Raw genomic sequence first — 123,855 nt, forward strand, 5'->3', positions numbered from 1 at the left:
TGTGAGGGGGAGCAGGGAGGGAGGGCGGAGATGTTCATGACTAAACTTTCTCCTTGACCAATTTTGTTTAACTTGTAATTTAGAAAGGCTGATCAGTTAAAATCCTACCCCCTCACTGGCAGGGGTATTCTTTGGTAATGGTATTTAATAACAGAACTCCCACTGGACATTTACTTACCCTTTTCTTCTGGGAAAAGCAGCCATTCCTCTTTGCAAAATCAAGACAATCACAGTTGCACATTTTCCCAAATCTTTGGCTGTATTGCAATGGTTGTTTCATTTTGTAATCTCCAACTAAACATTTCCTAACCATGGATTAACAATATAGTTACTGACTGGTTTCTTTTAACAGTATTTATCCAACATAACAAAATAAACTGCAATTTGTTATACTTTTTTTTTACAAAACATTTTATAAATATTTTTACAAAATGTATACAAAGCAATTTCAAGTGAGACATACTATACAAATGAAGGTATTTAAGCAAATAAAGCCCACACCACACTGACAGTGAGTGACGCGTCCTCTTTAAGTCAAGTCAGTCTGTAAGGCCTCCCTAATCTAACAAAGTCTGCTAAATTCTTCAGCGCTAAAATAGTTCTTTTTCGTAATTGCCAGTTTAAAATTTGCTTTATCTTTAGGCAGTACTTAAGGACACAGAAAATCAAATGCTTAATAACAAATTCACACTTTTCCACAACAGAAAAAAAAAAAAAAGAAAAGAAAATGATTTTTGTTACTGAGTATGAGTAGCTCTAAAACTTAACTTTGACTAATGAATCTGAACAACTGAATGTTGGCCATCCGAGGCTGAGCTCTCACCCTCCACCAGAGGGGCCTCGACATGCGAGTTATGACCTAATCACAGGAGTAAAATACATTTCATAATCGTCATTTGTCATTATCTAGAATCTTTCCTCCATAAAAAGTAAACTTACATACAAGGACACAAAAATTTACAAGTTTCATTTTGGTAAATTAGGCTCTCCGTTTTCTAGACAAGTGTCAAGGCTTAAAAAACCCTTTAAGATGGTATATCGAAAAGTTGGGACTGGGGTAGCAGGGCAGGGTAGGGAAGAAAGAGAGGTGACAAACGTACATGGAGCTTATCTTGTCTCTTAAGCATTCCACTGATTCAGTAATTAGTGTAACTCATTAGTAGCCTCCGTGAAGGCTTCTAGGTATAAATTTCCACAATGAGAAGAATTTGATCAGGAGGGACCATCTTTAAGTCTTGCTAGGAATTAGGGGAGCATGAGCCCTAAGAGAAGAGCCTATGAAATCATGGGGTTCAGGGCAGGGTGTTACCCCAGGGCTACCCAAACAGAAAGTTCCAACTGGCAATACCAACTTATCTTTCTAATATGTTACAATACAGGAAGAAGGGGAAATCTGCAACTTGGACATTGGCACAAATAAGGAAAACATGGTCACCGTAAAATGGCCCAGATTTTCCAATTTCTATTGGCTCAGGGGTGGGAGTGCGGAGAAGGTATTTTGCTTTTGTGAAGACTGGCTGTCTCACAGGGTTTCTTTGTTTGGGGGACTAAGGAGCAGGGAGAGTCTAGGTCTTCTGTTACTGTGTTTTCTAGTAATCAGAAGCCTTCCTTTCCATTGCAGGCCAACCTGGAAGAGAAATGCCCAACATGACGACAGGGGGGTCATCCCCATTCTGGGGATGGCCAGAAGCGGATCTTGGCAACATGTTAGAGTGGCGCAGCGTGGGTTGCGCCTCTAAAGCCAGAGAGATGGACAGAATAAATGAGAGCCCGTGCACATAACAGGGAGGGTGAGCGTGTACACGCTGTCGCCAAAATGACCTCTGGATCTGAACAGCCCAGACACACGCACGCACACAGGTATGTAAGAGGGTACATACAAAATACCATATGTAGCTTTCCCAATGCTAGGAGATACTGATGGTTACAATGACATTGAGAATGAAAGTGTCAACAGAAACGGGATGACCTGGGGCAGGTATACAAGAAAGGAAACTGGGGAAAGCTCCCTGAAAAGAAATATAAATAAATAAAGCAATAAATCACGTTCACGAACATGAACGTGGGCCAAACACAAACTATGGCAGGGAATGTCCTTTGGCTCTCAAGTGGGAATCCCGGGTCTCAGATCTTTCCTCTCAGTGGTGGGCTGGCTGGTTACCTTTGGTTTGTCTGTGTTTTGGTAATGATTGCTGCCAGGGGTGACTACTGTTCTCAGACAACAAGAAGCAGAAACAAGGCCAAAGTCCCCTTAACGTTTAAACTGAAAAATTACAACATAGTTTTCAAATGAAAATACTTTTGACGCTTGCCTATTTGTTGTGGGAGGGGTGCAAAGAGAGGTTAAATGCAACAAAACCCAGCAACCAACAAAAACATACATTGTATGCTGCCTAGATCCAATTATAGAACGCAAAACCCTTGTTTTTTCTCAATAGTTAACATATATATGCTTTTACATATATACATATTATAATCCTCATGGCTCTATCCCGGCCTCCCCTGTACACTGTGCCACTTAACTGGTTTCCATTTTCTTTTATTTCGCCTGGTGAGATTATCGCAAGTCGTGCTGTCGCAACTCAAAACAAAGTATTCCCTAGATGAAACTCAACGCGGATATGCTGAAGAGGTGAGGTTTTGCTCCGGGAGCATCAGAAAAGCACTTGAACGATGAACAGGAAGCCCTGCTTGTGCGCTACAGGTGCTCACGCCAGGGCCGTGGGTCCTGGCAGAGCAGCCAGGACTAACTGCTCGGAGGCGGCCAAGGGGAGAGCCATGTGGTCTCCCGGCCCATGACACCCCAAGACCCCCCCCCAAAGCCAAAATTTGGAGATGCAGTGGGATTTCTTTAAAAGGTATCTTCTATCAGTCCTGTTTGATTTTCTTTAATAAGTCTGTTCTTTTCAAATGACTTATGATTGTCAGAATTTTACCCAGGGCCTAGTGTACTGTGATCTCATTGAGTTACAGTGTTTAAAAAAAATAAAACAGATAAACAAAAACAAACAAAAAAATGACTATAAGCACTTTCAAAACACTTGAAATGTGTAGGGCCCATCAGACTGCTTTCTAACAAGGATCAGTTTTACTGAAGGATCTCCCTGTAACCACGACGAGTATTGCTCTTAAACAAAGAATGGGATTGAGATTAGAAAGAATAAGCTGTGATGAAAGATCAAGCAGGCTGGAGACAGGAGACCATTTCCATTGCTTTTGCCAGGAAAGAATGTAACTTGTCCGGGGCAGGGTCTCAGGGGCAGGTGGGGGAGGACTGCGGCTATTAACACTCTAGGATACTATTTACAGCTGCTTCTAAAATGGAGTCAGTTTCTACAATGCCTTCACTGTGGTCCGGGATGAACTTTTCCAGGCAGTTTTCCTGCGAAGCCATTGGAGAAAAGTTGGGGAAATCTAACTCAACAGAGCCGCTAACCGTGGGGTCACTCTGGGGCTGCCGCCCCGCCTTTTTGAGTTCCAAGATGTTCTTAAACGTTGTTTCTAAACTCTTAGTGAGCTGGAGATCAGGCTGGGGCTCGGCTGACCCTTTCATGATGTCTGTGTGTAAAACTTCATTCTTTGGAGAATTCCGCAGAGTCTTGTCCTGGAAGGAGCTATTACACGTCATCTCCAGGTGCGAATCTACTAGGAGGCTTGAGAGTTTGCTCTCAGGACCGTGATCTGGTCTGGACGAGTTCTTCCGGTGCCCTTCAGGGCCGGGAGAGCACTCACTGCCTTTCACGGAGTCCTTCCGGCTGGTTTTCTCTTCAGACGCACTCCGGTACTGGACTGAGCCCATTTTGTCAAATTTCAGTGCTCTGCCGAGGCATTCGGTTTTTTTAGCAATGTTTCCTTCTGCGGAGACCACGATGTGATTAGGCACTAGATGAAACTGGTCATGATTCGTGGGTTCTGCCGCGCCTGCTTTGGCTCTGTCTCTGCTCTGGGCCTTGGCCGTCAGATGCACGGAACTGGCTGTTTTACTGCCGTGCTGGTCACTCCTGCCAAACTGCGTCTCATGAGCAGCTTTATCGAGTTTGAAGGAACAACAGAAATCAGCCTGAAAGCCCTCTGGAAATGGGAACAAAAAGAACGTTAATGAAAGAATGAGACAGGACTAGACAGTGGCCCCTCAGTGGGTCAGGTGCAAACCCACCCCACCCTACCCCACCACACCGAGTCAGCTGTTCATGGCCAGGAATGTGCAGAAGCACAGTACTTGAGGGGCGTCCTTGAAAAGGAACTGAGGCTGCGGGGCTGCAGCTTCCAGAGGAGCTTAAACCTCTTTGAAAAAGGAGCTGCTGGATGACAAATGGGAAAACCCAATGGGCAAAAAGCTCCACTTTGTCTTGGTCTCTCACTGTAGTTTTGGATCAGTTTTTTATTAACGACTGCTTTGAAACAGTCTGAAAACAGCAATCAGATGTTAGTATCAGCCTCGTTTCTTCCTTGGAGCAGAAGGCCCTGAACAGAGGCTCTGGCGGGGGGCCGGGGAGGACACAACTACTTGTCTGTGGGTGATCGCACTTCAGTCCCTCTAAACGCGTGGCAGGGGACCTGGCATAACTGGTGGCACTTTGCCAGGAACACAAAACGAACGATCAACATGCACCTTAAATGGCATCTGCTTGGAAGGGCGGTGGGGTATGGAGGAACCGGGTCTGAGGGTGAGTGCTGACCTGTGCCAGGCTTGAAGAGCCAAGGATGGCGAGAGAAGTGTTAGTGAGGATTTAGCGGGTGGGGGGTACGGAGGGAGGGAAGCAGGTTGCTGTTATGCAAGGGCAAAGACAGTGTTCACTCTGGAAGTAATGCAAGTGAAATAGAGCTTTGGTGATACCTATAAAGCCAAAAACGTGGATTTGTTCACTAAATCCCCAAATATGAGATCTCGGGGATACAGCCTTGAAATCAAAAAAGGCGATTCCACCCAACAAACACTGTGCACGTACAATACAGAGGAGGACGGAGCATGCCCCTGCCCACGTGACACCAGGCCTGAGGGGCTGTGACAAAAGAGGAGGGTTTATCCCCAAAGCCCAATTCACCCAGTGGCAATAGGGGATTTCACGTTCTAAGAAAGAGGGGCAGAAATATATCTCACATTATTCTCTTGTTTTTTGGAAAGATTTGAGGATTCTCCTAGGTATACAGCAATTCCTTAGGACTCTCCCTTTACACTGAGTATAAGGATCATGTATTCTCTTTGAAAATTTCTTAAGCCACATCAAACACAAGGCTGAACCTTAATATTTAAGTATCAGAAAAGATGTTAGAAAAATAGAAGTAAAGCCAGAGGAAAATAATATTCCAATAGGAGGGGAATGGATTAGCCAAATTATCGAATTAGTATATTAAAAATTTATTAAATATTATTTTGAAGACTATAGCAACAGGATAAAAACTTCAGATGTGTTAAATGGAAGAAAATTAGAATAACAAAATCACATCTAGCACATGACATATGATTATAATTATATTATAAGTGATGTATGCAAATGGGAACCATAACTGGAAGAAAACTTGGAGAAATAAAAACATTCCTTTTCTAGGATGGTAAAAGTCTGGGTAAAAATTGATATTCCACAAATTGTTATGTTATTCGATTTAAGAAATTTTAGACGCTAGAAAGAAGTACAGAGAATTCATTTATAAACGGCAGAATGTGGGTTGAATCTAGCACAGATGCAAATGGCAGGAAGCTGATGGGGTGCGGGAAGAGTACCAACAAGGAGCACTACAATCTACTAGAGCCTGTGGGCAGGGACCATGTTTCACTGATTCCCCCCCAACAATGCATTGCACATAGTGAGAAAACTCAATCATTTGCTGAGGTTTAGTTGCTTCCGGGAAGGCTTCTGACTTACTTTAGTTCTCAAAAACTAGGGAAAGATTGATAAGTCTGAGTTTACAATGGGGAAGAAGAATCACTTAACTGAATGTAAAATTCCAGTTTGGATTTTGCAGAACAATCTTTTCAGAGTATTCATATCCTGCTCTCAACTCTGGATTTTTTTCTCCCCAGAATTCAGGATCTACCTTCAGGTTTCAAACTCCAAGGTCACTTCAGACAGTCTCCGCAAAGCCATAGTCCCTGAACCCTGGCGGTAGCTCTCCTCTGCTTTTACTCTGGCGTTTCTTACCGGGGTCTACAAGTGCCAGACGCTTGTCCCGGGACAGAGAAGCTCTTTCCTCCTGGTTGAACATTCTGTCGATCATCACCATCTCAGCGGAGGGATTGATCCGCTGAAAATGAGAGAGCCCAGTCATTTCAGATGCCCTTTAACAAGTGCAAACAGCTCGCTGTGTTTTGGGGACAAAGGAAGCAATCAGAAAGGAGAATATGTTTATGCTTGACATACTTTTTTGAATCGTGTTTTTTGGGGAAAGGTAATTTACCACATTGGTACAAACTTCAGAAGGTACTAAAGGGGATGTGGAAAGTCAGTCTTCCTTCTTCGCCTCCCCTGTGCACTGCCTTCCTCACCCACCCAGGGCCCTCCCTGCAGGAACCCTCGTGCCAAGCAGTTTAATAAACTCTTCCAGAGATAGTTTATGCACACACACAAATTTACGTTCTTCGTTCTTTATTTTTGCACACAAATGGCAGCAACTATACACACTGTTCTGTACTTTTCTTATTTCCTCCTCTGCTTAATATGTGGGAAATCTTTTCATTAGGATAACCTTTTACTTTATATTCTGCTATGCTATAATTGTGTTGTGTTTTGGCCATGCTGCATGGCTTGTGGGATCTTAGTTCCCCAACCAGGGACTGAACCCGTGTCCTCAGCAGTGAAAGCACAAGAGTCCTAACCATTGGACCTCCAGGGAATTCCCTATAATTATGTTTTGTATTAAGGCTTTCCTTAGAATTATTTTTTGCTGTACAGAATCAAATCTTAAATTATATTTCTGGGTCTTATTTAACATAAAAATTCATGGCAGATATAATTTGTCCAAGTAATTAGTCCATTTGTCCAAGTCTGTCCAAATGGTCCTTTTCTCACAAATGATAGAGTTAGTCTTTTTGATATCTCAGAGTTTAGTTTCAGAAATGACTGTCAATATAAGAACAACTATTTCAGACTTTGGTGGCACAGTTTTAATATACGTAAGTATAGGCATATCTCATTTCACTGCGCTTTGCAGGTATTGCATTTTTTTTTTTACAAATTGAAGGCTGTAGCAACCCTGCATCGAGAAAGTCTATTGGCACCACTTTTCCAACAACATTTGCTCACTTCATGTCTCTGTGTCACGTTTTGGTAATTCTCCCAATATTTCAAACCCTCCACCAGCAAAAAGACTACATCTCACTGGAGGCTCAGATGATGGTTAGCATTTTTTAGCAATAAAGTATTTTAAAATTAAGCTATGCACATTGTTGTTTTAGACACAACGCTACTGCACACTTAATAGACTGCAGTATAGTGTAAACATAACTTTTATTTGCACCAGAAAACGAAAAAGTTCATGTGAATTGATTTATTGCGATATTCACTTTATTGAGTGGTCTAGAACTGAACCCCCAATGTTTCTGAGGTATGCCTGTAAATATATACGCTTTAGTTAAACACAAACACACACACATACATATTTATACTATATTGCGTACGTGTATAATGTAGTTCAGCTAATCTCTCAAGGTACATTTTCAAAGCTGATCTCAAATTAAAAGCCACTGGTAAGAGACCAATTTATTAAAGTCTGTATGATTTTAGAACTGCTTCTAAAATCTCAGATAGGTTTGGTCTTTCCATCATTTTCTGAGATACCTTACTCCTTTCTCTAATTATCTGGTGTTTTAAAATTAATTTTAGGGGAGTTCCTCAGCGGTCCAGTGGTTAGGACTCAGCGCTTTCACTGCTGTGGGCTGGGGTTCAATCCCTGGTCGGGGAACTAAGATCCTGCAAGCCATGCGGTGCGGCCAAAGGGAAAAACAACAACTAATTTTCGTGTCTATCTGGGGTGCTGAAAATGCTCTGGAATTAACGAGTGGTGCTGCTTGCACAGCCTTGTGAATATACTAAAATCCATCAGGTTGTACGTTTTAAAATTAAGCGTGATTTTTTGGGGGGGAAATTATTATTGTAATATATGACAAAAGATTCATATTTATTTTTTTATTTTACATTTATTGGAGTATAATTGCTTGTTGTGTTAGTTTCTGCTGTACTACGAAGCGAATGAGCTATATGTATACATACGTCCCCATAACCCCTCCCTCTTGAGCCTCCCTCCCACCCTCCCTGTCCCACCCCTCTAGGTGGTCACAAAGCATCAAGCTGATCTCCCTGTTAAGCATGATTTTTATGACATGCTAGTGATCTCTCAATTGAAAACAAGACAAAACTAACTTTTTTTTTTTTTTGGCTGCACCACGTGGCTTGCAGGACCTTAGTTCCCAGACCGGGGTGAAAACCCGAGTCCTCGGCAGTGAGAGCACAGAGTCCTAACCACTGGACAGCCAGGGAATTCCCAAGACAAAACTAATTTTAACACCTGTCACCACCTCATCTTTTCAGATATTATTCTGAACAATATTCAGCAGAAGTGTTGCTGGTCCTCTCCCACGTCTTCTGGTTGGTGAGAGGCAGTGGACAGCATCGGAGTGCGGATGGGGGTCAGGTGGTCCTGGTCTGTATTCTAGCTCTGCTAATTACACTGCAAACTTACTGGCTGTATGATGTTGGGCAAATTACGTAACGAAAGCCCTAGTTCCTCATTTGGAACCAGGAAAACAATAGCACTGACTCAGTGCGATCAACCATGGAAAGCATAGCAGATATAGCTGCTGTTAGTAGAAGATTCAGTCAAAGGTAAGTTTTTCTACAACTTTAAGTATCTGTGCCTTTTAAACTATGTTGGGAAAATGTAATTTCTTGAAGTGTTTCTCTCTGAATTAGTAGCTGTGACCTGTGGAGTTTAAGAAACAAACATGCTTGGTAGTGGAACTTTACCATGGCATCTTCCAGGAGCAGGCATCTGTACTTGTTAAGCATAGCTTGGGTCCTTTTTAGGAGCTGAGTGGCAACTGTTTCAAATTCATTGTCAACTTTAAAAAGAGAGAGAGAGAGAAAAAAAAAGTAAGAGAGTGCAAATCACTCACTAGGTCCTTTTTTCCTTAGGACTGAAATGAATTATTCCTCCATTTTCTCTTCTTAGTTTAGTTCTCCCTTGGTTAAACATCATCCTTCTGCACTCCTGTCCCTCACTATTCACTGGAATGTGATCACAGAAACTCATTTTAATACTAGCTTATTTTTACTCTAATCAGGAAACTAAAAACATAATGCCTTTAATTAAGATCATTTATAAAAGAAAACCACGTTAACACAGACCAGCAGCACATGTCAATGAACAGAGAATGATCTACTAGTAGGTGACCTAAGCCTCCACTTCCTTCCAACAGCATGAAAAACTGAAACCGCTGAGACAATGAAGTCCTACTGTCCGGGCTGGGCAGACCAGTTTCACGTAACGACACCAACTCGTCCGTGGCATCTCGCAGGTCATGGTCCTGTGGCTCTGTCCTTTGTCTCTCTGTCTCCAAAGGTCTCACGTTTTCCACTTCACTCTTCTCAGAATCTCCACATCTCTGTTTAATGCTGGATGTGGACACTCTTCCCTGGTCCTCCCAGGGAAGCTCACAGTGGATTGACTGCTGCACTCCCCTCAGAGACCCTGCTCTGGACTCACTTTGGAACCTCAAAGAATGCCTTTTGGGAGCTACAGGATCTATCTAATTCATAAAAGTGATAGCAGCAGCTCAGGGTACGTATGCATTCTATCTAAACGCAAGGACTGTGCTTGAATCACCGTGCACAGCACCTCGTCCAGGGCCGTCCTGTCTGCAGCCAGCGTCCACACAGTGCTCTGGATTCACTGCCCTCAAATGCGTCCATAAAATATTCGGACATCTGGGTATCCCTCCAAAGAATGCTGAGAAAAATAAGTCACAACCCTCAACGTGGACTGGGAAATCAAGTAAATTGGGAAGAAGGTAGGTCTGCAATGAAAAACAGTAACCTGGCTACCATCTGGGGGTGATGAGGCTCTGGTTCTCCTGTGGGGTGAGTCCCCGGGAGGGCGTCCCTAGGAGGGTGTCTGGTGTCAAGGTGGCACTCTGGGGGTCCAGGCTGCTTACCTTTCTTCAGGTCTTCCTCCGTGGGCATGGAGCCCTGGCACACATGGTAGGAGAGCAGCCTTTGCACTGCGTCACTGAGTGATCGGAACTGACTTTTATCAGGTGTCACCGTGTGGGTTTGGTCCCTCTGTAACTGCTGGAGAATGCTGTTAAAGAGAAATCACCAATGGCAGTGTTGAGTCATGTGAAGAAATCTAATCACGATGGTTATTTGCATGCAAAGACAATGAGAGACACAGGAATGTTATTATCCAGAGTATAGCAGGTCTTTTTTCCCCTCAGTTTTTTTGGTTTTTTTGCGGTACGCGGGCCTCTCACTGTTGTGGCCTCTCTCGTTGCAGAACACAGGCTCCGGACGCGCAGGCTCAGTGGCCATGGCTCATGAGCCCAGCTGCTCCGCGGCATGTGGGATCTTCCCAGACCGGGGCACGAACCCGTGTCCCCTGCATCGGCAGGAGGACTCTCAACCGCTGCGCCACCAGGGAAGCCCTCCCCTCAGTTTTATACTTCATACATCATGGTGGGTTTAGAGTTTAGTCTAACCATCAACACAGGGGACTCAAACTATGACCCTGGCCTCAAAAGCATGGTGTTCCCCCCAGCCATTCAAGTGTGGGCGCTCACACAGACCTTGGCAATGCCTGACCACTGGCCAGCTAAGCTTATGGTAATATTTCTGTTCTGAACATAGAAGTTTATTTTTTTTTATTTTTTGGACTAATAAACATCATTGATAGAACTTATTATAGACGAATAACCAAACAAAGTCTGTGTCTCAAAACCAGTGTTAAATCAATCTCAGGGCTGAGAGGAAGAAAAGGGGAGCCTAAAATCACAAGAAGTGCAGACATCTCCTAGGATCCCTGTCCTTCTGGATCCACGCTCCCTTCAGGGTCTTCACCATCATCCATGTTCTCTGCCACTGGACAAGCTTGCATGATATTGTCTTCTGATACAGAACAAATCATCCAAGGTTCACTGGGATTTCAGGAGAAATCAGATAGCTTGGCAGTGTGACCACCATGAATAAACAACAGCTCTGCTGGCCCATCTTCTGCGTCGTCCTGGGATTGTTCCTCTCCAATTTTACTTAAATCCCAGACATTCAGCCTGTGATCAGTATAACTGCAAGCCAAAATGGTCTCATTGTGAGGCGACCACTGAACCTGGAATATTTCATCCTTATGTGATTCAAAGGAATGCAACTTAAGTTTCGGATTTCTCAGATCCCACAAGGCAACAGTCTTGTCAGCTGATCCTGTGGCAAGAAGGAACTCACTAGAAGGACTGAAAGAAAGGCAGTTCACTTCAGCAGTGTGAGTACCAACTGCGCGGCTTGGTTGGACATAGGACTTCATTAAACCTTGCTTCTCCTCAGAGACCCTCAGGCCAATCAAAGGGTATGTGGTTGCTAAAAAGACAAAGAACTATTCTCCTTAAGAACAAAAGGGTGAACGGTAGGCTCAAACTACATTTGAGATAGATATAGATATAGATATAGATATCTCCTAACAGAAATAAACTATAGGGAAAGATTTCCAAAGTATACTTTAAAAAATATGTAGTATCATAACCTGACTGTTGTTGTATATTTGTTGAAGGTTAGGAACCTAGAAAAATGTTCAAAATGGGTCATTTCCGAAGGTAACTCACAAAGCTCCTTTAGTTAGCTGTTTTGCAGCAGGCCTCTTTTGTCCTCCCGAATGACTGTCCACCTAAAGACAAAACACACCTCTTATTATTCCCTTTTGTAGAATAAGCAAAATACAGTTATACATAAGGGTCACTATGTTTCCAATATTTTCAAATCCTTATCAAGAGCAGACTCTAAATGTAGCATTTGCTATAATTTGCCAGTGTTGAAAAATGAAACAAAGAAATCCACAGACCCATGTAGCGAAGTTGCACTGTGTCAAGATTATAGAAAGCTGTACTATCAGCTCCTTGGAAGGACTTAGCTGTACCCTAAAGCCTGATTTCCCAACTCCCTCTACAAAGCTTCATTATATTTTTGAAGAAATATATTTTAAGTAACAACTCCATAAACATCTGAAAATTCAGTAGACGGTCCTTAATTCATCCTCTCAGTGGTAAATAAGGGAGCAAACACGTCTGAGCTCCTGTCACATACAGTCCAGGAGTGTGACCTAGCAGAGGGCATTTCTTGGATCACGGTAAGGAACAAATACGCCTTACATCAGAACCTGAGAACTGAACCAGATCCTTCACTGAGTATTCCAGGCAGGCCCAGACTACCACAGATTTCATTAAGCTATTATAAGTTTGATGGAGAAGAGACTAAGGCCTTAGAAAACTGAAAACAAAAATTTTTTTTCTTCTTTTTCAGACAAGTATGGGTTAAAAGACCATAGGGACTGACTACTTCATACACTCCTGCAGGAAAAAAAAAATCTCTAGTATAACTAAGAGGAACAGATTCACTTTTGATAGGATAATAATCATTATCATTCAACAGTAAACGACATTTTTTGAGTGCCTATGATGTGTTGGCTGCTGGTATACTATTAATTCATGAGGAAGTGAAAGAACTGTAAACATGTGAGAAATAGAACAGACACATTCATCCTATAAACATTAACATTACAAGGCATGGCTCTCGGGGAAGGTCTTCAGTGAGCACTTTTGTGGGCACACAGGGTGACAAGGCTGACTGTGCAGGTGATGCCAGACAGCCACTAGCAAACAGAAGGCGACGCGACCACATTTTCTGTCAGTCGTGCTGAACATTGAGAAGAAGCTGTGCAAACTGTTTTCTACCTGCGCAACTGGCTGGCCAGGAGATGATCCAACGACTTTTTCCTGCTGTGGTTGTGTGGTTCCTAAGGACACCGGTATAGCTTTGCTTCCAGCATCCTGTCCTATTAGAATGAACACATGAGACGACGTTCAACAGAAACAGTAAATCAGGCCCCTTGTGTAACCCCTAGAGTCCAATGTACACAGATTACTGAACATTCTGAAAGGGATTTGTTTATCATGGGTGCTGGCTGTGAGGAAGGAGAGCAGGAAGTACACTTATCTACCAAAGCTCTAAAGACAGAGGTAAGGATTATTAAAGCTTATTTAGGTAATAAATAGAAATAAACACATAAATAAATGGTAATAAATAAAAGCTGTCAATGCTACAGTTTCAAATTATCTAAGGTCTAAGGAATAGGCCTCAAAGCAGTGATCTGTCAGTATTACAGAACCCCCGAATACTCACAACTTAAGAAAGGGAGGCCCAAATAGAGGACTGGCTAGGAGTGTTCATGCCGTCATCTTTTCTAGTACTTATTGAGCAGTGCGGGTGTTCAAAGCTTTAGAAGAAATGGAAGACACGGCCCACCGTATTTTTTGTTTTTGGCTGGGGTGGGGGAGTGTGGGGGGGAGATTCTAAATATACAAATACAGGATAGTCACAGAGTCGCATGTGCCGTATGATACTAGGTTTCATTGTTTCTAAGCAGCACATTTTTTTCACATAATTTAATGTGTTGTAATTTAAACAGAAGTGCTTTTCTTTTCCTCGTTAGTATATAAGATACTACAGATGCAACATGGTACATTATTTGGGTGGAAAGGATACGGAAAGAAGGAAGGATCAGAGCGGAGGTGAGGCTGAGTGGAAGAGATGCAGGATGAGGGATGCGTGAAGAGTGTGCCCTGGTGCTGGGAGGACTGGGACAGACCAAGGAGAGTTCACAACAGGGGCTCCTGACCTGGCAGTGCTGTGCTCAAGAGGCCTGGGATGGGCGCTTGTCTCAGGCCATCTGCAGTCTTGGAAGCAGAAATGGGGGAAGTCTGATTCAAACTTTTTTTTTGAGCCTGTGAAAAAACATTGCCAAGATGGAAAAATTAATATCATGATAAAAGCTTTAATCACTTAAAGTGCCAACCGAGTCTGTTAACGAGTCTCCCGCATCACCTTCGGCTTAGCTTACAAAAGTTTAAAAACATTATTCTCCTATCGCATCGGGAGAACTGCAAAGAGTACCCTTTAAAGTCTACAAGCCTGCTGAATTTTCTTGACGCCATTCAGGAGGGATGACTGATCCCAGCTGAGCTGATTGATAGCCTCTGCTTTCTCACTCCTGGAACTCCTGTGTTCATGGTGCTCAGATGCAAAGCTGAGCCTGAAACCAGTCTCTACCCCCAACAGTTTCTATCCTCAGTAATGCAATGTCACGCCTGCAAGGATTATGACCCTGAGTATCAGTTCCCATGTGGGGTCTGCAGGGATGCTGAGCACCCGGTCAGGGCCCAAGCACCAACCCCAAATCTACTGTCAACATTCGCTGTCCACTGTGTGGATGATCTAAAGGAAGTCTCACCCCTGCCGTCTGGGATGTCTCTAGTTCATGTCATGATAACCTCAGGTGCCATGTAATTGGGAAATGTAAATTCAACTGAATATTAGTCTGAGCAAAATATTATTAGAAAAATTAATCTAATGTTTAAACTGTTGTGTGCTTCCTTTCTATAAATAAGGAAGATGAACTGGATGATGTTTAAGGACTAACAAATTCCTTTTAGCTCTAAAAAAATCTGTTATCTCTATAATGCATTTAGAGTAAGATGATAAAGGGTTTCTAAACTACTCCCAAATGTTAATCCTTTATGTCATTACTACTTCACAGTGCAGTAAGTTTTCAGTTTTTCCTTCAGTTTTATATTTTGTATACCAGCAGGTGATTTAGAGTCTAGTTTAACCATCTCCTGTGACCTTGGCCTAAGCAAAATGTTCCCACCAACCATTCACATGTCGCCGCTCACACAGACCTTGGCAATACCTGGCCATTGGTCAACTAAACTCATGTTAATATTTCTGTTCTAAACAATGAATTATTCTAAACAATTAATTATCTATTTGGTCCTTTTTTCTAATACAGAAATGGAGATGGATTTGACATCAACCAAGAAAGACTGGAGGAGGTCTTTACAAAGTTGGAAACAGTCACTTTGCTCATCCTTCCATTAGCAGGGAAGGTCGGACCTGCATCTCTTAGTGAGAACACCACGGGGGAAAATCTCCCGGTCTTCACAGCATTTGCCCTAGAAGATAACTCCACACTTTCCTACCGTAGGGAAGCTCTTCACAAGAAGGACACCCGTGTTGTGAGGAGGCCTGAGGTGAACAGTGAGCACAGGCCTTCCTCACAAATATTTCCAAGGGACGAACACTAAGGGCCACCTTGACCTAGTGGTTAGCATTCCGGGCTTTCACTGCCATGGCCCGGGTTCAATCCTTGGTCGGGGAACTGAGATCCCGCAAGCCGCTCGGTGCAGCCAAAAAGTAAATAAATAAAAACAAAACTAAGGGCCACCTTGAATAAAAAAACAAACAGGTAAAAGTTGGAAGAACGTGGTCTAACAGGGCAAGGCTATATTCTAGATGGGACTCTGAAATAACGAGATAAACAGATGAATAGGTGAACCAGAATGAATATGTTCAAATGACCAAAATCCTCATAGCAGTGTTGCCGGGACACAACATTTTTGGAATTTCTTTCAATATGCCTAGTTCACATGAAACAGAAGAGTATCATCCTAATTGCTTAAGAGCACACAAGTTTGTTTTTTTTTAAATAAATAAATGTCATTACCCAGCCTGATCTCCCACCTTATTTATCAGATATCACCTTGAATGATTCCTAGCTATTGAACAGACAGATAAAACAAAATCCATGCATACAGAAGTAGTAAAACTGTAAGAACAGCAAGGAAGAAATCACCATAAAAGTCAGGAGAGGGGCTAGGTTAGGAAGGTACATGGAAGGGGGTACGTTCTGGGGCACCGATAATCTATTTCTTGAGTGGTTACCTGCATGGGTATTTGCTTTATAATTATTTGTTAACTGTACATTTATGTTTTCTGTATTTTTCTATGTGTTTCTTCATAATACAGAAGAGTAAAGAGAAAAAAAAATTCTCTGAACAATGTAATCTAATGTCAAAGCTTGAAAAATTGCCATCATTTAAGGGTATAAAGTACTGTTGTGTCTGAAAACAAGGTTACTAACTGTAGGGACACCTCTTGTTTGAGCAGGTTTTTTGTTTTTTGTTTTTTTTGGCTGCAAGGTGGTCTTTCTCTAGTTGCAGCGAGCGGGGAGCTACTCTTTGTTGCGGTGCGCGGGCTTCTCATTGTGGTGGCTTCTCTTATGGCGAAGCATGGGCTCTAGGCGTGTGGGCTTCAGTAGCTGCGGCACGCGGGCTCAGTAGTTGTGGCTCGTGGGCTCTAGAGTGCAGGCTCAGTAGTTGTGGTGCACACGCTTAGTTGCTCTGAGGCACGTGGGATCTTCCCGGACCAGGGCTTGAACCCGTGTCCCCTGCATTGGCAGGAGGATTCTTAACCACTGCGCCACCAGGGGAAGTCCTGAGCAGGTTTTGGTGTAAGTGTTTTACAGTCCCCTTGCCCACACCCATGTGGGGGTTGAACACTGGCATCAGTGCATTTTCATCTTTCAGCTACTGCCAGTACCCCTCACTGTGTCCCTCCCCTTGGGACTGGAATGATCTCCCCACCTCTTATGCTATGAGGGTAACACGGGTTGGGCGGGGCGGGTAGGGCCAGGATGGTGGTAGAATTGTAATCCACTGGGAACTTGGTTTGGTGTCCCCACTGGAATCTCCTCCATTCACTAGGTCTGTATGTTTGGAAAGCGCTGCTGCCCGAGGGATCTGCTCTGTGCCCAGATGTTCGCTGGTCACTGGTCACTCCCAGTCCCCTGATTTCAGAGCAGGACTTTTGCGTGTCTGGTTCACTGCTGTATCCCCAGCACCAGAAGAGGGCCTGACACCATAGTGAGCGCACAGTAAATCATTGTTAAATGAAAATAAGTGAGTGAATTCCACTGCGGCATTAAGTCATAGGGGTCTGTACTTCCTCCTAGTCCAATGCCCCTGCCCAGGAGCCAGCAACTTTCTCTCATTCCCCCCAAATTTAGGTTGCCCCCGAACTGACAATCTTTTCCAGAAAGAAAATATATCATTCAGGTTTTTTTTTTTCTGAACTCTTAGAGAAGACTTTTAAAAAATTTTATTTATTTATTGCGCCGGGTCTTAGTTGAGGCAGGCAGGCTCCTTAGTTGCGGCATTTGAACTCTTGGTTGCGGCATGCATGTGGGATCTAGTTCCCTGAACAGGGATCGAACCTGGGCCCCCTGCTTTGGGAGCATGGAGTCCTATCCACTGTGCCACCAGGGAAGTCCCTCTTAGAGAAGACTTGCTCTTGAAATATATTTTCTTCACAAATAGAGAAGCTATTTAAGGATATTTTGTTGAGAACTTGGCTCCAAGAACTCTGCTCATATCAATGTACAATTTTAACTCTTTAGAGCCTGTATTATCTTGATACCACGTGAATATACAGAAATCCACCAATGGATCAGAATACTCAATATATCCCTATCCCCCTCTGTGGTACACTTTGTAAGAAGCCAACGACAAACTAGGAAGATGATATTCGTCAACTGACAGGCATTTGCTGGGTGAAGGAGGCCATCTGGGATCTTCCCAGCCCATAGTCTCCTCTGGGAATTGCCCCACTGCCATAGCAATGGGTTGGAGCCAGCACAGTTCGACACACAAAGGTCTGTTACCTGCTAGAGGGCATTAAGAGCTAGAATCCAGGGAACGAGCACCTTTTCTTCCCATGGAAAGTGCCAAGCCTGTCAGTGAGCAGCTTCTCTACCCAGAGGGGTGCTTTTTTCTATTTTGGCTCAGAGGGGCACTTTTTCCTAATTTGAACAAAGGCTCCATATAGAGCATCAGCTCTATATGTATAGAGCTCCGTATAGAGGCCCTGCGTGGCCACTTCCTCATGTTCCCCACGACTGGCTCCTCTGGTCAAGGGTGACTGAACCACGGGTGGGCCAATCAGACTCTCTCTCCTTGGAACTGAGAATTGGGGGAGGGGGAGGGATACCTAAGGGCCGCGGTTCTCAAATACAGGTTTATAGCCTAATTGCATCAAGATCACCTGGGGGAGCATCTGAAAGACAAAGTTTCTGGGTTCATTCCACAAAGATCGATTCAGAAATCCAATGTGGGGCTTAGGAATCTATAAATTTCAGAAGCTTTCCAGTTAATTCTGATACATTGCTAAGTTTTGGAAACCACTGCACTTGCCAGTCTGTTTTTGTTTTTTTGTTTGTTTTGTTTTTGCCAGTTTCTGTTAAACGCTTGGAAGAGTGAGAGAGGACCATGAAGGAGAGAGGTGAGGCCATGCTATCTTGAAGAGGCCAAGGGAGGAGCAGAGAGCCTGGTTCTGACTCTTATAAAGAAGCTCCACTAAACGAGACGTTCTCCTTTTTGCTAAATGTGTTAGGGTGAGCTTCTAGAGAGCTGCAGCCCGAAGTACCTTGACTAAGACATTCGGGTGTTCACTGTATGCACAGCACCATGGTAATCACAGAGAAGGCAGCTGAAGGATACCACACACAGTCTTTGCCCTCTGAAAGTTTACCATCCAGAAAACAACCAGGCCCACCCAAACACATTGTACCATATTATGGTGTCCGACCTCAGGCCCTCATGCATGACCAGCAATCCTCTTTTTCCCCTGGCGAGCTCCTTGCTTATTTTCCACTGAAGCCTATTTCATTATCTTCAAACCTGTAAGCCAGGTGAGAATTCATTCAACTTTCTACCACCAAAGCTACGACATCACCTGCAACCCCATTCATCCCTTCCCGCTTCTCTGTTACAGTGGAAGAAGCATCCCCCAATGCTTTTATAAAAAGAATCCCACCAACGTTCTGGAATTCATATCCTTCTCCTTCTCATGAGCTTGGAAAAGAGCTCAAGCCTTTCCCGTATCTTATAAAAACCACACCCTGACTCCGCACATCCGTGGAGCTACTGCAGTGTCAGTTACTGTCATTTTTCTGGAAGTTGTCTGTGCTTATCACCACACTCCCCTACTCCCCTTAATCTATTGCAGCTGGCTTCTGCACATATCACTCCATGGAGACAAATCTTACCAAGGTCAACAACTGCCTCATTGTTGCTACATGTGTCAGAAACATTCCCATCCTGACTTCCACCCACTTCCCAGCAACACTCCACTCTGTGGACACCATCCCTCCCGTCTGCCTCATTTTCCTTTCTTAGCTTCCAAAGCTAAGGGTTTTACACCTCCTCTCTGGAATATTCTGAGTCTTACCTGTGGACCCCTCTTTCTGTGTCCACCCCCTAAGTGTGTTGGTGCTTTGGGGTTCTCTCCCGGCTGCTCCTCCTCTACTGACACACTCTTCCTGATCCGTTTCATCCACTCCCACCGCTTCCATCACGATATATATGCTGGTCAATCCCACTTCAGCTCACAATTCACTCTCTGCTTCAGCACATGTAGCTGTTGCCCATACAACTTGGTTGTCCCAAAGGTACCTCACCCTTGACAAACAACCTAAATTGAACTCAGAACTTCCCTTCAAATCATCCTTTCTTCCCATGTTCTCTATTTCGGTGAACCTGGGTGTCACTGCCAGAAACTTCTGTGTCACCCTTATTCCTCCACTATAGCCAATCAATCAGAAGTTCTATCTAACCTGCCTCAAATCCATTCACTTCTCTCCATTTCTTCTGCCACTAGGCTCAAGTGGGTCTGCACTATTTCATGCTTACGTTACGACACTGGCTCCTGCGCCCGGCATCAGCGTCCTGTAGCGTTTAGGGCTCGCTTACCTTTCCCACCTAAATCTTCACATCTCACTTGAACTTGTTTTCCTTCTCCTGCAGAACCACGTTCTCTTCTCTCTGCAAGGCTCTGCACTTGCTGATTCCACTGCCTGAACATTCTTTACTCAGACCCTCTCTTGCTGGATAACCTCCTTCTCCTACAGTAGGGCTCAGTCAGAAACCACTATTTCGTGGAAACCTGCTCAAACCATCCCATCTTGGTGAGAGGCTCCTTTTCGGAGCCTGGTGCCCTGGGCTGCTTCCACCAGAGCACTTAGAATACTGTCTTGTGGCTGTCGGCTTATCTGCTGCCTCCTGCTCTGCAAAAGACTGTTGCATCCCTGGGACTTGGCCCAGGGCTGGCCCCGGCAGCTACTGATACACTGTTGAATGAATGAATCAGTGAAGGAAATATTGTACCTGGTGGGCAGTATAAATAAAAAGTGCGGAGGGGAGATCAGTGGAGGGTCCGAAAAAGGCTTCATTCTTTTAGGGGCTTTGGGTGCCCTGAGGGAGGAGAAGCATCTAGGCCAGATAGGAAAGGACATTCAGTGAATGCCCATCAGCAAAGGCTTGAGGCTCACGATGAGTCTGGCCTGTTCAGGGAGCCATGAGGGGTCCTGCCTGGCTAACCTGGAGCAGCAGTTCAGCTTGAGAACCTTAGCGGCCAGGCTGGGGGTTGGCACTTTCTCCCGTGCAATGGGAAGCTCCCAGATGATTTGGTTCAGGTCACCAAGCAAATGTTTTAGGAAGATAAATGTGGTGGAAGCCAGACTTTAGGGAGAGTCTGAAGGCAGATTAATCACCCCGACAACTGTTACAGCTGTCTAATTACAGTACAAATGGGCCTTGGAAAACATCTACCCAGCGGTCCATTCTTCCTCGTTTACACTTCAGAATCACTTGGGGAGCTTTTGAAAAATGCTGCTGCCTAGAGCCTTTAGTCTAGACCATGTAAATCAGAATTTATGAAGGTGAGGCCCAAGCATCCATGTTTTTCCAAAGCTCCCCAGATGGTTCTATTGCATTGCTAGGGTTCCTCACTTTCAAGAGAAAACTAGGGCTCAGAATGTAAGATAGGAACTTAGATCACAAAACCAGTCACTGGCAGAGGAGGACCTGCAAGTGAGCTCTGACTCCTATTCCAACTCTTGTTTTCCCCATTATACTGCTGTCCCTCTTAAAGTCTAGCTCAGGGTATAGATGTAGAAAAGAGAGAAATGGGAAGCAGTGTGGTAGAGACAGCTAGCTGGTGGAGTCTGCCTTTACAGCAATTTGCCCATGCTCTGAACCTCCATCTCCTTGACTGTGAAATGGGAACAGTAATGCTACTTGTAGCCCCAAAGAAAGGATTAGAAATAATACAGATAGCCCCTGCATGTACCAGTTGTTAATAATATGATCATTATTTTCATTATTATTGGGAAGAATGGATATAAGACATTCAAAGAAGAATTTGTAGGATTTGTAACTTATTAAAGGTACAGAGGAAGAGGAAAAAACAAGAACATCTAGATTATGAAGTCTGGGCGTCTGAAAATACAGTGCCTCCACAGTAAGGTAGGCAGGCTGAGCTGGATGGGGAAAATTAGGGAGGGGCAGGGCAGGCTGGAGACTTCAGTGGTAATTGCTTTGGAAATCTCACACGGCAAAGCGCCGCAAAGCACCAGTAGGTGCTGCTCTCAAGGAATTTAAAATCTAAAACTTTTAGTGATCTAAAGAGATTTGGACTTAAAATAATTTGTTTACTTTTGTTTGATAGGCTAAACTCTTGCAAACTGCCTTCTTTGTCACTAACTTTTGAAATATTAATCCATTTAAAAGAGAGTTTAAATCCTGGAAATGACTCCCTGCATTAAGAGGTTTAAATTCACAGGGCTCCTCAGAGACACGGCTGATTCTAGGTCTGTGGCGAGGTAATCACAAGACATGCCTACAATATCCTGTGCTTCAAAGTGCTCAAAGGAGGTGGGGATGTGTCAGAAGTGTAGAAGTCAGCTTAAGTAGGCCTCCACTGACCAAACTTGGGACAATATAAGCATCAAAAAGAATAATGAAAGCAATAAATTGCAATGTTAACTTTAAAGAGAATACATGGCCTTTTGGAGATATACACTAAAAAATTACAGATGAACTTATATGTCTGGTTTAGCTTCAGAGTAATACTGGGGAGGGGAGACTGAGTGGGGTATGGATGAAACAGGAATAGCCATGAGCTGGTAAGCACTGGAGCTGATTGAGCATGGGGGCTCATTATACTAACTTGTCTTTGTTCGTGTTTAAAATTCCCTGTAATAAAGTTTTTAAATTAATGCAAAAAAACAACTATGATTTCATAGTGTTAAACACACACACAATGTGAGAAGAAAAACCTCTTTTTTTATGGAAAAATCCCAGTCAATAACAGTAGATAGGATAATATAACTAGAAAATCATTTTGCAACCACTAATGCAATATATAGCAATGGAGTCAAATCACTGGGTGAGAGGCCGGGAAACTGGAGAGTCACGTGGTCCCAAAGCACCATCCTAGAGATCATTTCTTCCTTATATGGGAACAAGATACCTTTGAATACCTTGAGGAGAAACCTGGCAGGGGGCCACCATAACCAAGTGCTCACATCAGAATCACCCATAATGGGAAAAACCGACATTATGTGCCAACCATTCAGCCAGAATCTAATCACGAGGAAACAATCAGACGACACACTGAGGGCCACCCTACCAGACAACTGGTCCAGGCTGCTGTAGCCCGAAGAGGTGTGACAATAAATGAAATCAGTGTTCTCTGCTTTCTAGAGTGAGGCATTGTCATAAAGGACATTACTGGGTCAGCTGGAAGAAATGTGATATAATGTTATTATGTTAATGTTAAATTTCTTGGGGGTGATAGTAATACTGAGATTGTGTTGAAGAAGGTCTTTGTTCTTGGGAGATACCTGCTGAAGAATTTAGGGGTCAAGGGTCATACCATTTGCAAGTTACTTTCAAAAGGTTCAGAGAAAAGAGTGTGTGTGTATGTGTGTGTGTGTGTGTGTGTGTAGAGAGAGACACACAGAGACACACACAGAGCAAATGTTGCAAAACATAAACAACTGGTGAATCTAGGTGAATAGGTTCACGGTACTCTTCCAACTTTTCTGTGGTTCTGAAAGTTTTCATAATGGAAAATGTGGGGTGGGGACTTAAGTTCGCTCTTCAAGAAGCTGGTTACACTGGTTGCCTGCAGGCAACTGCGTGCCTGGGGAGCAGGAGGAAGGAAATTTTTCACTGTAGTATACACCTTTCTGCACCTTTTGAATTCTGAACCAAATAAGTGTATTATCTATACCAAAAATAAAGTTTATATTTAAAAACTCATTGTTCTCTAATATTAATGCTTTATAGTATCAAAACTTGACATATTAAATTTCTCCAAATAGATAAACACTGTAGGCCCCTGATAATGGTATTTTTGTTCATTACAATGTTCTATAAAGTAACTTATACAGAAATTATAAAAAGAGTCACTGCAAATGTCTCTGGATGTCCTAGGAGTTTAAATGTTAGATGACACCTCAGCACTATTTTTCCAACTTGTGTTGCCTCCAAGGCTGTGTCTTCCTCACTCCAAAACACCTGATGCTTTAATTGTTCTGGAAAACCTGCAGCAGAACACACGGGACATAATGCAACTGATCTAGTTCCCAATACTCTTTGGCATTCAAAGTCACAAAAACTACTTTGGAGCTGCCAGTGTAGGCTTCTTGTTACCTTGGATAGTTGAAACTTTGGGGAGTCAGAAAGACAGATTTTTTTTTTCCCCCTCATTGAAAAAAAAAAAAGGAAAAAGAAAGGAAATGACCATGCTGTGGCTGATTATGTATAATTGATTAAAATAAACATAAAGCAGATCAATATATATAGATATAAAGTAATCCTCAAGTTCTATAATTAAGTAAAAACAGGTATGGTGTGTTGCAGAGATAAGTATATATGTGACATTTGTGCTGTATATGCAGAGGACATATCTGGGGCAAGAGAAAGAACCTAGAAACAGTGGTGGCCTCTGGAAGAGGAAGGCTTACTTTTCATTCTGAACTATTTTGGAACTGTTTCTAGTGATTACCAATGGCATGTTTTACTTATTTTTGAAAAATGCATCACTATGTTGATAAATGCTGTCCAGGTATCACCTCCTCTACCTGGGGTAAGTTTTTAAAACTAGAAGAAAACAAGAGTATCTGTAATTCCACCACCCAGAGAACTGCTGTTAAGGGAGCAGTACATTTCCTCCTAATCAAGTTTCTGGTTGTTTTGTAAGCAAGAGGGTTTTCTATTTTCTAGTTCACCATATTGTCTTTTAACATTTTTCTAAAAGAGAAAACAAATTGCTTATTAAATATTTTACAGTTAAATGTGCATTTTAAATATTTCACATTTAAAATGTCACTTAAAATGACTTTGTAAGCCTTCCCCCAAATCTTTAATTATTTTTCAGAAACATTTAAAATGGCTCCATAATACTTCATTATATCCAATAATCCTCCTACTATTGGAGAATTATTATATTGGGTTTAGAACACTTTTTTGCACCCAAAGTATAGAAGAATATCTATCTATAGTATGCTATATTTGAGTAAGAAAGGAGGGGAAATAAGAAAATACATATGTAAGGAAATAAGAAAATATACATGTATCTGCTTATCTGTGTGAAAAAAAACAGAGGATAAATAAAGGAGAAACTCGGGCTTCCCTGGTGGCTCAGTGGTTGAGAGTCCGCCTGCCGATGCAGGGGACACGGGTTTGTGCCCCGGTCCGGGAAGATCCCACATGCCGCGGAGCAGCTGGGCCCGTGAGCCATGGCCGCTGAGCCTGCGCGTCCGGAGCCTATGCTCCGCAATGGGAGAGGCCACGACAGTGAAAGGCCCGCGTACCGCAAAAAAAAAAAAAAAAAAAAAAGAGAAACTAATGATATTGCTGAAAATAGGGGATGGATGAGAACTGGCAGGAAAGGATGGAGGGAGGGGTGGGAGCAGGGAGAAAGGCCAGGGAGGAGGGAGACTGCCCGGCACACTTTCTGCATAGCCCTGACTTTTGGGACCATGCTAATGGTTCACTCATTCAAAAGAAATTAAATAGATAAAATCAACAAGGGTAGTGGGAAAAGAATTCTAAAATGAAACACAAACAGAAACAAGCAAAAGTATAGTTCAAAAGAATAGCATAACCATACCAAGGGAGGAAAAAAAAAGTACTAACTCTAGTAACTTTTGAATACAGTATTTTTAAAAAATTTTTATTGGAGTATAGTTGATTTATAATGTTGTGGTATTTTCAGGTGTTGAACACAGTATTTTGACTATACACCTTTAGGTTAAAGACAGAATGTAAACCAATACTGGAGTCTGAAGTAGGTTTGTTTTTCACAGTGCTATGAATTAGCAATTCTAAAACTATTTTCTTTGTTTTCTAGGATTGGGCAAATAAGCAAATATATTGTGGGGCAGGCTTTCTCACTGTTAGAAAAGAGAGCTACAAATATGGAAAAGGAGACTTGAATAATGAACCTGGTGGTACTGGATTAGAATTGAAAGTATCAGTATGAACCCATGGTTTTTAATATAGATAGATGGACAGCTATAGATGTTGAGTATGTGTAAATACATATAAGTCCCAGCTGAGACAACCTCAGTAGCAATGAATATGCAGTACTCAGATCTTGCTTCTAAATATTGTTCTCCACTAGAAGGAACAAGGTCCCTCAAGTGGTTGATTCCAGGGCAGGGGCAGGGAAAGTGAAAGACGAACGTGGAACATCATGTTTTGCCAGAAATTAAAGGAAGTGCTCAAAGCACGATGGAAGCATGTCAGAAGGACCAGCAGCCAATATGGAGGGGTGCCCAATGGCATCAAAGCAATTTGAGCATCAAAATAAATGATTGTAACAATTTTTAACACATTAAATAAAATAAGAATCTATGTGTCCATACTGGCATAAGTAAAAGGGGGAGACAGAAAAACTCTTCCTTAGAGTAGAATGCCAACAATTAATGTAGAATAAACAATGGAATTAGAAAGTCTCTATTTGGTGACTGTCACAGTAACAGCTGATTTAGTAATAACTGATTCAGTCAGGAATTATCAATGAAAGCTTAAACTAGTGTGTTCAAGTTTGACAAGAAATTGGATATCTACATAATCTCAATGTAACTCCCCGAAGAAACTTATTAACTATGCATCAGACACCACATGAAGCAGACACCATCTTAAGCAAGTGTTCAAAGTTAACATCACCAGGAATGCGACAAGTTCACATCGTGAGGACACATCCATCACCTCTGTGGCAATCCTACCAAAAATGTATAACCTGAATCTAATCATGAGGAAACAACAGAGAAACCCAAATTGAGGGACACTCCACAAAAAAGTTGGTTTGACTCTTCAAAAAAAATCAAGGTCGGGCTTCCCTGGTGGTACAGTGCTTAAGAATCTGCCTGCCAAGGCAGGGGTCACGGGTTTGAGCCCTGGTCCGGGAAGATCCCACATGCCATGGAGCAACTAAACCTGTGTGCCACAACTACTGAGCCTGTGCTCTAGAGCCCGAGAGCCACAACTACTGAGCCCACATGCCACAACTACTGAAGCTCACGTGCCTAGAGCCTGTGCTCCGCAGCAAGAGAAGCCACTGTAGTGAGAAGCCTGTGCACCGCAATGAAGAGTAGCCCCCACTTGCTGCAACTAGAGAAAGCCTGCGCGCAGCAACGAAGACCCAACACAGCCAAAAATAAATAAATAAATAAATAAATAAATAAATAAATAAATAAATAAATAATCAAGGTCATGAAAGACAGCAAGATGAAGAAACTGTTTCCAGGACTTCCCTGGTGGTCCAGTGGTTAAGACTCCACGCTTCCACTGCAGAGGGCGTGGGTTCGATCCCTAGTTGGGGAAATAAGATCCTGCATGCTGCGCGGTGTGGCCAAAAATTAAAAAAAAGAAAGAAAGAAAAAAAAACCTGTTTCCAATTTAAAGACATGACAACAGAATTAGGCAGTGATCCTGGGTTGGATCCTAGACCATAAAAACAAAACAAAATATAATTTATTCTCTCTTGCTATAAGGGACATTATTGGGAAAATGGACTAAATCAGAATAAGGTCTGTAGATTAGATGATAATACTGTAATAATGCTGTTTTTCTTGGTTTTGATGACTGTACTGTGGTTATGTAGGGGAATGTCCCTGTTCTTAAGAGATACACACTGAAGTCTGAAGTATGTAGGGGTCAAGAGGCATCATGCCTGCAATTTACTCTCAAAACTATGTGTGTGTGTGTGTGTTTGTGTGTGTATGTGTGTGTGTGTGAAAGAGAGAGAGAAGGATAAAACAAATGGGGTAAAAAGTTAACATCTGGGGAATCTTGGTGAAGGATATATGAGAATTCTTTACACTAGTCTTGAAACTTTAACTTTTCTATAAGCCTGACGTTATTTCAAAACACAAAGACACACACACACCTTTAACACCAAAAGTAATACAATGAACAGCCTTGATCATAAATAATCTTTGTTTCCTTAGGATTCTTAGTGGAATTACTAAGTCAAAGGTATACAGTTTTAAAAATATTGATATACATGGTAGAGAGAAGTTTCTGAATTCTTCTAAATGTGGAGAAGAAAGGCAGGGAAAATGGAGGAGTAAGGAGGGTAGACCACCGGCAGGGGGTTGGTGGGGAATTGGGTATGGAGCTGGAACTACAGAACATGCTAAGAATGAGTGAGAACCAAAAGCCAGAGGAGTTCAAAGATCGGCAGATGGGGTGAAGGACCAAAGCTGATGACCCTTTGAAATGCTTTTCAGAAACATAATCCTTAACAGATTGCCCGCAGTCATTTACCGGCACAATGCTCTGGTAAGAGTAGGCTCAGGTACTTGGTCAAATCCATTGCCCTGGATCCCTCCCTCCATATGCATCCCTCTGTGCAGGCCAGTTACCCACTGCTGAGTCTCACTGAGTCCCGGAGCCTTTCCAGTTGGCACCCAAGAAACAGCTGCGACTTCCTACCCAGTCCATCCAAAACAAGCTTTCCTTTTAAATGCCTATAATACATTCCATCAAGTATATGTCTTAATATTGGCTCTTATTAAGTATTTGTCATTTGCCAGGGACTTTGCTAAGTGCTTTATATAGATTATCTCATTTAATTCTCCCAATAATTCCATGGGATAGTAGTATTACTATGTCCACTTTACTGATGAAAAAACTTAACCTCTAGAGAGGTTAGTTAAGGTAAGACTTGCTCCACGTCATTAAGCTTAGATTCAAATCCATGAGTCTCCACTCTAGACCACAACACTATCCTGGATAAAACATTTTGGTTAAGAAGAAAAAAGGCAATCAATAGTACGTTGAACATCTTAAGATAATAAATTGGGAGCCTAGGATGAAAATTATATTCTATCAGATACTCATTCCACTCTTCCATTCCGTAATCAACCAAACATTTGTTTGATATTATCATTTGTTTGATAATATTACCTGACAGAAGAACTGTTGCTGGCTTCCTGCTCCAGGTGTGTTATTGAAGGTGCTAGCAGATTTGGAAGAAGGAACTGGAAGACGATGAGACACACTGACCGGTACTGGAGTCCTGTTTGGCTGGGTCAGCTGATCTCCCGTAAAGTTTGATCCTGATGCACCAGACTGAACCGCAGCCCCAAGACTAGGATGGGCAGTGCTGGATGAGCTGACAACAGGGAACCGACTAGGTCCTGACATGCTCGTCACCGAGGGCATGGCGGCGAAGCCAGGTCTTCCTTGGGAGACGCTGCCCTGCCCAGGGGACAGGTGCAAGACGGTGGGCGACGCCTGCTGCAGGGGCACCTGCCCACCAGCGAGCTGAGGAGAGGCGTGACTGACTATCACCGGACTCCCAGAGGCGGCGAACGTCTGCCCAGACACTAACTGGACGGCAGTATTCTGGTTGTTCAGCATCTGTCCAGAATATGGTTGGTTGGTCCTGAGCATGCTGGAAGAGTTTCTGTTCAACATGACATGCTCTGAGGTCACTTGGCCAGAAATGAGCTGAGAGGGTTGAGTCTGAAGAAGTTGCCCATTTATGGTCTGGACGTGGTGTACCGAGTTGGAACTGACGGAAAGGCTTGTAGGTATGAGGAACTGACTCTGGGGTGTGTGAGGCTGGCCCATGGGAGAATGAATAACGATACTGCCCCCAGCGCTGCTCACGGCCTGCGAGGTGACTGGCTTCCTTGTGTTCTGTTGGTTTACAATGTTCACCGACATGTGCGGACCAACCACTGAGCCCTGGGGTGAGCTCGCAGAGGCGAACGAGATCCCTGGCTGAACATGGTGCTGCTGTATTCCCAAATTGTTCACATTGTATGTGTTTTGCTGACCCATTTGGATAGGCTTTGGCTGGATATTAATTGGGACTTTATTTGAATTTGGTGCAAGACCCCTTTGTATGATGATGTTATGCACAGGTAAAGATGTTTGGAAATTTGTGCTATTAAATGGAACGGTAACAGGCTGTGCTGCTGGGCTGGAACTGGAGCTCCCAAACAAGGAGCTGCCATTAGGAGTCTGTCTGTGGACCAGAAGCCCTCCACTCACATCTGATGGGGCTTGTTGCCCACTACCCTTTAATATGATTTGAGATCCATCTAGGTTATTAATAGTCATCATGGAAGGTTGACTACCAAATGACCCAATTAACTGTATTTGACCAGAACCACTAATCTGACTGTTATTAGACAAATGCTGGCTGGGCACACTGATCCCCACGTGGTGCATAAAGCCATGGTGCACACCCACTGTATTGCTTGCAAACGATGTGCCAACAGGCACATGAGTCACCCCTATAGGCTGCAGCGTCTGACCTGAGTAATTAGAAATATTAGAAGCCTGAGTAAAGGATGCTGATGAAGAGGGATGAAGCTGAGCTTGTGCAAACTGTTGGCTTGAACCTATACTGGCGTCCAGATATGCCTCTTCTGCCAATGTCTGTTCAGTGATATTGGCCTCCTGCAAGGATTTCTGAAGAATGTCGAAAGGTTGGTCCTCACTGAGATCAGGAAGAGGAGAAGACTCAAGTTCATCTTCAAGAAACTGAAGGCTACTTGAAAGTGGCAGTCCATCACTGGGCCCTTCTCCAAGCTGGCTGCTTACAGCTTTGAGGGATGCCTTAGGATCAGCATTCTAAAAAAATAAGCAGGATGTTACATGGCATATCTAACCTTGGAAAGAGATTCTTAAACAAAAACCTCATCTCACTTTTGAATATGAATAAAGCATAACAGTCTGCTTTTCAGGCACAACTCTCCAAACTGCTCACCTCATTCTCTTTTTTTAAAATAAATTTATTTTTATTTATTTATTACTTTTGGCTGCGTTGGGTCTTTGTTGCTGCGCACGGGCTTTCTCTAGTTGCAGCGAGCGGGGGCCACTCCTCATCGCTGTGCGCGGGCCTCTCACTGCCGCGGCCTCTCTCGTCGCGGAGCACAGGCTCCAGACGCACAGGCTCCGCAGCTGCGGCTCGTGGGCCCAGCTGCCCCGCGGCATGTGGGATCCTCCCGGACCAGGGCCCGAACCTGTGTCCCCTGCATTGGCAGGCGGATTCTCAACCACTGCGCCACCAGGGAAGCCCTGCTCACCTTATTCTGATACTTGATTTCCTTAGGAATGATGTTTAATGTTGTTTTTGTAAGTATATGCATTCACTGCTCTGATAAAATTATTATAGGAAACAGATCAATAATGCCAACATACTCATGGCTACCTGGAGTTTAGCTTTATTTTTTAGATAGTGGCATGGCTTAATTTTTTTCAGGATTGCTCCCAAGTCCAAAGCTTGAGTGGGACTCAGCCTAGGGTATGTGCGTATCCAGGACACAGCGGTGTCTAGTTTTTTGTATCACAGGAGTAGATGTGAGTTTTGAGAGTTCCGAGTGTGGTTCTACTAGAGGTCCAGAAGGTATCCCAGATCCAGGCTTGACTTTAAAGGTTTCTCGGAACTCCCCTAGTTCTAACCTGCCCCACTCCAGGCAAAATCGGCCTGGATAAAAACAAGCTTCCCATATGAAATGAGTGAATAGTTATTTGATTTCTTAGAAGTTATCAGCTTATTATGATGCTTTAAAAACCATTTCAATGTCCTATTCAAGAGTAAAAGTTGGTCAACATTTGTCAAGCGCTCACTTCTGCGTTTGTGTCTGTCCGTAACGAGTCCTCAAGGACTGCGCATTCCAACTAGAGACAACAACACAGGCAAATGAAGGGAACTGAACACAGTCACTGACAAATAAGAGACACGATGCTGGCCAGCAGTTTATCATGGGATACGTCAAAATTATAAAAGAAAAAAAAAATGGAATCAGTCGTTATTTAACATAAGGTGAAGACAATGTGAATATCCTTAACACTATTGAACTGTACACTTAAAATGGTTAAGATGGTACATTTGTTGTTATATATATTTTTAACACAATTAAAAATTTTAAAAAGATGAAGAAAAAAATCAAAAATAGATCAATCAAGTATAAACAGTCCAGGACTTCCCTGGTGGTGCAGTGGTTAAGAATCTGCCTGCCAATGCAGGGGACACAGGTTTGATCCCTGGTCTGGGAAGATCCCACATGCCACAGAGCAACTAAGCCCGTGCGCCACAACCACTGAGCCCACGCGCCGCAACTACTGAAGCCCACGCACCTAGAGCTCGTGCTCCGCGAAAAGAGAAGCCGCCGCAACGAGAAGCCCGTGCACCGCAACGAAGAGTAGCCCCCACTTGCCGCAACTAGAGAAAGCCCGTGAGCAGCAACAAAGACCCAACGCAGCCAAAAGTAATAAATAAATAAAAATTAAAAAAAAAAAAAAGAAAACAGTCCAGGGAATTCCTTGGGGGTCCAGTGGTTAGAACTTGGCGCTTTAGCTGCCAGGGCCTGGGTTCAATCTCTGGTTGGGGAACTAAGATCCCACAAGCTGCCTGGCGCAGCCAAAAAAAAAAAAAAAAAAAAAAAGAATGAAGAGTCCACCTTTCAAAACTATACAGATTCTCAGCCCTAGGCTAATAAGGTGTGTTGGGGTCTAGATGATGGGAAGACCCAGGTAGAAAAGCCAAGACTAGTTCACTTGACACCCAATCAACAGTTGAAACGGGACTAATGTGGCCTCAGTTAGGTGGACACCACCTTAGGACTTGAACAGTCATTTGAAAGGAAGTGGGAAAAAGCAACTGAAAGCAAGGAGGTTTGTTCGTTTGTGCAGAGAAATATCAAGGCGACAGTGGATCATCTCCTGAGTGGTGGTACACAGTTTAATGTTTTTACAATGCACAAATTAACAGACCATAAGTTTAAAATTCCATATTTTTAAAAGCTTTTAAAATGTTTTACTGACATGATGCAACTCAAGTTTACAATAAATACACCCTGAATGAAGCAGCCTGGAGAGTTAGAATTAATACTTACGTGGAAGTGGGAGAGCTGATAAGTAAAAATCATTAGTGTTGGCGAACAGGCTCAATATCTACTTTATGGGTTCAATGGCATCACATGCAGTTATTGCCCACTCAGAATGAATTTCAGCATTGCTACTAATTCATAAGCCTTACAGGAAATCAGTGCTGTGACTTTAAAGCCACCCCTAGCATGTGGAGGAGTCTTGCATGTTATGATCTGACATACTTTACACATACTCAAATACTTTAAAGAATTGTGCATTCCCAAGGACTTTCTGAATACTATTCCATTTTATGGATGAAGAAAATAAAGACCCTGACGATGACGATAAGTTGACATTAACTGAGCACTGTGTCAACTGATTTCCATGGACTAGTCCATTCATCTTAACCACCCTATGAGGTAGATTTATCATTCTCCTGGATTCACAAATAAGGAAACTGAGCCTTAGAGATTTAGTGACAGATGCAAGGTTATAAAGCTAGTAAGTGACAGAGCAAGGATTCAAACTTGGATAGTCGGACTCTGGACTACCATCCATGGCAGAACAAAGCAGTTGAAAAGATTAAAGTAACATAGGCTTAAACACAACAATCTGGATATAGTTTCCAGGCAGGACTTCCCTGCCCTCAGGTCAGATTTCTTGTCTAGATGTTCCTAGAGCTTAAGAACCTGCACCCTGGAACCTGGTGGCCTGGGGTTCGATTCCTAGCTTGCGACTCCTGGCTGTGTAATACTGGGTAAATACCAACCTTCAGTTCTCTCATCTTTAAATATGGATAATGATAGAACCTACTTCACGGAATTATTGTAAGGTTAACGAGGTTAATATATGTTAAGCTCTGAGTGCCAAGAACATACCGAGCGCTCAGTAGGTGCCAGCTACTATGATCTTTCTCCTTGTTTAAGATGAAAATGATTAGAAAGTAACCACAATACAGAATGATTTTTTTTAAAGCTTATGTAACAACATTCAAAAGACTCTAATATAAGTTTCTCAGGCTATAACGTTTCTGAGGCATTTTAGAAAGAAAGTTGAAACCTTAGGAAAATGGCAAAGTAAAAATCTTAATAGACTAAGTTAAAAGTAGAAAATGTCAACAAAATTCAATAGATTTTCCTCTTGTGTCAATTACAAAAGACAAAGTAGGGATTCCCATCATGATACAAAGGCAATTAAAGCTTCAATTCACTAGGCATCAATGAGACAGAAACATCTGATCATTGCATTCAGTTTCCAATACTCACACTAGAGTTGGCGAAAATTGAATTTGAATTGGCTGCAGAATATCCTGCATTAGTCAAGTCCTCATTGCTCTGCAAAAGTACAAATTCAAAAAAGTGATCACTTCGACTCTCAAGAAGAAACAAAATGTATGCCTACGATGGTCTGAGTATTACTTACCGATTTATTACTAGGTCCATGTAGAAAATAGTTCAATGCCTGTGGGTCTCTAGAAAACAACAGCCAAAAAGAGAAAACAGCAAATAAATACATTACTTATATTTAGGGTTCATTTTTACAGGGGAAAAAGAAAATGATGTTTGAGTAAAATCCTCTCCCTGTTTTAAAACTATTAGTAGTTTTTTTTGTTGGCTTTGTTTTGTTTCATTTTGATGTTCCATTTCCTATCATCACTCATTTCTGCCTCCCAGGATTTTTTATAAAATAAATTTAATAAAGGATTACCTAATTATGACCCCTATGTTAATCCATGTCACTTTGTCTCCCTTCTATATCTATGATGATTATTTAATCTTTATTTTAAAAACCCACTTGGTTTTAATATACTTATTAGGTTGTTTTAGTACAGCAAACCTCACACATTTGATTTACCCTTATTTTGGAATGAGCATCTTACCCAATAAGATCAAGGAGACACGAGTCATCATCATCATCCATGACAACTATAAAGAAAAGGAATAAGAAAGCACTGTTTCAGCAAAGCAGATTAAGGCCAGTAGCATCAATGCAACACAAAAATATACCTTATACTTTCCTAGATAAATAACTAATTCATGTGAGTTTTCCCTCTAATTGCTTATTATGAATGTGACTTTTAAATTTTTGTGGTCATTCAAGAGATGAAGTATTCAATTTAAATTGTTTTTATTGAACACAAATCCTTAACTTACAAGTCAAAAAGCAATCTAGACAAATCAAGGATAGCTGGCAGCAACGACTCACACAGATTCCTCAAAGGGGCGGTAAACCATGAACAGTAACTTCCTCAAAATGTACACAGTGAACAAGAGGAGAAATCGTATTTTTGTTTTAGAAAAAAATCTCATGCATACAGAGGTCTTTGAATTTTGCGACTGGATATTTCCAAACCTGGTGAGCAATCTGGATTTCTAGCCATATTCTGGCTATCTTTAGGAAAACAGAAAAGTCAGTTGTCCCTACTTTTTGAGACAGAAGAGGCACCATCGCCCCAGGCAGTACTGCAACAGGCTCTGCCCTGAAGGTCCCAAGTTCCTCCCTCTGCAGCAGTAACGCCAACTGTTCAATTCCAAACAGTCTGCATCCCAACACTGGAATCTTTAAAGTAGAAACCCTCAACCCCAAATTCACCCCAGCTCCAAGCCCAAATCTCTCTCTCTCCCCAGCCATCGACAGCATCCAGCTTAACCAGCGCAGTCACTGTGCTCTGGCTGAAACAATAACAACTGTATAAATTCCAAGAGCAGCTCTCCCCCTTTCTTTCTCCTCCCTCCCCCCCGAGATCCAGGAAACTTACACTAGTGATCCGACACCTGGCAACACTGCTTCGCACCCATTTCGAGCCATGCAGTGGAATAATTTACATCACGGAATGCCAAGGCCAAGAGTTCTGGAGCCGTTGGAAAGGGCAGTTGTGAACGGCAGTTGGACGGAGGAATGAAATCCTGAAGAGATGCCCAGAAGAGGGACACGCCCGAAGAAGGCAGAGGCAGAGCTTCTACTAAGTTTTTTTTCTCCGTTAAAACTGCCATCTCCTCTCCACTTCCCCTCAGCTGCCCATCCTATCAGTCACAAGGCCAAACAAATATAAAATGTACTCCTGCCACATGGAAGGAAACTTGCTCTCTTCAGGAAGGGTCTGGAAGGGGTAAGTATCCCCCCATGTGGGACCTTCCCGTTGATGGGAGAATTGGTTCAGCTGCTGAATGATCCAGACGATTACAATCCATTTGAGTGGATCATCAGTGGAGAGGAGAGGTGATGGGTGAGACAGGAGGAGGTCAGAGTGGGGAAAGCCTGTCAAAAGGTAACATCCATGGCCAAAACTGTGAAAGGCACAGCAGGCTAAGTGAAGTCTGCATCTAGCCCTCAGATGTCCAGGTGCTCAGGGGCACGCGAGGACGACTCTACTAATACGACTTTGAGGAGTGAAAAGGGACAGGAAAGAGAAACAGGAAAACTATCATTAAGTAGATATGTAGACATCAGTGTGAAGAGCTTCCCTTAAATCATGATAGTTAATATGTAGAACTGCACTAGCTGTTGCTCATTACCGTATCCTGGGCTTATCTCCCAGATAGCACACTCGCATGGACTAAATTAGCCAAATATGACGTATAATTAAGCCTATAAAGTGGATATTATTTCTTTACTTCAACGTGACCATTTAAATGGAGCTCCACTGTATCCTTTGTAAATTAATTTTTTTAAAGTGTCTAACAGTCTCTGGAACAAACTAATTAAGAAAAACGTACGTGAAAAATAGCTTACACCAAAGCAGAACACTTTCATGCCTCTCCCAGCTTCCCTCACTACTTTACACCTGTACCCAGCTCCTCCAGTGGATGAGATGCCCAAGGGTTAACACACACTGAGGGAGGGAGGCAGCGTCAGTCACTCCTCCGAGGAGGTGTCACTGCCACTGGGACTTTCAAGCACAGAGAACATTTGTTACCCCAAAGCTCAAAGTGACAAGCTACTCCTTGAGTAGCCCAAATAAAAGAACAATTTTACAATACTGAATGAAATTAAAAGCCATTGCACATCCTCCACAGCAAACCAAGCAGACCGCTCAAATGCTTGACGAAACGCTCCTGGGGGACATCCGCCCTACTCGGGGGCATCAGTCCTAACAGACAGACCTCCTCCTCCAGGCCTCCTTGGGTAGAACTCTACGAGCCTTTATCCTCAGGGGTACCCCGAGAATTCTGCTTTTTAAAGGGCCACACTCTTTTCTGACTATAAACAGTTTCAAATTAGAAGAGATGACTCTTATCCCTACATGCCCAGCTCTACAGGGTGCCAAAACACAGTCATATTACAGCCCGAGCCAGTAGTCCTTTCCCAGGAAGATACACGGCCCACCAAAGCAAATCTACCAAAGCAAAACTGTAGAAATTGCCTACGATTCTAAAGTGGGAAGACAACCTGAGGATCAGAAACGGACTCAAAAGTGAAGAGCTTAGTTTTTTTGGAAAAGATTCGCCCATTACTTCTGGACTCTTGTTGAGGCTCTTTTCTCATTAAAGTAACAACCCTGGATTCACTAGATGGGCCTCTGGCCACAGGTGAAACCTATAAGGCTGTGTGAAAGTTAAGTCCCCCCTCTAAGGGGTTAAAAACTACTTCTTGGTTCAGCACACTTGAGCAAGACACATCCCCTAAGTAATAGCAGTTTACAGCAGTAGAATTTGTCAGGGAGAGAAGGGGATTGCAGTTCTTACAGAATCCTCATAGGCACCCCAAGAGATCAGAAATCACTGCCCCAGACACCTGACTACCACTCTCAAAAAGTTAAATCTAATATTTAAAATTGCTCTTACTATTCTTAGTCAAGAGGCACTATGAAAGTGACATTTCCAATCAGTGGGGGAAAGATGTTAGCCTTCTAGAGAAAAGAAGGTGGAGCTGTACCTCACATCTTACACAAAAATAAATTCCAGGTGGATCTAAGAGTTAAATGGGAGGGAGGAGGAGAGCTTCAAGTACTAGAATAACATATGGGAGAATTTTGTTTTTATAATCTTGGAGTAGGGAAAGGCTAAGTATGTCACAAGACGCAGAAGTCATAAAAGAAGATTGCCAAATGTGATGACAAAACATTTTTAAATTCTGCATGATAAAAGAAAAAAAAAACATGAATAAAGTCAAAGACTAAAAAACCCCCAAAAAACATACGATGGGAAAATACTTTCAATTCATATCACAAACAGCTTTTCTCCTTAATACATAACTCCTATTTTTAAAAAGTCAGCTACCCTGCAGAAAATCAAAGGGTATGAAAAATCAGTTCATAAAAAAAGGAAAGACAAGTAGCTCCTAAACTTGTAAAAGTAATCACCCTCACTTAGAATAAGAGAAATGAAATTAAAGTTACAATGAGATACTATTATTTGTCAGATTGGCAAAGATAAAAAAGTTTGGTTAAGGACTATGCTAGTCAGGAAGTGGGAAATAGGGACTTTTATACCCTGGTAGTGAGAGTGTAAACTCGTGACCTCTGGAGAGGGCAATTTAGCAGTCGCTTTCAAAGTTTTAAGGGCACAAATCACTTCACCTAGCAAATATTTCCAGGTACTCGTCCCGCAGATATTCTACATGTGTGAAATGATATGTGTATAAGAATATCCAGTGCAGCATGATTGGTTTTAGCAAAAGACTAAAAACCTCGATGTCAGGGGTAGGGGGTTTCTTCTTAAGGTGATAGAAATGTTGTGTAATTAAACCACTGAATTGTACACTTTACAGGGTACATTTTATGGTATTTAAATTCTATTTAAAGCATTTTTAAAAACTCTATGTCCATAATGAAAGAGGTGTGTACCTTTCTTGTTCCTTTGATCATATATCTTTCTAAGTCAGTCTGTATAAATATGCCTCATTTTTCTTTGTATTTTTGAATTTTATTTTTTACACTGCAGGTTCTTATTAGTTATCTGTTTTATACATATTAGTGTATACATGTCAATCCCAATCTCCCAATTCATCCCACCACCACCCTCCACCCCTGCCACTTTCCCCCCTTGGTGTCTATATGTTTGTTCTCTACATCTGTGTCTCTATTTCTGCCCTGCAAACCAGTTCATCTGTACCACTTTTCTAGGTTCCACATATATGCATTAATATACGATATTTGTTTTTCTCTTTCTGACTTACTTCACTCTGTATGACAGTCTCTAGATCCATCCACATCTCTACAAATGACCCAATTTCATTCCTTTTAATGGCTGAGTAATATTCCACTGTATATATGTACCACAACTTCTTTATCCATTCGTCTGTTGAGAGGCATTTCGGTTGCTTCCATGACCTGGCTATTGTAAATAGTGCTGCAATGAACACTGGGGTGCATGTGCCTTTTTGAATTATGGTTTTCTCTGGGTATATGCCCAGTAGTGGGATTGCTGGATCATATGGTAATTCTATTTTTAGTTTTTTAAAGGAACCTCCATACTGTTCTCCACAGGGCTATATCAATTTACATTCCCACCAACAGTGTAAGAGGGTTCCCTTTTCTCCACACCCTCTGCAGCATTTGTTGTTTGTAGATTTTCTGATGATGCCCATTCTAACTGGTGTGAGGTGATACCTCATTGTAGTTTTGATTTGCATTTCTCTAATAATTAGTGATGTTGAGCAGCTTTTCATGTGCTTCTTGGCCATCTGTATGTCTTCTTTGGAGAAATGTCTATTTAGGTCTTCTGCCCATTTTTGGATTGGGCTGTTTGTTTCTTTAATACTGAGCTGCATAAGCTGTTTATATATTTTGGAGATTAATCCTTTGTCCATTGATTCGTTTGTGAACATTTTCTTCCATTCTGAGGGTTGTCTTTTTGTCTTGTTTATGTTTTCCTTTGCTGTGCAAAAGCTTTTAAGTTTCATTAGGTCCCATTTGTTTATTTTTGTTTTTATTTCCATTACTCTAGGAGGTGGATCAAAAAAGATCTTGCTGTGATTTATGTCAAAGAGTGTTCCTCCTATGTTTTCCTCTAAGAGTTTTATAGTGTCCAGTCCTACATTTAGGTCTTGAATCCATTCTGAGTTTATTTTTGTGTATGGTGTTAGGGAGTGTTCTAATTTCATTCTAATTTCATTCATGTAGCTGTCCAGTTTTCCCAGCACCACTGATTAAAGAGACTGTCTTTTCTCCATTGTATATCCTTGCCTCCTTTGTCATAGATTAGTTGACCACAGGTGTGTGGGTTTATCTCTGGGCTTTCTATCTTGTTCTATTGATCTATATTTCTGTTTTTGTGCCAGTACCATATTGTCTTGATTACTGTAGCTTTGTAGTATAGTCTAAAGTCAGGGAGTCTGATTCCTTCAGCTCTGTTTTTTACCCTCAAGACTGCTTTGGCTATTCGGGGTCTTTTGTGTCTCCATACAAATTTTAAGATTTTTTGTTCTAGCTCTGTAAAAAATGCCATTGGTAGTTTGATAGGGATTGCATTGAATCTGTAGATTGCTTTGGGTAGTATAGTCATTTTCACAATATTGATTCTTCCAATTCAAGAACATGGTATAGCGCTCCATCTGTTGGTATCATCTTTAATTTCTTTCATCAGTGTCTTATAGTCTTCTGCGTACAGGTCTTTTGTCTCCCTAGGTAGGTTTATTCCTAGGTATTTTATTCTTTTTATTGCAATGGTAAATGGGAATGTTTCCTTAATTTCTCTTTCAGATTTTTCATCATTAGTGTAGAGGGATACAAGAGATTTCTGTGCATTAATTTTGTATCCTGCAACTTTACCAAATTCATTGATTAGCTCTAGTAGTTTTCTGGTGGCATTTTTAGCATTCTCTATGTATAGTATCATGTCATCTGCAAACAGAGACAGTTTTACTTGTTCTTTTCCAATTTGTATTCCTTTTATTTCTTTTTCTTCTCTGATTGCTGTGGCTAGGACGTCCAAAACTATGCTGAATAATAGTGGTGAGAGTGGACATCCTTGTCTCATTCCTGATCTTAGAGGAAATGCTTTCAGTTTTTCACCATTGAGAATGATGTTTGCTGTGGGTCTGTCATATATGGCCTTTATTATGTTGAGGTAGGTTCCCTCTATGCCCACTTTCTGGAGAGTTTTTATCATAAATGGGTGTTGAATTTTGTCAAAAGCTTTTTCTGCATCTATTGAGATGATCATATGGTTTTTATCCTTCAATTTGTTAATATGGAATATCACATTGATTGATTTGCATATATTGAAGAATCCTTGCATCCCTGGGATAAATCCCACTTGATCATGGTGTATGATCCTTTTAATGTGTTGTTGGATTCTGTTTGCTAGTATTTTGTTGAGGATTTTTGCATCTATATGCATCAGTGATATTGGTCTGTAATTTTCTTTTTTTGTAGTATCTTTGTCTGGTTTTGGTATCAGGGTGATGGTGGCCTCATAGAATGAGTTTGGGAGTGTTCCTTCCTCTGCAATTTTTGGGAAGAGTTTGAGAAGGATGGGTGTTAGCTCTTCTATAAATGTTTGCTAGAATTCACCTGTGAAGTCATCTGGTCCTGGACTTTGTTTGTTGGAAGATTTTTTTATCACAGTTTCAATTTCATTACTCGTGATTGGTCTGTTCACATTTTCTATTTCTTCCTGGTTCAGTCCTGGAAGGTTATACCTTTCTAAGAATTTGTCCATTTCTTCCAGGTTGTCTGTTTTATTGGCATAGAGTTGCTTGTAGTAGTCCCTTAGGATGCTTTGTATTTCTACGGTGTCTGTTGTAACTTCTCCTTTTTCATTTCTAATTGTATTGATTTGAGTCCTCTCCCTCTTTTTCTTGATGAGTCTGCCTAATGGTTTATCAATTTTGTTTATCTTCTCAAAGAACCAGCTTTTAGTTTTATTGATCTTTGCTATTGTTTTGTTTCTATTACATTTATTTCTGCTCTGATCTTTATGATTTCTTTCCTTCTACTAACTTTGGGTTTTGTTTGTTCTTCTTTCTCTAGTTTGTTTAGGTGTAAGGTTAGATTGTTTATTTGAGATTTTTCTTGTTTCTTGAGGTAGGCTTGTATAGCTATAAACTTCCCTCTTAGAACTGCTTTTGCTGCATTCCATAGGTTTTGGATCGTAGTGTTTTCATTGTCATTTGTCTCTAAGTATTTTTTGATTTCCTCTTTGATTTCTTCAGTGATCTCTTGGTTATTTAGTAACGTATTGTTTAGCCTCCATGTGTATGTGTTTTTTACGTTTTTTCCCCTGTAATTTATTTCTAATCTCATAGTGTTGTGGTCAGAAAAGATGCTTGATATGATTTCATATTTCTTAAATTTACTGAGGCTTGATTTGGGACCCAAGATGTGATCTATCCTGGAGAATGTTCCGTGCGCACTTGAGAGGAAAGTATAATCTGTTGTTTTTGGATGGAATGTCCTATAAATATCAATAAAATCTAACTGGTCTGTTGTGTCATTTAAAGCTTGTGTTTCCTTATTAATTTTCTGTCTGGATGATCTGTCCATTGGTGTAAGTGAGGTGTTAAATTCCCCCGCTATTATTGTGTTACTGTCAATTTCCTCTTTTTAGTTGTTAGCAGTTGCCTTATGTATTGAGGTGCTCCTATGTTGGGTGCGTATATATTTATAATTGCTGTATCTTCTTCTTGGATTGATCCCTTGATCATTATGTAGTGTCCTTCCTTGTCTCTTGTGACATTCTTTATTTTAAAGTCTATTTTCTCTGATATGAGTATTGCTACTCCAGCTTTCTTTTGATTTCCATTTGCATGGAATATCTTTTTCCATCCCCTCACTTTCAGTCTGTATGTGTCCCTAGGTCTGAAGTGGGTCTCTTGTAGACAGCATATATACGGGTGTTGTTTTTGTATCCATTCAGAGAGCCTGTGTCTTTTGGTTGGAGCATTTAATCTATTCACGTTTAAGGTAATTATTGATATGTATGTTCCTATGACCATTTTCTTAATTGTTATGGGTTTGTTTTTGTAGGTCCTTTTCTCCTCTTGTGTTTCCCACTTAGAGAAGTTCCTTTAGCATTTGTTGTACAGCTGGTTTGGTGGTGCTGAATTCTCTCGGCTTTTGCTCGTCTGTAAAGCTTTTAATTTCTCCATCAAATCTGAATGAGATCCTTGCCTGGTAGAGTAATCTTGGTTGTAAGTTCTTCCCTTTCATCACTTTAAATATATCGTGCCACTCCCTTCTGGCTTGTAGAGTTTCTGCTGAGAAATCAGCTGTTAACCTTATGGGAGTTCCCTTGTACGTTATTTGTCATTTTTCCCTTGTTGCTTTGAATAATTTTTTCTTTGTCTTTAATTTTTGTCAGTTTGATTACTATGTGTCTCGGCGTGTTTCTCCTTGGGTTTATTCTGCCTGGGACTCTCTGCGCTTCCTGGACTTGGGTGGCTATTTGCTTTCCCATGTTAGGGAAGTCTTCGACTATAATCTCTTCAAATATTTTCTTGGGTCCTTTCTCTCTCTCTTCTCCTTCTGGGACCCCTATAATGCGAATGTTGTTGTGTTTAACGTTGTCCCAGAGGTCTCTTAGGCTGTCTTCATTTCTTTTAATTCTTTTTTTCTTTATTCTGTTCTGTGGCAGTGAATTCCACCACTCTGTCTTCCAGGTCACCTATCCGTTCTTCTGCCTCAGTTATTCTGCTATTGATTCCTTCTAGTGTATTTTTCATTTCAGTTATTGTATTGTTCATCTCTGTTTGTTTGTTCTTTAATTCTTCTAGGTGTTTGTTCTTTAATTCTTCTAGGTCTTTGTTAAGCATTTATTGCATCTTCTCGATCTTTGCCTCTATTCTTTTGAGGTCCTGCATCATCTTCACTGTGATTGTTCTGAATTCTTTTCCTGGAAGGTTGCCTATCTCCACTTCAGTTAGTTGTTCTTCTGGGGTTTTATCTTTTTCCTTCATCTGGTACATAGTCCTCTGCCTTTTCATTTTGTCTATCTTTCTGTGAATGTGCTTTTCGTTCCACAGGCTGCAGAACTGTCTGTCTCATTATTTTTAATGGCTGTGTAATATTCCAGTGTGCATGAATCATGATTTATGCTCCCAAGTGCTGGGTGGAGGCAGAATATATACATGTGTTTGTAAATATTCAGACCCTGAAATGAGGCACAAATAACCAGCAACACCAGCTGCTTCTGTGAGGGAATCTGGGTGGCTGGAAACACAGAGGAAGGTATACACTTCACTTATATGTCCTTTTGTACCTCTTGAATGTTATGCCACATGCGTGAAAGGCCTATTTTAAGAAATAAATACAATTAATACAGGAATTTCCTGGCAGTCCAGTGGTTAGGATTCTGGGTTTTCACTGCCTGGGGCCCGGGGTTTGATTCCTGGTTGGAGAACTAAGGTCCTGCAAGCCACACGGTGCCCCCCACACCAAATACAATTAATAAAACAAGGAGGATGGGGGAGACCCATGAAACACAAGAATCTCAAATCAGTCTCACTCTAGGTAAGCATACCAGAGATCAAATACCTGGAAAATTTTCAAGCAGCCTAGTGGTCTCAAGAATAATCTACATCAGCTATCTGTAAGAAATATCTTCCAGACAGTCTGATTTTCATTAAGATCACAGAAAGATTTTAAAGACCTCTAAGACAGGGATAAAAAGGAAGATGACAGGCTATTTAAAATTTTTTTCATACAGTGGGAACAGTCTGAGCTCTCATATCAAGAAATGTATTGGTTTCAAGAACAGCTATTTCAGGAAAGCTAGCTAAGCAAATCAATTCTACTGATTTAAGATATTATAACCTAGCAGCAGTAGAAGAAAATTTTTAAAGTCATACACAGGATTTCAAATACTTCACAAAATGAAATTTGGTATGTGACTGCTATAACAAATGATTCTCTTCTCTTCCTTATATGCCTCTCTGTTCTTTTTCTTCTTCCAAAAACATTACATAGTGAAAATGACTAGGAAGCTAAAACTTTAAAAGATCACCAAGAGTCAATATAATAGGCTATCTTACCAACATACAAAAAATTACTGACACTTGCTTTATTTGCACTAATTTGGTATAGCATCAGTATATGCCATAATTTCCCAATCATTTACAAACAAATTTACCTTTAAAAGGTGCTGAGGCTAGCAGAGGGATCATTGGGAAACTTTATTTAAGCAATCATGAGCTGTGGAATGGTTGCAGTGTTCTCATGTGATCTGTGCCTGAGCTATTCAAGGTATAACGAGCTGTAGTCACTTTTATTTTTACCCACATATTTACCAGTTCAGTGCTGTTCATTCCTTTGAGTAAATCCAATTTTCATCTGGTATCATTTTCTCCCTTCTGAAGGATTTCTTTTTTTAAATTAATTAATTAATTTATTTATTTTTGGCTGGGTTGGGTCTTCGTTGCTGTGTGCGGGCTTTCTCTAGTTGTGGCAAGTGGGAGTTACCCTTCGTTGTGGTGCGTGGGCTTCTCACTGTGGTAGCTTCTCTTTGCTGCAGAGCACGGGTTCTAGGCATGAGGGCTTCAGTAGTTGTAGCACGCGGGCTCAGTAGTTGTGGCTGTGGGCTCTAGAACACAGGCTCAGTAGTTGTGGTGCACGGGTTTAGCTGCTCCGCAGCATGTGGGATCTTCCCAGACCAGGGCTCAAACCCTTGTCCCCTGCATTGGCAGGCGGATTCTTAACCACTGTACCACGAGGGAAGCCCCTGGAGGATTTCTTTTAATATTTTTGTAGTACAGATCTGGTGATGAATTTTTTCAGTTTTCGTATGTCTTTAAAAAAAGTGTTTATTCTGCCTTCATTTTTGAAATGTATTTCATGGGACATATAGTTCTAGACTGAGTTTTTTCTTCTCTTTTGGATCTTTAAAGATATTGCTACACTGTTTCTTGCTTGCATTGTTTCCAAATAGAATTCTGCTGTCATTCTTACTTTTGTCTTTTTGTACATGATAGGTCTCCCCTCCCCACCCCACCCCCACTCCAATGCTTTAAACTTTTTCTCTTTATCACTGGTTTTAAGCAATCTGATTCTGATATGCCTTGGCATCATTTTCTTCATGCTTCTTGTGCTTGGGGTTCATTAAACTTCTAGGATCTGTAGGTTTATAGTTTTCCTCCAATTTAGAACAATTTCAGCCATTCCTTCATATATTTTGTGTCCCTACCCCTCCTTCAGGGACTCCAATTACCTATGATTATGCTGCTTGAAGTGGTTCCACAGTTCACTGGTGCTCTTTAAAAAAAATTTTTTTAAGTGTCCTTTTATCTCTCTGGCTTTCATTTAGGATAGTTTCTATTGCTATGTCTTCAAGCACACTAATTTTTTCTTCTGCAGTGTCTAATCTGCTTGTTAATTGCATCCAATGTATTTTTTATTTTCAAACATTGTAGTTTTCATCTCTAGAAGTTGGGTTTTTTTTAATATCTTCCATTTCTTTATTTAATATGTTCAATCTTTCCTCTACCTTCTTGAAATTATGCAGAATAGTGACAGCTTTTTAATGTCCTTCTCTACTAATTCTATCATTTATATCATTTCTGGGTCTTTTTCTACTGATTGATTTTTGTCCTCCTCATAGTGGGTGGTATTTTTCTCCTTCTTTGTATGCCTGGTACTTTTTTATTGGATTCCAGACATTGCTAATTTTACATTATTGAGTACTGGATATTTTTGTATTTCTATAGATACTTTTGAACTTTGTCTAGGACACAATTAAGTTACGTGTAAATGGTTTGATTCTCTTGAGGTCTGATTTTAAGCTTTGTCAGTCTTTAGTCTAGGGCTAATTTTGCCCTATAGTGAGGCAATACCCTTCCGAGTACTTCACTTGATGTCCCATGAATTACAAGGATTTTTGCAGTCTTGCAGGTGGGAACACAAACTCTTTCTGCCCTGTGTGAGCTCCAAGTGTTATTTCCTATAATGCTTTTGGTTGATTCTTTCCCATGACTTGGGTAGTTTCCCCACATACATGTACCGATCAGGTTACCAGCTGAAGACTCAAGAGAGACTCTCTGCAGCTCTCCAGGGTTTTATCTTCATGTAGCTCTCTCCTCTGGTGCTCTGCCCAATGAGTTTTAGCCACTTTTACCCCCCAGCTGCATCAGCTCAACTCAGGAAGATTACTAGACTCCATCTGGATTCCCCTTCCCTGCGCTATGGCCTGAAAACTACCCAGACAGAAGCTGGGGCAGTTACAGGGCTTACCTTATCTGTTTTCCATTTCTCATGAATCCCTGTCCTGTGCTGCCTGATATTCAATGTCTAAAAACCATTGTTTAATATATTTAATCTAATTTTTAACTGTTTTATGCAGGAAGGTCAATCCAATCCCTGTCATTGCATCTTGGTCCTATAGCGATTTTTAAGGTTTTGGAAGAAATCACTTTAGGAGGCAAGAACAGCTTATATGAGTTCATTAGCATGAATTATAGAATCAGAGCATCCTCAAAGGAGGAAAGGAGAAAGGGAGGACAGTAAATTGTAGTTTTATCCCCTGCCTCCTTCTGTTTTCTACCCTGAAGAATAGCTTAGGGAATGGGGAAAGCCGCTTCACTAATTACTACCTTTAATGAACTTGTTCAGTGGTTGAAAAGAATAAGCATTTAAACAACATTTAGCACCCACTATGTGCCAGGTCCTCTGTTAAGGACTGGGAATATCAAATGAGTATGACATAAAATGCAATAATAAATGTAAATACCCTTAACATTTTTGTAGGACTGTAAAAGCAAGGCCAAGAAGTAAATTATTATGTTATTCTGATAAGTGTCATGATGAAAAAGTTACACCATAAAACAGTCACTTACCCAGGGCAAGTAACTGTTTACATCATCTAAGATATAAAGTATTTTCATCTTATTCCTTTTACTATATTGTCACTGTTATGGACTGTTAAATTTTATTTTTATTATTTTTTGGCTGCACCGTGCAGCACACGGAATCTTAGTTCACCAACCAGGGATCAAACTTGTGCCCCCTGCAGTGCAAGCACAGTCTTAACCACTGGACCACCAGGAAAGTCCCCGGACTGTTAAGTTTTGTAATTGCAAGGCTGTGTCAAACTTCCTGGCACAGTTCCTGATTGTAAGGAACTCTCTTTCTTTGGGGAGAGATGCAACAATTCATCACAACGCAAGGTAAGAAGTGCTAGAGCTTTTGGCGGGGCTTCCCAAGCTTTTTCAGGTGAAGTCACTGGTCATTTTTTTTGTGAAATAATATGACATTTTACTAGGATAAAACACTAGTATATTTTCACAATTATGCCCATTTGTAAGAAAAAGAAGCTGTCAAACTCCACAAGATGGGCTCTGAGTTTTTCCTTTGTTATTCAACCAAGACCTTCATTCTTTTTGTAACTAGCTAGAGCCTACTAACAGCAAGGAAGAAAGGTGGAAAAAACTAAGAACATTATTAGGAGAAAAACTTAGGAATCAAAAAAAAAAAATTCCAGGCCTTAAAGCTGCTTTAATTCCAACTTGGAATGAGGTGGAATAGAAACAAACCTAAATATATTAAGCAATCCAGCTGGCTAAACAATGCACTATAACATGGGGGGAAAGAGTGACCAACCTTGGGGGGTCAGGGGGAAGTCTGGCCAGGCTTTACAGGGGCTGGGGACATGTACAGGTCGGGGCGGGTGGGACACGGAATTTGGAAAGGGCTTGTTCTGGATACTGACATTGACTAGGCTTGTGATTACTGACAAATTCCAATCTCTCAGGGCCTGTTTTCTCATCTTTAAATGAAATTAATAGCCACATCACTGATTTAAAAACTTTGATCCCCGGGGACCTAGGATTCTCCGAGGGGTCCGGGAGCTGTCTTGGAGGCCTAAAGGTTGGTGGTAGAGGCACTGTAATGCTCCACTTCTCCCCTTTAACTCAGTGATAGAACTCTTAACTGGGAGAAAAAAGTTTGAAAATCATTTAACGATACGTATCCAACTCCAGAACTCAGTGATTTGTTGTGTGCTGTAAAGGAATGACCTTTAATGGTGGCCAAACTGAAAATGGAAACACAAGGATCCACAGAAAGCAAGACATTCATGGTTATTTTAGCAAGAGAACAGTGATAAATATATCAAACTTCTTTAAGATAAATTCCAACATAGTGATAATGATCCTAAGTTTACTGACTATAGAACCATTAATCATACACAGATTGGTGTTTCTCAAACTGGGATCTGCAGAAGTAATCTTGGGTGGTCTGAGTTCTCAAGTTGGAGGAACATCAACAGATTTTAAAACCAGCCAGAAACACACATGCTGAAAATTTTCAGGGCTGATAAAATTTCTGCTTAACATGTTTACTAAAAGCCTCTCAAAATCTTGAGATCTAATGGGAATCTACTGACAGAAGACCTGTGTATGCATTGTCTGACTGATGCAAAGATGGTCCTGGGGAAAACATTTCCAGGTCTCTCTTTATCCTCCTTTAATCTCAACTGCCAATGCTGTGCCAGGCTGGGTAGAGTAGGTCTAAACAAAGGATGGCATCAAAAGAGACTGTGGGTTGGGTCTCAAAAGTCTTTGAGGTAGTTCAAGAGATACCCAACTCTGGAAGTAACAAAGCCCTGCAGCGTGGGAGGATGCACTTAACTGCCTACTCTCTCCCACTGCACAGCTAGTGGTGGTAAAGAACTCTGGGTAGTAAGTTATGGCTCAAGTATAGTGGACTAAAAGACTGACTTCAAATCTAAATGTTACTAACAGACTACCTTCTAGAAGCTTACAGTAAAAAACATATTACAGTGCTACCATCAAAAGTAGGAATCTTGTCATATTCATCTTCATATCCCCAGCAAATAGGACATAAACAGGTATAATAAATACTTAATAAATATCCCGGGTTTAGATGTAGGGCAGCTGTGGAGAAAGAGCCACCTGAGTGCTGGGCGAGAGCCTTCCAGGGTTCTTTGGGGCGAGAGGAATCTTGAAACCATGGATCACCTATATATGTTTTGAGACATGCTTTAGATGTTTTTTTCTGGAAGCCCTGCAACTACCATAAAAATTGAATGTATTGTTGAAAAGACATATGGCCAATGGTGGCAGAGTCTGCATAGAACCATGCTTCGTGGTGTTCCAGGAAAAACCTTTCAGCTTGTTGGTTATATTATTCACTCTGGCTGTATAACTCATTGTGTTTTTGAATACTTTGGTGGTGCTGTCATGTGTTCTGAACCATCAATAGAGCTTAAAATTCAAAATTCAGATATTGTCTTTGCAGAAAATTTTAGTCGACATTTTTATGGTATCCAAAGAGGTGACACTGTGATTGCAAAAAGCCCGAGTGATCCAAAATCAAATATTTGTAAAAGAGTAATTGGTTTGGAAGGAGACAAAATTCTTATCAATAGTCCATCAGGTCTATTTAAAAGCACAGTTATGTGCCAACGGGTCATGTTTGGTTAGAAGGTGATAATCTATAGAATTCGACAGATTCCAGGTACTGTGGACCTGTTCCATATGGACTAATAAGAGGATGTATCTTCGTTAAGATTTGGACTGAATGATTTTGGATTTCTACATGACAGCCCTAATGGCCACAGATTTTCTGATCGGCAAGCATTTATTCTTTTGATTTGATTACTGTCTTCTGTTCAAGTGAATTTATTATTGTCACTAAAACCACGTACTTGCTAATAAACTATTTGCTATTCAAAATAAATAAATAAATGATAAATAAATAAATAAATGTAGGGCAGCTGCATTTTATGCAAATATTGTGTTCCCAAAGGCCTTGCCTTAAAAACTCACATAATTCTAGTTTAATCCTGAAAAAGAAATTTATAATTTCCCAAAGTCCATCAGCATTGAAAATTTGCTATTACATTCTGTTAAAAATTTTTTTAAGGGTTTCCCTGGTGGCGCAGTGGTTGAGAGTCCACCTGCTTATGCAGGGGATGCGGGTTCGTGCCCTGGTCCGGGAGGATCCCACATGCCGCGGAGCGGCTGGGCCCGTGAGCCATGGCCGCTGAGCCTGCGCGTCTGGAGCCTGTGCTCCGCAACGGGAGAGGCCACAGCAGTGAGAGGCCCGCGTACCGCAAAAAAAAAAAAAAAATTTTAAGGTGTAACAATGAAACTTGGGTTACATTTTTAAAAATAACTCATATCTTTTAGAGATCCCATAGTGAAATAGGTATGAATGAAGTAATACGATGTCTGGGATTTGCTTCAAAATAATATGGACTGGGGAATTCCCTGGTGGTCCAGTGTTAGGACTCCACGCTTTCACTGCCAAGGGCATGGGTTCGAATCCTGCTTGGGGAAATAAGATTCTGCAAGCTGCGTGACACGGCAAATAAATAAATAAAATGAAATATAATAATAATAATAATATGGACTGGAGTTAGTTATTAAAAACATGGAAATCCGTCTCCCCTGCCCCCTCCAGAGATTCTGATTCACCAGCAATCTGGGGTTACTATGGGGTTTTCTCCCTGACCCCCTGAGGTTGGTCACTCTTTCCTCCCCCATGTTACAGCACACACTTGGGCACATTTCAGGCAAACTGGGGAAACTGTCCCCAACTGCAGGCAGATGGGACCTGCAAACAATGGCCTCTGGTCAGCTCAGAGACCCAAATCTAGGCTGCCAACTTCCCAAACTCAGGGGAAGGGTAGCTTCTTGGTAATCTGACTAAAGGAAATGCTGTAGGTGAAACTTTATTTGAGGATTCATCACTCTCAACCACCTTCAGTACCAGTCCCTTTCCACTACTTCCCCTCAAATAATTTATTTCTCCCTTCCTCTCTGTACTGTATTTACTCATATTTACATTACGATGTCAGCTCCACCAGGGCAGAGGTTTGTCTGTTCACCGACGAACCTCAGAATAGTGTCTGGCACGTGACAGGAGCTCAATGAACATGCCCGCCAGTTTTATTGAGACATAATTGACAAATAAGATTGTGTAAGTTTAAGGTGTACAATTTGATGATTTGATATATATCTATATTGTGAAATGATTACCACAAACACATCCATCCTCTCATATAGTTAATTTTTTTTTTTTTTTGGTATAGTGAGTACATTTAAAATCTACTCTCTCAAGAAATTCCAGGTATACAATATAGTATTGGTAACTATAGTCACCATGTTATACATTAGATCCCCAGAAATTATTCATCTTATAACTGAAAGTTTGTACCCTTTGACCAACATCTCCCCATTTCCCCCACCCCCCAGTCCCTGGAAACTACCAATCTACTCTGCTTCTACAAGTTCAACTTTTTTAGATTCTACATATAAATGAGATCATACAGTATTTGTCTATCTTTGTCCAACTTATTTCACTTAGCTTCTGTTTCATCCATTTAGTCACAAACAGCAGGATTTCCTTCTTTTTTATGGTTGAATACTATTCCACTGTACGTATGTGTATATCTAACTATCTATATATTTGTATTTATATATAAAACAATTTCTTTATCCATTCATCCAACAACAGACATTTAGGTGGTTTCCATATCTTGGCTATTGTGAATAATGCTGCAATGAATCTGAGGGTGCAGATATCTCTTCAAGATAGTGATTTAATTTCCTTCAAATATACATATAGAAGTGGGGTTACTGGATCATATGGTAGCTCTATTTCTAATTTTTTGAGGACCCCCATACTGTTTTCCATAGTGGCTGCATCAATTTACATTCCCACCAACAGTGCACAAGGGCTCCCTTTTGTCCATATCCTTGCCAACACTTGTCATCTCTTGTCTTTTTGATGATAGCCATTCTCACAGGTGCGAGGCGGTATCGCACTGTGGTCAATGAACATTTTTTGAAATGAACTTATCACCCTTTTCAATATGTTGGTCACATGATGGCAAGACCTGCAACAGGATCAGGCATACCAGGGAAAGTGTGCTTATTCCCTTTTTCTTGAAACTTACTTCAGTTTTCCAAGAAAGCATGCTTACTTTGGACACCAGGTTATTCCTATGGGAGAGCAATCTAAAGTGGAAAACAAAGAATTATATTTAAACCTAGAACATACAGTGGTGCTAAAGTTACTTCCCACTATTCCCCTGCACACTATTCTAGCCAAACTGCCACTCTCCTAGCCCCCAAACACAATGCACACTTTCCCAGCATCTGCCCTGGTTCAGGTGACAATTTTATCTGAAATGCTCTTCTTTCTCTCCTACATCTACTGAAATTCCATCCGTTATTCAAAACTTAGTTTGAATCTACCTCTCTGAGTCTTTCTCTGACAACCTTGGGCTGTCTTGGATTTTCTACCGAGAATTCTAAAAGCACCAACCATGTCTTTTGACATTGATCAGCCACTGTTCTGTGTGATTAGCTTCATTATACCTATCTTCTGTACCCAACTAAAGCAGAGCCCAAATTTAAACAAAAACAGTATAAAGTGCTACAAGAGTACAATGAATTCTCCCATCCTAAGGCCAAGCAACTTTTAGACTGCATGCCTTTTTGGCATTAGCGAACTTAAAATTCTGGCCCATTACAATAGGCTCTGGCCTCATTTTGTACCTTAACCCACCTCACCCTCCCCTATATGGAACGCTTGTTTCTTCGCCATCTTGACCATTTGATGTCCCCCAAACTTATCATGCCACTTTTTCAATTCTTTGGCTTTGCACTTGTCCCTTTACTTAGAAGACAAAAGATCTTCCCGCCCATCTCCAAGTGGTCAACTGAGAATACCTCCTTATCTTTTAAGGCTTTGAGTAAAATGATTTTGCCTTTCATTTTTAAAAAAAATCCTGGGACCTCCTTATCTTTTAAGGCTTTGAGTAAAATGATTTTGCCTTTCATTTTTAAAAAAAATCCTGGGACTTCCCTGGTGGCACAGTGGTTAATAATCCACCTGCCAATGCAGGGGACACAGGTTTGAGCCCTAGTCCAGGAAGATCCCACATGTGGCGGAGCAACTAAGCCCGTGCACCACAACTACTGAACCTGCACTCTAGAGCCCACAACTACTGAGCCTGTGCTCTAGAGCCCACGAGCCACAACTACTGAGCCTGCGTGCCTAGAGCCTGTGCTCCACAACAAGAGAAGCCACTGCAATGAGAAGCCCGCGCACCGCAACAAAGAGTAGCCCCCAGTCGCCACAACTAGAGAAAGCCCACGTGCAGCAATGAAGACCCAATGCAGCCAAAAAGAAAATTAACTAATTAATTTAAAGAAAATCCTGAAGCAAAATTAATTGCTCATTTATTTGTATCCCTAGAGCACGTCTGACATGTTACTAGATCTGACATGTGTGTGACAAAACTTTGCTTTTCTGACTCCCTCATTAGCTTACAAGTTCCATGAAAGCTGGGTCAATTTTGTTCCATCTTCATGTTACCAGAGTTTAGTGCAATGCCTGATACAAATGTGCCCAATAAACATGTTTTACTCCGTACTTAAGTAAAATTTTGGTCTTAAAACTAACTTTTTCAGGAGTGATGTCAGTTCCTTATCATTTGGTTTCCAAGAATATTCAGCTAGGCTACACAGGAGCACTTTAGCACAATCATAAAACACAGGATTCGGATGCAGGCTGGTCATCCATTGTCCAGGATCCACCAGCTTATGCTGGGCCCTTATGTGTTTAGCCAGGCATTCCTGCCAGGGAGAAAAAGGCTTTCAAGGTCAACTGATTCCCCATCTGATCAGACAGTTCAGCTCTCTGAGGCATATGAAAATGTCATTTTTTAAGATCCATATGACAAAAAAATTGTGTATCCTTCCATAATAACCTAATTAATATTTAACAAACCTCCTTAAAACAGGGATTTATGCACTGAACATCAACATAAAATAACTCCTGGAGTCCCAAAAACTTGAGCAGTAATTTATATTAATAATAGTTGTGTTCAGGGACTTCCCCGGTGCTCCAGTGGTTAAGAATGCGCCTTCCAATGCAGGGGGATGCGGGTTCGATCCCTGGTTGGGGAACTAAGATCCCACATGCTGCGGGGCAACTAAGCCCGCGCGCTGCAACTACTGAGCCCACCCGTCACAACTAGACAGAAGCCTGTGCGCGGCAAGGAAGAGCCTGCACGCCCTAATGAAAAGATCCCACGTGCTCCAACTAAGACCCGACACAGCCAAAAAAAAAAAAAAAGTTGTGTTCATCAAAAGACTCAGAAGTAAAAGTCTAAGATGAAGTCTCTGGCACAGCCATGTGTGGCTTTGTGAGGGCATCAACACTAGACCTTTAAAGAAAAGAAAAAAACTCCGCAGTACAGGAAAAACAGATGCTCTGCCAAAAATGTTTTCATAATTTCTTTACTGTGTTTTATAAGAGACAAGATTTTAATGACTATGGAAAACAGTAAACAGGAAATGACTGAGAAATGACTGAGAAATACTGCTGTCCTGATTGCTATTAAATGTTAAATAAAATTAAAACTATCTTTGTGATAATTCACAATACTGCACTACATAGAATAATAAGTACTAAAAAGATGAGTCAGTTCTTTTCAGTTACACTACCAAATTTCAAAGAACTCTTGTATTATACTTCCAAATAAAAGGTGAGTTTCTGTTTTAATCAGTGATTGCCATATTTATTACTTTCTTCCACTAAAAATAAACAATCATTCAGAGAATTGGCTCCAATGACAAGCTGACTTAGCAAAAGGAAGCAATGCCAACATTGAAATAAACACTCATGAAGATGAACCTGGTCATGCATCAACCAAAAACACATTAAGCCAAAATTTTAGGAATAGGAATTAAAAACTAGAAAGCCAAAAGTAAGTCTTACTTGCATCCTCTCCATAAAAACAAACTACCTAAATATTAAACACAAACGGCTCTTGACACTTTTAAAATTTTTAGTTTCATTCAGAAAAAAGATATCTTTTATTAAATGGAGATTTAATGAGTCATTTGTGTTTTTTTCCTAATTGAAAGGGATTTCTTTTAGAGAGCATTTTAAATGAAGCAAAAGAAAAAGCCTCCCAATGCGGTTTTTCCCTGCTTTTAAAAACAATGGATATTATTGCACAATACCGGTCATAAACAGAAAAAGGACTGCTGTTTGCATTTCCATCTTACAATCACAAAATTTACTAGAGTACAGTATGGTAATAATTAAGCTATTAGAAAATAAAAACTGCCTGATCTTTCTCTATATTTCCTCAAATGCAATAGGACACCATTGCTCTGTGTTAGTGCAGTTTGTACATGTTATTGTTTCTATGTATGGAACTGCTTTAAAAAATACTTTGAAATGGCAGTAATTATAAATAAAAAATCTTTTTCTTTTATTGAGCTTTAGTATTAGCAATCTGGTTAAAGTTATCATGCAAACTCTTGACTCTCACTGCTCTCTGTCAATGAGTAATATTCAAAATATTTTGGTTTTACGGTATGTTCCAAGAAAAACAAGCCCTATAAAAACAACTAACAATATTAAACAAAATTCCATTTTACAAAGTCAATGATGTTACCAAGGAAGAGATGCTGAGGATTCTCTTTTATAAAAGCAGGCTCAAAAGGAAGATGTGTGCATGAGTCAATTTTTTAAGGAGAAGAAAATAAAAGGAAACTTTTAAAGCTTAAAAACGATTTAAGAAAGAATATGGGCAAATATATATGTAGCATATTACTCCAAGAAAGATTTCCCAGTTTCCACAAAAATTTTAAAGAAGCTGAATTAATCTCACTCTTCTAAACTCCGTTTAAGAAATATAAACTTCTATCTAGTGTGAAATCTTTTACAAACTTTAAGAAATGCCATGTGGACTGGAATTTAAATTGATAGTTTTTTCTATCAAAAGACCATAAGATACAGAGTTTCAGTTGAGGAAGATGAAAAAGTTCTGGGGAAAAACGGTGGTGATGGTTATACAACAAAGTGAATGTACTCAATGCCACAGAACTGTACTTAAAATGGCTAAAGGGCTTCCCTGGTGGTGCAATGGTTGAGAACCCGCCCACCAATGCAGGGGACATGGGTTCAAGTCCTGGTCCAAGAAGATCCCACAGACCGCAGAGCAACTAAACCCGTGTGCCACAACTACTGAATCTGTGCTCTAGAGCCCACGAGCCACAATTACTGAGCCCGCACACCACAACTACTGAGCCTGTGCACCACAACTACTGAAGCCCACACATCTACAGCCCATGCGCCGCAACAAGAGAAGCCACCACAATGAGAAGCCCACGCACCGCAATGAAGAGTAGCCCCTGCTCGCCACAACTAGAGAAAGCCCTTGCACAGCAACGACGACCCAACACAGCTAAAATTTTTAAATAAATAAACAAATAAATAAAATGGCTAAAATGGTAAATTTTATGTTATGTATATTTTACCACAAAAAAAGAAGAAAGCATCTCTGAATATTCTGACTTAAAAAAATACCCAAAAGAGTTTATTTGAAAATAACTAGCTGTACATCTATGATTAAAAATCTTAAAAAATTGCAGAGGAAGGAACATTCCCAAACTCATTCTATGAGGCCATCATCACCCTGATAACAAAACCAGACAAAGATTTCACAAAAAAAGAAAATTATAGACCAATATCACTGATGAATATAGATGCAAAAATCCTCAACAAAATACCAGCAAACAGAATCCAACAACACATTAAAAGGATCATACACCATGATCAAGTGGGATTTATCCCAGGGATGCAAGGATTCTTCAATATATGCAAATCAATCAATGTGATACTCCATATTAACAAATTGAAGAATAAAAACCATATGATCATCTCAATAGATGCAGAAAAAGCTTTTGACAAAATTCAACACCCATTTATGATAAAAACTCTCCAGAAAGTGGGCATAGAGGGAACCTACCTCAACATAATAAAGGCCATATATGACAAACCCACAGCAAACATCATTCTCAATGGTGAAAACCTGAAAGCATTTCCTCTAAGATCAGGAACGAGACAAGGATGTCCACTCTCACCACTATTATTCAGCATAGTTTTGGAAGTCCTAGCCACAGCATTCAGAGAAGAAAAAGAAATAAAAGTAATACAAACTGGAAAAGAACCAGTAAAACTGTCACTGTTTGCAGATGACATGATACTATACATAGAGAATCCTAAAAACCACCAGAAAACTACTAGAGCTAATCAATGAATTTGGTAAAGTTGCAGGATACAAAATTAATGCACAGAAATCTCTTGCATTCCTCTACACTAATGATGAAAAATCTGAAAGAGAAATTATGGAAACACTATCATTTACCATTGCAACAAAAAGAATAAAATACCTAGGAATAAACCTACCTAGGGAGACAAAAGACCTGTATGCAGAAGACTATAAGACACTGATGAAAGAAATTAAAGATGATACCAACAGATGGAGAGCTATACCATGTTCTTGGATTGGAAGAATCAATATTGTGAAAATGACTATACTACCCAAAGCAATCTACAGATTCAATGCATTCCTATTAAATTACCAGTGGCATTTATTACAGAGCTAGAACAAATCATATTAAAATTTGTATGAAGACACAAAAGGCCCCAAATAGCCAAAGCAGTCTTGAGGGAAAAAAACGGAGCTGGAGGAATCAGACTCCCTGACTTCAGACTATACTACAAAGCTACAGTAATCAAGACAATATGGTACTGGCACAAAAACAGAAACATAGATCAATAGAACAAGATAGAAAACCCAGAGATAAACCCACACACCTGTGGTCAACTAAGCTATGACAAAGGAGGCAAGGATATACAATGGAGAAAAGACAGTCTCTTTAATAAGTGGTGCTGGGAAAACTGGACAGCTACATGTAAAAGAATGAAATTAGAACACTCCCTACCACCATACACAAAAATAAACTCAGAATGGATTCAAGACCTAAATGTAGGACTGGACATTATAAAACTCTTAGAGGAAAACATAGGAGGAACACTCTTTGACATAAATCACAGCAAGATCTTTTTTGATCCACCTCCTAGAGTAATGGAAATAAAAACAAAAATAAACAAATGGGACCTAATGAAACTTAAAAGCTTTTGCACAGCAAAGGAAATCATAAACAAGACAAAAAGACAACCCTCAGAATGGGAGAAAATATTTGCAACCGAATCAATGGACAAAGGATTAATCTCCAAAATATATAAACAGCTCATGCAGCTCAGTATTAAAGAAACAAACAACCCAATCCAAAAATGGGCAGAAGACCTAAATAGACATTTCTCCAAAGAAGACATACAGATGGCCAAGAAGCACATGAAAAGCTGCTCAACATCACTAATTATTAGAGAAATGCAAATCAAAACTACAATGAAGTATCACCTCACACCAGTTAGAATGGGCATCATCAGAAAATCTACAAACAACAAATGCTGCAGAGGGTGTGGAGAAAAGGGAACCCTCTTGCACTGTTGGTGGGAATGTAAATTGATATAGCCATTATGGAGAACAGTATGGAGGTTCCTTAAAAAACTAAAAATAGAATTACCATATGATCCAGCAATCCCACTACTGGGCATATACCCAGAGAAAACCATAATTCAAAAAGACATATGCACCCTAATGTTCATTGCAGCACTATTTACAATAGGCAGGTCATGGAAGCAATCTAAATGCCCATCGACAGACGAATGGATAAAGAAGATGTGGTACATATATATAATGGAATATTACCCAGCCATAGATAGGAATGAAATTGAGTCATTTCTTGAGACGTGGATGGATCTAGAGACTGTCATACAGAGTGAAGTAAGTCAGAAAGAGAAAAACAAATATCATATATTAACGCATGTATGTGGAACCTAGAAAAATGGTACAGATGAACTGGTTTGCAGGGCAGAAGTTGAGACACAGATGTAGAGAACAAACGTATGGACACCAAGGGGGGAAAAAACCATGGTGGGGTGGGGATGGTGGTGTGCTGAATTGGGCGATTGGGATTGACATGTATACACTGATGTGTATAAAATTGATGACTAATAAGAACCTGCAGTATAAAAAAACAAACACAAAAACTAATAGTAAACTTTCTTTGGGTTATTTGTATGGAAATATGTTAATATAAATGTTTCAGACATTACATGAAATTTCTAAAAATCTTATATGTTCTGGTATAATGTTATAAGTCATAATTCTAGTTATTACTTTAAAATGTGTAACTCAGAAATAACTAAATTTCCTTGTCAATTGCATTATTATGAACTTTCATCAAATCTTTAACCGTGGTCATTTTTAAGTCTTTTGTCATTTACAGACAGTTCTGGACTCTGATGCTTTCGCAAAAATGTTCCTATAAAAGGTTTTCATCTTCAAGGAATTCATGGAAAAGACTGACACGTACAGGTTTCTGGTAACTGACTAAACTGCTCAACCGAACGAATAAGCATTTTCAGAACTCTAATGGAAAACTGATGAATTCATAAAAGTGCTAACAAAAGATCAAGATGAAAAAAAAATTAATTACATGGGACTGAATGAACTGATGAGGATGATTATAATTTTTGTGACTTTGTTTGAATAAAAAAAAAAATCCCCCCCCACAAAAAATCTTTCTATTTCTGGAAAAGTACTCTCTCCCTCAAGCTGGCAGCTTCAGGACACACGCTCACTGAGGGAAAATGAGGGACCTATGGCACATCAGTTAAAATTAACCTCAGCAAACAGTGGGGTGAAAGAAGCTGAGGCAGATCACCCCACAACTACCAACAGGCACAGATGTAGGAAGAAATCATCCCACAAAGGAAGGAGGAGGGTTCTTAACCCTGTTGTGGCTTCTGTCTGTCTGGTGAGGCTTATGGATCCCTTCTCAGAGTAATATTTCAAGATGCAGAGTATATGGAAGATTTTTAAAAAGTTATAAAAATATTTAAAAAATTGTAATATAGTTATATATGTGGTTCTTCATCAATGCATTAATATACTAGATGTAGTGGTGAGTCTAGTAACTACTATCATTTAGGAGATAGTAATCTTTCAAGATACCTGCAAATGTAATGTGATAAACAATATTTCTACTGGTAACATTCCCCAGGCACTGTTAATACTACAGTGGCTGGTGGCCTCCACTCATAGATTTAGGAAATAACAAATTTCAATTGGAGTCTAGTGAAAATAACATGCAATTTTTTTCGTATCCAAGTTCACGGGCCTCCCTCTCCCCAGTTCTCCCTAATTCTAACCACAGATCCTTTAGGGGTCAGTCCATGGAGCCCTTGTACTGTTGGGGTCCAGGACAGTTGTTCAACATGTGAAACAAATAAACTCAATCCAGTAACAAAGGAATTCTGAACATCTGAATATAATTCACAATATATTTTTAAACTTGCTAAGCACACAATGGCCATTTCTACACGCTGTTTGGATGTACATTTCTGCAATGCAAAGATGCTGAAGGTGCTGCCAGATGCACAGGATGGGAGCAGCAAGCTGTCAATTTCAACAGTGCAGAAAGGATACTCTTCACTATCACCAAAGATACCAAAGAATGCCCTGAGAGAGGAAGGTGAAGTATAACCTAGTTTTCTGCAAGCTTAGTAGAGGGCAACAGAAATGCATTTTACAATTAAAAAAACCTGACACTGCAGTGGAAAAGCCCATCAACATTCTCCACCTTGGACCAGAGTGAGATACAAAGGTAAGTTTCATCTGATAAACATGCAACAATCCTTTCTGGAAAGCTTAGTCAAAATTCACATTTTTATTCTCCCAAATGTCCACTGTAGAAATTAGCCACATAATCATTTACTTTTCTAGTTTTTACATGAATGCTTGGAATTGAATAGACATGTAAATTAACACCTTTTTCTATACTCACTTCTGGGCTATCCTGCTATAGATTATTGAACCTTCATATAAGAGTCAAGTAACTTAGAAACAGCCTCTGGTGATCTAAGAATAAAACACTATGTTTCGTTTTTAAGGTCAGCTCAGTGTAATTAAAAAAAATTTTTTTGGACTTAAAACCACATCATTCTGAAGTGGCAGTCACATGTGCTAGAAGCAAGTGATGTCGGGAAACTGCGTAACTGGTTTCGAACACAGTCCCAACTTCTGAGAGATTTGTGCCACAACACAACCCTTTTCCTTAGGAAAGAGGTGAAGACTTTTCATTTAGTTTGACCCTCTTCTATCACTTCTGGGTCATTTAAAATAGGATAGATCCATAGCTCTATTACCGCCATTATTCAGTATCGTTCTTTTGAACAAATTAGAATAAATTTTTTTTGCTTCATTATGTCTTCATAGTCTTGCCTTTAGAACACCTTATTTACCTCTCTAAATATTTAAGTTCTTCAGTTTTGCTTCACCTAGTAAAATTATTTTTCTATGAAGGTTCGTCATTATTTAACTTTTTCTTAAACTTCTAATGAAAGCTTGCAAATTTTGTTAATGAGTCTCATACCATTAATATCATAATTTTTCTTTAACAATTTACATTAAAATAGCATGGGGCTTCCCTGGTGGCGCAGTGGTTGAGAGTCCGCCTGCCGATGCAGGGGACACGGGTTCGTGCCCCAGTCTGGGAAGATCCTACATGCCGCGGAGCGGCTGGGCCCGTGAGCCATGGCTGCTGAGCCTGCGCGTCTGGAGCCTGTGCTCCGCAACGGGAGAGGCCACAACAGTGAGAGGCCCGCAAACCGCAAAAAAAAAAAAAAAGCATGATATATTAAGCAGAACTGTAATTTATCATACTCATGAATGATAATGAGGGCTTGATTCAATGATCATTTATTTACTAAAATAAGCCTGTGATGGAAGGGCAGGGTAGAGGGTTAAAGAAAACACAAAAAAAGCCCCACACAAGTGTGTAATATGTCCCAGCTCTCAAGTAGCTGATAATCTTATTGGAAAGGCAAGACAGCTACATCTGAAATAATCTTCCAAACTGTAGTAAGCATTATCAATGTGCATGAAAATAAACATATACTAGCATGGATATTTACAGTAACATTAAGCCCTTTTTACAATTAATGATTCTTGCTATTATTATTACTATTACCTATTAAAAATATAAATTAAGTTAATATTATTAATATACCAAGGCGTATGATATGATAAAAACTGTAGTAGCAGCTAACATTCACTAAGCGCCTTCCCTCTGCCACACACTTTACACAGTCCTAATCCTTCTAATACAATCCTGCCAGGTATGTATTATTATCCCTATTTTTAGAGAGAATGTAAGACAGTTGCCCAACATTGCAGTTTGTAAGCAGCGAGACAGAAGTTTGAATTCAAATCTCTAATTCCCAAGCCCATGCTTCTCATCTCTGTGGGTGGAAACAGGATTTTTGGAAGGTCTGATTTCTGTAAATGTTTCCCATGCCAAAAAACAGCAGTTGAGAATCTTAAAACACTTTCTCCCACAGCAAAAAACCTCATTATTCCATCAATTACAATTCTAAAATTTTAAATCAACTTATTATAAGGTATTTTTGCTGAGAAAAGTGAAGCACATTATTGTAAATCTATCACTATAAAAAGTAGGGAGGGATTTCCCTGGTGGTCCAGTGGATGAGACTCCGACTCCCAATGCAGGGGGCCCGGGGTTCAATCCCTGGTTGGTGAATGCATGCATGCCGCAACTAAGAGTCCTCATGCTACAACTAAGAAGTCCACATAATGCAACGAAGATCCTGGTGCCACAGTTAAGACCCAGTGCGGCCAAAATAAATAAATAAAATAAGTAAATAATTATATTAAAAAAGTAGGGAGAAATATAAGTAAGGAGAAATACACTGGCACCGGCTTCGAGAAAAGGAGCTGTGGGAGCATCGTAGCTGAGAGCAGCACTTTAGTCTTTTCCATGTAAGACTTCAGGGAAAGGAGTCCTTTAAACAAAAAAGGCTGGCAGAGGTTCCATAATGAAATAACTTTGGGAAGCGTAACATATCACATACCCGTCTCAGTAATTCATGATATACATCAGACCTCCTGCTTTTTATTTATTTATTTTTAAAGTCCTTCCTTCCTTCCTTCCTTCCTTCCTTCCTTCCTTCCTTCCTCCCTTCCTTCCTTCCTTCCTCCCTTCCTTCCTTTCTTCCTTTCTTTCTTTCTTTCTTGGCTCTTTGTTGTGGTGTGCAGGCCTCTCTCTAGTTGTGGCATGTGGGGTTTCTCTCTGTAGTTGTGGCGTGCAGGCTCCAGGGTGCGTGGGCTCTGTAGTTTGTAGCAGGCAGGCTCTCTCGTTGAGGCATGCCAGCTCAGTAGTTGTGGTGCGTGCGGGCTTAGCTGCCCCGTGTCATGTGGGATCTTAGTTCCCCGACCAGGGATTTAACCCGCGTCCCCTGCATTGGAAGGCGGATTCTTTACCACTGGACCACCAGGGAAGTCCCCAGACCTCCTGCTTTTTAAAAGTCACTGTTTCCCACACTGACTTTGCCAGAGAACCCTCCATTCTCTCCCAACTCCACTCCCAACACCTATTAACTCCCGTGGGTCTAGAGCAGCACAGCTGTCCAATAGAAACACCATGAGTCACAAGTGAGAGCCACACAGGAGATTCAAAATGTTCTAGTAGCTAAATTTTTTTTTTTTTTTTTTGCGGTACTCGGGCCTCTTACTGCTGTGGCCTCTCCCGTTGCAGAGCACAGGCTCCGGACGCACAGGCTCAGCGGCCATGGCTCACAGGCCCAGCCGCTCCGCGGCATGTGGGATCCACCCGGACCAGGGCACGAACTCGTGTCCCCTGCATCGGCAGGCGGACTCTCAACCACTGTGCCACCAGGGAAGCCCTAAACTTTTTAAAGTGTAATCTGTTGTAATATACAGTTGATCCTTGAACAATGTAGGTTTGAACTGCGAGGGTCCACTTATACACAGATTTTTTTTTTCCCAATACATTTACAAATATATACATGTAGAACATCATGAGCAAGACTTGTATGGAAGTGGATAGCCTCTCCTTACATAGGCATAAGGTGAGTGATATTTAATACAAAATTAACAGTGCTTGTTTTCTTACTGTTTTATAACTTTGCTTTCAAAGAATTACATTACTGTGGGACTTCCCTGGTGGTCCAGTGGTTAAGGCTCCGTGCTGCCAATGCAGAGGGCGCAGGTGTGATCCCTGGTTAGGGAACTAAGATCCCACATGCTGTGCGGCAAGGCCAAAAAATTTTAAAAAAAAAAGGAATTACATTACTGTAAAGTATGCCTCTTTCTCTCGTAATCGGAGACCTGCATATCAGCCTATCATAATAGGTAAGTGGTTTTTTAGAAAAATATAACAATGTTTCCAATACTGTATTATGAATATGACTGTAATACTATATGCCATAAACATTTTATAATGAATGATTCATTCATTCATTCATTTTATAATGATTCATTCATATAATGATTCATTCAGCCCACAGAGGCTGGGCTACTGTGAAGCAATCGTACAGGCCACCATAAAGCAATCATATTGCTGCTTTTTCTTTACCAATGCATGAATCACTATACCCATACATAAATATAAATTTCTTTTTCACATTATCTTTTCATTTTTGATGTCTAGTGTTAGAGATACATGTAACATCTATAGTGTTTTGTATTATATAAGACAATATTGATGTAGGTACTGACAAGACAATTCATCTTGTAAACAGACGTCATAAACTTAATGGTATGGATATATGCAGTATAGTACTCTAAATAATGTATTTTCTCTTCTGTATGATTTTCTTTTCTTTTCTTTTCTTTTTTTTTGCCTCGCTGCGTTACCTGATCAGGGATTGAACCCGAGCCCTCCGCAGTGGAAGTACAGAGTCCTAACCACTGGACCACCAGAGAATTCCCCCGTGTATGATTTTCCTAAAAACCTTTTCTTTCTTCTTGCTTACTTTTTTTGGTAAGAATTCAGTATATAATAAGTATAACACACCAAATATACGTTAATTGACTGTATGTTATCAGTGAGGCTCTGTTCAACAGTAGGCTATTATTTAAGTTTTGGGGGGAAAAAAAGTTATATGTGGATTTTTGACTGCATAGGGGGTTGGTGCTCCTAACTGTCACATTGTTCAAGGGTCAACTGCGTTTTATTTTGTCCAGAATACCCAAAAGCTATTTTGGAAAAAATTTAAAAAAAAATTTATTTAGTATTTATTTAATCATTTCAACATGTAATTAATATAAAATTAATGAGATATTTTACATACTTTTTCTCATACAAAGTCTTCAAAATCTGGTGTGGACTTTATACTTAGAGCACATCACAACTGGCGCATTTCAGGCACTAACAGTCGTCTGTGGTTAGTGCCCCCCATACTGGACAGCTCCCATCTAGAGACTTTTATAGAACTTAGTTTAGGAAAAACACTGGCCTAGAGGCTCATTTCCCCTTGTTAGCCTGTATGGACAGCCACAAGGTGGAAATCTTTAAGATTTAAGAACAGTTAAAGAGGTATGAATAATATTTACCCTAATTATTTACATATGGTTTCCAAGAGGTTTTGTTTGTGGGATTTTTTTTATGGAAGGGGAGGATGAAGGGAAGGGAGTTGCCATAACCCTTGTTTTCACCAGATTACAACCCCCTACACACACACACACACACACACACACACACACACACACACACACACACAGATATAATTTGGAAAAGGAAAAAAGTTGAATATTAAGTATCAGTTCCAAAGATAACCCTAGTCTAGCCATTGGACTGAAATAATCCTAATCTTCTCTAAGAAGCAAAGTTAATTTCACATGCTTCTTACATATTTAAAGACTTTAATATATATTTCTAAAAATAAGTTTCTTCTATAGCACAGGGAACTCTATTCAATATTCTGTGATAAAGAATATGAAAAAATATATATATGTATAACTGAATCACTTTGCTGTACAGCAGAAATTAACAATATTGTAAATCAACTATACTTGAATAAAATAAATTTTTAAAATAAGTTATTTCTTCATGTTTGTGTAAAATGATCTTAAATACATGAGAAAAAGATCCAATAGTAAATTATTTGAGGAAAAAGCAAACAAACACTGCTAAAAAGAAACTAAAACTGATGCTGAGAGCTCCTGAACCAGGTACTCCCACATAAGCCTCACAGCTGACAAACAGACCCACTTTTACAAACAGGGAACTTGCTGTAGGCTCTCAATCACCTGGGAGCTTGTTAAAAATCCAAATTCTCAGGCCCACCCCAGACCTACTAGGCCAGGAACTCAGGGGGTGTTAAACAAGCCATCCAGGTAATCCTGAGGACACTCATGTTTGAGAACCACTACATCAACACAGAACTAGTATTTAAACCCAATCTGTCTAACTCCAAAAGCTATATATTTTTTAGAAGTTTTTTGGGGCCTTTCTTGGAGAGGGGGCTGAGAATTTTTGTGTGTATGTGTGGTAAAATACACATAACATAAAATTCATCATCTTAACCATTTTTAACTGTACAGTTCAGTGGTATTAAGTACCTTCACACTGTTGTGCAACCATCGCCACCATCCATCTCCAGAAGTCTTTTCATCTTGCAAACCTGAAACTCTGTACCCATTATATGCTAACTCTCCCTTTCCCCTCCCCCCAGCGCTTGGCAACCACCATTCTACTTTCTGTCCCTATGAGTTTGACTACTGTAGGTAACTCATATAAGTGGAACCCAGTTTCACCCAACAGCCTCAACGGCAGAAAGTTTGGAAAGTACAGAAATGCATAAAGAAGAAAATGGAGATCACTTATGATTCCACTGCCTATAGCAGTAACTGCTGTGGACTGAATTGTGTCCCCCACAAAACTCATGTTGAAACCCTAAGCGCTAATGTGACTGGATTTAGAGACAGGGTCTCTAGGAAATAATTAAGGTCAGGTGAGTTCACAAGGGTAGAGCCCTAATCCAATAGGGCTGGCGATCTTATAAGAAGAGGAAGAGAGTCCAGAGCTCCTGTGAGGACAGCAAGAAGGTGGCAATCTGCAAACCAGGAAAAGGGCCTTCCCCAGCCAGCGAACTACCTGGCACCCCAATCTTGGACTGCCCAGCCTCCAGAACTGTGAGAAAATAAGTTTCTGCTGTTTAAACCACACAGTCTATGGTACAGTTGACCCTTGAACAGCTCAAGGGTTGGAGCTCTGACCATCTGTGCAGTCGAAAATCCACATATAACTTTATAGTCAGTTCTCTACATAGGCAGTTACTCTGCATCTGCAGACTCAATCAACTGTGGATCATGAGTACTGCAGTAGGTATTCCGTGAAAAAAAAAAATCCGTGCATAAGTGGACCCATGCAGTTCAAACCCATGTTGTTCAAGGGTCATCTGTATTCTGTTATGGCAGCCTGAGCTAATACTTTGGAACATACTTTTTCAATCTTTTTCTTTAGTATATTTTTATTTTTTAAAGTATGTTTTATATTTAAACGAAATCAAAGCCCATATGCCTTTTTTCACTTTCACAGCATTTTCTAAACCTCCATTCTGCAGACCAGTGATCAGCAGGACACTGATTTTTGGAAAGTGGGTTTTAGAGTGACATCAGGCTTCTACTGCTAAATTTCTCAGTCTTTTCTATACTAAACTGAGAATGTCAAGATGGGAATTTGTTATATTTGATCTCTAAGTGTTTGAGGGGAGAGCTCTGTATTACATCCCCTGCTGTTCTGATAAAAGTATACCACTGGACAACTAACAGGAATTTCAAGGGGCATTGCCTAGTCTTGGAAAGCAATACTGACTGACAGAAATAATTCACTTAAGACAAAAAGTCAATTTCATTTTCTAAAGGAGCCATTCACTCATTCATTCACTATTAGCAAACTAGTCTAATTAAACACTGCTTTAACATTTTTTTATAACAATAATTTTAAAAAGTAGTGATGGTTAAGCTCCAAATTAGTGAGGCACTGTTAACTCTTTGTATGCATGGTCTCACTTAATCCTGGCAAACTTCCTCTGCAAATCCTCAAGCCAGAGAAACTAAGGCACATGCCCCCAGAGAGGTTACATAATTTACTGGAGACAGCACAGAAAGGAAAAGAGCTAGGATTGGAACACAGATCTGTCTCGTTCCAAGGCTATTATTAACTACAATGCTTCTTTCTCTCTTAGTCAAATAACTGCCTTGCTTGAAAAACTTTATGATTTTTTTGTATGTAAAGAAAAATTCAAATACTTTGGCCTTGCATTGAGTGCATTTCACAAACTGTTATCCCAATGTCCCATCCCAGCCTTCCTTCTTTTCTCTCTCGTCTTTGAGAAACTTCTCACTTCATCCAACTAAGATTCCCCATTGTCTTGCCCCTCTTATATACTTCTCACTTAATTTCTTTCTTTCCCACCTAAATTCCTCTGCTTTGCCGTCTTCTCCTGGTCAACAAATTCCTTAGGTTCCAGTTCAAATTTAATTTTTTATATGTGACCTTCATTGCTCATTCTCTCACGCCCCACATCCCATCCATCAAGAAATCCCATCGGCTATACCTTCAAAACAGATCCAGAATCCAACCACACACCACCTCCACTGCTACCTCCCTAGTCCAAGCCGTCATCACCTCTCATCTGGCCTCTCTGCTCTCCCTCTTTTACCCCCTGCATCTATTCTCACCCCAACCTCCTGAGCAATACCTTTAAAACATAAATCAAAACCCTCCAATGAATCCCCATTTTTCTCATGGTAAAAACCAAACTCCTTTTCTATGTTCAGTTGTGAATAACCATTGAGTAAACAATGGCCCCCACCCCCACCCCCAAACCTCTCTGACTTCTTTGTGATTCTAGCCCTTGCTGACTTCCCAGGCCTAGAACTCACCAGGCATGCTCATGCCTCAGGCCCTTTGCACTGGCTGCTCTCTGCCTGGAATGTCATTCTTTAAGATAAGGCTCACTCCTTACTTCTTTTAACTCTCTGCCCCGAGGATCATGACCTACCAGTGACCACCTTCCCATCCCCGCAGCATTCCACATCTTCCTTGTCTTGCTTTATTTTTCTCCCTATAACTTACAAGTTTACCTAGGTATGCTGTCTGTCTTCTCATGAGAGTCCTGCTCATTGAGGCATCTTGGAGCCTAGAATGGCACCTGGCACATATTAGGTACTCAATAATATTTGCTGAATGAGTGAATGGATGGACGCGCTCACACACTTCGGTCAAAGGCTCTCTCTCCTTTGCTCTCTCATTTGGCACTTATCACATGCTGCTGTGTACTTTTCTGCATGTACTTATTATCCACCCACCTAGATCACATGTTCCTGTACCCTCCAAGTGCCCTGTACAAAGTTAGCATTTAATAAATATTTGATGATCAATTATCAGTGCAGTGGCTTTTTCTTTCCAAATAGTTACAGTAATAACTTTTCAAAACATGACATTCCATTTAGAAAAGAAACATTCTGGAAAGGAAGAAAAACACCAGAATATTTTTATTTATTTATTTATTTATGGCTGTACCACGTGGCTTATGGGATTTTAGTTCCCCAAACAGGAATTGAACCCAGGCCCTCAGCAGTGAGAGCACCGAGTCCTAACCTCTGGACTGCCAGAAAATTTCCAGAATATTTTTAACTTTAAATTAATCTTAGGGCTTCCCTGGTGGCGCAGTGGTTAAGAGTCCGCTTGCCGATGCAGGGGACACGGGTTCGTGCCCCGGTCCGGGAAGATCCCACATGCCGCGGAGCGGCTGGGCCCGTGAGCCATGGCCGCTGAGCCTGCGCGTCCGGAGCCTGTGCTCCGCAACGGGAGAGGCCACAACAGTGAGAGGCCAGCGTACCGCAAAAAAAAAAAAAAAAAAAAATTAATCTTAAAAGGATGGAAAATATTTTAAAGATATATACATACAACGCATATACATATATCAAATCCATGTCATGTTCTGAAAATAAATTATTTGCTTTGTGCCTTTCATGTATATTATATCCTGAAGACATACTTGAGAGTCAAGCTCAAGGTAACATTTGGATAGTAAGGTAATTTGGAACATAGAACATATTTTAAATAATGAGTTGAGAATTTATGTAATGTGTGACAAAAATAAAAGGTTAATGTCAAATAGGTTTTATGTCACATTTTTTGACACAATATCAGTTTTAGTTGGGGAGCATCTAATTGTAATGAAAATGTGTTCTATAAACAATTTAAGTTTACATGTATGCATAGAACTAAAGTATTCGTTTACATGAAAACTTTAACACATGTCTCAATATTGTTCATTTTGTGCTGCATATCCAATGTGCACATTTCTGAAAAACCGTTTAGACAACTTTTTAACATTAGATGCAGATCTTTTCAGTCATCTTGACTATAGCACATGCACTATTCTCTTTGTGAGTATTGGTGGGGAAGACATGTAAACAGACCCCTGCAAGACTTATGGTGATTTCTTAATTGATTATTTACCTCATTTAACCTTAGAACCTTAACATGACAGTGCAAATGAAAAAAGAATGTACAGTAATAATATGGTACTCATAAGATATATTAAAAAGATAAGGAAATCTTCTCTGGTATGCACAGGTTTTCACATGGCACAACGTCCATTTTACATTTCTAGGTAAGTTAAGGCCCTCTCCACTCCTCTTTTTCAAACACAGTTCACCAAATTTCATTTATCTTTGATTATTCTCTTTGGACATTTACTTTCAGATTGTTTTACCTACGTAATATATGCTGTAACAGAAAATAATTCTAAGTATACATGTGACATAAAAATCAGACTAATGAAGAGAAACAAGTAAAATAGTTTTAAAACTTTGGGAAAAAAAAAACCCCAACAAAGCTAGAGGAGCAAAGAATTAGGGCAGTAGCTCGAGGGAGAAGTGAGCTCAAAAAAAAAAAGAAATCAGTTATTCTTTACCTTGTAAATTAGACCAGTAAAGTGAAAAAAAAAAACTAAAATAAATAAATAAGCAAGCAAGCGATCCTGAGGTTTATGGATAGAGGTAGCTCCAAACATCTCTAGGTGTAAATCTACATCTTTTAAGTATGATCACACCTAGAGAAAAGGGGCTGGACTCTCATGATCTTTCCAATCCTGATTCTCACAGATCTGGAGAATCAGAATACAAATAGGTCAGTTTATTCTTACTTCCTATTCCTAAATATATTTCTTTGCACTTCTAGGAAGTATCAGAGTTAAAAAATCTAAATGTAGCAGCATTCATTTTTATTTTAAATCCTAGGAGAAATACTTCCAAGTTAAAACCACACAATCGAAAACTTTTACTCTCAGTAATCAGGAGAAAATAATCTGATTTTTTTTGTGTGTGTGGATAACAGTCTCTACACATGGAATGAGTTATTTCTAAATCTGAAGACATTTCTCCACATTAAAAAAAAATCTATTTTTCTACTTCGCAGGTTAGGTCCAGTTTAAAAAACTAAACTTTGCTCTAGAAAACCTTCTTTGACAGTAAGTTAAATTTTGTATGTAATACCTTTGTTTGCCAAACACAGATATAAAGATTTTAAATTTAATCTCTCAATATGGCATCCAGGTTTCTCCAGCTCTACTACTTATTGAGAAATGACTACTGAAAATAATTATAAACTATCCTGTTATTTTATATTCATAAAACTTTCGTGTATATTACACTAAAGCTAAACATTCAACAACTATGGCATTTTTTTTTTTTTAATTCAGGGGAAATGCTTAGGGCTTTAAAAATTATTGCTAAAAATCAAATGATGGGGCTTCCCTGGTGGCACAGTGGTTGAGAGTCCCCCTGCCGATGCAGGGGACACAGTTTCGTGCCCCGGTCTGGGAAGATCCCACATGACACGGAGCGGCTGGGCCCGTGAGCCATGGCCGCTGAGCCTGTGCGTCCGGAGCCTGTGCTCCGCAACGGGAGAGGCCACAACAGTGAGGGGCCCGCGTACCTCAAAAAAAAAAAAAAAAAAAAAAAAATCAACTGATGGTGGTGGCCCTAACACTGTAAAATATTATTCGAAGGAGAGCTGAATACCAACTGTACAATAAAAACCAAGAAATCGGATAAATAAACTGATTATCTTTTTTAAAAAATTACAATAAAAATCTGAAATCACTGCAAGCAACTGTTAAAGATGGGTGATTTTAATACATACAACAGCAGTCTTAACATTCCTTAGTTATGTTCAAAATATTTAGTCTACATAACAAATTTTGAAAGTCTCTCCCATATGACATTTACCACAAGATAATGAAATTCTTCATCTCCCCAAATTAGGCTTACCACTAGTAATAGTGAGAGGGCTGGTTCTCACTGGGAAAGAAGGAAAATTCAGGTTAGCTCTGGCAGCCTTGCATGAACTCATGCACTACCTCAGACTGTTCAGGGACCAACTTAACGATCAAGAGCTGTAGGTCAGCCCCAGTGAACTAAAAAATCCACAGTAAGAATGTTTCATCATCTTTTATTACTGTTGTCCATCAGGGCTCAGCTTTCTCATAGGGTCAAAAAGAAGAGGAAAAAATCCTTCTGACACGTTATTTTACTGGCCTTATATTCAACCTACAGTATGGCCTCTTTAAAAGAATGTTTCCTTAAAGCGAATCACACTTTGTACGTTTTACATCCAAATCTGTACTTTGATTACACTGACAACATTCCAAGCAAGGGAACAACTTGAGCTGTACCATATCATGTTTAATTAAGGTTCTAAGTGTTCTTTTTTCCAATTAGGATTTTTGCTAAGTGAAAGATATGATTCATAATCCCTGATTGCTCCCAAGTATAGAGCTTGGGAGCAATACTATGCATGCCTGACTCACCACACTATGCAAATAAAAAACTGAATTATCTGCAGAAGGAGCAGAATAACTGCTCTGACCTAAAATTTGACTATCGACATAAGATTCTGGGTTAAGATTCTGGGTTTTTTGATCACCACTTTTATTTATCAATAAAACAGTACTTTTCCCTATTCGTCCTATTGAAACAAAGGTCATCCAATTTTAATTTTAAAACCTCAAAATGTTTAACTAGTAGGCAGTCATTTATAGATAAAATCTTATACATGGGCTTAATACTAAGGGCAAAATGTATCGTGCATGGACATGCAGTATATATTCAAATCCCAGCTCTACCGCTTAGTAATGTAACCTTGGGCAAGTTATTTATCATTTCTAAACCTCAGTTTCATTACCTATAAAATGGAACAAACCTACCTACAGGGTGTTGTCAGAATTTAATAATACTAAACACCCGTCAGGGCCCGAAATAATGTTAAGGTTTAACAATATTCTTTCTCCTTTCCCCCATTTTCTTTCTTGTGAAAATGTTACAGCCACAGGTTGGGACACCTGTGACACATGTTTAATTTCTGATGCTACAAGGAAGCACCCTGGATTTCAGATGAACTGAAATAAGCCTTTCCTAGAAAGGCAATACCGTTCATACCTCATTCCCTCACATTTAGGATTTTTATTTCAGGTAATATGAATGTTCAATGTGTTTGCAAGATAAGCCAAAGAACCCACAAAAACAGAAAATGTTCAATTTTCCAACTTTATTAAAAAGAAATTTATAATTAAATAACAACTATATAAAGTTGATTAGGATTACAGGGAAGGGGAACCTGGGTTTCAGATCTGGTACAGTGAGGTCTCAGGATCTTTTCCTGAGCGGAAGCACATATGAGGTAAGGGGGAAAAAAGATCAGGCTGCCTCTCCCCAAGACCTCTTTCTTCCACGTTCCCAAACTGGGTATGTTGCCAGCCCTGAGCACTTGTGAACTGCACTACACGTGGGCAAGCCACCCCAGCAGAGCCGCCTCCTGGGCCCATCTCCATTCAGCGAGGTACCACTTACAAGGTTTCCCTTTTAGGGCTTTCAAGTCCACACCTCCTTCCTTCTCTGTCAGCTCTCCCACTTCACATTCATTTAACATCCACCCCCCCACCCCCCCGCTTTCTGCTAGCCCCCTCACCCACTGTATTTTCCACTTCTACCCTAGAACATTATTGATCACGAGAGAACCATGCCATGCAGATGGAACTGGTATGTTGCTTAATTCATGTTGCCTCACTGCAGCTAAGTACCATTCCTTTCATCCACCTTCCCCACATCTGACACATTCCACAAATTTACTCCCCTCAAACTCAAAACCTTTTGCCTCTGCCCCTGACAAATGACCTTGCTATCTTCCCAGGAAAGACCACAGACCTCTATTTTGTTTTGTTTTGTTTTTTTGCAGTACGCGGGCCTCTCTCCGCTGTGGCCTTTCCCGCCGCGGAGCACAGGCTCTGGACGCGCAGGCCCAGCCGCTCCGCGGCACGTGGGATCCTCTCGGACCGGGGCACGAACCCGAGTCCCCTGCATCGGCAGGCGGACTCTCAACCACTGCGCCACCAGGGAAGCCCCAGACCTCTATTTTGAATCCTATCATCTACCCTGCTCTCCTCTTCTCTAATTTTACTTTACTGTTACTTTTTCTGTAGGCCATTTGGGGAACAGAGGAACCTTATGAAAAGAATGACAGCAGTCTGAGGAAAGAATAGAGAAAGGGAGGTTAGGGAGAGTGCTACAAAGTTCCACTTGGTATTATCTGAATTTAAAAAAAATGACTTTCCCTGTTTCTCTCCCTTTAATCTGATTTTCCTCTTACCCACAGAGATCACAATGTACTATAAGGCCTTGCTGATTTCTACCTATCTCAAAAATGTTTTTTTCTTTGGTTCCCACCATTCTACTCTAACCTGGGTTGTCTAAGTATTTAGCCAGAAAATGGTTACTAAGTGCCCAGCTTGTTTTAAATGCTATGCTAAAGGCTTAGAATAAGTGCGGGAACAGGGAAACATAAGATTTCATGGTCCTACGCCAGAACCTCTGTGTCTACAGGTGACTGTTATGCCTACTCAAGTTTGGGACCATGATAAGAGGGGATACTGTCTCTTTAGCCTCAATAATTTGAGATATGCTTTCTAAACCTTTCTTCCATAGAAAACATAGTACTTTGCAAATAGTCCAAGGCAGTGTGCAAGTAACATCTGTACCTGCCACAAACCTTTAAATGTTAATTCTTTTTCTTTCTTTTTTCTGGCTGTGCCATGTGGCTTGTGGGATGTTAGTTCACCGACCAGGGATTGAACCCGGGCCCTCCTCAGCGAGAGCACGGAGTCCTAACCACTGCTCTGCCAGGCAACTCCCGAATGCATTTTTTTAAATTGTGGTAAAACATACATAAGATTCACCATTTAAGTGTACAGTTCATTAGCTTTAAGTACATTCACATTGTTGTACAACTGTTGTCACTATCCAGCTCCAGAACTTTTTCATCATCCCCGGCTGAAATTTTCTACCCATTAAGTCACTTTTTATTAACCAAAACTGATTTTCATGGTTAAATTCTTCGCCCCCCACCCTCATTATCCTCTCTTGCTTTCCTACCCAAATAACATCTCAAGGTTCATCACTAATCACACCCTTGCAACCACCCTCAATTCCCTAGCTCCTCTCTTCCTATCACACCTGGGGGGCCAAAGGCCAATCTCGGTTGAACTGATCACCTGGCTGCTTTTGCTTCCCTTGTTATAGCTGAACGTTGGTGGCAGAAAACCACACAACTAACTGGGTCGATTGGTTTCACCTTAAATTCAGACCTACCCCCTACCTCCAGCCACTCAATAATGCCCAGCCACCCTATCTGGTGTCTCAGTGAGTTCACTTCCTGCTGTCCAAGGTGAGGTGTCCTCCTCATCTCAAACCATCCACACCCTTTCCTCCTTTACTTTAGGTTGCTGGCCCTGCCTCAGACTTCACTGAGAAAACAGAAGCCACCAGAACAGAGAGCCCTATATTCTATCTCCAATTCCTAAACCTCCTTGCACTTGTGCCAATTTTTTGCCTTCTCTCCTGCTACACTGCAAGATGACTGCAAGTCATCTTGCCCCCACCAAAGGGAAACCCTCTTCTTGTGTTTTGAATTCCCTTTCTCCTTCTGAAGAATTTTGCTCCTTTGGCAGGAATTCCCTGGTGGTCCAGTGGTTAGGACTCGGCGTTTTCACTGCTGGGGCCTGGGTTCAACCCCTGGTTGGGGAACTAAGATCCCACAAGCCGCACAGCGAGGCCAACAAATAAATAAAGAAAGAATTTTGCTCCTTTGGTAGTCCTATTTCTCTTCTGCATTAGTCTCTCCCTATTAGATATTCTCGCTAGCCTACTTGAAAATGCTCTTCTATTTCCCATCATTTCTTAAAATGCGCTTCCTTGATCACACCTCTCCAACCACTGCTGCGCAGTTTGTCCTCGCTTTACGGGAAAACTTCCCCAACAAGCAGTTTACATTCACTTCACTCCCATTCTCTCAATGCATTCCAACCTGGCTTCCATCCTCATGTGCCACTGAAACTACTTGTCAAGAGAGCCAAATCCAAGTGGAATTTCTCTATCCTCACTGTTTAACTTCTCAACAGTATTTGGCAGAGCAGACCAGTCCTTCTTTTCTTGAAAGGGATAATTCGCTCTCCTGCTTTAATGCTTAACCTTCTCGGTCTACTTTACCCAACCTTTACACACTGGAACTTTAAGGGCTTGATCTTAAGTCTTCCATGATCACAAATGATCTCAACCAGTTCCACGACATACTATCTCTATGATAGTGACTCCCAAAATTTATGTCCACTCCACTCAGCTCAACTTGAATATTCACTGCCTACTCGACTTTCCACTTGGATGTCTCACAAGTTTTTCAAAAACCTAAAAGGTTCCACATAGAACCCACCCCTCACACCTCTCCCTCTCCTAGTCTTCTCTACAAGCAATTGGTACCACCAGCCACCAAAGCTTAGGCCAGGAATCTGAAGGCATCCTTGATTCCTCCTTCTCTCTCCACAGCCAACCCATGAAGAAAATACTCCTGATTCAACCTCCAAAACATATCTGAAACCCACCATCTACTCTGCTCCATCTCCACTGCCACTGTACTTGTCTAAGATACTATCAGCCTTGAGCTGACCATTGCAATAGTCCCCTAACTGCCCTCTCTGCTTCCTCTCTTGCACCACAGAGCAGCCAGTGATATTTAAAAACAAAAACATATCACTGTCCTAATTAAAGTCCTACAATAGCTTCTCATTTTCATTAAAATCTCAAAACTCCCACAAGCCCTAATATAAGAGGCCCTGCACTCTCTCTCTCTAGGTCACTGCATTCTCCTCCTGCTTTTCTCTTTTCTAACACCCGCACCCTCTGGGTGCAAAGACCCTCTAAAGGTCTTTGCACTTGTTCCCAGGCCAAGAATGTCTCCCCAGCTTTTCACATGGCTAGCACATGCTCATGTGTCAAGTCTCAGCTCAAATGTCACCTTTTCAAAAGGGACACTCCTTGACTCTTACTAGCCAAAACAGCCATTCCCTACAACACACTTTTAGACCCAACAGCTTACTAACTTCTTATAAATTTTCTTAACCTGTAATTATCTTGTTTGTGTTTACTTATTTCCTGTTTTTCCCACTATACTATAAAGTCCATGAGGGCAGAGATCTTGTCTGTCTTGAATTTCACTAAAGGCTACTTTAAAATAAAGAAGCTACTCTTTCCCTCTGAGCAGGTTTATTTTAGATTTCCCCTCCTTTCAAGCTTTATTGGATTTTAGTCAAAGAAAATAATTACTCTGGCATTTACCATGAAAAACAAGGGGAGAAAAACCACATGACACAAATACTAGGACTCCACCCACTCACTAGTCTAGACTGGACACAGACTGCACACAGGTATCCAACAGTTTGCCCCTTATAAAACTTTTCAAAATGTAGAAGGACAGAGGAACGTGGATATACACAAAGATAATATAATTTTGACATCTGCATCAAAAATCAAAGTTTCCAACCATTCCCCCTAGCAATCACTAAACACTTTAGAATAAAGAAAATCTTAGAATTTTAGAATAAGGAAAGAAAAGCACAAAATAACTAGAATACGTAGTCCTTGCTCTAGAGAAGTTAATGATTTCCTCACTGACTCGGTTCTCATTTTGGTCTGGTTGGCTATTCATTACCTGCTCTGGATGTTTCTTCCTGACCTTCTGTTTCTTTAATGCATACTCTGTTCTTATCAAGTCTCATGTTTAGAATAACTTTCCCATCCTACTTCCCAAAACCCCAAAAAAATACCTTTCCAATTCAAAATCAGAAAGAACCCTTCCTTTCAAGGATTTATCTCTAGGTTTTTATTTCAGGGTATTTCCTACCCTATTCCTAAATTCTGTATCAACCCTAGATTCAATTCTATCAATATTTTTGTTGCATAGCTGTCTTGACTAAACTAGATGGCCCGGCTAGACCTAGAAGCCAGTATGTTATGTAACTTGTAATAGAATGAAATTATCTACTTTAAAATATATGCTAAGATTTTAAAGGCTTGCAATACTTAAGTTTTCTTTCTGTAAGAAAATCATTTCAACGATTTGATAAATGGCGGAGGAGAAAAATAAAAATAATGTGAGCAATAAAACTGTGCTGAGGGCTTCCCTGGTGGCGCAGTGGTTGAGAGTCCGCCTGCCGATGCAGGGGACACGGGTTCATGCCCCGGTCCAGGAAGATCCCACATCCCACATGCCGCGGAGCGGCTGGGCCCGTGAGCCATGGCCGCTGAGCCTGCGCGTCCGGAGCCTGTGCTCCGCAACGGGAGAGGCCACAACAGCGAGAGGCCCGCGTACCGCAAAAACAAAAATCAGAAAAAAACTGTGCTGAAACTCAAAATGATATAGACCTCGTCTCATGTTCCAATTCAAGAGAGCCAGCAGCACGGTCCATAGTGTAGTACAGCGATATTTTGAATGTGTATCTGTGTCACAATGGAATCACCTGGAGAGCTTTGGAATAACACAGAATCCTACATATTCAGGGGATCCTGGATGAGCCAGAATTTCAAAACTGGAGGGAGTTAGGGGCATTGAGAAGTTGAAAGCAGGAATCTTAAAACTGAGACTGCCTAACACATTAGACCTTTTGAAAAAACCTCAACTGTCCCTGACAAATGGATGTTACAAATCTGTATTTTAAAACATCTCCCCAGTTGATTCTGATGCTCAGATTTGGAAACCACAGATACAGAGCCAGGAACATGGCTTTTGGGATCCACTGTCAATTCTACCACTTAAAACTTCCGAGACCTTGAACAATTCGAATATCTTGGCAAACATTTTTAGTTCCTCCCCTGGTAAATATATACAATTCCTGGCATACAACAGTGTTCAACACATGGTAGGTCTTATAGGGCCTAAAACATCCACTATAGTATTTGTAAACACAAGCACACACCTAATAGTGCCACTATGTTACTTTTATCCACCAGAAATTAACTATTTACTTTCCATCTCGGTGGGCTCCTAGAGAGATCAGAGCTTTACCGATGTTTTTCCTCCTCCCAATAATCTTTTCAGTAACAATTGAAAACAAAGTTAAAACCCACACACACTTTGATAAACAGCTACTACAGGACAGATAAATACTTATATGAATGCTTCTAAGGAAACACTTTAATGAGTGGGGGAACTGAGAAGTCTTGTATGATCAGAAAGAGATGAACCAAAACACAGTGCTTTTTTGTTTGTTTTGTTTTTGTTTTTAGAAAGGAAAAGGAAAAAAGTCTCCGGGGTGTTTCAAGGCGAGTTTAATTTTTCAGATCAGAGTTCTAAGAAACTATCGTAATTTACTACCATTTGGAATAGGGGATATGAAAGCCAAAAAGAAGTTTCAAGTCACTGGAACCCATCAGCTTCCCACAATTTGACAACTAGAGGAAAGTCTCTCCAGGGTTGTGATAAGACAACCAACTAAAAAAACTAACATAGGGTACCTATACAGAACCACGCTACTAGAAGGCAGGCAGACACTGTCCTCGACTCTTTTGTCTGCAATTTTGTAACCTGGCTCGACTTTACTCTCAAAATGAAGTGGAAGAGGATGCACGAAAAGCCTCCATGCCCTGCCCGAAGCCGGGCCAGGGAAAGCAAAGCCGTCCAGGTTCAAGCCGTAGGAAGACGACGGGAAGCCCTCACCTCCAATTTTGACTGGGGCGGGGGCGGAGGGGGCTGCGGGTTCAGGGAGGGAACCCCTCGGCTGCAAGGCCCGACCCTCAGCCCACTTCCTTCCTCAACGCAAGTGGTAAAAGGAACAAGATGCCGCCGGCCCCAGCCCCTTCCCGCTCCGAGCCGGCTGCCTCGCCTTTCGGGTCTGGGGGCACTGGGAAGGACCAGGCTACTCGGCCCCGGGCCCAAGTACAGATTTCGGCCCCCGGAGCGTAGCCCCCACGCCCCGGACCGCCCAGCGCTGGGGTCGGCAAAGCGTCCCCGAAGGGCGCCGCCCGCGCCGCCAGGTAAGATGGCGCCCGCGGAGCAACTGCGCCACCAGCCCTGGCGACAGGCCAGGCCCAGCGCCATCTTAGCGCCTTCCAGCTACCACCCCCCCACCCCGACCCGCACAACCCCCGCAAGATCCTGCGTCCGGGACGATCCGGGGCGCGAGCCGCGTCGGGCCCGCGCACTGTCGGCCAAAAGAGTGCCACCGAGCCTCTCGTGTCTTCGGACCGGCCGCACAGGCCCCGCAGGAGGCGCCTGGCTGGGCCGAGGGTCCTCCGCGCGGCACAAGGGCTCATCCGGGCCAGGCCGCGGGTCGTCTGCGGTGCTTTGGACCCAGGCAGCGAAGCGACGGGGAAGGGCCAGTCCTGCCGGCAGGCGCGCTCCGAGAACCGGGCCGGACCGGGCCGGGGAGGCTGACCGGCCCCGAGCTCTCCCAGCCGCGGCCGCCCGCACAAGCAGCGGGAAGGAGGAAGCCAGGATGAAAAATAAACCCCGTGCAGCCGCCGCCTCCCTCCCACCCGCTCCCCTCCCCCTCTCGAGACGCGGGGTCCATTTTGCCGAGAAGAAAGAAAATGCGATTCACACCCAAGAGCTTCCGAGAGAGAGAAGAAACGAGGGGGGGAAAACCGAGGGGAGGAGATTGGAAAAGCTTATTTTTCTTCCTCGCTCGCCGTCACTCCTGGCCCTCCCTGCCCCTGCTCACGGCCCCGCCGCGCCGTCCTCCCCTCGCCGAGCCCCGCTCCCTCCTTCCCGGCTCCCGGCGGCTCCGGGGGGTGGGGGTGGGGGGCGGAAAACACACTCGCACTCGCGCACACAACTAATTTTAAACCGGCTCAATCAATGAGTCATTAAACGGCTTCCCTCCCCTCTCCTCCCCACCACCAACAGCCACGCCATCCCCCTTCCCAGGCTCTCCCTCTCCCCGCTCCAGAAATTTGCATCCGCGGAAAAGAAAAAAAAAAAAAAAAAAAAGGCGCCGGGGCCCCCACCCCGCCTAGGCGCCCCCATCCCAGCCCCGCCGCCCCCTGCCCGCCCGCGCCCTCGCCCGAGACACTGAACTTCGTCTTCCCGGGGCCCGGGCATCGCTGGGAAAGGCATAAACACTCGATTCCCCTTTTCTCCGTGTCCATTAAACATCCACCCACCACCACCATCACCCACCCACAAACCCACCCCCCCCCAAAAAAAAAAACACAGCCTTAGCCAATAGCTCTCTGGGCTGAAACCTAATATCCTGGTTTTGGCAACTCGGTGTTTAATTTGCTCCTCTTTCTTTTCTGTCTGGAGATATATCTCCAGCTCCCCCCCTCGCTTTTCCCCTCCCCGAAGGAAAGAGGCAGAGGAAGGAGGTTGTGTGTGTTTTTTTTTTTCTCCTTGAAATTTTTATCACAAAATTATAATACACTCAAAGGGAAACTCACCGTCATGAAAAAGCAGTGCCTTGTCAACGGGGTTTCTGCGCCATCGCACCAGGGGCGGCGGCGGCGGCGGCGGCGGGCGCGGGGCGCGGGGCGCGGGCGCGGGAGCTCCCGGCCGAGCGGCGCCGGCCACACGCGCTCCGCTCTCTCTCTTGCTCACCCCCGCGCCGGGCGGCGGGCGCCCGCTCCCCGCGCCCGCCCGGCCTTCATGCTCTGCGCCCGGGCAAACCGCTCGCCTCCTCGTCTACCTCCAAACTTCGGTTCTCGCCTAGCAAAAAATGTGAAGATTAGGATTTTTTCAATTAAATTTTTTTTTTTTTTTTAGAAAAATCAAGCTCCAAAGCTGATAATTCCTGTTTCCTTTGGGATTCTTTTTAACTTCAAGAAATGCCGTGGTTTAGTCAAGAAACAGGGTTATTGGCTTTTTTTTTTTTTTTGAAGATCTACAAGATGCGTGCTATTCTCCGCAGGCGCCCTACGCGCGCGCACACACACACACACACACACACACACACACACACACACACCAGTTTTAGCTGGGGGGGGGACGCCGATGGGGGGGGTTAAAAACAAAAAACAATATTTGTTTAGAACTCTAACTGGAACATGTCCCAGTACATACTTTTTGCATATGCTTTAAAAAAAAAAACACACACAAAAACGAAAACATAACTTTTAACTTAGTTATTTGGCAAATAACTGATTCATTCCAACTTTTAAGTCTAAGCTTTCCTTTGCAACACCCTCTTTCCATTCCAAAATGCAGTGAAACCTTATCTGTAAACCTGTATATTAACATTAAAACAAAAACAACAACAAAAAAACTTTAGCAGCCAAGATGAAGGTGAGGAGCTAAGTAAGTCACTCTCAAAACATACAGTTCCCACTGCTTTCTCTTTATTGCAGATAATTGTACGGCCACATTTGTAGAATTTTCATGACGTGATCCCCAGTCTTAAAAAGAGAGCTTCCCAAACATCCAGTGAAATAGAATAGGTTAAAAAAGAGAAAGAGAGAGCTACCCAACCTTTTAACATTCTGTAGTCCAAGTATAATTACCACCCATTTTTAATATCAAATCTCAAACTGAGACGTTTCCATAAACCATCCAGCATCCAGAGCATTTAAATAAATGTTAATTATGACTGTGGATTGGGAGTGGGTGCCTTTGTGGTTTAGGTTAATTACATTTACTTTTCCTGTAAATGCCCACAAAAATATAGTGGGGGTTTTGTTGCCTTTTATTTTAAATAAACATCAAGGTAAAAGATAAAGTGAACAAAAATGTGATTCAGATTTTAAAAAATACATATGTAAGCCCCAGAAAAACTCTAAAATTATTTTTATTTATTTATTTATTTATTTTGCGGTACGCGGGCCTCTCACTGTTGTGGCCTCTCCCGTTGCGGAGCATAGGCTCTGGACACGCAGGTTCAGCGGCCATGGCTCACGGGCCCAGCCGCTCCGCGGCATGTGGGATCATCCCGGACCGGGGCACGAACCCGTGTCCCCTGCATCGAGCAGGCGGACCCTCAACCACTGTGCCACCAGGGAAGCCCTCTAAAATTATTTTAAATTAGTTTGTAATGCATATAGCAATGGGGTCCTGCTGATAAACAGGAAATCTCAAACCCATATCCCCCAGATATTTGTTGAGTTCTAAATACAATTATCCCTAGATTTAAATTACTTAAGTAGAATTCGTTAGTTTCTAATATAATAATATCCCCTTAGCATTAAAAAACATAATGGTAGCACACCTTGTTTGCTTTTAGAAGGATACTGTAACTATGCTATTTTATTGCACAAGGTAAGTATGTCAAGGTTGGCATACAATGTTGTCATATTTAAGATAGAAGATCTTTTTAAAAAACAAAACATATCTTGTTCTAGTAACTGCCACTCTGTCACTCACAATGTGTGCTTTGTATTTAGACCTACCTCAATAAATACAGTCAGTGATTTAGTATCACATAGTATCATGGAGGTGTTTTCTCAGATGTGTGTTGTGTTCACATTCAACCAAGGTCTTCCTGGAACAGTAGTCTTTGCATAAATTTGCATATTTCTCTACACTTGACAGTTGGACCAACCAGTTTTCTAATTGGCTTGGGAAATTTTAAAACCTGTTTTAAAGTGCCTTTGGATTGGCTGGATTTTAATTATAATACACATTTTGAAGAATTACATTTCAAAAGAGTCCATAGATTATTCATTGCAATTAGGGCCCACCAAGCAAGTTTTACAGTTGTTGCTCCACAGCTCCAATGAAATATTAATGGATTTCAGAAAGCTGTTCTCCCAAGTAGGCCAAGACCCCTAAGAAACACAAATCTGACTTTTAAGAGATCACCTAACAAAGAGGTGAATTCAGGAAGAGGATAGGGCATGGCAGGCTTTTTCATGAATGCCCAAATATAAGAGCACTAACACTTATTGAGGGCCTACTAAGTGCTGCCAGGCATTATTCTATATACTTTATTCTTATCTTATACATTATTGCATGAACCTTAACACAAACCGATAGAATAATGTTTAATTATCCAGATTTTTGCAGATGAGTCTCCCAGTGGTTTCTGTAATTTGCCTGAGGTCATCAGTCTAATAAGGGCTGGGGGAACCCAGGCATGGTTGACTCCTCAACTCACCCTCTCTTCAAGGCCCAAAAAGGATCCTAGGAACAAGCAGTCCTTGATGTTTCAATATAAACCAAGTTCAGTGGTGTGGTATAGGCAGAGGGGACCACCCTCTAATTGGGGAAGACCTACTTTGAGAATGCCAGTTGTCAAAGGTAATTTAAAATATTTCGGGGGGGGTTAAAAAATATTGGGACAGCAGTGGGGAGAATCTCAGATTCACCAGGTAACATGAAAATCAATATCATTTAATAATAAAAAACAACTTCTTAAATTTTTTTGCATGCAAATAAAAAAATGTAACATTTTAAAAATGGGATATCCCTTTGTACATAAAATTTTAAGTTATGATTTATATAGACAGGATTTTGGTATCTGAATGTAAGATTAGGAAACTTCTAAAGAGGAAAGTTCTTAAAATGGCTTGACTATATGCAAAAGACTTTAATTGTATTGCCTACAATTTAATTATGTACAATTAAATGTTCACTCCTATGATGCTCGTCTGTGTATGTGACCTAGAAAGAAGGGCAACTGGACACAGGAGAAAAAAAAAAGTTGTAATCATAATTGATACATTCTAGCATGTGTTTGGGCCTCTAAATAAAAAGGTCCAATGTCCACATAACAAGTAAAAGTGGAAATGTTCCTCTTTTTCTGTGTTCTTCCTCCAAATGTTCCCCTTGGTTGGTTGGCTGTTCTCAGAGGGGGAGAATGCAAATGCTGGAGATTAAGTGGTGATATGCATGACCAGATGTGTCCAGATGTGACCAGATCACAGAAATCTGAAATATACCTGATAAGTTAGTAAGTGCTCTACACAGTGTTTGTGACATAAAAAATTAAAAGTTCTCAATGTGCATAAATAAGGTAGTTACTTTTATTTGTACCTCTTGAGGTACTTATATTCTGAGACTTAAGGGCACTGGCTGTGTACTGAGACTGACTACAGTTCAAATTCCACCTTTGTCACACACCAGGTGTGTGGCTCTGGGCAAGTCACTTCACCCCACAGAGCTTCAACTTCCTCATCTATAAAACCGGGATAATTATAGTACTCACATCTGAGAGTTATTTTAAGGATTCGGGAACTAGCGCACATAAAATGTTTAGCATGGTGCCTGAAACATAACGAGAGGTCAGTATATTCAGCTAATCTTCTATCGCCTCATTTTAGTTATGTGTCGAGTTGAACCATGTGAAGTCTTCCCATGTAAATTTCCAATGGCAATCTCACATGATTCCACCTAATATATCTCTCTCATGTTCTGTCCAGGATAGGGAGCTCCGCAAAGGCTTTTTATTTTCTAAGGGCCTAGCAGAGTACTTTGTATACAGTTAGCTCTCAATCAGTACTTGTGGGATAAAAGAAAAACAGGCCCAATCCACAAGATGTATAAAAATATAAGAAATCAGGGACTTCCCTGATGGTTCAGTGGTTAAGAATCCGCCTGCCAATTCAGGGGACACAGGTTCGATCCCTGGCCCGGGAAGATCCCACATGCCTCGGAGCAGCTAAGCCACAACTACTGAGCCCACACGCCACAACTACTGAAGCCCGTGCGCCTAGAGCCTGTGCTCTGCAACAAGAGAAGCCACGACAATGAGAAGCCTGTGCACCACAACGAAGAGCAGCCCCCACTCACTGCAACTAGAGAAAGTCCGCGCGCAGCAACGAAGACCCAACACAGCCAAAAATAAAACAAATAAATAAATTTATTTTTTAAAAAAAAATCTGCCTGCCAATGCAGGGGACATGGGTTCGAGCCCTGGTCCTGGAAGATCCCATATGCTGCAGAGCAACTAAGCCCGTGTGCCACAACTACTGAGCCTGTGCTCTAGAGCCTGCGAGCCACAACTACTGAGCCCATATACCACAACTACTGAAGTCCGTGTGCCTAGAGCCCGTGCTCTACAACAGGAGAAGCCACTGCAATGAGAAGCCTGTGCACCGCAACAAAGAGTAGCCCCTGCTCGCCGCAACTAGAGAAAGCCTTTGTGCAGCAACGAGGACCCAACGCAGCCAAATAAATAAATAAATAAATTTATTTAAAAAAAAGAATACAAGAAATCAGTGTATTTCTACCTAGATACCTATATATTAAGAGGGTAATACAGTAAGTCTCCCTGAACCACATAAAACCATTGCCCATTTGATCACAGGCAGTATCGCCTAACGGTTTAGAAGTTTTTCCTCTCCCTCTCTCTCTCTTCCTCTCTCATCAAGTAGACCTTTATCATTGCCGCTTTTTAGCCATGTAAACTTGGCCTATTTTTTTTCTTAACTTCTCTCACCTCAGTTTACTCTTATGTATAGTGAAGGTGACAATATGTATATCTCGGGTCAGTAGCAGGGAGAGTTCAATGATATTAGGATGCAAAACCCTTGTTTTAGTGTTCAATATTAGTTGCCATTACTGTTGTGGTTGTTAATAGTATTATTAGAAGTAAGTGGGGACTTCCCTGGTGGCTCAGTGGTTAAGAATCTGCCTGCCAGTGCAGGGGACACAGGTTCGAGCCCTGGTCTGGGAAGATCCCACATGCCGTGGAGCAACTAAGCCCGTGTGCCACACATACTGAGCCTGCACTCTAGAGCCCACAAGCCACAACTACTGAGTCCGTGTGCCACAACTACTGAAGCCCGCATGCCTAGAGTCCGTGCTCTGCAACAAGAGAAGCCACCGCGATGAGAAGCCCGTGCACCGCAACGAAGAGTAGCCCCCTCTTGCCGCAAACAGAGAAAGCCCACGCACAGCAACGAAGACCCAACACAGCCAAAAATAAATTAAATTAAAAAAATAAAAGAAGTAACGTGGAACTGTTTTCAAAGCAATGGTAAACAAGCAAATTACTGGAGTAATTACAAATGTTTTCAGTAACTTGCCTACATTATTATTTTATTCGATACATGAGTATAAACACTTTAAATCATCTTTGTAGAGACTAAGGCTATTCTAGTCCTGACACATTTCAAGCTGGTTATTTTCCTTGACAGACTTTAAAAAAAAAAATCTGAACTCCTACAAGCTTCTAGTACAAGGATAAGGAATATAGCAGAACTGTTTAAAAAAATAGAGGCATCGGCACTCCCACTGGCCTTGCTGTCTTACACATCCAGCCTGTTTCCCCACAGAGTATGTGAGGGGGAGGATAGTCATCAGGTTAGGAGGATGCCACACACATGCCTTGGAGGTGCCACTCACCAGCTCCCAGGCCCCTGTGATGCCAGAACTCCCAACATCTCCTCAACAGAGCGTCCCTTCCACTCCACCACGCCCAGGAGGATGGTGGGTTGTAGAGGCAGTGGAAGAGAGGTCTCATAAGCTCAGAATTTGGTGAGAAAGTCAGCCTTCAAGATAGGATACCCATGCAAAGGGGCTTGCTCAATAAATAAATGTCAGTGTCCTTTCTGAAAATGAAAGTAAGAGGTAAGACATCTGAAGAAAGAACCACCCCTAAAAGATGACTTGTAAAAACAAGTCGAATACAAATAAATAAGTAGGTACAAAGCAGGCACCAAGATATATCCTCAACGCTGAAGAAAAACAGTGAAGGAGTAGAGACACTGTATCACCTCCACAAGTACTTCAATCACATTACGTGAGCATAGTAAAGTTAATAAGGCAATTGTAGAGCTCCCATGAAATACCCCTCAGACCATACAATTCTCTCTTTCCTAAATCTTCTAATTACTAGGGCCATTTTCCAGGTACTCTGATACTGAACAAAGGTACAAGTACTTTTGTACCCAAAAAGGTTTAGACACCTCCCTCACTGTAAATCATACTAATCAACCAGCAGTTTGGGTATACTGATCAGTCCCTTGTGAGTTAGATTAACTTGAGTCAGGTCTAAGACAGCAAGGAGGTTGTTCAGAGATGGGCAATCAGAGCAAAGGACATGTACTCTCAACATATTTTAGGATCATGTATGATTTCTTCTTATTCTCTCACCTACCTTAACCCATGCAACCCACCTCCAAAATCTCCCTCAAATCCAGCCCCTTTTCGCCACTAACTGCCTCACCTAAATTCAGGCCCTTACCTCTTGCTTCCTCCCAATTTTACGTCCCTCCAATTAATCTTCTATCTAAATTACTACCCCAAATCACCTTTTGAAAACCCAGAGTTGTTCATGTCACACCTCCATTAGCACCTCACTGCCTGGGGAAGCTTATTAGAAATACAGATTCTCAAGGCCAAACCCATCACCAGAAAAATGGAGTTTCTGGGGAGAGCTGAGGCCCTGATGTTTGTACTTACAAGTGGTTCATTAGCTCCACCTGTCTTCCCAGGAGCATCTCTAGCCGCTCCTCTCCTGGTACCCTGCAGTCCAATCACAGAGAACACCTATCCCTGAACAAGAACAAACTCTTCTCCATTTGGGCATATCCTTTTCCCTCCGCCTGGAATGTCCTTCTTCTTCTGGGGCAAGCCCACCGTTCTGCAAGGTCCAGTTCAAATGCTACCTCCTCTGGGAAGACCTCCTCCACCCCTACATCAGTGGCTTCAAAACATCGTCTGAGATTCAACTTCAAGAAATAGATTTCACATTCCAATGCAATAGATATATAACTGAAATGAAGGTTTCAGAAAACAATATCTAAACTTACTATGGAGGATGTAACTTGATCTATTTCATCCTATCATCCCATTTTAAAAAATGCTGTTGGCCGCCTTATACATCATGGATTTCATGATCCACTAAGGGAGGCAACATTCATTTGAAAAATACTGCTGAAAGTGAACAAATGACCCCCTTCCCTATGCATGTGATATGTACTCTATTATACTGTTTATCACACTCTACAGTAATGATCTGTTTACAGTCTGTCTCCCACTCCACTTCCCTCCCCCCATCACGCAAGCACCACAAGGAAGTCAGCATATCCTTGGGCAGTTACCCAGCCGTTGACAAATGCGGAAATGAGAATATTGAAGAAGGAATAATTTAATTGCTTTTGCTCCTGTCTAATTTTTTTTTTAACCATTTCTGGTTATGGTTCACAGCATAGTCTATCAGTGATTCCCATGAGCCTGGAAATCATATTAGCTTCAACCCTTTAAGTTAACAGCAATTTTAAAAAAACAGCCATTTGTACTTCAGTACAATTTAACCAAGGTGTAAATTTTTCTTCCCCTCAAAAATAAAAACCACGTATAGGCAAAACCAACCAGAAAATATTCTGTCGGGTTGCTAGCTTGCTAAGATAGTACAAATGTGGGCAAACAAATCTCTTCCTTAAGACACTTAGAAGCAAATATTCAAAAACCTCAAAACCCTCCTTCCGTACCACTTCAGAAAGGAAACCCCCCTCCCTCAGGGCGGGTGCAGATATAGAGGCCTTTCTACCTGTGCTGCCTAAAGCTCCACGTCTCGCTAGGCTGTCCCCATCGACCCAAGCACATGCAAAAAGTAGGGGAAAAAAACCCAAAAAACAAGAAGAAACCAGACCAGCTAAAATGAACCACAGCAATGAACCTAAGCGGCAAGTTCCGGTGCGAACTGTACCTGTGAGGGATGCGCGGGGGAGACAGCGGACTCGCAGGGGGAGGGATTCTTTTTCTGCAGCACGTGGCTCCATCGACAGGAAACCTGCCTGCAACACCCCCCAACTCTGCACACCGCTCATTTGCAGCATCGTCATTTGTGTGATGCTAATTTGCTCAATGTCCTCCTAAACGTACTGAGATTCAGTGAAAATATATTGTGGGCTTGGAGGAGCTGGCCCTAGGACAGGCTGGAAGTGGAGGAGGGACCAAGTGTCAGTGAAATGTTCTGGGGGCCAGAGGATGGAGCAGGCAAGTCTTTCCAAGGAGCGAGGGGAAGAAGGGTCACTTTAAAGCTGGGTTTTAAAGGATGAATAAGAGTTCTCCAAACCATGTGCGGAAAGAGAGGAGAGAGCTCCAGGTAGAGGAACTTTATGTGGGGGAGTCATTATTAAATATGAATGAGGGGGGGAGCTGCAGAGAGGTAGATGGTGAGGGGCTTTGCTGCTCATGGCAGAGAGTCTGTATGACCCTTTAGGCTGCCACTTTCCACTCTGCAGGTCACAGTGCAATAGGTTGTGAAATCCATGAGATTGTGACCAGCTTTCACAAAAATGAAATTGCCTAGAATAGAAAATATTTGAATATATTGCAGGCACTGAGGGTATAAACTCTTTTGTGAAATTTGTTCCCAATATAAATGTGTCTATGTATATACTGGCTTGTGATATAAACTGTTATTTCTTACTGTGGTGGTGATTGAAACTTAAAAAAACAAAACATCTGGGCAAGAAAGGGATCCATTGGAGGATGATTAAATAAGAGACTGCTATGAACAGATGTGAATTTCATGAGGATAAGTGTGATAGCTCAGGAGACACATGGTGATGTTTTTAAAAGGTATCCCCCGGGCTTCCCTGGTGGCGCAGTGGTTGAGAGTCCGCCTGCCGATGCAGGAGACACGGGTTCGTGCCCCAGTCCAGGAAGATCCCACAGGCCGCGGAGCGGCTGGGCCCGTGAACCATGGCCGCTGAGCCTGCGCGTCCAGAGCCTGTGCTCTGCAACGGGAGAGGCCACAACAGTGAGAGGCCCGCGTACCGCCAAAAAATAAATAAATAAATAAATAAATAAATAAAAGGTATCCCCCACCAGACAGTGAGCTCCTCAAGGACAGAAACTCTGTGTCACATAGCTCTCAATTCCTAGCATCTGGCACACAAGAAGGCACTAAATTAATGTTGATTGAGTATGGCAACTAATGTTCAAGAAGATTCCCAAAGAACCTCATCTCCTGGCATCTCCACCTTTGTGTATCCCCCTCCCACAGCGTACCGGGGTTGGTCTGTGTGACCAACAGAATAGGGCAGAAGTGACTGTCACTTCTGAGGGTAGGTTATAAAAGGCTGCAACTTCCATTTTAGGTGCTCTTTCTGGAACACTCGCCCTGGGGGAAGCCAGCTGCCATGTCCTAAGGATACCCAGCCTATGGAGACACCCATATGGCGAGGAACTGAGGTCTCCAATAGCCAAGAGCCAACGAGGAAAGCAGGCATTCTCCCTGTCATGGAAGCAAATCATCCCCCAGCCCACCCTTCAAATGATTACAGTCCCAAGGGGCAGCTTGACTACAACCTCACGAGCGACTCTGAGGCAGAAACACGCAGCTAAGCGGTTCCTGGGTTCTGGACTCACAGAACTGGGTATATAACATAATAAATGCTTATTATTTAAGCTGCTAGGTTTTGGACTACTTTGTTATACAGCAAAAGATAACAAATACAGTGAATTATTCATGAAGTCTAGAAAAGCTGAACAATAATACCAGTATACTAGACTTATCCAGGGTTGACTACCTTTTTTTTTTTTTCCTCTAAGAATCTATCATGTCACGTTTTCAGCCTGACTAGATTAGGAAAAGACCTCTGACCCAACTTGGACAAATGAGATCCTCTCTTCTAGTATTAGTACTTGAGACACAGAAACTGGGTCAGCTGTGAGAAGCAGACTGTAAGTCTGGAAAGACTAGGGGTCAAGGCCACCATTTTGGAGAAGTTATAATGGGGCCCATGCAAACGGATGGGAACAGAAAGGCCAATGTGTCTGGAAGAAGAAGAAAGCAGATTCTCAGTGCGTGGAGAGAGGGAAGTGGGGAGGGGAAACTGTCTGAGATATTCTAAGTCCCAGGAGGTCTGGCTGCCTTTCTGGTATTAGGGTTGGAAGATTCCCCTTCCTTATAATTATTTCCCATTTTACTTGCTCATTGATGACTGAGTTCCCTTTCTTGAAACCAAAAGATCCTCGAATACGCCTCGGGCCAGCTTCTCCCCAGTGCTGGCAAGGGGAGTGGCTCCTCCTGCTGTGGCAGGCCAAGGATCTCTCCAGAGAAGAGCAACAACTGGCCAGAGACTAAGCTGTGTTATTACCGCTATGCAAAAATGGCTATAGATGGAGTAAAAGGTCCTTTCAGACCATCCAACTCCTTTTGCCTTAACTCCATTTTCACCAAATAATCCTGTGATTATTAATGTACTTCAATTTAGAAAGCTGTGTTCTGGCCAGCTGAATTAATCATTCGAGTGGTTGGGTAGGTTCATGCCCATTATAAATTCACAGATTGGTTTTCAAGTACAAATCATTCTGGAGTAACCTCCATTTCATTTCCACTGCCCTTGGTCAAGCCCTGTCATTTATCCAATGACCCACTACAGTAGCCTCCCATGGCACTAGCCCTGCTCCAGTCCATCCTCTTCAACTTCTCTTCCTAAAACACAAAGAATCCAATGCCTTGCTCTCTGCTCAAAACCTCTGATGGTCCCCGGTGCCTTGGGAATGACTGCAGGCAACAGCCCTATCTTCCACCACACCCCTCGACACTCCTCCTGACTCCTTCTTGCCATGTGGCATTATTCCAAGTTCCTCAAATGCAACTGGTACCCACGCTGCTCTGCTCCTGTTCTTCCCATCGCTAGCATCCCTTTCCTCTGGGTACCTCCCCTGCCTGCTCACTTTCCCTCACTCCTCTCTGTGCCCCTCCTCCCTCTTCCCTTTGTACTTCCACAGAATTTCCTCTCTCCTTTATAACACACACTGCAGTCGACCTGACTTATAATTAGTTGTCTTCTTGTCTATCCCTGTATGGTGAGCCTCAAGGAGACGAGGACTAAGCTTTTTTCATGTTTATCTTTTTCTCATCCCAGGGCCAAATAAAGCATCTTGCATCAACACTTTAATATTCATTGAGTGTTTTCTGTATCCAGGTGATGGAGGTAGCAGGCACTCAACAAATGGCCACTGAATCGATGACAGTCAGTTAGGTGGCAAGAACAAGTTTCCCCTGGGCCTGATGATGTTCAGGTGAGGTGCCCACCTAGCCTCTGCATGTGCAGAGGTGAGAGAGCAGAGTCAGACTCCTCGTGACACCCACGGTGCAGCAATGAATGAATGAATCTCAGCCTCACTTTTTTTTTTGAATAAAAAGCGAGGCGCTATTTCTCATATCCTGATAAACTAACATGCTGCTCCCCTTTTCTTCTCTTTCCCCCTCTTTCTACAGTTGCAATTATGACTCACAGGCACATTACAGAATGGAAGCTTTAGGTCAACAACTACTGGAGAATGGGAATGGGGGTGACCTCCACAGTTATATAATTTACATGTTCTAGAAGAAGGGCACGTGGGTCAACCCACAAGTGACTTCATTGCCCCTCTTTCAAAAGAGTCAGCATCGACATGTGAAGGAAGAAGCAGAATCTGGTCCTGATTTGTCCACTGATAATCCTTGTCCTGTCCCCAATTCTTCCTCTCCCTCCCAGAGTTGTGGGAAGGACTAGCTCTGGGAAGACATGAGACAGACAACCCAGAATCCTAAAGAAAATAGCAGAGAAAGTCACATAGTCATTCTCAAAGCAATGGATCAAGAAGTATCGGAATTAATAAGCAAAAAAACAACCCCCCCAAAACCCATACACATGTTTTCTCCTCTTTCTAAACAAAAGTGAAGATTTCTACATTCTAAATTTCTATCTTCCAGAGGCTATATATTAAATGAATATTGCCTCAAATCAATGCTTACCCCACAGGTTCTAAAAACGCAGCAAAGCATATTGCATAGACCCCTGACAGCCTCTAGAGCTACCTACACAAAGCACCAGGAATCACCAACTTGTAGAACACCGGAATACCCGCAGCAGCTTTGGCTCTCCGGGGAATCACACTTCTGTCAAGAGGCTATCTTTCTCAGCTTATCTTCAGATCCCAAGTTTCACTCAAACTTCACCTTTCACTTCGTGGTCATTCACACAGAAACAAACTTTTTATTACTGTAAGAGAATTGTGCTCTTAAGACAAAGAATAGAAAAACTCTCATGCTCTGTTGAAATGCAGATGGAGGGCAGGGGACGTGGCTCACTCATGAGCTGAATCACTGTCTCTCCCCAGCCACAGGCTTTCTAGGATGTGCTCAGATTTGTGCCCCAGCAAATTTCAACTTACGACAGGTCACGGACCACTGGATCCCTCTCAGAGAGTGGCACTCACACTTGTCAGAGCCACACGTGCCTTATGCTGTAGCTCCCATACACAGCCACATCCCTGAACTTTATGTGCCATTGTTCCCACAACCAAATTGGCATCTTTTACAAATAAATAAATAAATAAATAAATAACAAATTGGCATCTTTCACTTTTTGCAAGCAAAGGTTCATTATCCTGACAAATGAAGGAGGAGAAAGTATCTGCAGCACAAATGGGTTCCCACTGTGCATCCACATTTCTTTATCCTTATCACATCATAATGACACAAAGACATCGCATTATCCATGTCAATGAGCATGTTTGAACACCATAATGTGCAAGGCAGCAATCACCAAACCATTTTTTCCAAACTTTTTTGACCATAACCTATAAAAAGAAATACATTTTTATCCTGCAAGTCATGTATATGTAAAATGTATATGTACACTATAAACCTGCTTATGCAGTACAATGCACTCTGACAAATCTATTCTATTTCGTCATTTTTTAAAAAAATGCAGACTTCCACCCACTAAATGGATTTCATGTCCTTATTGGGTTGGAACCTGTGGTTTGAAAACATATAGTATTTCACACATAAGTGGTGTTTTGTAGAAAATAATGAAATCCTATCTAAAGAAGAGAAGCTTTCAACTTTTAGGCAGAAAAGTTGAAGAGGAATACTTCTTTGCTTCTTCTCTAACTTGCAACTGCCAGGACATTTTAAAAGCACTTGATTTCAATAAATGAGCCATTTCTACAGAAACCTATCTCAAAACTTTGTGGGTCACTATTCCCCTTACACTGAAGAAAAAAACTGAGGTTGAAAAGGTATTCCCCCAACCATGTGTATTAAAAATGCACATCTGTTTGGGAATTAAAATTTGGCTGTATCTTTTAAAGAATCTTAAAATTGTGTTGCTTCAAATTATTACTCTCCTGGCAAGGTTACCATGAAGATTAAATGAGATAATGTGAGAGAAGGGCCACGTGGCTCCTGCTATCTTTCAGGTTCTTGGATTATCTTTTCCTGGACATGCCTGAACTCTGTGTGACCTGGGGGCTCATTCACTGAACACCTACCCTGCTGGGCAACGGAGGACAGAGGATCCCACAAGGAGTTTACTGGCTCCATCAATAAGAATAAATATCATCACAAACTAGGATTCTAGAGTGCCTGGGTTGAGTATTTCACTTATTCCTCCAAAAGATAATTACTGTGAGCCTTCCATGCCAGGCATGATCCGCCTGTGTGCAGGGATTATGGGGTATAAAAAATAGACACAGCACAGCCCTCACGGAGCCTACAGTCAAGTAACAGCTTAGAGTGTGTGAAAATACTTCACAGTCCATTAATGTTACATAGCATGCGAATGTTTCACACTCCCTTACCTGTAAAGGGAGGTAAGATTAGATCAATGGTTCTCAAAACTGAAGCTATCACAGATAAAAAGGATTTCATAAAAGAAACTGAAAAAAAGGGGGGGGGGAGAAAAAAAGAAAAAGAAATAATATGATCTCACAACACAATTCTTTAAACTGAATGACTTGTCAGTAAAAAAAAAAAAAAAAAAAAAAAAAATCATTACATAGCCTCATTTTTCCCTTTTACTATATAAGCCAGTTTTCGTCCTGGAATTTAAGAATCCCTCAGGGCTTGCCCAGCTCTGACTTTGTAGGATTCTTTGATTTTCTTTTGCAGTACTACTTACATGTAAATTCTGACCAAATATCCCCCAGAATTGCAGCAAGGCCAGAGACCTGTTCCTAGGAGAATCATTACAGGGTACTTTCTGAGAAAGTCATAATATATACAGCAAATTCTGGCTCCATTCTTGACCCTGAGCTCTGGGAAGTACAAAGGGACAAAGGTCCTGGTGATTGGAAGGCAGAAAGGAATACTTGTTGAGGATCTACTACAGGTCTGGCCCAAAACTTGGTACTTTCCCACACGTCACTTTAACATCACAACTATCCCATGAGAAATATATTTTTTTCTTTATCTCCACTTTTTAGTTGGAGGTGACTGAGCTCAGAGAGGTTAAATATCATGCCCAATGTCACACAGCTAGTAATCAGAATTTAAACTCAGATCTCACTGGAAGGAAGAGACATCAGAGAAAGACATCACACCTCACTGGAAGGAAGAGACATCAGAGAAAGAACAGATACAGAAAAGCTTTAAGAGATTTATGTGCCTTTTGACATGAGAGAAATTTGAAACTATGTTCAAAGGACAATTCAGGGCTTCCCTGGTGGCGCAGTGGTTGAGAGTCCGCCTGCCGATGCAGGGGACACAGGTTCGTGCCCCGGTCCGGGAAGATCCCACATGCCGCAGAGCGGCTGGGCCCGTGAGCCATGGCCACTGAGCCTGCGCGTCCAGAGCCTGTGCTCTGCAATGGGAGAGGCCACAGCAGTGAGAGGCCCGCGTACCGCAAAAAAAAGACAATTCACACTTTTGGTGGGAATGTAAATTGGTGCAGTCACCATGGAAAACAGTATGGAGGTGCCACAGAAAACTAAAAATGCAACTACTATATGACCCAGCAATTCTACTCCTGGGGATATATCTGAAAAAAAGAAAATATTAATTTGAAAAGATACATGCACCCAAATGATGTTCATAGAAGCATTATTTATAATAACCAAGATGTGGAAGCAACCTAAGTGTCCATCAACAGATGAATGGATAAAGAAGATGTGGTACACACACACACGTGTGTGTGTGTGCGCACATGCACAATGGAATACTGCTCAGCCATAAAAAAGAATAAAATTTTGCCTTTCGCAACAACATCAATGGACTTGGAGGGTATTATGCTTAGTGAAATAGACAGAGAAAGACAAATACTGTATGATATCACTTAAATGTGGAATCTAAAAATTAAAACTAGTGGGCTTCCCTGGTGGCACAGTGGTTGAGAGTCCGCCTGCCGATGCAGGAGACACGGTTCATGCCCCGGTCCGGGAAGATCTCACATGCCGCGAAGCGGCTGCACCCGTGAGCCATGGCCGCTGAGCCTGCACGTCAGGAGCCTGTGCTCCGCAATGGAAGAGGCCACAACAGTGAGAGGCCTATGTACCGCAAAAAAAAAAAAACAAAAAAACAAAAACTAGTTGTTATTTAGGGGCTTCCCTGGTGGCGTAGTGGTTAAGAATCTGCCTGCCAATGCAGGGGACACGGGTTCGTGTCCCGGTCCGAGAAGATCCCACATGTTGCGGAGCGGCTAGACCCGTGAGCCACAACCACTGACCCTGCGCGTCTGGAGCCTGTGCTCCGCAACGGGAGAGGCCGCGACAGTGAGAGGCCCGTGCACCACGATGAAGAGTGGCCCCCGCTCGCCACAACGGGTGAAAGCCCTCGCACAGAATCGAAGACCCAACACAGCCAAAAATGAATATAAAATAAATAAATTAATTAAAATCAAATAAAACTAGTGAATATAACAAAACAGACTCACAGGTATAGAGAACAAACTAGTGGTTACCAGTGGGGAGAGGGAAGGGGGGGAGGGGCAAGATAGGGGTAGGGGAGTAAGAGGTACAAACTATTGATACTATGTATAAAATAAATAAGCTACAAGGATATATTATACAGCGCAAGGAATATAGCCAACCTTTTATAATAACTATAAATGGAGTATAATCTTTAAAAATTGTGAATCGCTATGTTGTACACCTGAAATTTATATAGTATTATACATAACTGTACCTCAATTTATTTTTTTGTTTGTTTTCTTGCGGTACGCGGGCCTCTCACTGTTGTGGCCTCTCCCGTTGCGGAGCACAGGCTCCGGACGCGCAGGCTCAGCGGCCATGGCTCACGGGCCCAGCCGCTCCGCGGCATGTGGGATCTTCCCGGACCGGGGCACGAACCCACGTGCCCTGCATTGGCAGGCGGACTCTCAACCACTGCGCCACCAGGGAAGCCCTAGATGACTATTTTTAAAAGTCTATTGAATCTGGGGGCTTCCCTGGTGGTCCAGTGGTCAGGACTCCACGCTTCCACTGCAGGGGGCATGGTTTGATCCCTGGTCAGGGAACTAAGATCCCGCCAGCCGTGCTGTGCTGCTGAACCCATAGAAACAGAGAGTAGATTGGTGGCTGCCAAGGGTGGGGTGGGAGGTGAGGAGTTGGATGCAAATGAGTGAAGGCAGTCAAAGGGTACAAACTTCCAGTTATAAGATGAGTAAGTTCTGGGGATATAACATACATCATGGTGACTATTGGAAACAATACTGTAATGTATATCTGAAAGTCGCTGAGAGAGAAAATCTTAAAAGTTCTTACCACACACACACACACACACACACACAAAGGTAACTATATGAAATTATGCATGTGTTAACTATATGGTGATCATTTCACAATATATAAATATGTCAAATCATCACAATGGGTACCCTAAACTCACACAGTGGTATATGTCACTTATAGCTCAACAAAGCTATAAAAAATAAACCTAATTACCTCCCCCCAAAAATTTTTCAAAAAATAAATAAAATTAAACGTCTAGGGCTTCCCTGGTGGCACAGTGGTTGAGGGTCCGCCTGCCGATGCAGGGGACGCAGGTTTGTGCCCCAGTCCGGGAGGATCCCACATGCCACGGAGCAGCTGGGCCCGTGAGCCATGGCCGCTGGGCCTGCTTGTCCGGAGCCTGTGCTCTGCAACGGGAGAGGCCACAGCAGTGAGAGGCCCACGTACCACAAAAAAAAAAAAAAAGTCTATTGACAAGGGGCTTCCCTGGTGGCGCAGTGGTTGAGAATCTGCCTGCCAATGCAGGGGACACGGGTTCGAGCCCTGGTATGGGACGATCCCACATGCCGCGGAGCAACTGGGCCCGTGAGCCACAATTACTGAGCCTGCGCGTCTGCAGCCTGTACTCCGCAACAAGAGAGGCCGCGATAGTGAGAGGCCCGCGCACCGCGATGAAGAGTGGCCCCCGCTTGCCACAACTAGAGAAAGCCCTCGCACAGAAACGTAGACCCAACACAGCCATAAATAAATAAATTTAAAAATTCACGACATATGTCAATATTAAAAAAAAAAGTCTATTGACAAGAGAAGGAGAAAAGAGCATTCGCTTGGGTAGATGAAAGGACAAAAGGAAAATTGTTTTAAGCTGAGGGAACTTGCTTGCTCAGAGGTGATGCCAAAGAAGAGGCATTAAAGATCACAAAGAATGAGAGGATGGAAGTGGCTCGAGGTCCTAGGAAATGGGAGGGACACAGTTCAGGTGGAGGGCTTGGCTTCGAAGAAGAAGGACAAGAGGCAAAGGGGTGGATCTTCACGGAGAAGTCATTAGTGAGATGGAGGCAAGGTGAGGTTCACATCTATGGCCTTTTTTTCTCAGAGAAGAGTAGGTAAGGTCATCTGCTGACAGGCAGTGCGGGTCTTGGAAGAGTGATGTAAATTTCTGAAGATTTTGTAGGGAATGCATGAGAGGCAACAGAAGTCAAGCCTCCAGACTCTTCGACAGAAGCTGCTCTATGGGGATTCCTGCCTTCTGAGGGCCAGGCTCTCCACACCAGCTTCTCTCCTCTGGCCTGAGGGTCAGGCTCTCCACACCAGCTTCTCTCCTCTGGCCTGACCCAAACCCAGCTCCTTCCCCTGAGTCAGTCTAGACTGCCGCCTGGAAGGTTCTTCACTCTCCAAGTATTTTCTGAACATACACACCACGAGCCCCATTTTCTCCGGGCAACACGCTCTCCCTCTTCCCACAGGGTTTCCAAACCTTCCCCCCACCTTTGCAGACACCCCCACCCCTTTCGCCCCCACCCACTGTCTACTTTACAGAGCACACAGACACCATCAGACTCATCTGCCAACTACCAAACATGCAAATTTACCTACAGCTGCACCCTCTGCTGCTGATACACCATTTTAAAACTGCCGTTGAACTTAGGGGGTCTTGACCAACATTTAAAAATACAATAAAAAGAATAGAAAACAGCATCTATTGTACATCCTAAGAGTATATACTGTTTCTTAAAGCTTCTGTTTCAATTATGATGCATCTGTTACTATGAGTTGAGGTCAAAAAGTTTGTGTATGTTTGAAATCTTTCACAATAAAAAGTTAAAACAACACTGCCATGGAGAAAGCTGTCCTTCCCTCCGTCTACGGCTAATCCTCACACCTGTGTTTTGGGCCCCATCCCCTCCAGGACCCTTATATTATGGACCTTATGTCTTCTTTCTCTGTAAAAAACAAAAACACCTCACTGGCCTCCTCATACCCCCCATTTATTCCCTGTTCCTCCCTCACAGTCAAACTTCTCCGAAGAGTTATCTGGGTTCAGCATCAACTCCATACCCTGCTCCCACCCCTTCGTCTCACCCCTTCGGTGTGCCTCCTGCCCACAGCACTCCTGGGACACGGCTCTCCGCAAAGTCACCAGTGACCCCTGAGCCCACACATCTAGAAGACACTTTCCAGTGTTCATGACTCCTTGTTCATTCCTGCTCTTTCTTCCAGCCTGGGCTCAACCCCTCCCCCTCCCTCCGGAAGGCTTCACTGACCTCCCAATAAGGTCAAACCTCCCACTAGGGGCACTCACTGTTCCTCTGTCCTTCCTAACAGTTGTCAATTGTTGCTGTTACAATTTTACATGTTTTTGTAATTATCTGCCCAGATTAGGCCTCCTCAAGGAGGAAGGGGACTCTGCCTATCTTGATGCCCCTTGGCAGCCCAAGAGCCTCCTGGGCTCAGCGCCGGGCACAGTGCTTAATAAACTGATGTTAGATAAATAATCGGCACCAGCCCCTGTGCCAGGCATTACGTGTAAAATGATGAAAAACGTCCCAGAAAGTGAAAGGTGTTGAGGGGGAGGAGAAAGCCAGGGGCAGAGGTGGAAATAAGGGGCAGCTCCTGTCCTGCTTCCCGGACCAATCTGGGGCCTTTTGCAGAACAGCACATGCCTTCACGGCTGACACGTTTCACTGTCTTTGTGTCAGAAAAGTCAGCAACTCAGGTAGGAAAATTTGCTTAATAGTTCATACTTGACACGCAGAACTCTTAATGAATCCTTTTAAACCACTACATGTTCAATATTTGCCGAAAGATGAATAGGGGACACCTCCTTCTGGCATCGAGCTACTAAAAAACAGGACCTGGATCTTTTCATTTGCCCAGGTGTGGCTGGCATGTCCCACCTGCACAGGGTTCCTGTAAACTCCAGAGAACACAAAAGGCCTCATTCTTTGCTGTCTAACCACACCCAAAGACTATTTTATTGTGTTACACGCTTTCACTACTTGGTTATTGATTTCCTGTGGCATATCACTATACAAACACTCACTTAAAAGACTTTTAAAAGACCAAATAAATATGACAAGTATTTAAAATTAGAAACATAGTACAGAGATGCAACCAGCAAAATCCAGACTGTGGGAAACTCTATTAAACAAATGACCGTTGTTTTTTTTTTTCCAGCAAAACACTTAGGAGATGGGGGAAGGATTTAAAAGTGATTAAAGAGACACATTAACTAGGCACGTTGTATAGAACTTGTTTGGCTCCTTAATCAAATATAGTAACTTTTAAAAAAGGAAATTATAGGGCTTCCCTGGTGGCGCAGTAGTTGAGAGTCCGCCTGCCGATGCAGGGGACGCGGGTTCGTGCCCCGGTCTGGGAAGATCCCACATGCCGCGGAGCGGCTAGGCCCGTGAGCCACGGCCACTGAGCCTGCGCGTCCGGAGCCTGTGCTCCGCAACGGGAGAGGCCACAACAGTGAGAGGCCCGCGTACCGCAAAATAAATAAATAAAAAAGGAAATAATAGGATAATCAGAGAAATGTGAATATAGCCTGAAACTCTGATTATAATGAGGAAATAATCAGCACTTTTTTGGAGTGTGGTAATGGTATTGCAGCTATGTTTTTAAAAGATAGTCTTGATCTTTTTGAGATACATATTGAAATATTTATGGTTTGTAAAATATGAAATAATATAAGGTTTGGGATTTGCTGTAAAATGATCAGAGTGAGGTGGGGTGGGGAAGGTCTAGGGTTGTAGAAGGAACAAGCCTGCCAGTAGGGAATTGTTGAAGTTGGTACTCTGCTCTCCACTTTTAAATTTTCAAAAAGTTAAAAAAGAAATCTAACGAACAAACTGAACCATTAAAGTATCTAAATTTTTGTTAAATAATTTTTAAAGTCTGGAACACCTTAGAATTCTTTCACTTTCCAAGATGTCTACAATAGAGCAGTACTTTGATTCACAAGCTCTGTAAAGTATCTTTGAAAGTGGGATTCAGCACTCACCGGCTGCTTGCCTTTTGCCACATTTCTACTGTAATGCATCACCCTCTTTCCTTCCATCAGAACAGGCAAATACAGTCTGGCAATGCCTTCCTACTGCTTTTGAAATGCAACTTTAAACCCATGTCTTGACCACCTACCTTGGCCTGCAGTTGTGCTGGGGTCTGTCAAGAACTGTCAAACCAATGCTTCATGATGACCATACGCCTGAGCCCTGTCCATTCCCAATGGGGTCTCACATCAGTCTTTGAAGGTGCCTCCCACACACTGGGCCTGCAGGGTAGCCTGTCCATTCTTGTCCTTTACTGCTCCCTTCCCATAAAAGTTTGAACTGGCCAACTTAAAATATTCGGAAACTTCCAAAGTCTACTGGACTCTATGCCAAAACCTCTTGTTGGGCAGAAATGAAGTTCTTGAGAGGGTTTAACGATCTTCCATTCCACTTCTGATACAGACAACACTACCCCCTACCCATAGGTTCACTATAGCTAATTCAAAAATGTTGCCTAACTCCAGCTGCAACTCTCAAGTCCAATAAACTTTGTTTGGCTACAGACTTTCTTAACTTGAGTAGGACAGATTGAACTGCTGAAAAATTTAAGGGAGGCAGGTCAGATTTTTTTCCCTAGCAAAAATAAATCTTCTCTAAACCTTCCTTGGGTAAATCAACACTTTATAAAATAAAGCATCTACTGCATTCCCCCGGACTACCCAAAGACAAGATAACCAGTTATATTTCATTCACCAGCCTTGGAACCATACCTCATAAAAAACCAAAAGCCTCCATCTATCTCGCCCATGAAACAAAGAGAACAAAACCTTAGAATATATACAAGCGCAAGCACAGGATTTTTTTTAGCAACCCCGTTTCCATCCGGTGCACGTCTACCCACACAAACACACAATAACCCTCACCCCACCCCCCCCGTGGAATTTGCCAGTGTGACTTGTGCTGACTTTCAGCGGAGAAAGACAGGAATTTATGTTTAGTTGTGGTTTTGGCTTTCAATGGGAAGGAAAGGAAGAGTGTGGGGCGTGAAAAACTGGAAATGAGTCTTAATTCTCTTGTTTCCTCCCATCCTTCTCTGCATCAAAATGCAGGTATATCATTGAAATTTCAAATGTGTTTCTCGGGCAGTTAAATACCCCGACGGAGTCTGGTAACAGGGGGTGGAGATAAAGGTGAAACCGAAGATTGGAAGGGTGGGCCGGGTCAGAGGCCCCGGCGCTCTGCCGGGTTGCACCGAGCATGCGAGGTCGCCCCGCGCCTGCTGCCGGCCGCGCCCTGGTTCTGGCCTGGCCAGCTGTCCTGGGTTTTGCCAGCGACTGCGCCGTCCGGGGTGCCCACTCACACCTCTGGCTGGTCCTGACTTTAGGCTAGGTTCATTCACTTCCGGTGACAAATCCCTCCCACCACTTCTAGAAATAATGTAACATTTCCCCCATCACTTTCCTAACAACCGACTGCCCCTCAGACAGCAGCCGAGTCCGGGTGCGGGGTCTCACCCCGGCGAGACCAGCAGCGCCCAGCTGCGGAGGGAGTGACGGCCAAGGTCGGGGGTGGGGGGAGGGCGTGGGAGGAAGAGGAAGGAGGTGTGGAATCTCACCTCCCCCGCCCCCACCCCTCCGACTGCAGTAATTGGCAAAAAAAATAAGCCGTTTTTAGACTTCCCCAGGGCCCCCTGAACCTGGTTGCAGTGAGGAACCCAGTCTCTCCCATTCCGGTGCCCCTCGCCTTCTCCCGGCCCCGTAAGTGACTGCGGGAATCCTGGAGCCCCAGGCCACGCGGAACTGCAGCGGCTGGGGTGGGGTGGGGTGGTAGGATGAGGGTTTAGGGGCGGCAGGAATGGGTGGGAGGAAGGGGTGGTGGAAGGGAGAAGGAGAAAAACAGAGGCATGCAAAAGGCTCCGTAGCTGTTCCAGCTGCCGCTTCCTCCGGCGCGGGCCGGGCGGTGTAATATTCCCCCCCCTCCATCTTTCTCACCACTACCTGTCCCACCCACCCACCACAGGCACACATTCCCCCCACCAGTAGCGGATCTGCAGCCTGTAAGGGGGTAGTAGGAAGGAGCTGGGGGGAGGGGGAGGCCTGCGAGTTTCTAACCTTGTTCTTATAAACAAACCCACATGTGCAGCTGCCGCTGCTGCAACTCACCCCACAATCCCGGATATAAGTCCTGCCCCTTTAAGAGGAAAAAAAGCTTCCCCCGCCTGCCTTCCACCCTACCCATCCACAAGGACCTTTGTCTCCCCACCCACTCTGTCAGTCGGCCCCGCCCCATATCCCCGCCCCCTCCAACGCAGAGGAACCAATGGGTGAAGAAAATAAGGCCGGGGTCTGACGTCAGCATGTCCGGCCAATCACAGGGCGCGTTGGTGGGAGGCCTCGCGTTGGGCGCGCCGGGAGGAAGGAAGGCAGGAGAAAGGAAGCTTGAAGGCAAGATGGAGAATGCTAGTGGCTCTGCTACTGCTGTGGCGAGCAGGGACTTGGGATCCCAGAGGGGCCGGAGCCTGGTGCCTGAGCGGCTTCAGAGTCGAGAACATGAGCGGCAACTGGAGGTGGAAAGGCGGAAGCAAAAGCGGCAGAACCAGGAGGTGGAGGAGGAGAAGAGCGACTTTTTCGCCGCCGCCTTCTCTCGGGAGCGATTGGCCGTGGAAGAGCTTCTGGAAGGCGGGGAGTCCGTCGAGCAGCTGGAGGAGGCGGCCGCTCGGCTGCAGGGGCTGCAGAAACTAGTCAACGACTCGGTTTTGTTCCTGGCCGCCTACGACTTGCGGCAGGGGCAAGAGGTGTTGGCGCGGCTGCAGGAGGCCCTGGCCAAACGTCGCCAGGAGCTGCAGCCTAAGAAGCGTTTCGCTTTCAAGACCCGCAGGAAGGATGCTGCTTCAGCCACCAAAGTAGATTCGGCTCCCGGCGCCCCGGCAGCGGAAGGCATCCTGGCCTCCCCGCCGCCCTTGAAGGAGGAGGAAGGCTTCGACTCCAGCTGGATCTGCGGCTTCTCCAATCTGCAGTCCCAAGTCTTGGAGAAGAGAGCCGAGGAGCTGCACCAGCGGGACGTCCTTTTGACCCAACTGATTAACTGCACGATCAAACTGTATGGCAATCCCAACACCCTGCGGCTGACCAAGGCTCGAGGCTGCACGCTGCTCTGCGGCCCGGTGTCCACCTCCGTGTTCCTGGAGAACTGCAATGACTGCGTGCTGGCCGTGGCCTGCCAGCAGCTCCGCGTACACACCACGAAAGACACCCGCATCTTCCTGCAGGTGACCAGCAGGGCCATCGTGGAGGACTGCACCGGGATACAGTTCGCCCCGTACACCTGGAGCTACCCGGGGATCGACAAGGACTTCGAGGGCTCTGGTTTAGACAGGAGCAAAAATAACTGGAGCGACGTTGACGATTTCAACTGGCTGGCCCGTGATGTAGCCTCCCCAAACTGGAGTATTCTTCCTGAAGAAGAGCGAAGGATCCAGTGAGACTAAGCAATTGTCACTCTTTTCTTCACTCCTACCAAATACACTCCCTTGTGGGACTGACTCCAGCTAATGGGACCCCAAAATTTACTTCTTGTCACGCTGTCTGTTTTCATTATTTTAAGGCTTTAGATTGTGATAGGCTCCTACTTTCGATTTCCATTAAATTTGTGGCAGGTCTGGCACTTTAAAGAATTTTTGCTATTTTGGTGATGTTTCGGAGCTTTTGTTTGACGGTGATAATTTGAAGCCATAAGGGGAAGAGAGTGTGGTTTTTAATGCTTTGTGGTGTTTAAAACTTACTGCAGAATAAAGTAAGCCTTCAATAAATATTTGTTTAATAAACGAATTCAGTAGGGCTAGTAGGAGCCAGTTAATGTTGAAGTAAGGTATCAAAACGTGTTCAAACTGCCATTAACCAAGAGCTTTTTTGAATTGCAGGTTTGACTTCCATACGTATTTTTCAGTGGGGCAATGGAAATATTCCTCTCTGGTCTTCAGTTACATGTTAGCTTGGGTTTTTGGCATCCAGCTAGGCTTCGACTTATTTGCATCCAAACTTTTGGCACGGACCCCAAGAGCCTCATGAGTCTTAATCACCTGTAAAACCAAAATAGTTATAGCTGCCAATTTTTTGTGCACTTAAAATGTTATCGACACCATTGTAAGCACCTTACTCATGTAAACTTATTATAAGTCCTCAAAATATTATGAGGGTAGTTTCTGTTAACTCCATTTTTCAAGTGAGGAAACAGATAAGTTGCCCAAAGGGCACACAGCCCAAGTGGCGGACTGGGATTTGAAATCGTGTAGTCTGGCTCCAGAGCCCACGTTCTTAACCTCTACTAGATATTGATTTTTGAGTAGTGTTAATTGAGTTGGAAAGAAAGCTTCCAAAAGTAAAGAGGGAAAATTGCTTTTCTTAAATTCTCAGGCATAATGGCGCTACGTATCTATCCTCATACAAAAAGAATTGAGGCAAACATCTGGCTGAGTCTTGATTTTTCCACCCATTTTGCTACATTTTGTTATTCGCTACTGTTACAAATTTGGCTTTCTGCTCTATATACTACCACTCATTATTCTTAAATGGAAAGTTGTAAGATTTTCAAAAAGCTTTTCTGGGCCTAGTGGCCTTGTAACTATGGATGTGCTTTTTATTTAATAATTACCACAAGTATTAAGGTGCTTAAATATCTCAAGTATTTATGTATTTAATATTATATGTTCTCTTTTGTTCTGAAAAAGGATTTAAAGTGGCTTCTAGGATATGTGAAATGTAACAAGATAATAAAAACAAATGACAAGGAGGAACAAGGGTAGAATGACGGATTGGAAGCAGAAATGAAGCCAATAAAAAAAATGTAAGCTGCGAAGCCCTATTCCTTAGCTGGACGTGAATCCTGATTTTTTTCCCCTCAACTATTAGCTAACTTGAAAAGGGATCCTAATCAATTTCACAGTTCGCAGCATCCACAAACAAGAGGGAAAATCATTTACTTGGGAGAGTTAATCCTTATGATAAAAAGAAACAACATATAATGAAATTTTCAACCATATCTTTACATTAGAAACTGACCGGTATCCTAAAGCTGTGCCCCTAGAGACTGATAGTTTAACACAAGTGCACTTAAGAATAAACCATGCTTGGTTTTTTTTGGTTGCCCCACCTGGCTTGCAGGATCTTAGTTCCCGACCAGGGATCGAACCTGGGACCCTTGAATTGGAAGCGCAGAGTCCTAACCACTGGACCGCCAGGGAATTCCCAACCTTTTTCTACTAAAGCTCATAATTTTACACCTGTAACTCTGCTGACCACCTGACCAGTTGTAGGCCATCCAACTAGCTCCCCCTGACTGACGTCCCTCAATATTTGAAAACATTTCCATCTTTGCTGGTCGTCTTCCTTACTAGAGGCATATCTCTTTTTGCCCAGAGATTCCTCTTACGCTTGTGCCCATCCCCTCCAACCTCCTGTGGCCTCCCTTTCCACTGGCCTTTGTTCTTTTAAGACACCAGATCCTGAGGTCCTCCACCCTACATGTCACCGAATGATTTTCCAGCTCCTTCCCTGCGTGTCAGACATCTTAAAAGAATAGCTGTGTCCACATACACCTACATTTTTCACTCTTTCAGTCTTTGTAATTTTAACTCTTCTCTGCTGAAACTGCTCTTTGATGGTATTAGTGGCCTAATCGCCAAATCTACCGGCTCCCTCCCCTCGCCCTCCTCAGCACTTTTACTCTTGGTACAGTTTACCCTTTTTTGTTTGTTTCTTTGTTTTAGGTACAGTTTACTCATCCTTGAAGTTCTCTCTTTCCTTGGCCATAACCTTTCTCTAACCTGTTTCTCTTATGTCAGCTTCCTTCCTTTCATTGGGATTCTGATGATTTGTAGCCCTTAAATATGAGTGATGCCCAAAGTTTTGCCATTAGCTTCTTCGTATTCATTCTCTCAGAGCCTCAGCTCTCAACCTATATGCATAGTCTTGTGTCTGTCCCTAGCCTCCACCCTTATTGGGCTCACCTGCCTTTCAAATTCCATATATTCTTTTTTTTTTTTTTTTTTTTTTTGGCCACGCCTCTCGGCTTGCAGGATCTTCTTAGTTTCCTAAGCAGGGATGGAACCTGGGCAAACAGCAGTGAAAGCACCACGTCCTAACCACTGGACTGCCAGGGAATTCCCTCAAATTCCATATATCCTTTTTTTTTTTTTTTAATTTATTTGTTTATTTTTGGCTGCGTTGGGTCTTTGTTGCCGTGCGCGGGCTTTCTCTAGTTGCCGCGAGCGGGGGCTACTCTTCGTCGCGGTGTGCGGACTTCTCGTTGCTGTGGCTTCTCTTGTGGAGCATGGGCTCTAGGTGCGTGGGCTCAGTAGTTGTGGCACACGGGTTTAGTTGCTCCGCGGCATGTGGGATCTTCTCGGACCAGGGCTCAAACCCGTATCCCCTGCATTGGCAGGCGGATTCTTAACCACTTTGCCACCAGAGAAGTCCCTCCATATATTCTTAAAATCTCCATTTTCACTTCTTTCCCTCCCAAGTTCCATGTTTATTTTAAGGATGTCACTCTTCTCCAGGCACCTAATGCTTACCAGGGCCAGGCAGGTGAAGTCCATGAGTAAGGCTGCTGAGAGTAAGTCGCTAGGGAGTGGGGGACCAGATAACGTGGTAGACAAATTCAGGCATTTAAAAAACGTTGGATAAGACAAGCAAAACTTTTTCTGCAGTCTGCGTCTGGTCCTGGAGCTGGCCAACTTGTAACTAAAATAAGTGATGCCCCAAGTGATGAGTGATGCCCATATCATGTCAGCTCCTTCCCTGGAAGGTCTTGCCTATTCATCCTGTCCTCTCAAGTCTCTCTGCCGTTTCAGGAAGATAGACCCTATATGTTTCCCGACGCTTAAACTGGGATGGATTTTTTTTGTTTTTTACAAAGACAACAACAAGACAAAACAAATCTATATTAAAGTCACACCCCTGAATTAAAAGCATTGACTTAAAGTCACTTTAGTAAGTTTTTATCAAGCAAATCTAATGACAATGGTCATTGCAGTGAGGGCATATTCACCAATAAGTGTAATGACCATATATTTTCATTAAGATCAACTCTGGAAAAGCAATAAAATTGCATATTAGTCAAGCAGTTTATTAAACTTCATTTATGATCAGGTATGTTAAATACAACTTAGTACAGTATTATATGAGTATTATAAAAGTGTCATTCCAGGGCTTCCCTGGTGGCGCAGTGGTTAAGAATCTGCCTGCCAATGCAGGGGACACGGGTTCGAGCCCTGGTCTGGGAAGATCCCACATTGCCACGGAGCAACTAAGCCCGTGTGCCACAACTACTGGGTCTGCACTCTAGAGCCCGCAAGCCACAACTGCTGAGCCCGCATGCCACAACTACTGAAGCCCACACACCTAGAACCCATGCTCCGCAACAAGAGAAGCCACCGCAATGAGAAGCCTGCGCACCACAACAAAGAGTAGCCCCTGCTCACCGCAACTAAAGAAAACCTGTGCACAGCAATGAAGACCCAATGCAGCCAAAAAAATAAAAAACCCATTATGTACAATATAATGCAAAATTAAAAAAAAATTGTTACTCTAGTCTCAACTGCATAAGAATAGAAGAAATGGTCAATTATAAGTTTTAATGCTGAACTTCTGATTGCAATGCAAGAGTCATTATTTAACAAAAAAAATTTAGTTTTAATTGTGTTAATCAGGCAGAAATAAAAACAGCAAGATGTAAAGATTCAACTTTCTATGGGTAATGTTACATGGTAATACGTTTTATAAACATCATGGCAATTACTGTAGTACCACAGAAATTGGACAGCTAAATTACATTTAATTCAAAAGTTTCACCACCAACTCAAAAACTTAATCGCACTATTTGACAATCTTCTTCTCTTATAAATGAGTTGGCCATTACAATTAGACGGTCAGTTATTTACTAGCTTTAAGTTTCAAGAAGGGCAGGGACAATATGACACAAAAGCCATGTTCAATTCAACTAAATAAATATCTGAGCATCCACTATGCAACTTTTCCACGTTGGGTGCTAAGAGCACAGTGGTAAACAAGGTAAGCGTGTGCTCTTCCTTGATGGAGGTTACGGCCTAGTTGAATATCAGATGAATGAAACAACAATCATGAGAGAGAAACCCTGAGAGCTCCGATAGGGTAGTGCCCTATTATTATCAATATAACCTCTCCTGGTTAGAAGGGACCTTAAGTAAGGCTTCTATTTTAACCACCAATCCAGGGTTTGAATTCCCTGGCTGAACTCAGATCAGCGGCACTCACAGAAGGAAGTAGTTACTGGTCAAAGGCCTGCTTTCCAAATTTTCAGATACTGTTACACTCGGAACTTTAAGAACTGACAAGACCAAGCAAAAAATTCAAGGCCATTTACTCACCTGGTAACCAAGCTCAGCATTCTGTGCAGGCATTTAAGTTATTTATTATATTTTGAAAAATATTTTTTAGTTGAATACCTTTTAGTTGTGTTTATTTCACCAAGAAAGCTAGACATAAACTAATTTTTAGAACTGATAACAAGGTAGACGTTTGATTCTGAGATGATAGCGCAATGGATTTTCAAAACAGATAATTCATGTACAGGTACAAAAAGATTAAAACAAAATCTCCCTCCTTCCTTTGATTCCAGTGATTCAGTTTTCTCTGGAGAGCAACCACCCCTTTACCTGTTTCCTTTGTATTCTTCTGGTCTATGCATTTACAAACTTATGTGCAATATATCCTTCTATCCTCCCACCCCAGTAGAAGCACACTATGTATACGCTTGGGCACTTTGCCTTTGTCCTTAACATTATATTGGAGATCTGCCCATATAAGTATGGAGTCATCTCATTCTCTTTAACTGCTGCCTAGTGTTCTGTTATATGCAATGTGCCATACTTATTTAACCAGTCTCTAACTGATGAACATTTAGGTTGTTTCCAATCTTTAGCCAGTAGAAAAATGATACAATGGATATCCTGATACATAAATTATTTAGCATATGTGCAGTGGGTTCTTAGGGGTAGGCTAGGGACCTAGAAGTGGAATTGCAGGATCAATAGGTTATGAACATTTATTATGTTGATAGATATTATCAAATTGCCTTCTGAGGAGGTTTATCAATTTACACACTCACTAGCAATGACTGAGAGTGCTATTTCTTCACATCCTTATTGACATACTGTGCTATCCAATTTTTGGATCTTTGCCAATCTGAGAGTTACAAAATGTTAACTTTCTGTAATAGTAATTGTCTCCTAACTTGTCTCCTCAGCTCCAATTTCTAAAGCGTTCTGCATGCAGCTACCAAATTAGTTTTCTTAAAGCATGTCACTCCTGGTCTAAAACCTTCTGAGATTCCCATAGCCTGCTGGACTCCCTGGCTTGGAAGACAAGTCCCTCCACCACCTGCTTTCAGCCTACTGTTCCTACATGATGTTTTGCTGTTTCAGCACACACACTTCATGCTCCAACTAGTCTGAAATAAGTCCCATTAATCAAACACACTGTATCAGTGAGGGACCTGGCAGGAAACAGATGGCACACTTAAAATGGATAATTTAAGAAAAGCCTAACACAGGAGCTATTTACAAAGCTGTGGGCAGAGTTTAGGAAAAGCAATAACAGATAGTGCAATACCTCTTATCACTCCTAGGGCTGAAGGGACAAAACTGTTACCTGAAACCAGAAAGAGAGCACGCTACGTGGCAGGAGCTGTGGCCTTCAGTAGAGGGATGTAGCCAATCCATTGTGACCTGTGGGCCGAAGAGCAACAGGAATTTCAAAACTCTCTTCAATTGTGCCTTCCGTTGGCTGAACCCAATTAGAATTTTAGGGCAAGGACGTCTGTTTCCCAATTTTAGGGCAAGGAAGTCTGTTGATGCAGTCCATATGGGCCAGCTCCCAGGACAGCTCCAGGGTGGAGAAAAGTAAAGAATAGATTTGAAGGAACAAATGGAAGATATTTCCTACAAACACCTTCTGCCATACTTTCTGGTCTTTTCTCAAGCAGTTCCCACACAGCTTGAGTCCATGTGCACTTGCCAAAATTTTGCAAAAGCCAATCTGGGAAGTCTTCTGGGATTTCCCTCAGTCTCTTTGAGAATGAAGCCTGATATTTTGAGACAATAAGAGCAAGAAAGAAAAGTGAATGAGCCAGTCTCTGAGGCCAAGTTGTTGCATTCTCCAGTAGAGACAATTTTTTTTTTTTTTTTTTTTTTTTTGGTATGTGGGCCTCTCACTGTTGTGGCCTCTCCCGTTGCAGAGCACAGGCTCCGGACGCGCAGGCTCCGCGGCCATGGCTCACGGGCCCAGCCGCTCTGCGGCACGTGGGATCTTCCCGGACCGGGGCACGAACCCGCGTCCCCTGCATCAGCAGGCGGACTCTCAACCACTGCGCCACCAGGGAAGGCCCAGTAGAGACAATTTTTGAGGGAAAGAAAAAAATTTGAAGAAAGTGAGAAGTGTAGGCCAATTCAGACGACATTCATGTGATGGCAGAACTTTAGAAGGCCTGGCAGCATGATTAGATACAGAGAATCCGGTATGCCTCTGAGTTAAGCAATAATTTCAGCAGTCATTGTCTTTTAAGAAGTTTAAGAAAAGATAAGACATCAAAGGAAAACTTCTTGGGACTTCCCTGGTGGCGCAGTGGTTAAGAATCTGCCTGCCAGTGCAGGGGACATGGGTTTGATCCCTGGTCTGGGAAGATCCCACATGCTGCAGAGCAACTAAGCCCGTGCGCCACAACTACTGAGCCTGAGCTCGAGAGCCTGCAAGTCACAACTACTGAGCCTGCGTGCCACAACTACTGAAGCCCAAGCACCCAGAGCCCGTACTCCACAACAAGAGAGGCCACGGCAATGAGAAGCCCGCACACTGCAACGAAGAGTAGCCCCACAACTAGAGAAAGCCCACGCGCAGCAATGAAGACCCAACGCAGCCAAAAATAAAAAATTAAATTAAAAAAGAAAAAGGAATAACTTCTCAGAAAGACCAAAGAATGACCTCTACAGGAAAGGAAAAAGGGAAGCTTCCAGTGCCAATACAAATGTACCGAGACTTACACAAAAGTTAGCTGTAATCTTTGAAGACAAGGAAATGGAGGAGGGAGGAGAGGGGGAGAGGCATTCACACACATCTCATTGGTTATGGAAATTTCCAAGAAAGATGCCTGGAACGTTGAAAGAGTTTTAAGGCCCCTGAGTAATGAGAAGGCTTATGGACATTCACCAAGAACATTTCATTGAAGCTGTAGTTTACGAAACATTAGCAAACCCAACTTGTGCACAAATTTTCCTCAAAAAGAATATCAAGGGCTTCCCTGGTGGCGCAGTGGTTGAGAGTCCGCCTGCCGATGCAGGGGACACGGGTTCGTGCCCCGGTCCGGGAAGATCCCACATGCCGCGGAGCGGCTGTGCCCGTGAGCCATGGCCGCTGAGCCTGCGCGTCCGGAGCCTGTTGCTCCGCAACGGGAGAGGCCACAACAGTGAGAGGCCTGCGTACAGCAAAAACAAAAACAAAAAAAAAATACCAACAACAGCTTTTTGACCTTATACATACTTAGTTTATGTTTGCTGTATATTCATATTTTACTTTTATTTCTTTTCATCTTCAATTTTGGCATTTTTATGGTAGGAAATGTGTTTCCAGCGCTGGAAATATGGGTGAGACCTGAAGTGGCTTGACTTGTAACTGACGATAAGGAACAAATTAACTTGTTCAGTACAGTAGCTCCTATTGACTGGGATATGTCCCCAGGGGGCTGAATAAAAAGTGCTGCTTGTGACTCATAGATACAGAGAACAAACTAGTGGTTACAAGTGGGGAAAGGGAAGGTGGGGAGGGGATTAAGAAGTATAACAAAGGACTTCCCTGGTGGTCCAGCGGTTAAGACTCCGACTTCCGGGCTTCCCTGGTGGCGCAGTGGTTGAGAGTCCGCCTGCCGATGCAGGGGACGTGGGTTCATGCCCTGGTCCGGGAAGATCCCACATGCCGCGGAGCGGCGGGGCCCGTGAGCCATGGCCGCTGAGCCTGCGCGTCTGGAGCCTGTGCTCCGCAACGGGAGAGGCCACAACAGTGAGAGGCCCGCGTACTGCCAAAAAAAAAAAAAAAAAAGAATCCGACTTCCAATGCGGGGGAGGCAGGTTGGATCCCTGGTTCGGGAACGTGGGGCAATTAAGCCTGTGCGCCACAACGAGGACCCCGACCGCACCCCAACGAAAGTTCCCACCTGCCGCAACCAAGACCCGACGCAGCCAAAAATAAGTAAATAAATAAAAACAACCACTGTATTAAAAAAAAATTCTGCCAATGCGTCACTAATCTTTAAAAAAATGTTCTAAGACCCTTGTATTATCCTAAAGGAAGGAAAATATACTTATTAAGTTTAGACTTTATTAAATACACATGAAAAAATTTCCAGGATAATTATTTAAAACATAGTAATAAAGTGTATAACTTGTAACCGGTAAAAAGGGAAAAGTTAAATGAGGAAGAACACCTTAACCGATCCTAAAGAAGTCAAAATAAAGGGAAGAAGAAAAAAGAGAAGCATAGAAAAAGTTGGACAATGAAAAAACACTAAATAAGTTTGGTAGAAATAAATCCAAATACATCAGTAATCACAGGAAATGCAAATAGAATAAGGCTTCCACTTAAAACACAGATTGTCAGTCTGCATTTTAAAAATCAACTATATACTGTTTTCAAGAGATAGATTTAAACATATGGACTGAGAAGTGTTGAAAGTGAAAGGCTAAAAATTATCAGGCAAATACTTTTAAAGAAAGCTGGTACAGATCTATTAATATCAGAAAACACAGACTGTAAAGAATAACTTTACTAGGGATAAAAAAGGTCCCTATAAGATGAAAAAGGCTCAATTCACAGGAAGATATAATAGGTCTAAGCTTGTATGCCCCATTACAGAGCTTCAAAATGTATAAAACAAAATTTGGCAAAATAGCAAAGAGCAAACAACAAATTCATTGTCAACTGGGAGGATTTTAACCTTCTCTCAGTAATTAACAGATAAGTAGACAAAATTCAAATATAACATGAAAGATTTAAACAACATTAACAGTTTTTAACAAGAGCATTGCATCCAACTATTATATAAGACACACATTCTTTTCAAACACACATGGAATATTGACCACATGACAATTGGCTACAAACAAGGCCATAAAGCAAACCTCAAAAATTTTTTCTAGGTTTGGTATTGTTACATCATTTTACTACAATGCAACTGAGCTAGAAATCAATTTTTTAAAAAGAGAGAGAAAATTTGAAAGTTATAAGGACTTAAAAGAATGTAACAAAACTTACTCCGTGTGTATTATATGATCATAAGCATAAAAATTCCAAAATAATCTATAGAGCAATTATTAGTGCTAATAAGAGCATCACATTTATAGATATCAGCAATAAACATCCAAGATATTCTTGATGAAAAAGGAAAAGGTGTGTGTGTATGTGTGAGTGTGTTGCCTAATCAAATATGAAGACCTTTTTTTTTTTCGGCCACTCCGTGAGGCTTGCGAGATCTTAGTTCCCTGACTATGGATCGAACCCAGGCCTATGACAGCGAAAGCCCAGCATCCTAACCACTAGGCCACCAGGGAACTCGCAAGACTTATTTAATTAGAGCAAAATGATGATGGCACAGGAATATACAAAGTGACTAATGGGACAGAATAGGGAACTGAAAAATAGATCCATGCACGTATGGAAAACTAGTTCACGACTGGGCAGTTAAGACTATTGGGAAAAGGAGAGATTATTCAATGAACCGTGTGCTGGGACAACTGGTTATGCATATGGAAGAAAATTAAATCATATTCCTTCATCACACCATACACACAAATCTACTCCGGATACACTCAAATCTTAAAGAGAGAAAAAGTATAAAATTTTAGGAGGCAATGGAGGATAGTACCTTTGTTTCTATGTATGGGGTAAGGAATAATTTCTTAAACAAGCACTAGGAAAAGATTGAAAAATTCTACTATATCAGTAAGCACTTCTGATCTTCAAAAGATGCCATAAAGAAAGTGAAAAGTCAAGTCACAAATTGGGAGAAAATCATTGCAACACATATAAACACCAAAGAAATATTATATGGAAAATATAAGGAAGTCAATCAGAAAAATGTTAACTACTGATATGAAAAACGGGCAAAAGACAAGAACACACGTTTTGCAGAGGAAACACAAATGGCAAGTAAATTTATGACAATGTACACAAACTCATTAGTAACCAGGGAAATGCAAATTAAGACCACAGTCGAAACAGGGAAAACAAAAATTAAGAAGTCTTGACTCAATAGTAATAGTTGGAGAAATTGTGGATGATAAATATTCACTGCAAGTGGGAGTAGAAGCTGGCTTGATCACTTTAGATAATATTTGGCATCACTCATAAAGGTGAAGATTCATATACCCTACTTCTCAGCAGTTCCCCTCTTTTGGCTACACCCCAGAGAAACTTCTGCTCAGTGGGAGACAGGTACAGAATGTTGAGAGCAGTTCTGTTCATAAAAGCAACACTAGAAATCATTAAAAAATAAACATTAGGGCTTCCCTGGTGGCGCAGTGGTTGAGAGTCCGCCTGCCAATGCGGGGGACGCAGGCCACGGAGCGGCTGGGTCCGTGAGCCATGGCCGCTGAGCCTGCGCGTCCGGAGCCTGTGCTCCGCAACGGGAGAGGCCACCGACAGTGAGAGGCCCGCGTACCGCAAAACAAAACAAAATAAAACAAAAAACACTAGGGGCTTCCCTGGTGGCGCAGTTGTTGAGAGTCCGCCTGCCGATGCAGGGGACATGGGTTCATGCCCCGGTTCAGGAGGATCCCACGTGCCGCGGAGCGGCTGGCCCCGTGAGCCGTGGCCGCTGGGCCTGCGCGTCCGGGGCCTGTGCTCCGCAACGGGAGAGGCCACAACAGTGAGAGGCCCGCGTACCACACACACACACAAAAAACAAAACAACATTAGAAATCATCTCTGTATCCACCTACAGGAGAATAGATCATATGTGTTATGATCAACATATGATAATAAACTGAAGCTGCATGCAGCAACATGCATGAATCTTAACACATAATGTTGGATAAAAAAAAGATACTGGAGACTATCTATGATACAATTTTGTAAATCTCAAAAACAAGCAAAAAAAAAATATATATGTAGGGAAACACTACATGCTTTTTATATGAAAAGGAAAAGCTAAGGTATTTAGAATAATGGCTACATCTTGAGTGGGAGGGAAGGTGTATTAGTCAGCTCAGGCGCCATAACAAAATGCCACAGACTGTGGCTTAAACAACAGACATTTATTTTCTCACAGTTCTAGAGGCAGCAAGTCCAAAATCAAGGTAGTGGCTGATTTGGTTTTCTGGCGAGAACTCTCTTCCTGCTTTCTTGCTATGCCCTCACATGTCCTCTTGCTATGTCCTTTCCTCAGTGCCTGTGAGCCGAGAGAGAGCCCTGGTCTCTCTCCCGCCCCACCCTTGTTTTTGGCTGAGAGGCTTGTGGGATCTTAGCACCCACGCCCACAGAAGTGAAAGCGTAGAGTCCTAACCACTGGACTGCCAGGGAATTCCCTCTCCTCCTCTTCTTATAAGGACACCAGTCCTCTCGGATTACAGCCCCATCCTTATGACTTCATTTGACTTTAATTACCTCCTTATAGGTCCTATCTCTAAATACAGTCACATTGGGCCTCCACATATGAATCTGGAAGGGACTCAATGAGTCTAGAACAGAGGAGAATGTGATGAGAAGAATCATATATATTGATACAAGTTACGTGGGATATTCGAGTTGTGTGATGAGTGAATATTTAATTTATTATTATGATTTATAACTTATGTTACATATATTCTTTATATCAAAAATTATATTTAAGATTCAATGCATCCTATCAAAATCCTAATGGCATATTTCACAGAAATAGAACAAATAATTCTAAAATTTGTATGGAACCACAAAAGATCCTGAGTAGCCAAACAATATTGAGAAAGAAGTACGAAGCTGGAGTTATCACACTCCCTGATTTTAAACTATACTACAAAGCTACAGTAATAAAAACAGTATGGTACTAGCACTAAAACAAACACACAAATCAATGGAACAGAATTGAGAGACCAGAAAGAAACTCACATTTATATGGACAATTAGTTTATGACAAAGGCGCAAATAACAAAATGGAGAAAGAATGGTCTCTTCAATAAATGGTGTTGGGAAAAATGTACAGCCACATGCAAAAGAATGAAACTGGACCCCTATCTTCCACCATACACAAAAATTAACTCAAAATGGATTAAAGACTTGAATGTAAGACCTGAAACCATAAAATTCTCAGAAGAAAAAATAGGCAGTAACCTCACCAACATCTGTCTTAGTGAAGTTTTTGTGGATCTGACTCCAAAGGCAAGGGAAACCAAAGCAAAAGTAAACACATAGGACTACATCAAACTAAAAAGCTCCTGCACAGCAAAGGAACCCATCATCAAAACAAAAAGGCAACCTACTGAATGGGAGAAAATATTTGCAAACCATATATCTGATAAAGGGTTAATATCTAAAATATATAAAGAACTCATACATCTCAACAACAAAAACCCCAAACATGCCAGTTAAAAGTGGGCAGAGGATCTGAACAGACATTTTTCCAAAGAAGACATACAGATGGCCAACAGGCACATGAAAAGATGTTCAACATTACTAATTATTAGGGAAGTGCAAATCAAAACCACAGTGAGATAGCACCCCATACCTGTTAGAATGGCTGTTATTGAAAAGATAAGAAATAACAAATGTTGGAGAAGATGTGGAGAAAAGGGAACACTCACACACTGTTGGTGGGACTATAAATTGGTGCAGCCACTATGGAAAACAGTATGGAGATTCCTCAAAAAAAATTAAGAATAGAACCACCATATGACCCAGCTATTCCACTTCTGGGTATTTATCCAAGAACACAAAAACACTAATTTGAAAAGATATATTGCACCCCAATGTTCATTGCAGCTTTATTTACAATAGCCGAGATATGGAAACAACCTAAGTGTCCATCAGTGGAGGAATGGATAAAGAAGATGTGGTATATATACACAATGGAACACTACTCAGCCATAAAAAAGAATGAAATCCTGCCATTTGTGACAATAGGATGAACCTTGACAGTATTATGCCAAGTGAAATAAATCAGAGAAAGACAAATACTGTGTTATTTGACTCATATGTGGAATATATATTAAAAAAAGAGCAAACCAACAAACACAGATATAGAGATCAGATTAGTGGTTAACAGAAAAGAACTGGGTTGGGTGTAGGTGAAATGGGAAAAGGGGGTCAACTGTATGGTGACAGATGGTAAGTAGACTTGTAGTTTATATAGACCACTTTGTAGCGACCTCTTTGTAGTATATACAGATGTTGAATTATAATGCTGTACACTTGAAACTTACATAAAAATTATATTTAAAGATTAAAAGTTAATGAACTATAGCTGTGTGTATTAATATCAGTGAAATTCAAAATAAAATTTTAATGCTGATTGTACATTTATGATATGTGGGCTTTCCTGTATGTACAAAAGATTTAAAAGTAATGTTTGGGTGAAAAATACAAAAGCAAAAAGAATACTTACCATATGATTTTATTTATGGCAAGTTCAAAATCATGCAAAACTAAACAATATATTGTTGAAGCACACACGCATAGGTACTAAAGAAAATCAAGAGAAGAATAATTACCAAATTTAGGTTACCTCTGGGAGTACGGAGGGAGGGGCACCCAGGTTGCTCCATGGGGCTGGTGATATTCTATTTTTTATGCTGGGGGAGGGAATATGGGGGAGGGGGAATGTTCATTTGAGCATTATACTTCTTTTTACTCATATTAATTTTAATTAGTCAAAGATTGTATATAATTGGTTCCTTAAGATGACTATTTTCCAAATGCTTATACTCTCCTTTGAGATACATAAAAACGAACCTGTTTAGTTACTATTCTCACTTCTGTCTTCTTCCTGCTTTAGTCTAAATTCAGCAAACAATTAAATATGTGTCAAGTGATATCAAGTGGTGTAATCTCACTCTTCCACTCAGATTGGCACCTGTGGGAGGAACACTGCACTCCTCTGCTATCTTGGAGATGTTTACATTTTGGCTGTAAAGCTCGGGGACATTATACCTGCAAGCCAGCTCCAGGTCAAGCTTTTGGGTTAGCTGGCTGTTGCAGAGGGACACTCAGAGGGATATTTTCTTGCTCTTTAACTCTTTCTGAAATATTCTTTCATAAACAGTCCTTATGATCTTGATTTGTTTGTTCTTATGTGTTGATCTTGATCTTGTTTGTGTTCATTATGGAATTTTCCATTTTAAACTGGTTCTAATGGCTCTGTTGGATCTTCATTCTGAGGAGTAACCAGGACTATACCTGAAAGAGGGAGGGCAAAAATTCATGAGAAAAGGTTTTTGTTGCTTTGCATTTCCTTCCTTTATTTATTTAATGAGCATTATTCTTTATGCTCTTTATGTATAATATATTTAACAAGAGGAAAGGAAGAAAGAATGAAGGAAAGAAGAAAGAAAGAAAGAAAGAAAAAGAAAGAAAGAAAGAAGGAAAGAAAGAGGGAGGGAGGGAAGGAGGGAGGGAGGGAGGAAGGAAGGAAGGAAGAAGGAAAAAGAGTAAAGAGAAGTCAGGATGACAAGGGAGAGAGGTTAAGAAAGCAAGAGTCGGTTAATTATTCAAAGAGCCAACCTGTGCCTCATTCTTCCTTGGGTGGGAAGTCCAGAGAGATGATCTCTTGGGTTCCTTTATTTTTTTGTTTTAAATGTACAATTTCATTATTTTCATTCCATTATTATAATAACATGAAAGGAAATTCTAAGGAAGAAAAACTAATCACCCCTAATTCAATTAACCTATTCTATTATCTTTGTAATAGATTTATAGCGTCAAGACTTACATCCATTGGTCCAGCAGGGGAGGTAGCCAGCTTTCCCCATCCTCCAGCAGGGATGTATTATTCCTTCCTCTGCAGTCTGTTTTTCTTGGCTCGTTCCTCAGCATATCCTGCCTTGCTTCCTACTTGAAAAGTTTGGCCAGGGACATTTCTGATGTGTCTGGTCTTTCTCTTTTGCCTTTCTACATAATTTAACATCCTCAGAGATGCTAGCCTGAGAGGTGAAATCTCCCTTTCCCATCCACTGAAGTCATTATATTTTTGGCCACCAGGGGGCATCCACAGACTTGCCATAGACTCAACCCTGCCTCTGGGTCATTTGAGGAGAAAGAGGTCGTTGACTAATTGGTTTATCCCTGTAGAACTATTTTTAACTTTTGTTTCTGTTTTCTACAGCAAATCTGTCTTCTCCTTCCCTCTGATTGTCTCACATGCATGTGTGCTCCTAAGAGATTCTCTGAGACAGCTTCACACTCATTCATGTCCCTTTTCTCTTGGGACAGTTGTCCTCAGATTCTGTGTATATGAGGTACAAATCTGGTCGTACTTCTGGTTGTCTGAACGTCCTCTCTTGGGGGGAGGGGGAACTTCAGAAACTGCAGCACATCCTATTCGATGTCTCTGATGATGAAGAGTTGAAATCCTTTGAAGGTCCAAAGCTACTTAGAAGCTGAATCTTGGCTGTTAGAAGAGTGATCATTCTGGGTAATATTGTTTTTGACTCAAAATGCGGTCTGACAATAAAATAACAAGACTGATTTCCCCAAATGCCTCAGAACCTGGCCTTGGAAATCACTCTCAAATTGGAGTTTAGACTTGGGTCCAGCAATGGAATACGTGTTTTGTTTTCCGAGGTGACTATGCTGGAGGACAAAAAAATCAGGTCCCGTTGCTTTGTTCTCACACCTCCTCTATATGTGGAGAAATACTCCTTCGATTTTACTTAGTGATTTGGAGATCTTAAAGAGGAGTGTGTAGGTGGTGAATCTAGTGGAACCCAACAAACACATAGGGAAGAAAGGAGATTCCAGGTTGGAGATTTGACCCTCTTACTGCCTTGAGCTCATGGGCCTCTTATTCTAATCACGAAGACTTCCTTGGTATTTGGTGGACATGAATTTGAGGACAGGATCGGTTTCTTCTTAAAACGGCTTCTGGTTATACACAGGCTGTTCTGAGAAGTGGAATTGCTGGATCACTGGCAATGTGCATTTTAAATTTTAATAGAGATAGATAAATTACTCTCCCAAAAGGCTGTAAAAACTTATAATCGAAAGAAAATAATCCAATTAAAAAGTGGGCAAAAGTGCTGGACAGACATCTCACCAAAGAAGATATACAGATGGCACATAAGCATATGAAAAGATGCTCTGCAACGTATGCCATTAGGGAAATGCAAATTAAAACAAGTGAGATGCCACTACACACTTACTAAAATGGCTAAAATCCAGAGCACTAACAATACCAAATGCTGGCTAGGGCGTAGAGCAACAGGAACTCTCATTCATTGCTAGTGGGAATGCAAAATAATACAGCCACTTTGGAAGACAGTTTGGCAGGTTTTTACAAAGCTAAACATAATCTCACCATATGATCCAGCAATTGCACTCCTAGGTATTTACCCAAGTGAGTTGAAAACTTATGTTCACACAAAAACCTCCATAGTAGAGTTTTGGTAGCAGCTTCATTTATAATTGCCCCAAATTGGAAGCAATCAGGATGACCTTTAATAGGTGAATTGATAAACACACAATGGTACATTCACATTAATGGAATGTTATTCAGCGATAAATAGAAATGAGCTATCAAGCCACAAAAAGACATGGAGAAACATTAAGTGCATATTGCAAAGGGAAAGAAACCAGCCTGAAAAGGTTATATGCTGTACGATTCCAACAATATGACACGGAAAAGACAAAACTATAGAGACAGTGGCTGCCTGGGATTGGACAGGGAGGGGAGGAGGAATGAACAGGTGGAACACAGGGGTTACTAGAGCAGTGAGAATATTCTGTATGATACTATATGATATAATGGTGGAAACGTGACATTATGCATTTGGCAAAACCCATAGAACCATGCAACACAAAGAGTTAACCCTAATGTAAACTATGAGCTTTAGTTAATAATGTATCAAAATTGATTCATCAATTGTAATAAATGTATCACACAAGGGCAAGATGTTAATTATAGGGAAATTGGTTGGGGGAAAGCAGTATTTAGGAACGCTCTGTACTTTCTGTTCAATTTTTTTTGTAAACCTGAAACTACTCCAAGAAATAAATTAAA

At 41.9% G+C, this 123,855-nt stretch overlaps 2 protein-coding genes and 1 pseudogene across 10 annotated transcripts; 2 read left to right on the top strand and 1 right to left on the bottom strand.

Moving 5' to 3' along the window:
* Positions 1–249: 249 nt before the first annotated feature.
* BICRAL (BICRA like chromatin remodeling complex associated protein) lies at positions 250–104,770 on the bottom strand. Of its 8 annotated transcripts, none has more exons than XM_079932916.1 (13): positions 104,751–104,770; positions 81,703–81,967; positions 34,149–34,194; positions 33,692–33,740; positions 33,535–33,603; positions 28,349–30,028; positions 13,870–13,975; positions 12,926–13,026; positions 11,801–11,862; positions 10,148–10,293; positions 8,961–9,055; positions 6,141–6,243; positions 250–4,071 (listed from the first exon to the last, which is right to left on the bottom strand). In XM_079932916.1, exons 3-13 carry the CDS (start codon positions 34,187–34,189, stop codon positions 3,284–3,286), a joined length of 3,240 nt encoding a protein of 1,079 aa, XP_079789042.1. In that variant the 5' UTR covers positions 34,190–34,194; positions 81,703–81,967; positions 104,751–104,770; the 3' UTR covers positions 250–3,283. The 8 variants fall into 8 exon arrangements, with proteins under 8 accessions (XP_079789042.1, XP_079789043.1, XP_079789046.1 ...); XM_079932917.1 differs by lacking the exon at positions 104,751–104,770 and adding an exon at positions 100,676–100,688; XM_079932920.1 differs by lacking the exon at positions 104,751–104,770 and adding an exon at positions 52,063–52,123 and having other exon boundaries at positions 81,703–81,809.
* Positions 48,143–49,756, top strand: LOC307192348 (mitochondrial inner membrane protease subunit 1-like; annotated as a pseudogene). The gene has a single exon. The product of its transcript is annotated as a mitochondrial inner membrane protease subunit 1-like (transcript).
* Positions 104,771–104,807: 37 nt separating the features above from the next.
* TBCC (tubulin folding cofactor C) lies at positions 104,808–107,441 on the top strand. The gene has a single exon (XM_079932923.1). It carries the CDS (start codon positions 104,945–104,947, stop codon positions 106,067–106,069), a length of 1,125 nt encoding a protein of 374 aa, XP_079789049.1. The 5' UTR covers positions 104,808–104,944; the 3' UTR covers positions 106,070–107,441.
* The last annotated feature ends 16,414 nt before the right edge of the window (positions 107,442–123,855 follow it).

Source organism: Stenella coeruleoalba, assembly GCF_951394435.1.
Source record: "Stenella coeruleoalba genome assembly, chromosome: 10".
NCBI lineage: Eukaryota > Metazoa > Chordata > Mammalia > Artiodactyla > Delphinidae > Stenella > Stenella coeruleoalba.

What these genes read in the sequence shown, in the direction of transcription:
- BICRAL (XM_079932914.1), bottom strand. Translation starts at nt 63,693, where the DNA reads ATGGCCGCTGAGCCTGTGCGTCCGGAGCCTGTGCTCTGCAACGGGAGA. An exon ending in CAATTTTCGCCAACTCTAGT is followed by an intron (nt 30,029 to 33,534) that starts GTGAGTATTGGA and finishes TTATTTTTTTAG; the next exon opens with AATGCTGATCCTAAGGCATC. An exon ending in TCTGGCACTTGTAGACCCCG is followed by an intron (nt 4,072 to 6,140) that starts GTAAGAAACGCC and finishes TCCCATTTCCAG; the next exon opens with AGGGCTTTCAGGCTGATTTC.
- TBCC (XM_079932923.1), top strand. Translation starts at nt 104,945, where the DNA reads ATGTCCGGCCAATCACAGGGCGCGTTGGTGGGAGGCCTCGCGTTGGGC.